We start from the raw sequence: 144,179 nt of genomic DNA, 5'->3' as shown, positions 1-144,179 counted from the left end.
TTGCAAAAACCACCGAAAAGCACCTGTTATCTCAAGATACACATAGGACTCATCAGGACTCCAAAAGTACATCTATTAAAATTTTGATTTATTTACATGCTGCCACAGAAAATATTTGCATATAGTCACCTGCTGCTGCCAACTGTACCCTTCCAGGTAAGGAGGGCCAAATACAAACGTGAAAATCATTACATGCCCTTGGTTGAATTTTGAAATTCTCCAGTCTGCTCCATATGCAGCTTTCCAAAGTTTCAAAGGAAACATATATTCCTGTATTCAATACCAGTGTTACCACAAAAGCTTAAAAAAACATTTTCTCTAATTTTTATGCACATAGTCTTTGTTAATTTTGAGTAGTGCCTTTTCTATTTCGATGGATGGAATAACATAGCTCTTTGGAAATCAGTGTTTTAAACATATATGCTTATTCCAAATATTCATCTGCTGTCTATACAACCTCATTCAGTACAAATCAAAAGGAAAATCTTTGCTTTGCCATGGCACTATGCTTCACAAAAGTTCTTCTCTTGTGATATCACAAAACAGCTGAATTCTCAATGATGAACTATTCAATTGAATTTTTGATAGGCATAGTAGTAATACTGTGTGTTCCTTCTGACAGATGAACTTTTAATAACTTCATAGGGGGTTGATAAATTGTGTGCAAATAAAATTAAGTCATCACTGGAATTAACACACATTTCTCTTGTTTGAAGGTTCTATAGAACTAATATAAAAATCCATTTATTGATTGTTTTGTTCTTCTGCTCATGAGTCAATTATGTACACATAAATTATTTGGAATGAAAATGAAATTATTTTTGAAAAAGGACTCTTTTCTCTAGTGTAATAGCTATATTCTAAATTGGACTTTGGATACACATCTATAATCTCAGCACTTGGGAGTCTGAAGGAGGAGGATAGGAAGTTTCATGCTAGCCTAGGCTACCTAGTAAGTTCTATGCCATCCCAGGCATCACAAGGCCCTGTCTCAAAAAGAAAATTAAACTAAAACAGGTTTCTATTTCTTTTATTCACAGAGTAACCTCTATATACACCTCTGAACATCCATTTGTTAAGCTGTTGTCCTCAGGTATAGGCTTCTTAACTACCAAGTTCAAAATATGCCTGTAGGCACTGTTTATGCATTTGTTCCCTTGGATTTCCTTATTCTCAGTTAATATATTAATTTGACTCCTTCAGCAGATGCTAAATGTCTCCATTCTTTTTATTCAAATGACAAATGATATGTTCATATGTAACTTTCTTTAGAAATGGAACATGGGTAATTTGTTAATGATCATGCATTTAGGTTTTTAGCTTGTTGGGTACTGGCAAACTACTATCAGCAGGCAAAATCTAATATATGTTTTGGTAAATAAAGTTTTATTGGAGCACACATATTTACTTTATGAATATTGTCTATGGCTACAGCAGAAACAATATGGCCCACAAAGCTTAAAATATTTCCATGTGGCCCAGTAATTTTTAAAATATTATTAAAGACAATGTTCACTGAACCTTGCTCCGCATGTGACACCAAAAGGCTTTAGAAGCCTTAGTTTTCAGCATATAATTTGCAAACCACCTTTATCACAGTACTATTGATACTTTGGGCTGGGTACTTTGGATAACAGAGGAAATCACCCATGAAAAGAACAATGCATGTTAGCATCTGTATTCCTTATTCACCATGTACCAGCTTTATCCTCTCTTGCAATGACTGAAAGCAGCTATGGATGTTGCCAAATACCTTTTCTGGGCAAAATCACCAGTAGATGAGGATCACTTACCTAGTTTATAATTCCCCACCATTTTATATATTGCAACTTTTTAAGATTTTGTTTTCTTTTGAATAGTGTATGTTTATGTGTACCTGAGCGTGGGTTAGGGGTTGCCTATGAAGGACAGAAGAGAGCCTTAGATCTATTGAAGCTGGAGTTACTGTTTGTTAGTTGTGAGCCAGTTGACAGGGGTGCAGGAGATCAAATTTCAGACCTTTCAAAAAATAAAAGGCATTTTTAATCACGGAGCTATCTCTTTCTATCCACAATTCTATGCATCTTAAGGCTGAGACTTAATGTTTTCTGACTTCAGTAGTTACGGGGGATAAAATTCTTTGAGGAAAAGCATGGAACCCCAATAGCTTGTTTTTATCTTGTGACAACAAATTAAGAGTTTTAGGTTGGGACCTGGAGAGATGGCTCAGCGGTTAGGAGCACTGACTGCTCTCTACCAGAGATCCTGAGTTCAATTCCCAGCAACCACATGGTGGCTCACAACCATCTGTAATGGAATCTGATGCCCTCTTCTGGAGACAGAGACATATAAATAAAATAAACAAAGAAATCTTAAAAAAAAAAGTTTTATTTGAATGTTCAAATGTCTTAGCTAGGGGTTGTATTGCTATGATGAAACATCATAACCAAAGAAACTTGGGGAAGAGAATTTAATGGGCTTACACTTCAGTATCACTATTCATCATTGAAGGGAGTCAGAATAGAAACTCTAACAGGACGGGAACCTGGAGGCAAGAGCTCATGCAGAGGGTCTAGAAGAATGCTGCTTACTGGGTTGCTTCCTGTGGCTTTCTCAGGCTGGTTTCTTATAGAACCCAGGACCACCATCCCAGGGATGGCACCACTCCCAGTGGGATGGGCCCTCTCCCATCAATCACTAATTAAGAAAATGCCTTAGAGGCTTGCTTACAGACCAATCTTATGGAAGCATTTTCTCAACTGAAGTGTCCTTTTCTCAGATGACTTTAACTTGTGTCAACTTGACATAAAACTGTCCATCACACAAGTTCTCCTAAAAGAAATTAAATTATACTCCAATTTTTCAATTATTTAAACGTCTTTTGGTGGTATGATTTGGATATGAAGTGTCTCCTCCAAAAGTTCGTATGTCAAAGGCTTGGTTATTGGCCAAGTACTTGGGAAGTAACTGAATCATGCAGGCTCTGATTAAATCAGTGGGCTAATCTACTGACATATTAATAATGTGATAGCATTACTGGGAAGTGATGGACACTCTTAGAGGTGGGTAATATTGAGAGGAAGTAGAACACTGGAGTGTGTCCTTGGAAGATTTATTTTTCCCAGCTCTTTTCTGACTCTTCTTCCCAGCAGCCAGGAAATGAGCATGTCTGTTTCACCACACTCTGGTCATGTATTCTATCTCCCATAGACTTGGAATCAATGGAGCTGACCATGGATAACACTTCTGGAAATATGAGCCAAAATAGATCCTTCTTCCTTCAAGTGATTATCTCAGGCATTTTTTTTTTTACAGCAACAAAAATCTAACTAACCCACATATTATTATATTACAATAGTCAGTATATTCTTTTAAACCCTACCCCCAAAAAACACACTATTTCTATAGAGCATAGATAATAATTGAATTGCCATCCCATTAATTGATGCTTGTCTTGGACTGCCTCTGTTCCGCTTGAATTTTAGAACCATTAACAGGAGTTAGAAGAGATAATATGAGATTCTCCTCTATTTTACTTTAGATCTGTTGTTTGCAACCACCTCTACGTTCAATTTTTTTATTAGATTGATTGTTAAGGAGAAGAGTAATTCATAGATAGTTCTCATGATTTACTCAGTGGGCTGGAAAATTTGGCTTGAAACTAAACTTCCAGGAGGATAGCTCAAAATTATTCCTTAAAACAGACTTGAGAAATTATTTCCAGTAATTACTAAAGGAAGCTCACACTGCCAATATCCTGAATGGCAGGAACTCAGCTTAATAGGAAGCTGCTGCTATTATCATGAGTCTTACAGAGGAGGGCATCTCATTTACAGGATCTAGGCGGTTTCGCACAGTAACTCTGAGAACTGCTACTGTTGATTTTTTACTTTAAATTTGGTATGTTGAATTTGGATGTGGGGGCTTTCTGATCCTGATTATGGATTGGTGTTTAGACATCTGCCTTAAGTATTTTATTGACTGAAAACAATGTCTTACTCGTAAATATGACACTGGGGGCAAAATGCAGAAGAGACTCTTACTCTTTGCTTTCTTATTGGTGTTACTTCAATAAGACTTCTCTGTCTCCATCTATCTATCTATCTATCTATCTATCTATCTATCTATCTATCTATCTATCTATATCCTTTATTTCTTGCTGATCCAGAATCTCTAGCTCAAAAGGTCCTAAAATTCATTCTCTGCCTTAAGCTGGCTTCAGAATTTCAGTGATTCTCCTGTCTCAGACTTCCAAGTGCTGGAATTGCAGTCCTGAGTCCCACATCCCATTGCCATTCCTCTTTCTCCTAGTCAGTAAAATTGCTCTCAGTCTGCAACATAAATTTAATGCTTTCAGTAGCATTATCATTACCACAAATTAATTGGCTTTGTTCATGGAAAGTTCCAAATTGAGACAGATTGGAATGGATGAGAAGGTGTGCCTTGGTAGAGTTGTTTTTAAAGTTTGAAGGTGTAAGGATAGTTGCAGTTTGCCAATAAGTTTTACTAATCTGGCTTGGCAGTTAACAACAGGACTTACTGTTCTTCCAGAGGACCGGAGTTTGGTACCCAGCACCCATGGCAGGCAGCTTATACCTTTCTTCAGAGCATTCAGTTCCTTCCTCTAGCATCTGGGAATACTCACGTGCATGTGCATACATCACATAAATAAAAATAGAATCAATATATTATTACAGTGTTGATCATTAGTTTTAGAACTCTTCTAAATTTACATCTTGACCATATACTTAATTCACGGGCAAAAATAAAGAAATAATTTCAATAAAATAAGCAAAATCTGAAAAAAAACCATACATTTAATGGATGTCTACCACTGATTTTAATTTCAGTTGCAATGAAATTGTTTTGCCTTATCAAAGAATTGGAAATCAAAACACAAGAATATATCTTATAAAATCATGAACCATTTTGGATGAGCATTTATTTCCAAAAGAAAATCGTACATCTCAACTTCAATTTTACAGATGGAATGTAAGTCATTTTAACAGTTTGTCTCTAACCAGGTGGGTTCATCACTGTGAAAAGAAGCAGGTGATTCAGTTCAGCAAGTGTTCATGGTACATCTACGAAGTGAATGCCTGTGCTAGGTGTGGCAAGGAACATGGAGAAAATAACTGTACATCTGTGCTTTACTAAATGAAATAACCAATAACCAAGGTGAGCGGTGCAGGAAGATTACCTGCTGATTATCTCAAGTCCATGTTCTGCCAGCAGAGGGAAAAATTATGTTAGAAAATATGAAAAAGAAATTTGCATTGTCTCAGTTTCTAGCTGTGTCACCATGGCGGCTGAAGAAAAAAATAGTGAATTCGAAACAAATTCCACCTGTCAAAATGAGGCACGGCAATACTTGCAAAGAGGGAAGGAAAGGCATTTTTCTTTCAATCCTTAGGCATTTTGAAGATATTTAGTTTGTGTCAAGTCAGTGATCAGGTGCACATAGACCTCTGGGGTTTAGGTGCCTGATGTTTGCTACTCTTATAGAGAAAGCTAAAAGGCTCGGTCATGGCTATATAATCTTTTCTGATAGCTAAGTGGAATAGCACTGCATTGGATGTGAATGGCCTTTCTGTTTATGAGGCAGTGGGCCAAAGGCATTTGAAGTTTTGCAAGAGCCAATGAAAGGGAAGTGTTGGTATTCTTCCCATGACTATTCAGTTTTTGTTTATCTCTTTTAATCCAGAGCCTTTCCATATGTCTGACTGGAAGTCGAGTCTACTGCTGTTACAAGTCATACGGTTAGGTAGACAATAAGTACATACTCTCTCCAACCTTCAGGGTTCTAATGAGTCACGACTATTAGCCCGTTTTGATATTTTTAAGTGGTATTAGTTACTTCTCTCAATGCTGTGATGAAATAGCAGCAGGAAGCTACTTAAAGGAGAACTACTGACTTTGGTTTACAGTTTGAGGGGACACTGTCCACCATGGACGAGAAAGCATAGAGGCTCTTGGTCAGACTGCATCCCTAGTCAAGAAGCAGAGACAGAAAAGAGAGTGGGGTCAGACTATACAACCTCAACTTCTGCTTTCATTTACCCACTTCCTCCAGCAAAGGTGCACATCCTAAAGGTTCCTACAACCTTCCCAAACAGTTTCTCCAGCTAAGGAATTGAAACCCATGAGCTCATGGGGAAGAAAAATAATGAAGAGGCTCCAACATCTATTAGAGCGGAGTGTGGTCCAAATTCCTGGCAGTCATTTCCATTATCTTTATTGTTTACATGGAGTATCCCTCTTAATAAGGCTCACTCACAATCTACTGGACATGATTTCTGTTTGTTTTTCTCCCCAGGTTGTTTCCTATTTCCAGAAATTCACAAAGTATGATACATGGCTTAGTCTGTCAAGGTGTGAAGATTTTGAAACATTTTTATAGGTATCAAAATCACCATCCCCCTATGTTTTAACACTCCTTTACTCTTTGGTCTATTCAAATGGGTTCTACCGGAATTTTCTATGCCTGACCACATCATAAACATTTCTGTACTTAGCAATTCTAGTCAATATCTTTTCACATTTATTTCTGGTTTAGTTATCTTTCTAATTACCTTGACAAACAACTTCCAGAAGCATCATTTAAAAAGACAAATGTAGGCTGATATGTTTACAAGATTATAGTCCACTAAGGCAGGAAAGGCCTGGCTGCAGAAGCAGTTCTGTCTGTGACATCCAGAGTGTGGCAATGGTCCTCCATATGGATGCAGGCCGGAAACCGAGAAAACAAACTGTAACCCGAAGCTAGTGAAAATCTTCAAAGGACCTATTTTCTACAGTTAAGCCCCCACTTCCTAATGGCTCCACAAGTTGCAAAGCAATGCCAAAAGCATTCAAAACCAGAGTATTCAAAGCCTTTACGGGACATTTCAGATGCATGGACTTAGCCATGTCAAAACCAGCATCTCTGCACTGTGGGAATGGCAAAGCATTACAAGCGCGAGACTCAGGGATAGGAATGACTTCCTTGGGTCCAAGTACAAATGGTGATAGCGTATGCCGAACATGTCAGAATATAGAGAGCACTCAAAATCATTTTAAAGCTGCATAATATTTGGTGGGGTGGTGTTGAGACAGTTTCTCTGTGTAGCCCTAGCTGTCTGGGACTTACTCCGCAGACCAGGCTGGCATTAATTTCAGAGTTTGCCTTCCAAAAGCTGGGATTAAAGATGTGAGGCATCATGCCTCATTCAACACTGTATAGCATTTCAATGTGTAGTGTGGGTTGATATTAAGGTGATACATGATTGGACAGTGGAGAGGTAGGTGATGAAAAGGCTAGGAATTAAAACAGGAGAAGAGGAGAGGAGGAGGAGATTCCAGGAGGAACAAAGATGGAGGGAGGTGTTTATGCCTCTCTCAGCACATTTCTAGCTTGATAAAGTTATTATTTTTTAAGGTTTTTTAAATGGGTCTTTTTATCTTATATAGAAGGGCAGTTTACATCTCTGTCCATTGATTGTAAGCTTATTGTGTAGAGGGTTTGTGGATTGAGAATTTAACATATAAACCTGCTTGATAAGCTACCAGGTTTGGAGTCCTGTTTGTACCAGGTGGTGGAGGAGCGGAACACTCCAGGGTGTTCATATCCACCCGGGACAGAAGCAACCGGGCTGGTGGAGGGAACGCCTGGGAAGGAAACTGCGTGGAGAGGGGCAGCTTGCAGATTGTGTGACAGAGTCCCTGCGCTCAGCTCCATACTGGAGCTGCGTGCACAGAGTGAGACTGTGGGGCCTATAAAAAGTTAAACCATCTTTTTAATATTTACCACAACAGTGTAGTTGTATTATAATTTCTTAAAGCCATATCCAGTTGATAGACATTGAGTATCTTCCAAACAGTAAAAACAGAACAGTTACAATGAACAAATTTGCATACTTTTTTTCTTACCAGTGTATATGTTTTGCATGTATGCATGTGTCAATTCACTATAATTTCTGGATTCAAACTACATTGGCATTTTTAGGAATATTAACTTTCAGTTTCCACTAAAAATGGATCTACATTTGTTTCTTTACACAGAGGGACATAATTTTCAAAGTACTCAAGACTTTTAAGATGAACAAACTAAAAACCAACCAGGAAGACAGCCAAAGTTTCTAATTCTTATTCACTCACATAGAACCAAGATTTCTCCGACTCCGAACACATCCCTCTTCATCCACCTGACTCCTCTGCCTGGGCAAGTTCAGACAAGCTCACCTATACACAAATAGTTTTGGGTTGAAAAAAATATGGTTCTTAAATGAGTACACTTTGAGACATGTTTTCTAGTTCTGTTTAAATAACACAATTCTTGTCAACTCCTTAAATTTTTGAAACATGTTAGAGTGGTGGTAAGTTTTGATGGTTAAATAGGCTGATTTTAAATATTACCATACACATCAATTAATATCTTACTCAAAGAATAGGTGTCTTTGTGTCTAGCCATCATTTAAGTTGTTGTTACTGTCAGAAACATTACTAGTTTCTGAATTACAAACAAACTAGAAATACCCACATATTCGTTTTTCTTTTTTATTCTAGCCTCAGCACTAATAAAATGCAAACTAATGGTAGAGTGAGAATCTTCTTTTATTTTCTGTCTAGCTCATCTACTCAGTAATTTTGTCCTTGATTGCCCATGATGGACCGAAGACCAAAGTGACTGAACCGACTTAAGTTAGAAATTCATCAATAGTAGAAGTGAAGTTAGTCTACCAGCAGGTATTTTAAAACCAACATTTTAAGAATAGGATGTCAAAATGAATCCAAGGGTTCATTTAATAATGAAGGGTTTTATAATCCCAGGATAATCACTTCAGCTATTTTATCCCAGTTTACTCAACTGTAAAATGAAAAGAATAAGATCAGTTTTATTTATTTGTTATTTTATTTTTTCTTTATTTTTTTCATTCAGTATTTTGATCACATTTTCTTTTCTTCATCGCCTCAGAAATCCTCTCCACCTCCTTCCCATCTCTCCTTCCCTCTCTCTCTTTCCCTCTCTCTTTCTCTCTCTCTCTCTGTAAGGCACTCTGGCATTTTGTATTCAATTTTATTCCTGTATTTTAAACAATGTGTTTATTAATTTTTAGTATTGCATACAGTGTATTTTGATCATATTGGTTCCTTGATTTTTGTTGTCTTAAATGTCAGAGATCCCTTAAACTCATATCATAATTTACTAACAGATTGATTCCTGTTAGTAATGAAAACATTAAATTTAAGTAATTTCTCTTTTTGATCTAAATTTTAGGAATTAGAGGGTAGTATATTGTTATAATGAAAATTAACTTTATTCATACCACTCATGGTACCAGAATTGTTGTAACTCTTTGCATCCAATGTTTAATGTAAAAATATTATAATAGTATTTCCATATCACACATAGAAAAACTAGTAAGTACCAGGGCTGGGTACCTAGGTGATTTGATAATGTGAAACTATTACTCTGGCACAGTTGTGTATCAAATTCATTGGATTAGAATTTTGATGTCAAATAAAAATCTTGTAAAAAGTTCTAATGTCAACAGTTGATAAATCAATGTTGCTTTCATTTATGATGATATATGCCAATTATTAGAAGCTATTTGCTCCCAGATGGAGATTGTTCTAACAAAAAATACTCTTAGATCCAAGGTTGTACATATACACATTGATTGAAATTGGAATTTACCATAGTGTTATATATCACAGTGTTCTTCTGTGCTTCTTCAATCATGCTGGCTCAGTCTTCATCTTCAATGCAATCCTTCACACATTTTAGTAATATGGAGGGGCTCTGGCTTCTGTTACATACGTAGCATCCATATGTTTTATTGTTTAAATTACACTTTCACTAGCTGGAAGAAAATGCAATCCTTTTTTTTTTTTTTTTACCAATTGAATTAATTTATTGGGGGTGGTAAACTCCTGTCAGGGCACATGTGTGGAAACCAAATGACAACACATGAGAGTTTGGCCTCTTCTTATAACCATGTGGGTCACGTGGGCATCAGGCTTAGCAGCAAGTGCCTTAACTCACTGAAGCACCTCATCCATTTATCATATTTAATTTTATGCGTCAGTTTTCTGGTTATGCTACAAGAAAAGATAGTAACAACAACAATTAAAATGAGTTAGTCAGTGATAGCGGGAAATATTACACTGAAGTTAGCCAATGTTAGTTCATGTTTGATTTGAAAAGAAAGGTCAATCAGTATGATAAATGTGACTAATAACGGCACGGTCTCTTGAGCAGCTGAAACTGACATTTTCTGGTTGAATTTTCTGTGACACAAGCCTTCATCAATTGTATATTTCTTGTCAAAGAAATACAATATTTCTTATAAATATTGTAACCTTTGTGCAAACATAACATGGTTTTAATAAAAGATCTTCAGTAATCCAAGATTCATATGCCTTCAGAGTGACTTGGTTAGAATTGGATATGTATAAAGCATATGCATCCAGAGAATGCTTATCTGGCAGTTGTCTGGTAAGAAGACAAGCAGGTTTGAAAGTGATCTGATAGAGAAAGGACTGTAAGAGCTGAAAGGGGTTGCAACCTCATGGGAAGAACAATATTATCATCTAACCAAACCCTCCACAGCTCCCATGGACTAAAACAGCAACCATTGAGCACCCATGGAGAGACCCATGGCTCTATTTGCATATGTAGCAGAGGACAGTATTGTCTGGCATCAATGGGAGAAGAGGCCTTTGGTCCAGTGAAGGCCAGTGAAGGCCAGTGAAGACACATTTTCCCAGTGTAGGGGAATGCCAAGGCACTGAGGTAGAGAGGGTGGTTGGGAAAGGGAGCACCTTTATGGAAGCAAGTGGAGGAGGAAGGGGAATGGGAGCGGGGTGGGGGTGGAATAACATTTGAAATGTAAATACAGAGAATATCCAATAAAATTAAAAGAAAGAAAGTGAGCTGATAGGGGAAAAAAAGGTTCAAGGTTCCACTTCAGCTGAATTATACTACTATGAATTATAGGATAACAGGACTGGCTGCAACCTAGCCTAAGATAGCCATTAGCATGGATAAAACCATCTTCACAGGCTTTTAAAAAAAGAAACAGTGATTCTGAAAATGGTGCTTAAAAGAGAGTTCCATATAAGGTTCGATGCCCCAGCATAGGGGAAGGTGAGGGCAGGGGGGCAGGAGTGGGTGGGTGGGTAAAAGAGCTCCCTCATAGAAGTGGGGGGGAGTGGGAGGGACAGGGGCTTGTGGAGGGAAAACTGGGAAAGGGGATAACGTTTGAAATGTAAATAAATAAAATAACCATTAAAAATAAAAAAGAGTTACAGAGGCTCCCCAACATCAAATATCAACACAGATGTTCTGAAGATAATTACTAAAAGCAGATTTTTCTTCTGTTTTGCTAAAAAGCAATTTAGTAAGTATAAAATTAGAAAAGGTTGAGAATCAAAGAAATTGAAGTGGTGACATATGAATCATGAAGCCATAATTATTAGTGTTCATTTTATCTCCAAATGCATTGGAATTATTCTATGGATATTTTGTTTTTTTTTTCAATTCATCATTCATTCATAAACATGCTTGGGAGGATTTTCTGTCTAAAACATCTATTATGCTGTCAAATTAATGGCTGTATAGAAATCCATTTTGTGGACATAACATGTATGAGTGAATTTCCAATCAAGCAAATAGAAATCACTCTATGGATTTGATGCAGGATAGGACTCGATGTTAGCAATTTTCTACAAAGTTATAAAGTCTCAGAAAATTAGAGAAGGGCTAGTTATTAGCTTGCCATGAACCATCCCAAACATTCTGGGGTGTAACAAACTTACTTATAATTAGTTAGTTTATCTAAGGCAATTGTGTGTTCAGCAGTGTCAGCTAAGCTGCTCTGGACAGTTCTGGTCTCACTGGAGCTTTCTCCTGCATCTGTAGTTGGGAATGTGTTGGTTTTACTGACCTTGGCTGGACTGCCGTACATATCTAAGGCATCAGCTGGACAAGTGGGCTGCCTAGACTCTGCACACGGTTAACTCATTCTCCATAAAGCTAGTCTGTGCTCACTCTCATAGGGCTTTAAGACAGTGAGCAGAAACCCTTGGGATTTCTGAAGGCTTTAACTTGGCACTTCTACAGTGTCACTTTCTTTGCCTTTAGTGATTCAAAATAAGGAACAAAGCCAGCTGAGATTCAAAGGGAGAAAAAAGATTTCACTTGTATGGAATTGGTTTTATCATCACCATAAAAACATGTCACAAAGCAGATGGTGGTATAATTTGGGAGGAAGAAGGGAACCCATAACAAAAGGGCAAGGGGGACTTAGGGTGGTAGTGGGGCAGGGGATTGACTGAGCAAAAAGTAATATGACATCTACTTGAAAGAGAATAATGAAATCCACTATATTGTTTGCCAACCTAAAAATGCTTTTAAATGACACACAGAACAATAATTTTCTAGTTTTGCAAACATTTGACCACTGTATATATTGCTAGACAGCAGAAAGCTATACCACTACTGTGCTGAGGCCCATAGGCTGTATCAAATGCAGCTCTGCAAACAGTGATGTAACTACTCCTTTAAGAGGCATGGCCAGCCCTAAGAGCTCAGGAATCCAAAGGCTTCACTGTTGTTAAAACTGCCACAGATGCTGTTGAGAATAAAGGGTTCCCTGTAGTCTTGCTGTTGCTTCTGATGGGAGGACCCCAGAGATAGGAGAAAAGGCTTCTCTTTCTTACTCATACTGTAGTCTGTCTACCAGTACTTCTCATTGGCAAACCTAACAGAGGAAGCTAGTTGGGAAGAAAGCCAGCAAAATGCACTTTGTAGGTTTCTTTCTCTCCGTAATACCAAAAGGAATAAATATCAAAAGTAATAGCTGAGTTCTCAGTGAGATTTGACTATGAAATGAGACCATTTTGAAATGGATTCTCTATTGCTAGATCTGTAGATGGTTTCTTTAGAGATACACTATAAATATAGACGGTAAACGCAGCAATGGGAGTTTCCAAATGCTATGAACAATGACACCTCAGTTCCAAGAAATGAGTTTTAGCATTGTCATGTTGTCCCTAAGCTTGGCAAGAAATGGGAAATGGAAACATAAGGACAGCCCTAAGGCTGTCTGTTCTGTGCCTTTGCCAATGGAGCTGTGTTCATCTTCAAGGCCAAAGTACTGGCATTCTACAAATTTGGGGTTCCTAATGCTCAGAGTTGACCTCAGAAACTCTATCCACACTTCCTTTGTACCGGATGCCATGCTCAAAATAGAAGGAAGATGTCCGTAACAATTTTTTTCAAGAAGGAAAATAATCTTATTACAAATGAAATACAACTTGAAAAAAAATTAAATGATTATTTTTCACAGGTGAAATTTCCTCCTAAGAACACCGACTTAATAAACACTAATAAATTTCACAACTGTAACCACTGAAGTATCCTTTATAGTTTTTCACTTTGACTTATATGTAACAATTATTTATTGTATATTTCATCTTAATGGACCTTTATACTTTGATACAGTTAACTGTATTTAATAATTTAGGCCTTGTGTTATACATACATTCTTTTTTAAAGTTTTATCTTATTTGTTTTATTAGATAGATACTCTCTGTATTTACATTTAAAATGCTATCCCCTTTCCCCACCCCACTCCCATTCCCCCCTCCCCCTTCACTTGTCTTCACAAATGTGCACTCACTCCACTCCCAATCACACTCTCCACCCCATTGCCTTGGCATTCTGCTACATTGGAAAAATGTGCCTCCTTGGACCAAAGGCCTCTTCTCACACTGATTGATGCCAGACACTGCTATCTTCAGCTACATATGCACCTGGAGCCAAAGGTCTCTCAATGTGTGCTCAATGGTTCGTGTTTTAGTCCACGTGAGCTCTGGAGGGTTTGGTTGGTTAATAATGTTGTTCTTCCCATGGAATTGCAACACCTTTCAGCTCATTCAGTCCTTTCTTCAGCACCTTCATTGGGGTCCTCGTGAGTCTGAAGGTTAGCTGCAAGCATGCTCAGCTGTATCTGTGTGACTCTGGTAGAGCCTCTGAGGAGGCATCTCTATCTGGTTCCTGCCTGTAAGTACTTCTTGGTATCAGCAACAGTGGTTGTATTTGGTGGCTGCACATGGGGTGGATCCCCAGGTGAGACAGCCTCTAAATGATCTTTTCTTTAATCCCAGTTCCTCTATTTGACCTTGACCTTGACCCATGAGTGTTTATTTCTCCCTTCAAAAAGGACTGGGGCATCCTCATTTTGGCCTTCCTTCTTCTTGAGCTTCATGATGTCTGTGAATTGTTTCTTGGGTATTGGGTATTCAGATCTTTTGTGGTCTAGTATCTGCTTATCCGTGAGTGTATGCCATGTGTGTTCTTTTGTGACTGGGTTACCTCACTCAGGATGATAGTCTCTAGTTCCATCTATTTGCCTAGGAATTTCATGAAGTCATTGTTTCATGGAGCTGAGTAGTACTCCATTGTGTAAATGTACCACAATTTCTGTATCCATTCATCTGTTGAAAGACATCTGGGTTCTTTCCAGCTTTTGGCTATTATAAATAAGGCTGCTATAAACATGGTATAGCATGTGTCCTTGTTATATGTTGGAGTATCTTTGGGGTATATGTGTTCTACATTCTATAGTATGTATGCGTTAAAATTTACTTCAGTGTTTTTCTTCCCTAGGGGAGGGTAAGCTCCCCAAGGATAGGAATCATGTTTTTTTGGCTCACAGCTGTAATATCTGGTATAGCTATTCTCAACCTGTGGATTAAGAGCCCTTTACAAGTCAAGTGACCCTTTCACAGAGGTCATGTATCAAATATCAGATTTGTAGCACATTATGCACATTACGATTCATAGCAACGGCAAAATTACAGGTATGGATTAGCAACATGAAATGTTATGATTGAGGGTTGTCCCAATATGAACTGTATTAAAGGGTCACAGCATACGGAAGGTTGAGAACCACTGATATAGTAGTTCATTTGTTGCAGATAATACATCATTTTGAAGAATGAATAAATGTAACTAAAATCATGACTGATGGATATTTTTAAAGAAAGTGTCTGCTTTTGTAGCCCTAGCTGGTTCAAAGTCACAATCCCTCTGTTTCAGCTTCCTGTGTACTGGGATTTGGGGCATGCATCGCAATATTTGGCTGGCTATATGGGCTGGTTTTATTTCCATTATTTGAATAATGAATTCCAATATACAGTGATGAACTTTTGTTGTTGCTGTTGTTGAGGCAGTTTTTCCCTGCATAGCCTTGACTCTCTTAGCACTCTACCTCTGTAGACCAGGCTGGTCTCAAACTCAGAGATTTGTCTGCCTACAGACCTGAGTCCCACATCCCATTGCCATTCCCCTTTCTCCTATTCAGTAAAATTGCTCTCAGTCTGCAACATAAATTTTATGCTTTCAGTAGCATTATTATTACTGCAAATTAATTGGCTTTGTTCATGGAAAATTCCAACTGAGACAGATTGCAATGAATGAGGTGTGCATTGGTAGGGTTGTTTGAAAGTTTGAAAATGATGTCCCTATCATCTCTTCCCTGTCCCCTTTCCCACCCAGATCCCTTCCTCCCCACTTCTGTATTTTTTTCTTCTCCCTTGGGCTGGGCTGGGGGAACAGAACTGAGGCCCTGAGGTACAGCAGAAAGAAGGGAAACAGGTAACCTCGGGAGGTAGGTGGTGGTTAGACCTTCCAGAGTATACCAGAGAACTGGGAGGTGAGAGACTCTTAGGACTCAAAGGGAGGGTCTTTAGATGAAATGCCCACCTCCAGTAGAAAGACAGGGCATCCAAGTGAGGAATGGTGTTGCCATTCCACAGTCAAGACTCTGACCCATAATTCTTCCTGTCTGAAAGAACTTCAGGGACAAAAATGAAGAAGAGCCTGAAGAAAAGAAGTTCCAGTGACAGGCCCAAAGTGGGATTCGGCTCATAGGGAGGTCCCCAGGCCTGACACTCTTACTGAGGCTATGGAGCAATCACAAAAAGGGACCTATTATAATTGCCATCCAAAAGATCCAACAAGCAACTGAAAGTGTCAGATACAGATATTTGCACCCAAACAAACAAAAGAAGCGGCTGACCCCTGTGGTTGGATTGAAAAGCTGGAGGAATCTGAGGAGGAGGGTGACCCTGTAAAAAGACCAGCAGTCTCAATTAAGCTGGACCCCCAAGATCACTCAGAAACTGGACCATCAGCCAGGCAGCATTCACCAGCTGATATGAGGTCCCCAACACCTATACAGCAAAGGACTGCCTGGTCTGGACTCAGTCAGAGAAGATGCACCTATCCCTCGAGAGACTGAAGGCTCCAGGGAGTAGGGAGGTCTGGTAGGTGGTGAGGGTGGGGTGATGACATCATCATGGAGACAAGGAGAGGAGGTATGGAATGCAGAACAGTCAGAGGGTGGACTGGGATAGGGATAAAATCTGGAATGTAGAAAAGATTAAATAAATTAAATAAAGTTGGAAGAAGAAGGGACAGTACAGTTTGCCAATACATTTACTAATATGGGGGCTGGAGATATAGCTTGGCAGTTAAGAGACTTACTGTTCTTCCAAAGGAGCAAGTTTGGTACCCAGAACCCAAGTGCAGGGATTAAAGGCATGCACCTCCACCATTTGGTTTAATATTCCTATAAATATATTTCATATATGTATTTACTTTTGTATCACAAGATCATAGAAGAAGAATTGAGAAATAAAAAATCAGAAACAAGAGCTGGAGAGATGGCTGCACAGTTAAAAGCACTTGTTGCTCTTCCAGAGAGCCTGGCTTTGATTCCCAGAATAAAAATGGCAGCTCTCAGCCATCTGTAACTCCAGTTCCATGTGATCCAATGATCTCGTCTCACCTCCAATGTCACCAGTCACATACATGTTGCATATGCATATATTTGAGCAAAAAACTCATATACATAAAATAAATTAAATAACTTTTAAAAACAATAAGATGCATAAGAAAAGAAAGAGAGAGAGGGCAGGAGGAAGGGAGGGAGGGAGGGAGGGAGGGAGGGAGGGAGAGAGAGAGAGAGAGAGAGAGAGAGAGAGAGAGAGAGAGAGAGAGAGAGAGAGAGAGAGAGAGGAAAACAGACAAAACAAAACAAAACCCTGAAATTCCTTCCAAAGTATTCAGGAAGTCCCTGGTGTTGTAGAAAGTTGACATTTCTATTTTACAACCCGATCCCCCTAGCTATCAGTGAGCACTCCCTTTATCAGTCTCAGGGTTAGAGTCCTGTTAGTGCTGTTGGCCTTTTACTTCCGTTGGCTTTGTTTGATTTTGAGAAAGCTGAGTCTCTTACATTCCTAGCCTGTGTTCTGAACCCCGAACAACAGCATCCTCTGAAGCACTTTAACCAAGTACCCTTGAGCCAAGTTTCCTAAGCTCAGCATCCTCTGCTCTTTGGTAGAACGCTTTCCTCAGTGCTTTGTGGAAGCAGACTCAGTGTTTTGAGCAGACATTTCTGAATTCCAGGGTAAAAGTCATTTGGGAAGGTCAGGTAGGGAGCCTGAAGACACACAAATACACTAATATAGTTAATATAATATTAGTTAATATGATACTTAACATAGGAGTATAGATAAATGAACATATACTGTCAATTTTTTGTGCATGTGTGTGGGAGGGGTTGTACTTAACATAATCTATAGTCATTTTGAAAAGGGGAGAGTCTCTTTTTAGAAAATTTCTCCATCAGATTGGCTTTTACATAAGTTGTTGGGGCATTTTCTTGCTTAATGATTGACGTGGAAGGACCCAACACACTATGGGCAGTCAGTGTTGGGGATGTCAGATTCCTGCTTTGAGTTCTAGCCTTGACTTCCCTCAGAAGTGATTTATAACCTATAAGATAGAATAAACTTTCTCCTCCCTAAGTTGATTTTGGCCAATATCTTATCACAGCAATAGAAAGCAAACTAAGACAGAAAATATGTTCAAAGTTCAAATAAGCAACTTTTTAAAACAGTTCAAAGATTGCTCCCTTAAAGTCCTGAAACTATAATATTCTATAGTCTTTAGATCAGAGGGCTCCTTTATAAAATATTGATTAAAAATATAAAATTTGGAAAACTAAAAAAGTAAGATGAATAAAGTATTTACAACCATAACTCTGAAAAATATATACATACTTTGTTTTAGAGACAAAGTTTTGCTACCTAGCTCAGGTTTGCCTCATACTTACTATGTAGTCTAGGCTAGCCTTAAATTTGTAGCAATCCTCCTGCCTCCACACCCTGAGTGCTGAGATTTTAGGCATGCATCAATCATCATACTTAGCTTATATATCTACTTTCTTCCAATATCCTTCTAAGTCTTCATACAGAGTTAAGATGAAATTGCGTATATTTTTTGTTGTTTCTCAATAGTATAGCAACAATATACCTTTAAGACTAAAAAAGTTCATTCATGTACATCTAAATAGCTATATGCTAGTTCATTATTATATATACAGTTCTAAGATATGCTATGGTTGCATGTGCTAAAATTTGACCTCCGAGTTTACTCAGACTAGAAGTCAATCATATTTTCTACCATCATCCAGGTACTCTCTGTTCTTTGGGATACCTACTTGATGTTAGAACAGTTTCTTTGCCAGGCCCATGGGTTTCTATTCTACCTAAAATAACTGAGGAACTTTCTAAACTAATGGTAAGTACCCATCCCTAAACCAGAACAATGAGAATCTGTCAGAGACAAGGCCACACTTAATAAATCTCCAGAGTTCCCAAAAAAATCTAATGCAAGCAGAATTGAGAAGATGCTCTAACCTGTCCTTCTTCCTTAGGTCCAGACCTTTTGGACTTTGAGGCAGGCTGTTATAATTCCCTCTCCTGGTTCGGCTGTCTTTCTGTTGCTAACTTCTCAACCTTCATACAACTTCCCAAGGTACTTCCCCAAACCATGTCAGATTAAGTCATGACACCAATGGGGGATGTTCCACTACTCCTACTGCCTGTGTTCGATACTAACGTTAGGTCTTAGCCAGAATGAGACCTGTTGCCATCACAGCAAAGCCACCTGTTTTTTGTTTTTTTTTGGCTCCGATTGGCTCCACTAACTGCATTGCTACATTTCTGGGTGAGCTTTTTGCTTTTGTTCAAGCTGCCTTTGTTCAGATTTTTTCTAGCCTGTAATGAGCTGCTTCTGCCCTCCTCAAAGACCACCATTATCCCATTTAGACTTCAAGGCCCATTTCACATACTGCTCCCTTATTCAACTAGTTGACAATCATCCATTGAGTCATGACTGCACCATTCATTTGTCCAGCAATTTTCTTGGCGTTCCTACTGTATCTATGTGGAGGATGCATCAGTGAACCAAACAGACACAAAGGCCATCCTCTATTAGAGTTTACATTGTAGTGAGTGGAGTGGAGTGATAAAACCAACAACAAAAAAAGTCCAAACATACACACATCCAGAACCAAAACACAAACCAAGTATGTAAACAAGAAAGTGTTGTGCCAAGAAATAGAAAAAACAATGACTGGGTGACTGTTTTCATACAGAATGGCCTGTCTCAGGAGGTGACATCTGTATTAAGATTTAAATGGCAGGAAGAAAGTTCTTTGTTCTCTCCCCCCCCCCCTGTGTGTGTGTGTGTGTGTGTGTGTGTGTGTGTGTGTGTGTGCATGTGTGCTTACTTAGTGGAAAAGGTGCCTGGTTTGTGGGGAGAAACCATACCACTTTGTTTATGCCAAAGAAGCTGAAGCCTAGGGCGAAGGGGAGCAGTAGCAAAGTTGGAGCTGCTCAGGTTTGTTTTCCAAGCCGAGCTCAAACTGGATTCCAGGTGCAGTGATGGAAAACCCTTTGGAGCTTTTAGAAGGCAAGAGAGTGATGGGCTAAGGATTGTTTGAAGATAATGGTGAAATGTTACATAGTCAAGAGATTAGAGAGATGATAGTAGGTGCAGGGAACAGACGAGGGCCTTGGAAGTAGTGCTGGTCTCCCTAAAATACTTGCCCAGTATTGAGATAACAAAATGAAAAGCTCCTCTCATTTTAAGATAAAAGGAGAGAAATCCTATTATTATGTTAAAAGGCCTGGAGAAACTGACCCCTCTCCAGCCTCCTGCTCTCCTCTTTGCCTCTGGATGGGTTTTCAGTTCCCCAAACACACCCTTTCTTCAGGTGGCAGAACCTTTGAACTTGCTGTGGTTATATATTATTTCTGTATGTGGTAAAGTAAACACAACATAAACTTTACCACTTTACCTATTTTAAAGTACAATTTAGGATAGCTCACATAAATGCAATAATTAAATCTGTGGCCTTCATGTCTGGTTTCTTTCACTTAGCATAATGTTCTCAAGGTTCATCCACATTTATTGCATATAAGGTTATTGATTTCTTTTTATGAGTAAATAACCTTCCTTTGCACAAATACACTACATTTGGTTTATCCATTCATGATCCAATGAAACACTTGTGCTATATGAGTAGTGCTATGGGGAACATCCATATGCAACTGTTTAAATGTCTGTTTCCAAGTCCTTTTGATATATACATAAAGGTGGGTCACATTGTCTGTGGTTGCCACCAGAAAGCATGACAAACTGGATGTCTTTTTTTAAAAAGGTTATGTTATTTTTAAATATGTCTATATGTGCGTGAGTATATGAATGTGAGTCTATGTGCCCATGGGGCCCAAAAGAAGGCTTTGGATATCATGGAGCTAGAGTTGTAAGCAGTTGTAAACTAACCAGTGCAGGTACTAGAAATTACAAACACCCTACTTCTGTCAAAACAGCAGGCACTCTCAACCACTGAGCCATCTCCCCAAACCACAAACTTTCTATTGCCTTAAAGCAATAGAACTATTTTCTCCTAACAGCTTTGAAGGCTACGATCATGAGATCAAAGTATCAGAAGAGCCTTTTCTTGCATCTACTCTGAGATGAATCCTTCCTAACCTCCTTAGAGCTTCTGTAGATAACCATTGATCCTTGATGCTCTTTTGTGCTATACAGATGCTGGCTTTTGTTGCCAGGAGATCTTATTCCTGCATGACTCAGTCTTCACATCAACTTACCTATTTACCTCTGCTTTAAAGGACCCAGTCATCACTGATTAGGGGCCCCAAATGGTTCAATATGACCCCCCATATTAATTTAATAACAACATTTGTAACAAGGTTTTTTGAAATGAAGTTGTCTTCTGAGGTACTGGAGTTAGGGCTTTAACATATCTTTTGGAAGCATGTAAGTCAACAGTGACCCCTTGCCAGGCACGTATGTGTAGTTGCATCCTGGGAATTTAAGCATGGAACTGCAATTGAGCCTTGAGGTTTCACATTTTCAACAGACTCTTCTAATGGGTGTCGGTACTACTAGTCCAGGCATAGGGTTGACACCAGATGGCAGGATCTGACATTGGGCCATAGTTCTCAAATAAGACAGCCAAAGCTTTATTAGGACATTGATCCAACATCACCTGGAATTGGAGGAAAACCACAGTGATCAAAAGGAGAGCCATGGCACTGCCTGTTGGAGAAGCTGGAGCAGCAACTTTGACCTATTTGCTGGGGGTGGGGTGGGTAAAATTTGGTAATTTAGTTCATTAGTTGTAGGCATGGTTTCTAGAGCTATTTCCCTTCTCGGGCATGGGCATCCTTGATTTGTACTTGGTGGGTTCAGGGTCAAGTGCTCACTCAGGAGGAACTGAGCCGGAGTTGTGTCACCATGCTACATAAACATTCTTGCTTTAGGACAGACTGAAGGAGTCTCGATGCTTATGCTGCTGAGAAATCACAAGGGCAGAGCAGGAACAGTACATCTGCCCTAGGAGTCAATACGCTGTTAACTCTGGATTAAAAAAACAAACAAACAAAACAAAACCTTCCTAGTTAGTCAACATGCCTATAAGCAGGCCTAAGCAGAGTCTGAAGCTAGGGTCGAGGCAGCAAAGGTGACAGACTGATATGAAGACAGATTTGCCACGCTTACTTCCCACTCCCACAGGATCTCAGTAGGCTCTTTGAAGGGGTCCCCCCACAAAGGCGGTCTTTAAGTATCTGTGAATTAACCTAGCCAACTGTTACAACACACATGTCAGATGTGCTATCTCCAACGAGCCAGTGGGAGCTTTTAGATTTTTAAAAAATGAAACTAGTGCTATGTACATTAACTAAGAACAAATGAAGCCAGAGGGCTTAATTGGATTTGTCTTCACTGTCAGTTCCTTCTTATCTTTGTTTTTTTATTTGTGTTGCTGTCTCAGACCGCACTCATTTTGGATTGGGGCATTCTTAATGGGCTCCTAGTCTGTAAACATCCTGGCCTTCTGGCCTTCGACAAAAACTAAGCTGTCGATAAAGAAGAAAAAAAGGCAGAAAAGAATCCTTGATAAGTTAAGGGTCTGGAGGCTATTTGCCTTTTGTTCCTTTGCAGTGGTCTATCTGGTCCATCAAGACCTCCTTTGGGCAAGATCTTTCTGGATGCAAGGAAATTCCTCAGTCTTGTAAAGCCACAGCGATGTTTTGTAAACCCCAACTCACAGATCACAATTCCTTAGCAAAGCTGGTTACAAAATATTTTAATTTACGTATTACTTATGTTACTTAAGATATGCGTATATTTTTCTCTGCATGTAAATAGTTTATTTGGAGATAGAATGATCCAAGTTTTTAAGAAATTAGTCCAAATGTGAGAAACAGCAAGAGCAGAAAAAAAGAAATGAAGATGTAGCTCAGTGGTCAATTTAGAGGATACATTTATTTCTAAAGGTAAAGTTCTTACTGAATTAGAAAGAGAACTGGTGCTGTTTATTTGTATTGTATTGTTTTGTTTTTTTGCACAGGTATGTAAAACCAATTGTAAAAAATTCATGAATGTGACAGAAGGATGTGCATTAGAGCAGATCCGATGATCTTTGAAATTCGGCCTCACCAAAGAGTGTCCTATTGTTCTGTCTAGACACGGTGACACAGCATAGTAAATAAAGACTGACAGAATCAAAATGTTTCATAAATATATAACTGAAATGTTCATCATTCCTAACCATTGATATTTTCTCAGTTACCTTAGGTAAAACAATGTGTCCATCTTAGAAGACTAAAATCTACTGACAAGAAAAAACAAGAGTCCAAAATAAAGTTGTAATCTGAAATGATGAGTTAGTTCAAAATGATAGGTTTTTTAAAACCATATACTCTAGTCTATGTTAACTCATCAAATTATCCATGAGACAATGTTAAGATTTTTGACTTCATGGACTCATTGAGACATGGCCCCGATATGTTTCAGCCCTGAGCCTGGCGTCTTTCAAGGCATTTCTCTGCTCCTCCAGAAAGTTGTATGCCACCTCTCAGAGTTGAACCATCAGGGATCAACAGTCAATATGTTTTAGTATCAGAACCTGAAGACCTTCGAGGACTCTGAGCCTTCAGTCCACAGCAAAGAATCCAGACTAGCTATGCCTGTGCCAGGCATCCTCGGTTTCTTTTTAGCACCAATCGTTAAGAATCGCCGTAGACCTCCCTTTCTTTCATGTACAGTGTTTCTTACGATTGGCCAGTCTCTTCAGCAGGCCTTCTTCTTTCCCATAGTTGTTTCTCATTTGTACAGTGACCTTACTGACAAGCAATCGCATCTAGCTCATAGCAGGTAATAATTATACTAGTCACAGATGATCTGGAAAGGCTTTGCCAAGCTTCAGTGGCTCTATTATTTTACTATTTCCCAGAATGCATTCCTAAACAATATCCACGTGGAGTGAGCCTGTGACGCTGTTGCTTCTTACTGCACTTTCTTTACAGATCAAATCTCTGCAGAATCTATACTATGTGTTTGTCTTTGAACTAGCCACAGGAAATCTAGGCATAGTGTATATTATTTTCTATTCTGACATAGTTCACACTCCATAAAGGTCATTCTTGAAAACTATGCTATCAATTGGTTTTTATTATTCTCACAAAACCATGCAACCATCAGTACCATGTTATTCTACACCAGTTTCCTCACTTCCAAAACCAAAGCAGTCACTCAAACCATCAACTGTCCTCCTTATTCCTGCCTGTCCCCACCAACCTCTCACCCATTTTCCACCTCTCTATGGGCTGGTTGATTTTAGATATGGATAATTGAGTATGTGATTTTTTTTTCTGTATCTGGTTTCTTTCACTATGCATACTTGGAAAGTTTATCACTTGGAACCATATATCCATGGCACTTCATTCTTTTTTACAGATGAAGTCTTTTAGTGGATGACAAGGGGACTATCCGTTTGTCAGATGTATGAATTGCTGTTCTACACATTCATGCACAAGTTTTAATATGGGCTTGTGTCTTCATTTCTCTCCTGTAGATACCTAGGAGTAGAATTCTTACGGTGACGTTACATTCAACTTTTGGAGCAAATAATCAGGTTGTTTTCCATTTTGCTTTCTTACTGCAGTGAGGCTTCACAGGAGTGAGATTGTCAGTGTTCTCTAAATGAGGTAAATGATTCTCTGGTAGTTTAAAGAATTTTTAGTATTGTCGTTATCTGCTAAACATCTAATATGTAGGAAGAATGTTGCAACATCTCGTTTTTGTCATTTCCAAAGGTGAGGAAATTTAAAACTACGAAGTTTAAAGGGAGCCTATAAAGAACTGTAAAGTAGCAAGGATTTTTTTGGGGGGGGGTCTCTGAGCTCCAGGGTTCCTTACTATCCTTCCAGGTGTCTCTCTGTGTGTCACAGTCTGTTCCTGGCACAGACAAGGTGTGCTTGCTGCCAAGGACATGACTCCTGAGTGTCCAGTCCCAAGAGCATGCTACACAATCCTTATGTAGGCAGGTGCAGGCCCTGTTTCCAACAAAGCTGACATCTTAAAGCTAGGGTGGTCTGATAAAGGCTACCCTGACCTCCGCCCGGGCCTCTAGACTCTCGGGGTCCCTCTGACCTCAGCTGCAGGGGTGTCTGTGGCTGCGCCAGACTGCAGGCTTGGGCGGCATTCTCAGCATGCATGCAATCATCTTCTAGCCGGCCTGCTCCTTCTCCCCAGGCCCCGCAGGGCGCGCGCGTGAACGCAAGCGCGCCGCCTAGTCTGCGCGCGCACGAGAAGCTCGGGCAGCACGCGCTCCCCCTCCTGCCCCGCCTCCCGCGGCCCCGCCTCCTCCCCCTCCCGCGCCCGCCCGCCGCCCGCCGCCACTGCCGCCGCCGGAGCTCTGTAGTATGGCATCGAGGAGAATGGAGACCAAACCTGTGATAACCTGTCTCAAAACCCTCCTCATCATCTACTCCTTCGTCTTCTGGGTGAGTGCCCACTCCTGGCTGCTGGCCGGGCCACGGTCTATTCGACCGTGTGGTGATGCTCTTAGAAAGGTGGAAGGAAAACCCAAACCCCAAACCCGATCTTAGCCTGTGGACAAGGAGACAGCCGCAGGCTGCTGGGTCGGGGCTGTGAGATGGTAGGGTGCAAGTCTGGGCTGCTCCAACCCTACAGTTGGCCCGACGAAGGCTGAAGTGGGTTGTGTGGTGGCGGTGGTTGCAGATTTTACACTCTTCCAAAAATAATTTTTTTTTAATGCATTGATTTCTTAAACTTGCAGGACAGGGTCAGCCCCTGGGGAAAGTTGAGTTGAGGATTTGTCTGTTTTCTCTTTTTGATTTCTCTCCCACCTTACCAGCCAGTTTTGGGTGCCTGTTGGAGCTAATGGAGCTAACCTGTGGCGGGCTGGGAGAGGGCGCAGGACGACGGGGTTAGATCTAAGATCCCGGACTTAGTCCCAACCCTGCAGGGATGTGGGAGAGAGTCGCCAGGAATCTTCTGCCTGACTAGGCAAGGGCGATCAGTCTCCTAGGCGCACTAATGCGGGACAGGCGCCGCCACCGGGTGGAGGCGCAAAGGAAAGGGTCTTACATAAGCCAGGGGTATCTTTGGGCTTCCACCGCGACTGGGTCTTATGGCCCCTTTCAGGTTTTTTTCCACCCTTTACTGTTTCCATCCGGTTATTATGTTTTTCTGTGTGAATCCAACCTGCAATGCCCAAGAGGAGGACCCCTACCACCTGGTGGCTGCGGTAGCGCCCCTGTTCCCCACCTAACTGGTACTGCTACTAGTCCTTGAGCTCAATGCAGAAAGGTGACGTCAGCCCTTCAGCCCAGGCCCGCGAAGGGCTGCGTGGTGCACCTCGCTGAGGGATGTGCCCTTCTGTGCGCAGGAGGAGGGAAAAGAGGAGGAGGGGGCTCTGGGCTTATGCCTTACCTCATCCTATTTGGAAATTCATGGAATCAGTGCAGGATTGACACTGCAGTGATTTTATTTGCAGAGGTGGGTGGTACCTAAAGACCATTCCCAGTTCTTTTTCTCTTCACGTAGATGCCCACCCCAGTTCCCTCTTTCCACCTCAAGCCACAGCCACCCTGCAAAGGAATGAATACCTGCCACGACCACCCTGGCCCTCCGCAACACCATAATCTGGGTCATTCCAGCTTCCAACGCAGTCATTTTGAAATCGGAGTCTCTGTTAGAAATAGATAGATAGATAGATAGATAGATAGATAGATAGATAGATAGGAGGAAAAGAAAGAAAAAAAGAAAGAACCAGGATTGCCTTTGGTTGTTTTCCTCTTCTTCTCCTCTTCCTTCTTCTTCTTCTTCTTCTTCTTCTTCTTCTTCTTCTTCTTCTTCTTCTTCTTCTTCTTCTTCTTCTTCTTCTTCTTCTTCTTCTTCTTCTTCTTCTTCTTCTTCTCCTCCTCCTCCTCCTCCTCCTCCTCCTCCTCCTCCTCCTCCTCCTCCTCCTCCTCCTCCCCTCCTCCTCCCCTCCTCCTCCTCCTCCTCCCCTCCTCCTCCTCCTCCTCCTCCTCCCCTCCTCCTCCTCCCTTCCTCCTCCTCCTCCTCCTCCTCCTCCTTTTTCTCCCTCCCTACCCCAATATTAACCCTGTTTTTGCTTCAAAAGTGGAGCACAGTAATGAATGAGGTAACTATATTCAGATTGATGGTAAACTGGATAGTTTTCAGTAGCCAAGACAGGAGCTGAGATTTATTACGGAATTTTCAAAAGGTCCCTAATGCTTTCAGGCTTTTCCCTGCCAGTGCCATTGGCGATTCTTCAGGTCTGGAAAACCATGGAGTGAGGCGACAGAACAGACCAGGAGCTCTGCAGCGAGATAGGTTAGCAAGCCTGAGACAGTCCATCACCTAAGCCAAACATAGAAGCTGAGTCTTTCTGGAATGGAAATGACACAGGTTGGATCGTGTCAGTAACTGTGGGCTAGCTATACATTCAAGGATCTTATTGCCTGAAAAAAAAAAGCAGCAAATATTTGGCGGTGACGGACCAACTTCGAAGAAGCCATTGCCTGGCGCTGGTTTAGCTCTTTATATATCTCCTTAAGTCTGTTTCTGTCTTGCCCTTTGTTATACACTCCCTGTCTGTTAACTGGAGTAAGTCTATGGGTGATTATCTTAGGCTCCTGAAAAAGAAGGTTTATGGTGCATGATGAAGGAGTGCTGTTTTAGGGCATTTCTGAAGCCTGATAAAGGAGGAGGTATTCCAGGCTTCGTTTTTTTTTTTTTTTTTTTTTTTTTTTTTTTTTTTTTTTTTTTTTCAGATGGATTATTTAACTCTTTTTGTCTCACCCTCCTCCCAGTCCAATGACTCAGTGCCTCCTAAAACATCTGAAATGCTCACTGTGTTGTATGCCCCTGAAAGTTCCTTAGGCTGGCGTTTTAATGTATTTTTTGTACTTTCAAGATTTTCATATTCTTAAATATTTACCCAGAGTATTTTCAGGAGTTAAAATGGGATTCAGTGATCATTTCAGACTTCACAATCAAAGGAATGAGATCTTTCCAGAAAATAGGACATGGGGAGGTGTTGTTTTTGTTAATGCACCTTAAATGATATTTTGAACAAAGCAGCTTTACTGATATATAATATATATGACATAGGTCACCCATTTAAAGTATGGTATACGCATACATGCTTAACATAGACGTAGTTTGTATTTTTGTGTATTTATTATCGTTTTAGTGTATTCACAGACTCAGCCATTACCACAGACCATTTTCAATTGTTTCACCTTCTCTGAAAAGAAACCCTGTCCTGTTCCTTTACCTCCCATTTTTTCATCTCACCTGCTTTTCTCCTGCTGTCAGTCCCAGGCAACCATGAATCTACTTTCAATTGCTATAGATTTTACTATCGTGAACATTTCATATACTTGAGGTCATGTGTTTGCCCCTTTGACTGGTTGGTTTCAGCTAGCATGAGACATTCATGATTCATCTGTGTAGTTAAGTCTGTGTAAGTGCTTCAGTTTTACGGTCAAATAGGATACCATTTTGTGAATACACTATATTTTATTTATCTTTTTGTCCACTGGTGGATATTTGAATTGATTTGGGCACTTGACTGTTATGGATGATGACATTATAATGATTTGTGTGCCATTTGTGTGTATTTACCTCTATTTTCATTGTTTTGGCTGTATATCTGAGGAGCTTATGGAATCATATAAGTCAATGGTTAATTGTCTGAAGAATGGCCATACTAATCTTCCAGAGCAAGGGTTCTATTTTATATTCAACAGCGAGGGTTCCGTTTTCTCCATATGCTTGCCAGCATTTGTTACTAGCTGACTGTTTAACGAAGCCATCCTGGTACTTGTGCATCTATATATCTTACTGTGATTCTGCTTTGAATTTCCTTAGTGGATGCTAAGGTTTCATTTTTTTAAATGCTTAATGGTTGTTGGCCACCTTTTGAAAAGATACATATTCATATTCTTTGACCATTTTATTTGGGTTATTTATATTTTGATTATTACATTATTAATTTCTTCTATATTCCAGGTACAATCTCCCATTAATATGAAGATTTTGCAAACATCTTTTCCATTTTGGGGGTTTTCTTCCCCTTAGCTGTCTTTTGACCTTTGGAAAAAATATAATATAATATAATATAATATAATATAATATAATATATACATATGTGTGTGGATGAATATACACATATATGTACATATGTATACATATTTTACATATGTATATGAAGTAGAAATAAATTAGGTTTTCATTTGTTGTATTATTCATGCTTTTGTTATCACATGGAAGAATCCTTTGCCAAAGATCACAAGTATAACCTGTTAAAAACTGCTTATAAGGGTTATTTCTCAATTGGATAAATAAAATTGATATACGACTATTTCTTGAATATCTAGTACTATGTCTGGCACATGGTAAAGTACTCAAATTGTTTTTTACATTTCTGGACTTATGCCATGTAATAGAAAAAGAGGATGACCTCGCACTGTTTTGTGGGTAATGTGGAGAGATGATTAGTCAGAGTAATTTCCATTGTGTTCTCTGTAAGTTGTTTTAACTTGACTTCTTTTACTTCAGTTTAGGCTAAGGGGTAGAAGGTGCTTCATCTTAAAATGATATTAGGTTAGTAACATCAAGAAGTACTGGCCTGTAGCAAATCAGATTACTGTTATGAAAAACGGATGGCTTTTATCTGTATTCTTTTGTTTACAATCATTCTCCTTGCCGCTGTGTTTTGATAAAGCTCTGATTCTCAACAGGAAACAATTCTTCCATATTTGCCCATGCCTAAATACTTTTTTGGTTACATTTAGAGTGGGTTCTACTGGCAGTTAATGGGTAGAGATCACAAGTGTTGCTAAGCAGCCACCTGATGACTCCTTACAGCGGGTGAGCTCTGCCCAGTATTTGGCTCAAAAGATTAATAGTACTGGTAACCTTTATCTTATTATAGCTGAGTAGTAATAAATGCTATGAAAAAAAGTATAGCATGATATGAAATTTACTGTTTCCCCACACCACAGAATGTTCAACACAGCCACTTTTAAGAAGAATAACCCATTCTCTATGGTGTGTCATAATTGTTTATTTGAAGATTAAAGGTAAGTGGGTCTTCACAGATTGTGTTTCTAATGGATGGGACGGTTTTCCTTTCAGTGATATCTCCTGAATGCTAAGTGAACATATTCTAACTTTGCTTGATTTGTAATGTTTTATTTTCAGGTTTTAGAGGAGGGAAATACCAAGGAGCAAGTTATTCTCTGCTTTAAAGACTAGACATAGTATTGCCTGGTAGTTTTCCTGGGAAATATTTACATTATGAAGAAGTGAGTTTAAAATAAAATATATCAACTACCTCTATCTTAGTTATTAAACCCATCACAGCTGGGGAGAGCTTTCAAAAGTGCACTATTTTGAGTCTGTTTACTCTGGATTAAATGTGTTCTTTCTATTTACAAGTCGATAGATGACTAGGGGACTTAGGGACTTGCTTGCATAATAAAGACGGTTAAATACTTATACTTTTGTGATCTCTTTTGTCAGATATTTCTGTTAACTGTAATTTAATTTAAGTTTGGATAAAATATTGATTTTGCCCTATATAAAACTAAGGCTCTTATTTTCATGAGAAATCTAATTCAAGGGCAAACAAGAAAACCTAAATATGTTACTTACCAGAGAATTGCTTTGATTTATAAACTTCTATATAATTTAAATACTCATCTGAATTCTAAGGTAAGATTTAAATGGACTAAACCACATCTGAACAGTATTGTGAAGAGAAATATCCTTTGCTTCATTTTAATGTCTATCGGGTTTATCTGATTGTTTAAGAATGTAATTAGCTTACTAATAGCATTATTGAATCTTTCCACGGTAAAAAATCAGTGATTTCTCTTTTCCTTCATAAACCATCATTAATCATTTGGGAGTAGTTTTAAAACAATATTTTTTCTTTCTCTTTATGGAGCAACTTTCAGTGATTAAATTGAATAAAAGGGGGGAAAATCTTAAAGAGAAGACCCTAGTGTTTACAGAGTGCTTGAGATGGGTACTTACTCTTGGCAAAATTGTTTCAGTTCAGGTCAGTTAATATTGGTTGAATGTCTGTCATATACTAGGTATGAAATAAATATTCTAAAAGATGTCGTCTGTTCATCGCATATGCTTGTCATTTTAGTTGCATTCATTAGTAATACACTCACTTCCAAATTGTTCATTTTTAGGTCTTATCTGTTGTCACACTACGGAAGATGGAAATTTAGTTCCTCTGTCCCCTTCCTTTTCTTTCGTAGACCCATTTTTCAGGGATGTCGTTTTATCAGTGGATGACATATAATTTGGTTAAAGCAGTGGGCTGTGAGTAAGTGACTAGTAAATCTCTTCGTAGTGGAGCCATGTAGAATGGATATTATGAATCCTTACACAGCTTTTTGATTTCTCTGTAGTTAGCAATCACCTCACTTTTTTTTTCCTTTGCATCTAGTATATTTATTCAAATTCATTTCCATATTCTTTTCAATAATTCTACATCTTTGCTTAGTATATCAAGCACTTCATGGGAACTTTCTCTGGCCAAATGTTGTAGACATTGTGTTGGCTTTCAACTTGAATTAATATTCTCTGGGCATCCACTATGTTAAACCTACAAGTTCCTAGACATTGGCTTGCTCTATTTCTTGATTCTTTTTTTCCTCCTTCATTGTGGTAGAGCAAATTTTTATGTAGTTTTCATTCTGGGAAAGAAAACATGGGAAGTCATATGTTGAAGTCTTTCCAAATTCAAAACTCTTATTTGATGCTTACATTTAGCTTGACAGTTTGGCTGCAGATATAATTGTTGTTTAGAAAGCATTTACCCTCAAAACTTTTACTGTCTACTTTCTACCAAAGAGTTTTTGTTATTAATGAAGGTAATTGAAAAGTTGGGTATTATTATGGTTCTTCTTCAATCCTGCTTTTCCCCCCTTTAAAAGTTTTTATTTTATTTCTTGCATATTCACAATGCTCTGGAATTTCTCCCTGAAGATATTAGGAATTTTAATTTTTAAAAAGTGTTTATTTTTCCATTGTGTTTTAGGGTGTGCTATAATCACAGATTTATGGGTTGCTTTCTGCTAATTATTTTATATATGTTTAAGGGGTTATCTTAAAATACTGGGAAGTTGTTCCCATTCTTGTTGCTTGTAAGTTGTGTGACTTTGTTGGGCTAGGTGAATCTTAGAATCAAGATCAATACTTCTTTTCACTTAGATTTTTGTTGGTCTAATCAGATGACTTACAGATGAATCTTTTCGTTACTTTTTGAAGAAGAAGGTAGAAATATGACAGACAACACATGCAGTATACAAATGTCCACTGTGCTTCTGTTTCTAGGTCAAAGACTTTCTGTTTTACTCTCTAAGGACTGAATCTCTGAACCCATGGTATAATGAGAGGAAAACTAGAGACAGGAAGTTGGAGCTTTCCCAATTGCTCCTTTAAAAGTTTTATTAGCTCTTTCTTCTTTCAGCCTCCCTCATTCCCTAACTTCAGTTCCCAGGGTCATCTGGAGGTGCTTTGGTATAAGTTCCTCTATTCTGGGATTGTTCAAAGTGACTAAGATATTGTTTGTTAGCTCTCGGGATATCAATATGGTTGTCTCTTCCCATCTCTTTGTTACTGTGGGGTTTGAAAAAGATCCTTTTAGTGTCACATCAGAGGACTTTTTGGAGTTAGCCAAGATAAATGAATGTGTTCAATCCATCATCTTTAGCTGGAAGTTCTTTCTGTCTATATCTCTGCTTTGCATGCTATTAATTAAATAAGCAATTGATTCTGAGTGATGGAATAAAAAAATGGAAATAGTTGGACTAGCATAATAAGTACTGGTATAAACACACACACATACACACATGCACACATATACACATAGAGTTAGACTGTCTTAGGTATGCCATGCAAGTACTCTATCCTATTAGTATATCTAAAAAAAAAGTTTGGATGAAAAGGAAAATATGCTAATTTGGAATAGGCTTACTAAGGCATAGACTCTAAAATATCATCTGGTTATCAGGAAATGTAAAAATAGGGATGAAGCCCTGAAGGTTACTGGAATTTTTTTCTTTCCTTCTAATTTCTTTCCTGATAGGAAAAGACTCACCATGGTGCTTTCTGACTTAATTCAGACTGTACTAGACTAACTTAATATGGTTGCATAAGAGTTTAGCATATGATGTTTGTATGGTAGGAGGCTTGATGTTAAACTATTCTTTTTATGCTATTGCAGTGATGGGCATGCATATGATAATCTAGAATATTCTCTTTTTCAATCAACTTTATTTCCCACATGCACTACAAAGTTAGGGCATGCATACTCTCTTCTACAACATCTGGAGAATATTAAGCCATTTCCATTTAGAGGTTGCTGAATTTTTGTTGAAATCAAATGAAATTCACTTTACTTTAATCTCAGCAAGAATTCTTGATTTGACCTTACTGTGCGCTACATTGTGATGAGACATTTGGCTCTTCAGCATCATATCCTGTTTGAAGTAAGCATCTCAGAAGGTGCTGAGAACCGGAAGTCATTTGTGACTGTTTCTTTGCTTAAGCACATTAAACCCCTGAGATTGATGACTAATGCCATGCCAAACCAACACTTTAAAATATCTTCTTAAGTTTTTTTTACTTTGGCCAATTACAGCAGCTGATAGAAGCTATCATCACTTCATAGTAGCAAGCAGGTCACTGAATTGACGCAGAAACTTCTGTTGGCTCATTATCCCTCTTGCTGGGACAGAATGATTTTCATACTTGGCAGAGCATTTTATTCCTGTTTATATAGCGCCTAAATATTCATCAAGGAAAGGATGAAAGGGAGGGGAAGTAGAAGAGGGTTTTTGTTTCTCTTTTTTTTTGTTTTTGTTTTCTATTTTGGTTTCTGATCAATAGAATACGTAAGCATTTTAAACAATCAAATAATAAAATTAAGGATCCTACTTCTCCCAATAAAGTATTCTCTTTAGGGCTTTTTTGAAGGTGAGTATTTCTCATTATAATCTACTTTAGAAGTTTCTTAGTATCCAAGTTAAGAGATGATTGGTTGGGTCTGGAACAGATACTAATTGAGCAACATAAATCAGTGATTCTTAACCCATTTTTCTGTCAACAAGAACTGCCTTCAGTTTTCCTAATAAATGCCTTTACTATATTCTAAGATGACATGATTCAGTTGTTCCAGTATAATATTTCTGAAATAAGTGATTTCAGAAATTCAGCTGTGCAAATAGGATCAGATTATAAACCCCAAACCATAAAGACACATAGTAGCTAACACAGCAGGCCATTTCATCTTGAGTCTCTTGGATTTGGAGGTAACTAGGAAGTGTCCAGAATGGGCTTGCTACCTGACTCTTCTTTGTCTGGAGCAAGATCTATAGTGCTTCCCCCAAAACTAAATCAGCTTTGTCACCCTGAAGAGACTACACTTACCCGTGCTAAATAAAACAATGCTTATCTACTCAACAAGGGTCTTCTTACTGGCATTTATTTAGTTGTTGAAAGTAGAGGTGCCTCACAGTAGGTAAATGGAAGTAAAAGGACAACTTGCACAAGTGGCTTCTTCTATTATGTAGGTACTTGGATTCAGATTCAGTTGTTCAGGCTTGGCAGCAAATGCCTGTACCTGCTGAGCCACTTTGCCAGCCTATCAAAGGTATTCTTCAAGCACACATTACCAGTCATAATTTTGAAACCTAAGCTAAAATTTGAATCTTAATTGATATGAAGAGGGGCCTGGGTTCTGTACATTAGGATGAAAACTTCACAAAGTGGCTCTGATGCCTGCTTGGGCTATAGCTATTAATTATATAGAATAACTTTGATTGTGAAGTTTTCGTATGTGGTTATAATGTACACATTTTTGTTTGTTATACCCACAGAACTGGGATTTTGGTAAACATTCCCAGATGAATCCTTAGAGATAGAGCTCTTCCTGTTCCAGGGGAAGAATCTATTTCTGTTCAAAGTAGTTTTGAGAAGTTGGGAAGAATTCTCTTATGCTTCTGTCACAAGTTGTGACATAGACGGGGGAGATGGTTCAATGACAGGGGACAGGGACTGCTGTGAAGGTATGAGAGGATGGCCTAAATTCAACCCCCAAGCTCTGTGTTAACACCTGGGTAATCCTGACATGCATTTGTAATCCTGTTGCTAGGGAAGTGTTCACAAGAAGATACCTGAAGCACACTGGGCAGCTACCTTAGCTGAGTTAGTAAGCTCTGGAGCAGAGGCAAAACAAAACACCATGTCTCAACAAAATAGGGTAGAGAACCACTAAGGTACACACCTGCTGTAAGTTTTGGAATTTCACATCCATGCATATACATTGACGTGTATGCTTATGTATGTACACATGCAAATACACAGACACACAGATACACACAAACGCGCGCGCACACACACACACACACACACACACACACACACACACACGGCCATCATCTAATATGTAAAGCAAAAAGATGAACTCACTACTTACCAAAGGGGGGAAAAAAACTGTGCTAGTCAATCGTAGTTTATAACTGAAACATATCTTTTGAGCTGGCTTCAAATTTGTGTCTCTAAAGTGCCGGGATTAGAGAAACAAGTCACCGTACTAGGAAACCACTATTATTTATGATTTGGTTTATCTTTCAAATGCAGAAATACAAAACATTAAGATGGAAAAAGGTAAGATGATCTTTTATGACTATAGTTGTTATATACCCCAAATTCCAGAGTCTAGTAACAAAAAAAAAAAAAAAAAAAAAAAACTAAGAGAATGTGATATGCAGGCTAGATATAAGGTAAGCATAAAATATTAACTGCCTTTCATTAGTTCATCATGCAAGCCTTAGAAGAAAAATGTAGTTCCTTTGCAGCACCAACAAAAATCATGACTATTGCAGAAAATAATGTTAATAAGAAATGTCAGGAAGACTCTGATATAATGGAATGGCACGGAAATGTCACTGAAAGTAAGCTCTGAACAAAGTGAAGGAAACCTGTGTCTTCTTGAGTTGGGAGATGTAATATCATAAAATTACCAGTTTTCTAAAAAAAAAAAAATGTTTGATGTATATTTTCACAAAGAATCGTGGTAGAATTCTGAGAAAGAAGGGTCGTACTTGATTAAATTATATTGTTATTGTAGTAATCAGATAACTGAGAAATTAGTAGGAAATTGGGAAATAGGTACCTTATGTGTTAATAGAATATATAGCTAGGGGCGACAATGAGAACCCTATACAATTCCCAGTTCCTGGCATTCATGCCTTTGTGCCACCCTTTCTCTTTCAATGCTAGGAGGATGTGTGACTTGCTTGTAATAGAATATTATAAAGGTGATCAAATGTGCTATACAATCACATTACCTAGGATTTTTACTTGCCGAGAGACCATGTCTCTTTCTGGCTTCAAAAAAGTAAGCCTACTTGTTGAGAGCTGCTTTAGGGAGAGGGGCACATAGTGAGGAATTGTGAGTAATACTCCACCTTGACAGCCAATGAGAAAGTGAAGCCTCCAGTTCGGCAGTATGTAAGTAACTGAATGCTTCCCACAATTGAGAATCTTGGAGACAGATGCCTTCTGTGGCTTGAGAATCCTGTGAGCCCTACCTGACACTTTAATGAGAGTTTTGTGAAACCAAAGGCAGAAGATATTGCTATCCTGTGCCTAGATTAATGACCCCACACAAATCTAGGGAACAGTAAATGTATTTTGTTCCCGGTATCTATATTTTGACATTTTGAGTATTATTATGAAATAGTACACAGCGTAACTAGAAAGATACTAGTCAGTATGGTATAGTGCTGGTTTATAAAAAAGTAAATAAATAAGAGGGCACTGAGGAGTCCAGAAATAAGGACATACCTATATCACCTACTAAGTGAAACAATGTTCTGTCTAGTGGGAGAATGCTAGTTTTAAATGCTGTTGGTATTACTAGATATAGAAAAGTAATTGGAGCTTTTGCTTAAATGATATAAACATTTTCAGTCACCTTAATTGTTCAAATATAAAATGAAGCAAAATTACATTTATATATAAAATATAAAACGCATAATTTTATATAGATGTGAGATGTAAAGCCGGGCATGATGGCACACACGTTTAATTCAGCACACTTAGGAGGCAGAACAAGGCAGATCTCTGATTTCGAGGCCAGCCTAGTCTATCAAGCACATTTGAGGATCTCCACAGAGAAATCCGTCTTGGAAAACCCAAAAGGAAAGAAAGATAGCTTTCTTCCATTTTCTAAATTAGACACTGAGAAGCAAATAAAACATTGTTATATTTAGTTATTTTTAAAAAAGTATTTAACACAATTGTAATAAAGCCAACTAAACTGTGGTGAGGTCAAAAACATGTGCCAAATGTTAACATACTGCTTTCTTCATTTAGACATCTATACAAAAGCTCTTATTTCTAATGGATATCTTATTTTCAATATAGATCAATGACACTGGTTTATGACCAGCGCTAAGTACATTCGAGGCATATACTCCAGAGAAACAGTTGGCACAGCTTTACTGTACAGGGCCAGAGAGTAAATATTTTTAGTTTCACGGACCACGCATCTAATTAGCACCAGCAGTGTTAAATGAAGCCGGTGCAGCATAGATAATAACATAGATAAACGAGTAAGGCGCTATCCCAACCAAGTTGTATTTACCAAGCCAGATGGACAGCCAGATTTCATGCATCAACTGAAATTGATTGACCCCTTATTATAGGATGCAGATATAAAGGAGGTCTAGCCCTTACCTTTGATTATAGTGTAAAATTTACTATGGGCCAGTGAGAGTGGGAACGAAGCAAGCCTCACATTTTCTACATTGGCAAAGGCTACTTGGATCCCGATCAACAAAGTAACCACTACAGTATTTCAGATGTGACTATTCCAAAGTAAAATGTGCTGTAAGTGTTAAATTCATACCAGATTTTGAAATTCTAGTATGAAATGCAAAGCATCTCATTTTGTTTTGGTTGCATGTTGAATTGGTAATATTTCATATATATATATGTATATATATGTTTAAGAAAACCATATTAGTAAGACTGAATTATATATAATTTTAACTTGAGTGTTGTTCAAATATTTAAAGCTATAAATGTGAGCTGGGTATGGTGGTTCGTATCTATAGTTCCTGCATTCAGTCAGATTGCTATGAGTACAAGGCTAGCCTAGGCTGCAGAGGGAGTTTCAGGCCAACATGAGCTACAATGTAAAGACCCTGTCTTAAGAGAATATGGCTTGACATTGTCTTTTAGATAGCACTGAACTAGAGGTGGTATAGGTGGGACCAGAATGAGTTCAGTCTTACTAAAAGGAAGGTGTGTGTTTGATCTAGGTAAGCTTGGCATAGGTTTTATTATGGGTTGGCTGGGACTGGCTGGCTGGCACAAGGGATACTTCTTCATGGTTTTGAACATAGATGAGAGCTATACACTACAGGTCTAGTGTGAAAGTAGTGAGTTGTCATACAAAGGCAAGAGGAAGTGAAAGCAGATTACCTAGCTAGGAACTGAAGTCTAATATAGGGTGACTTGAGAATGAACAATAGAGAACAGAAGATGGGCTTCTTTAGGATATAGGGCAAGGATGACGTCCTGTGCATAAGGAACCCAGCTGATGTTGATACCCCCGTGACAGTGCAGACTCTAAGGAGCTGGTTTGACATTGATAGGATCTGTTATAGTTTGCATATGTTGAGTTCCAGATAACAGTACCTTTGAAGGATAGGTTGAATCTCAGAAGTTTGCTGTATTTTCTGGCGGATGATGGTGAAGTTCTTTGGTATGGCGATCTCTGTACTGCACGGCACCCACCTCCCACACTCAGTGGTCATGGTTGGCTGACCTGGGGAGAAAGATCTGACTTGTGAATATTTGTGTGTTGGCTGGTCAGTGAAATGTGTGGCTAGGTGAGCAGAAGAGAATGGCTCTTTCTATGCTTTCTCGATGTTCACTAGAAGAGTAGAGCAAACACCATTGGTGCTCGGCAGAAGAGAGAAACCCGGGGGAAGGACACAGCAGATGCATGCATGCTGGAGACCTGGAACGAATACTGTGAACTCGTGTAAGTTCCGGGACAGCCAGGCAGATAGCAGCCCAAACGTTTCCCTTCCAGCCTGGAAGTGGCTCTTCACATTTCTGAGGAGGCCTGTCCAACTGGGGAGCGACTCCTAGCCTCCCCAGCTCCTGTTCTCCTCGATTTCTTGTCTGACCAGGAAAGGCGATGAGGTAGGTGTTTGAAGTGGTTAGAAAGACAGGGGTGGAATTACTAGAGCATTACAAGAGCAACGTGTGGTTGTCAGACAAGGTTGGGGAAAGCCCATAAGGTCATTTAAGAGGCATGAGACAGTAGAGGTATCCTTTTCAACTGTGTGGTACGCCCAGAATTCTAAGCACAGTTAATGCTATGTTGCTTGCTGAGAGTAGGTGTGGCAAAGCATTGCACCACCGGTGCTGAAGGAAGCCTGCGTTTCCAGTAAGTCCTGTCTAAGGGATAAAAGTCCTCCTGCATGGTAGTAGCAAATTATTTGAGCAAGTTACTTATTAAGCTCCTAAATAGCAGCTGCTCTTTTTGAGAAGTGAGCTTTGCAGCTCTTTCGGTTTGTATTCTTCAAAGATGTTTCAAGGGCAAACAAGTAACTGCTTTGCATAGTGTAGTTTTCAAAAAAAAAAAAAAAGGTGCCTAGAATTCAGTGGGATTGCCCCCCCATGGGTTTATACATGGTTTCAGATAGGGTGCCTCGATGTCTGCTTGCACTCAGTGGTGGTCGGGTAGTGGAGGGACCCACCTTAAAGTCGAAATGACCACAGGAAATGAAATTCACTTCTCCATATTATCAGGAACACAGAACAAATTATGAGATGTTAAAAGTGAGCTCTGAATAGAACATCTCAAACATCTTTTAGATGAATATAGAAAAGAGGGGTTCATGAATGAATACTCTGTTTAAGAAGGTATTCAAATGAGTAGTCTAAGCAAACAGCATGTGATATGATTTGGTTTTGATCTTCATTAGATACTTTATGGGTTCCTTTTTGGTGAATTTTCCAAGGCTTTAACTATTGTTGCATATAGAAGGTGTTGATTTTATAATGAACAAAGCAAGAAATACTTTAAAAAGATGCTCTACATGTTACGTAATACATGATTTTATTTCTCAAATATGGAGTCCTTTAAAAATATATATCATCTTATTTATCATGGAGCAGTTTATCAGCCCAATCTTCTTTTATGATTGGGTTAAGTAAATGAACATCAAAACCAAATTTAACTTGATTCTTTAAGTCTTAAGTCTTCAAAATAAAGGAAAATGTCTGTTCTTTTTGGGCATTAACTTTCTGTGCTATATTATAGATAAAATACTGACAAAATAATATAATTGTTTGTTTATCAACCAGCCATATCAGATCTTATCATTATGCTATTTGGCCATAAGCAATTAGTTCTTAAAAATATAATAATTTCACACTTGGTGCCCTATTTTATCCTCTCTGTCTTAAGTATAGTTCATCAGTTGAGTTTATTTTTATGTATTTAATCATCCATGTATATATATATATATATATATATATATATATATATATATATATATATACATAATTACTATACAGCATTATTTTTAAACCTTTAAACTCCACATGAGTAAATCATTCTAAGCATATTGTAGTGAATCTTAGCATTTTGGTTTAACATATTCTGCTGCTTTTCCCTATTAATAGATGAGGGATGTTCAAGTTGTGCTCCATGAGCAAAATCTACAGACACCTCTTTTTGGAAGCAAGCTTCCTGTATTGTCAATGGCTTTCATGCCATGACAGCTGTCACAGATGACTATTGTGAAGAGGGGTGAAGAACACTTTAGCCTATCCTATTTCAATAATGTGATCTTTGGCTGAGACTAAGAGCTCAGCCAAGTTAACACAAGGCAGGTTAACAGGAAAATATATACATATTGTGTTGACTTTACATTATGTTGGAACTGTCACAAGAGAGCAATGATCTGAAGACATAACCAAAGCAGGAAGCTTTTAGACTTTAAAAAATATACCAGTAAATACTGGAATTGGTGATGGGACAAGGGAATTTTGACAGGGGACAGTGAATTCCAGTGATGTCATTAGGAGACATAGAGAGAGTGTAAAACTAGTGGAAGACAAGGGTTATTTCACTAGGTTTATTTATGAGTCTATTGTGGCATTGTTTCCAAGTGATTGTGGATTATTCATTATTCTGGTTTGGTAATACCTGCCCGCCTTCAAACGAATCTTCATGGTTTGCTACCTGTACAAAGAGGCCAGGCAGACAGTTCTTCTGAACCTGTAGCTTCTCAGCTGTTTCTGGATTGAAGTGATCAACAACAATTGAGAACCTTTGGGATGGGATGGTCTGAATTTCTTTACTGTGTGCCATTGAAAACCTAGACTCTTTACCATCTCTCTCTTTACAGAAAAGTGCGAACCCCTACTTCATACTTTGTATGATGTTATCGTCCATTCATTTTTTCTTTATTGGCGCCTTTTATGTTTATTTATAAAAAGTAAATTTTTGATGAAAGTTTAGATACACACACACACACACACACACACACACACACACACACAAGTATATCGTATATCTCCTTACTGTGTATGTGTGTTTGCGGGTCTCCAATATAGCAGATTGAACTTTAATCAATTCAACTTCTATACATTTTGATCCTATTTTCTCACAGTTAGAAATAGTAAATTCCAGATAGACTACCCTGTTAACTTCTAGTGTTTTATTTGGAAGTTTGGAAGGAGATGGTATTTTCTTCTTGATTAGATAATTTTTGTCTCCAAGTCGACTATTATGACTTGAAGGGAGAAAGGGGCTATGTGGTCCATATGGATTAAACATGAGAATCATGACTGCTGGCAGTATCAGGAAATGTCTACTATATTCGATTCATTGGATTAGATCAAGGTGACATTACTGCTACTGTATGACTATTGGGCATTTAGTAAAGCCAAGAATAAGGTTGAACACTTCACATATGTTATACTGTTTGCTGCTTATACCAACTTGCTGAGGTAGCAATTACTGCTCCTTATTTGAGATGAATCCACTGAGGTCCAGAGTGTGGCCCCCAGTCGTGTCTGAAATAGGGTTTTGGTGTAGACTAGACCTCTTCGTGCCCCTCTCTGGCCCAGTGTCCTGTTTCCAGAACCACATTTCTCCAGGATAAGGCTTTGGAGATTATTAGAGGTTACTCTTTGAATCTTTTCTTAGTCACCAGTTTCCTTGCCTGCATCCTTGGGTCCAATGAACTGGAAAAAGTTTCCTGTACAAGAAAGAAATCTTCCAATTTCCAGAATGATCCAAGTTTACAGTTGTAGTAGCTCAAATTATTTTGGATTATAGTTTTGTAAATATTCCCATGGATTTCTGTCCTTATTATGCCAAGCTTCAGGTTTGCTAGTAAGAATAATACTTTGTAGACTGGGGATACAGGGTAAGCAACCCTAATAGAAGGGATACAGGCTAAGGAACCTAAATAGGAGATACACTCTTCTTGTCATCAATTGAGTGACAGCTAGTGTTTTTCTTTCAAAAATCTGAGTCTATAATGAACCTTCCTTTTTTCCTTTTTAGTTCATGACTGATGTAGGTTAGATAAGACATCAGAAGGCCTGAGAATTTCTACCAATGAGATAGATACCCTCTCATTGTAACTTAAGATAAAATTATCTTATGCCTTAAAGGTTCTAAATTGTTGCCCCAAAGCAAATGAATATTATTTATCTCACTACTATAAAATATAGTAAACACATGAAGTTGATTCCTATGGCAACAAGCCCCAGACCACTTTCAACAGCCGGAAGCCAAAGAAGTAAAAACTGCTGGAGATGCAACCTTCCCCCACCCTGTCTTTGCCCCCAAAGAATGCTACAGGCGGTGGGAACTGTCAGGCATTTTTGCTTTGGAGCTGACACTAGCTAAGCGGTTATCTAATCCACACATGGACACACAGATAAGGCTTATTTGCACAGCTGCCAACTCAGGCCTTGCTAGTCAATGTGATCTTGTTTCCCCTCTCTGTATCTGCTTTTAGGGAGAAAACAAATCTGAGCATTCCGGATTTCTGTGGCTAGTGACAGGAGTTCTTGCCTGTATAAAGTTAATTAGCTGTGCCGTCGCTGATGAGAAGAGTTTAAGGCACCGGAGAACCCTGGAGAGAGCCTAGTTCAAAAACAGAGATCCCAATGCTACCAAATTCCAGTTTCAAAAAAAATGACATTTGTACATAGACATCTCTATTTTTTGCTTGTAAGGGTGATTTTATAATCATCAACACACACACACACACACACACACACACACACGCATACATTAAACACTAGATTGTGCTTGGATTCTCTGACTTCCCTCTACATCAAGCTTTTTTAATTGTAAAAATTGACTAATAAGGATTTTGGAATATTTTGTTTTTTAAAAACTCTATTTGTAGGGACAGCTGAATGGTATATTCAGTAAATGGTCTGATCCTCGGGATCCATAAGGTAAGGGACAGAGAGAGAGAGACAGAGAGAGAGACAGAGAGAGAGACAGAGAGAGACAGAGACAGAGACATACAGAGAGTTTGAGAGACAGATAGACAGAGACAGAGAGACAGACAGACAGAGACAGAGAAAGCAGTCACTCTCAAAAGTTTTCCTCTGACTTTTCTACTTCTACTTAGCACGCCCCCACCCCACACGAAATAAATAAGTGTAGATATTTAAAAGCACTTAAAACTATTGGTAGACTGGTGTCATGCACGGGTCATCCAATTAAACCGGGATTGAGCAGAGTATGCAGAGTTGTATTGCTTCTTAACATGCAAAGTAGTTCCCTGTGCTTATTTCCAGCAGCCAAAACATGGAGTTGGTCTTTAATTCCCCATCTCATTCCTAGCTTTGTCAAATGTCTCTCTTATCTGTCATATCCCGTTGCTCTCAGCTTGGGTCCGGACCCTTTAGGGGATCACTTGGCAGACCCTCTGCCCATCAGTTATTTTCGTTACCATTTAGACAGTACCAGTGAAAACAGGTTTATGGTGGGGGGTCACTACAACAGGAGGAGCTGTTGCAGCCTCAGGAAGGCTGAGAGCTGCCGCCTTTGGCTTTGCTGTCTTCTCATACATGTAGCATAAATCACCAAGTCCTGCTGAGTGATTGTGGGCTTTTGTTTGTTTGTTTGTTTGTTTTGTATTTTTTAAAGAATCTAGAGATTTTAACTGACAAGAATGATCGTGCCTAGTCTTTAAGTCTGCCCAAGGCAGACAGACTGAAAACTTTCTGACTGCATCTTGTCCCTTCTCGCCATTGTGCTGCCACTTTAATTTTTTTCTGAGTCATTTTCATTTATATTGTCCAAAGAGCATGGCAACAGTAAAATCAGTGCCACCATCGTTTCTCCTGCTCTTGCGCCATCTTGGCCATTCGTATTCCCTACCCAAACCCCTTCATTTCACTCCCGTTAGGAGGTTTGATTCAAAACAAGTGATTTGTGTTCTTAAGCCAAATTGAAAAAGAAAACAGTCATTATAAAACCTATAAAATCAAGTTCAACTAGTTCTGCCTGCTAGTATAACATTGGTTCCTTATAAGGCTTCCCTATCTTATTTTTAGCTTCCATCCGGGTCACTGTCCCCAGTTCTCTGGTGACTAAATCTTACTAGTCTTCAAGATTGATTTTATTCAGTGGTCATGGTTCCTAGGAGGCCATCTGTAGCCTTTCCCTGTCACCGTGGATCCAGTCTCTTTTTTTGAACTTTGCCCAGCTATCATACCCCACTTATTTTATAGTCAATGTTTATTTGCTTACCTGCCAACTGTCCTCACTCACTCTCGCCTTTTATGCAGGAGAGAATATTTTATGCTCAGAATAATCTTGAGGGCCTGTTAAATGCTAAGTGCTGGGAGCCAGCTGGCCCAAATGAACAAGACGACCTGTTGAGAAGAGGAGATACAATAAACTAAACAAGAAAGAATAGCAATCCAAGCAGTGATAAGTGCTCAGAAGTAATAGTTCAAGAAGTGACCATTTAGGGCCCTATGTAATAGAGATGTCACAAAAGGTCTCTAAGAAGGTGGCTTTTAAGTTGAAACCTGAGGGATAAGAAGGCTCAGAGATGTAGATTTAAATGTTTCAGAAGCCAGTGTGATTTCTGCTGTTTGCTATCCATTGTTAAGCTGATTACTCCAGTTATCTGAGCTGAAGCAAGTAAATTAGAAGTCAATTTATTGTTTGATTGCTCTTACTTGATTCCCATTGACAGCTGGGCCAGATTTGCCCTCCTAAAAATGAATTCTTGTAACAGGAAAAACAAAGCAGAGCACATGAACCTAATTTCCGGGGAATTGGTATCCTTCCTTGTAATGACAAGGAAATCATTTTGACATGAAATAGAGTCGTCACTCAACGATTGTTTACAGCTAATGCCTTTCAGTCATAGATCTAGTCCACATGAAGGACACATGTGGACACATTCTGTACACAGTGTTAAGACTCTCAAATCCTCCTTGCCTGTTTGCCATCTGAAATTGGCTATTAGGCATCAGTTCAGGCTTTAATTATCCTAAACCCATTGTCAATTGAATCTCTTTTCGTATATTGATTTTTTAATACTACCAGCTCTAGAGTTAATCTGTTATGTGACACCAATCAACTTGTTTTGAAATTATGAACTTGGGCACCCCTGCAGGAAAAGCACCTCCTGGTCTTGACCACCAAAGCACTTCCAATTCTCTTGTGGCCTTCATTTTCATGCCTTTCTAGTAGTGTAGTTAAAAGGCATCCTGAACGCGTATAATTCTGTTGTTCCTTGTTAGTGATACTCAGGCATATATTTGGTGTGGTTAAATGGTTGGGTATCTTGTTTTGCGCCTTAGCTGAAGTCTTTTGTTTTGTGGAACAAATATAAAATATTTATGCCTACTTTAATTAAAAATCAAGTAATAATGTAGTTAATTTATTGCCACTTCCAGAAGCCATCTAAGTCACTGTGATACAGCCTTTCCTTCCCCTACTCGGTGCTCTAGAAACTTCTGTAGAGATGTTTTACTTTCTTCTTGACTTTCTCTGGAGTTGGCCCTTCTGTGTAATCAGAAGGCATGGAAGACTATTAATTTTTTACAATGTGCAAAAAAAAAAAAAAAGACAAAACAAAAAACAAAACAAAACAGCAACAACAACAACAACAACAAAAAAAAAAAAAAACACCAAAGGGAAGGAATAACAGAGAAGGACTCGAGAAAGAAAAGAATGCAAAAATCCTTCAAATTTGAAAATAATATAGATTGGTGAGGATTGTGGTTCTTCACATGCTCTGGTTAAACTGCTCAGCATTCTTCCAGCCTAGCAGATGTCTGATAGTATTGTAGTGTTTTGTTGTGTGGCTTCATGTTTCATAATGAGGAAGTCTATTTTCATATTTATGCTATTCATTCTTATATCAATTTGGGTCTGTATTTTGTTTTTTCCCTAAGAGACATCTTATTTTGTGATAATCACTACAAGTTGGAAGATTTTCCAATACGAAGTTATATTTTTAAGAAAGGATCTTTGAACTGGTCATGGAGGCACACAACTGTGATCAGGGCTCAAACCAAAGGAGCAGGGGCTAAAGGCTGCTCAGTCCATGGTGAGACCCTGCTCTCAAACAAACAAACATACAAACAAACAACAAAACCACCACAACAACAATTAACAACCACTAAACCCAAAGGGGCCTGTGATTTTGTTATTCTGGTGGTATTTGTATACAGTGTGTACTGAAGTGCAGTCATGGTTTGTGTAAGCTGCAGTGTCTGTATGGATAAAGAGAACTTTCAGTAGGCCATCATCTGACTCTGCTTATTTTGCTGAGCCCCATCGCCTGGAGTATTGGCCTGTACATTTCTTTTTGAAAGTCCTAAAAGTACCAAGTGTGATGCCTTCTAGTATGCTGAGATCTGCACAGTGGTACAGACACCTATCACTGGATTACCAAAGTTGCTCAGATTATCCTCAGTCCCTATTCTGTGTGTCATAAAGCTGTTGCCTTGTGTCCCTTTACAGAATTGGGAGTTGTAGAGTCTTTGATAAACAGCAATGCTTTGAGTACTTTTGGTCTTGTCTTGAGGAGAGGGTATTTCCTTGAATATTTTGGCAAATGGGAAGTCATGTAGCAGTTTGTTTCTTTAAAGCCGGTATGTCATATGCTAAAAAAATTTTTTTAAAAAGATCAGATTAGCTATTTATACAGTCTATATCACAAGAGGCCTTATTTACTAGGCATTTTTGTAAATATTAAGAGTATTGTGGATTTTTCTTAATTAGACTGAATGTTAAAATTAGAGGTTAGAAATTGTAAAAAGCCAATTTCTCGAAAGTAATTTATTAAAAGTCTAATATGTGTTAACAATCCCTCATGAGTGTAGGGATAGGATCAATTTCTTGAATTCCCCTGTGTTCTGCTGGAGCAAATGACCATCTATGAAGCTGTTTGGGAGAGGTAGTCAATGACAGTGATTGATGGCTGAAAAATTTATCACATGAGCTTTGTGACAGCTCTTGGAAAAGTGTACTTGAGGTGTCTCCAGCCTTGGGTATTCCCATTAGCTAGAAAAGATTACATTGATTGCCTGTATTTGAAGGTGTTCCAAATGACTGTTAAGCCAGCATCAGTCTTCCATTATTGCCCTTTCTCTGAAATTGTGACCTTTTAAAACTTGTTCTTTAGCAGACTTTACGTAATGTGCCTTGTAACGGGTGCCTAGTCTGTGGACCTTGGAGAGGCGTTAGTTGTTCCCATTTCACTCTTGTAGTCATTTGGCAGTGTCCAGAAAGAGTTTTGGTCACAGTTAATGGGGGAAAGTATGAATTTCATGAAGTGAGTACAGACTAGGAATGCTATGAATATATGAATAGCATCACACAGTAGCCATAACTATTATGTTAAGAATTAAGTAGCCATAAATATTGGCAATGCTAATGCTAGAACTGAAAAGTTCCAACTTCAAGAAATTTCTCTCTTCCATTCTGTTTCTTTCAAGATGCTATTTCCATGGATTTTGTGAGTTAATTATCAGTTAATATTCATGTTCTATGCAATCTTAATTAATATTTTCTAGTCAGCTTTTCGTTGGAGATTGTGTGTGTGTGTGTGTGTGTGTGTGTGTGTGTGTGTGTGCATGCACATGCCCACAAGCCCATACTGTGGTGAGTGATTTTTGATGTCAACACTCATCCACATACATAGAGCTATATCTGTGTATGAATATAAACATTTGGGGGATACTAACATAACCATGTAACTTTGCATACAGGCTGTAACTTAAGCCCCATGGTAGTCCCGTTGCCTAGCACACGTGATGCCATGGAGTCAATTCCCAGTTCTGAAAAACAACAACAAAATTAGTATGTTTACAGTTTAGTGCTGTAATTTCAAATATGTCTTAGTCAAATGACTAAATTGCATTTAGACGAGAAGGGTACTTGTAATCCAAGTACTGACTGGTAGCCTGTGATTAATTAGTAATATCTATGTGATAATGGATGAAGACACTCATGACCGGGTGTGGCATTTCCACTGTCTCTTAATATTAAAGTGGTGCTGCTTTATGTTACTTAAAGGGTCACATGTGGACATCTGGGTGATTAACAGACATGTGTTTCATATTATAAGGTAGAAACTCTACATTAGCCTTTTGCAGAAGTTGTCAAGTTTTATGGCGGCAAGTTTCTGGGTTCCCATTGTATTTTCTAGAGCCATTTTTTTTTCATGGAAGGATAAATTAGAATTATGTATAAGGTACAAAATCAGAGCATATAATTTTCTTCTACAGAACATTGACTTTAGGGGAGAGGGAATTTGGCTTTGGTAGGTAGTCATAGCAGCTAGTTGTCTATGGAGAAGCACATGGAAATTCAGACTTCCATAGCTAAACTACTTTCTTACAGTGAGAGTTTTGCCTTGGCCACTAGTTATCATAATAAAGTTTAGGGGTGACGTTTTATACGAATCTTGAAATGAGAAGTGACTCTTTCTGCTTGGAGTGAGCAGTGTAATGTAGCTCCAGACGAAAACAGAAAATTTAGAAGGAGGTGCTGCCAGGTAGTTTCAACTCATGGTCTTCCATTTTCACTACAATGAGAAGGCACCAGTCCTCACTGGATGGCAGGAAGCGAAGTGCATAGCAGAGCTGAAACTGTTAGAGTTATTTAACTACCTGCTAATACTGTTGCCTTCGGCTTGCAACGATCATGGTAAGATTTCTGGTTTGATATGGGGGCTTATTGTCGGCCAACTATCAACAGTACTAAAATGATACACTGGGGAAGAATGTGCCCACAAGTTGAAAATGTTGTGCTTGCTGTTTTTCCCCTCTGTTGAACTTACCCAGCAATCAAAGACTGCTGGAGAAAGAAATCATACTTCAATAATCCTGCCAAATCCACTATGTAATCTTGGGATTATTTGTGTGGCTCCACATGGTAGCTTTCGTATTTCAGGACATTCCTGAATTAAATAGCCTTCTAACTTGACAAAAATCATGGCTTGGCTTGTGGTAGCACACAGTTTCAAACGGTAAGAAAAGACAGTTGGGGGAGGAGATGGAGAGATAGCTCAGTGGTTAGGAGCACTTGTTACTCTTTCAAAGGACCTGGTTCATGTCCTAGCAACACCATGGCCCTTACAGGCATTTATTTGTATTTACTTTAAGGGGATCCAATGCCGTCCTCTCATGCCGATGGTGCATACACATAAAAGCAAGAAAACACTTGAACATAAAATGAAATGAGCAAACTTATTTTTTAAGAAAGGATTGGGGGGACTTAGATTTGCCTTAGTCTCCCTTTTCCTGGGTCTCTAAGCACCAGATGTCATCTTTTTCTAGACAGTTGAGTTCTGAGAATGATCCCAATTATTCTGCAGAGAAGAGAAAGTGGCTACAAAATCCACTCCCTAACCAAGAAATTATTTGTAGTTAGTAGCTGCTGAGAGAGGGGAAGTCAATTTTCTTCAGTGGGCTGACACTGGTTATATCAGCCCCACGCCAGGGTAGGCCTCATGTTAGTAATTGCCCAATATAAAATGGACTTCATATTTTTGTATATAATTTCTTTTGTTATTGCTTGGTAGACTTTTACCCTTTTGGGATTTTTGTTTGGTTGGTCAGTTGGTTTTCTTATTGAATTTAGTTTGGTAGAGGTAGAGAGAAAAAATGTGAAGTTGGGTAGGTACAGATTTGGTGGGAGTTTGTTAATATATTGTCTATTATGTTGTTCTCACTGTTAATAGTCTTTGATTCTTTTTCAGACTGCATATAAATTAAAGCTAACTATCCAATGCTTTCTTGTACATTAATAATTTTTCATTTTTTTAGTCTTTATCATGTAGATGCTGTTTAAACTGAGTTGGATGGACAAGGGCATAAAGATACTGCAACAGTATTATAGATCACTTGGAAATTAATATTCATTAACTTCCATATAAAGCCCCATTTAAGGCATACTAGGCATACTAAGACATCATGGCTAGGAAATCTGCTCTGTTTTAGATTCTACATTATTCAAAGTTTTTGTAATTTTTTTCTACTCTATTCCTGAAAAAATACTGATCACAATGTTTTTCTTTTAGATTTCATGAGATTAAACTCCCTAAACCATGAATAAAATATAGACAACCAGGTTATGGGCTTGTGTAATCTTGGAAGGTACACAGGTCAGTACTTGGATGGGAGAATTTATATATCCATGTCTCTGAGAGTTGTTGTTGAGTAAGTTGCCTATGTTCTGTCTTTGTGTCATAAACTGAGTTGTTAAGAATTTCCTTTTATACTGTTTTCTGGATGGGATTTGCAGCATTGGTATCTATTTTTCCTTAAATGATTAGTATATCTCTCTAGTAAAGCTATTTAGACTTTCCTTTGTAAAAAGAATATTAACTGTAAATTTAACCTCTTTAATAGAGAAATTCATGTCATCTACATTTTGGTCACTATGGTGCAGTCATTTATGTCTTTCAAGGAATTAATTGATTTTATCTATAATAGATTATTCGATTTATCAGCATAAATTATTGAGTAACACAACATTAGGATTTTAACAACTGTAGAATCTATAGTAAGTTGCTTTTCTTAATCCTCATATCGATAAATTGTGAGAGGGTGATTGATTTGTTGATCTTGCCAATAAACAACATTTTTTGTTGGACTGAAATTTTTTCTCTATTGATTGTTGAGGTTTGGCCTTTTGCTATGTATTGTAATGTTAAATACTACCCCAAGGCCTGGTTGCCCCCAGGCAGGAAAGAATCTAGATGTAGACCACGTGATGCTATGTGACCTTGCCCCCCCCATGTTATCCCTGATTGGTGAATAAAGATGCCTACAGTCTATAGCTGGGCAGAATTGAGAAAGGCAAGGTTTGGGGTTCTCAGACTTGGGATTTGAGGAGAACCTGTAGGAAGCAGAGAGAGAGAAAGTTGGGGAGAGCAGGAGATGTCATAAGGTAAGAATCTTAAAACATGTTATGAAGCTGGCTAGTTGGAGTTAATAGCACCCCACATGGAACATAGCAAATTCTAACTTGGGGTTATTGATAGGGAAGTAGACATAATAGCATAGAGGGTACATATCTGCCCAGCCCTAGTACTGATTAAGGCTTATTATAAATATGAAAGCTATGTGTCTTTTGTCTGGGAACTGAATGATCAAAAGCAGGATTGAGAATAAATACTTTCTACCATTGATTTTTTTTTTAATTTCATTGGTTTCACCTCTGATTTTATTTCCACTGTTTGCTTGTTTGGGGAATCAGTGTTCTTGTATGTGAAGGTAAAAGTTCGTGCCATTGCTTTAAGGATTTTTTTCCTCATATCACCTAGTGCTATGAAATTAACCCTAAGCACTCTTTTGGCTACAGTCTCATTATTTTTAAATAAATAGTTTTTTAAATTTCCTTGCAGTTGTATTGGTTTAGTTTCTTGTATTTTGAATCTCTGTTATGATGTGTATAAATGTTTAGATTGTGGCCTGCTATCAAATGATACCGTGTAACTTGACTTATAGTCTAAGATCCTTGTAACTATATGTAATATAGCTATTTCATGTCTAACCTTTTTCTGTTTGTACAGTTGGTTTTTATACATAGTTCACACACTATACATGATCTTTGACTTCTTAGTCTCTAGGACTGTAAGGAGTGAATTTCTATTATTTATAACTCTCACATCCACAGACATTCTGTTAGAGCAGCACAAAATACAAGATATGAACTTTTGGTGCTATCTTTGATTCTAATTCAGTATTATGTAGTTCATTTCAGCCTTCTTTCTCTGGTGATGAGACACCTTGCTCTCTATAAGTAATAGACTTATGTACATTTCTGTACTCAATCTTAGCTACACAAACTGGTTTCAGAACTCATCCAGACTCTTCTGTAAACACCTATAATGGTTTAAACATGTCTTTCAAGTCCTTATTTTTATCAGAAAGGATTTCAGACATAAATTCTGATCATGCTTAGCCACCCCTCACCCCCTGCCGATCCTCCCCACCTCCCCTCCCCATCCTACGCCACAAGCTTCTCTCTCCTTTTTTTAAAAAAAAAAGAAAACAAAAGTAGATGCACTAAAAGACCCCCCACAAAAATGGAAACTAAAACATACAAATAAAAGATAAACAAAATTTTCCCAAAGCAAAATGTAAAAAATGAAACAAATTACAATTGAGATTTTGTTAGCTATCTCTTTCCAGACATGGGGCCTAGCCTTAAGTGTGGTTAATATATCCAGTGTGGGAGGTGCGTAATTCTCCCATCATGAATAAATACCAATTGGAAATAGCTTCTTGCTTAGGGATGAGAGATTGTCCACTAAGCCCTGTTACTTCTGAGACCCATGTATCTTGAGCCTGTTCAGGCCCCGTGCATGCTGCTTTAATCTCCATGAGTTCATATGTGCATCGGTCCTGTTGTGTCTAGAAGGCACCGTTTCCTTGGTATCCTCTTACAACAACCATTTCTGCCTCCTTTTACATATAGACCCTTGAGCCCAAAGGGGAGGAATTTGTGTATACATTTTTTTAAATTATTAATTCAGTGACCAGATACTGTTTATACGGTTAGAAAAAAAAGTTCTATTCTTTTCTGCCCAGTTTGGTTTCTCAGAATCAGAACTATGAAAAAATATGTATGGCAAGAAGTACCATTCTCCTGTCTCCAGTCTTCCTTCCCATCCCCTCTTAACTCATCCCTTCCTTTCTTTTGTCTTAACAACAAACCAGTTCCTTTGGTTTCTGGCTTATCCTTAATATATTTCTTATATTCCTTTCTTACATGACCTGCAGCATTGTATAGATTACTTTATATTTTTTGAAATCTTTGACAGATAGAGCATATGTATTCAGAATAGACAATTCCTTCCTGTCTGTGTTATAATTCCCAGAAATTAAGGCATCGCTCACCTGTAGTTACTGTTTTGTGCATGTTTGTTTATGTATGGTGAAAACAAGTCAACTGGTTACTTTGCTATTTTCATTTAATAATTTATCCTGTAAATTATTTCATATTGCTTCTAGAGATAGATCTTCATATTTTTTAATTGTACATCTTTCCATCATGTGGCTGTATTATAATAGCTAATCTCCATTTTATGGGAAGTTTTGGTAGTTTACCATATTTAATAATTTCAAATGAATCTTCAATGAATGATCTTGTAGAGCTATATTTTCATATTGGGGGTATTTTCGTATTGTAGATACCTTCTAAAACATGATTTCTTTCAGTGTGTGTGTGTGTGTGTGTGTGTGTGTGTGAGAGAGAGAGAGAGAGAGAGAGAGAGAGAGAGAGAGAGAGAGAGAGAGAGACAAAGAGAGAGAGAGAGACAGAGAGAGACAGAGAGAGACAGAGAGAGACAGAGACAGGAATGGGGGAAAGGGTAGAGGTGAAATTGTCTGCATAGTCCTGGACCTGGAATTTCATGTGATTGTGAGTCACACTGTGGGGACTAGGAACCCAACTCAGGACCTCTGGAAGAGCAATAGAGCTCTTAACCACTGAGTCATCTCTCCAGCTTCTTCTGTGAAGTCTTAGCAATCTTCTCGGAGAAATAGCTCTTTATGTCCCTTGGATTCCTTTAAGTTTTTTTTATTTTTATTTTTTTTGTATCAGAAAATAGAAGGTACCTCCCATTAATTTTTCATAAAGCAAAACAAAATTTGTATAAAGCTATAAATAGTATTCTTGTAATATTTCTTCATATATACAACAATGATTCTCCAAGTATTAGAATTTAAGATTCTTTTCCTCTCCTTTTAATCATCACTTCTGATATAATTCTCGTAGATTCTGGAATGTTCACAGTTATGGCTTGAGCTGAGTTTTGCTTGCAATGATCAACATTTTTGCTTCTTATCTTGTCAAAGTTAAACAAAATATAACACCAGAAATGCTTACATTACTGAGATGCAGTTGAATCCAGACTGTTTATTTTCCTTAACTGCAAGTGGAACCATGTGTGCAGAAAGAAATTTGATGTAAGGGGAAAGGACAGCTGTGGAGAGTTCTTTAGAAGGGTGGAAAAATCAAACTGGCTTAAATGGTGGATAAGGCTATGTTTGATCTCAAATTACACTGCAGTTTTTCAATTATTAAACACAAACTATCAAGTTGGCTCAGTGATGGGAAGGGATGAGCGTTAAATGCCCCAAAGGTCTTTCTCAATCTTAGCCTTTCGTAGATGGCGACCCATTTGAAGTACCCATAAACACACAAGGTTTTTTTGTTTGCTTTGTGCTTGTTTCTTGTAGCTCTGTGATATTCTTCTGAATTGTATCTTGTAGATCAAATTTCCACTGGGGGCTTTGCTTCAAACTGCCTTTCTCCCAGCCTCTTTGGTGCCAGACTTCCTTGCAGTATGACAGTTTGCCTGATCCACACTTTCCTGCCGTTACTTCCACAAAGTCATCTTTGATTTATTGTAGCTCAGAGTAAGAGCAGCAAAAAGCAAATGTTTTCATCTGCAGATAATGGCTTCCTAATAACCCCAACCCTTATCTGCATGATAAGACTCACAAGGGGTGTTTTTTGCCTGCTCATACCAGTTGCATGCAAACTAAGCATTTCGAGCCTTGGAAAGGTTTGCATCATGGCTCTCTAAATGCTGTCAATAGTCTGTTAGAAGGGGACCCGGATGGGAGGTCCTATTTGGAAAGTAACAGTGAGATCCCAGTATACATGATTTTCTTTATAGCATTTATAGATTTGGACAGATGAATGGATGTCCTTGTCTTTTATAGAATATTTTACTTGTATATCTGTTGATGCACTAAAAACTTATTTTCAAGGTATGTGCTCTGTAGCCATGAAGCAGAAGAGACTTTGTTTTTTGTTTCCTGCAAGGAGTTATCATCAGTAAGACATATGTCCTTGCTGGCACTAAGACATTTCTTGAGGGAGCTTGTCATCTACACCCTTATTACTCTGAATATATGCATCATCAGCATTTTGTGGAAGCTGGGTAGAGAGGCTGGATTGCCTCAGATTTCACTTGAGGCCTTCTGAGTCAGAAATTAAACTAGTTACAACATCCCCATGGAGAATGGGCTTAGCACAGTTTGAGAAAAACTACTAGTGAAGATGGAGCTCCTGCTTAAGAACAAGGGAATCTACATATCCATATTCTCATTCCCTCCCTCTTTTTCTCCCTCTCCCTCCCCCTTTCCCTCTTTCTGACTAAATTAGCATGTTTCACAATTTTCTAGAGCTTTGATTTTTTTTCTCATTTAAAGACCAATTGTAAGCTAGATTTTTTTAGGCTCATGGGAAAAAGAGCGAAGGAATACGAGGTATAGAGATCCATTGAGAGTGAGCTCACACAAGGAGAGCATAGACCTAAAGAACTGATATTGTTATTACTTTGCTCTGTACATCTATTAAAGTACACTTGAGTGCCTCAAGACAGGCAGTGATTTCTTGAAATGGAATCAATCCTCGCTGTTCACAGATTTGAGAATTTGCCTACTTGCTAGTATTAGTTTGTGGCCCCAAATCAATGTTTGCTGTGCACTTCTAGTCACTCACACACATGCATGGGGAAAACACAAAATGAATTGCTAATAAGCACATATTTGGGTTAGGCCAAAGAAGGCTGTTCCCTTGCCTTATTGTTTTCCCTCTCCTTATGTAACACCTATCCTTGTCACACTCTGTGTAGTACCACGGTCTCCATGTTTTTGTTTCTGGCTTTTGCTATTTAGAGTAGACTCCAAGCATAGCATTAAAGCAATGTTTATTGTTTCTAAGCCATAAAGTGTGGTAATATACCTTACAGAGACTATATGTGTGTTGCACAAGCTTCCTTCAGGGATAAACAATAATAGTAGTGACTGCGAGGTAATGCCAAGGAACTAACAATATAAACAACATATTAAATAAGGTATTTTTAAACGGAAGCATACATGCAGGAAGGGTCATGTATTTCTCTCTTAATGTGGTAACCAAAGGCTTGCATGACCCTAAATCTAACATTTCCCAGGGAAACAATGTTTTCTTAGACACTTGAATATCTGGAGTGACTTTGTAGAACCTAAGTGCCGCAAACAATGACAGGGAGCATTATAGAAACAGCTGGACTAGAATTTCAATCAGTCCTCTTTTTCTCTTCGGTGCTTGGCATTGAGGTGTGCTTGTTAGAAAGTTTGGATTGTATTCTAAGCATAGTTACAAACAAACTTGGCACTCGTCAAAAGCATATTTCAGTATTTGTGAATGTTCGTGTGATAAAACAGTACTTCAGAGAGGGTCTTACTGTCCTGTGGAAATGGCATTCTTCTGGGCATGGTATTTGAGGCAATCATATCACTGTTACTCCAGAGCAGCAAGTTTCTATATTAACCTCCCCTCCCTTTTTTAAATTGGGGATTTGTGTTTAAAAGGGTCTATATCAGCTTTGGTGCCTAAATATCACAGGCTCCTAATACCCTCCTTTTCTGTAACATAATCCATACGGCTGCTATAGTTCAGGTTCACATCAATATCCCAAAAGCTCTTACTGGGGCCCACTCTGCAGTGACACTCATTTTTTTTTTTTTTTTGGTACATATTATTCTAGCCTTCTTCTGTGGGAACTCTGAGTACCTCTGTATAATGACATTACCTTGGAACGAAGTTCTGGATGATCTGAGATTTGACCCCAGGCTTGCTGTTATGCTTGAAGACCTCTTGATGGCGTCATGCATCTCCCAACTGTGTGATTGTTGTGCTTCCTTTCTTTTTCATGTATCTGGAGGTGGCCTCACAGGCTAAGACTGTAACTTGTCTATTGTACAGCAGTAGACTTACTACTTCCATCCTCCATTAGTCTGTGAGATCACTGAGGGACAAACAGGAATGGTTTTGCTCCACTTGGTTTCACGGATACCCTTTACCTTGTGTAAGGAGTCTCTAACCATGACTTTGCAGGAGCTGCCTAGTAAATCAAAATTTAGGGATACATATAAGTTGAGGAATAGTGAGCTTTCTGTAACAGCAGCCTGAGTCTGCTCCGATCTTAGGATGAAGCTAGGATAAAGAGATGTTACATAAAGTTACATAGAGGAAGATGAGGTGTTTGTTGTCTGTGTTCTAGTCTCTACTGAACACTGGGTTAGTGTGCATGTTACCATAATAAATGCAACTAAACAAGGTAAATGGGATCTATTCACTTCTCAGCACTAGAACGCCATATTTTAAACTCTTCCATCTCAGGGACTGGTACAGGAGCCTCCAACATTGCATTATTGATCCCATGTAGAAGAGTTTTATGTGTTTGGTTTGTGGAGTGTGGAAAAAACAAAAAAAATGACCGAATATAAAATGTAACCCTAGCCGTAAATTCAAAGACAACAGACATTATGAAAATAAGAAAATAATGGGGACACTGAACAACAATATGGCTTTTTTTTTTTTTTTAGTCAGTCGGGGACTCAGGGTATGGAGATGAATTGTAATCAACCGTAATGGCGTTCCATTTTGTGCTGCTTGGATTAGCTTGTCCTACATTCTCTTGGCAGCAGGGAGGAAGCAAAGGGCGCTCATCAAAGAAAAGCGACTGCGGGGCTTGCAAGAAGAATGTTCATCCTATTCCTTCTACGTTCTTTAGCACAGAAAGAAGTCCCTGCCTCCTAATTTGATGCGAACTCTCCTTTCCATTTTCCCAGCAGTGCTGGTTCCTTTGATTTATTTTCAATTTCGTGTCAATCATCCGTTCTCGTTCCTTCTTGAATCTTTGAATTTGCATCTCAGCATCAGTTGGTAGAAGACAATGTGCATTTCTTTTCCTAGTTGCCATGCAGCAAGGTCTGCCTTCACAAGGCGCTGCTTTTAAGGCACTTCAGATCTCTGCCGATGCCGTGAACTGACACCCTTTGGTCTGGAAGTAAACTTTCTCCTTACGAATCAAGCACATTAGTTAACCTCTTGACAGAGCTAGAGAGCCAGAAGGAGGAACTGGGTATTCTTTGGAGTCCAATAAAAAAACAAAAACTATCCTGAGGATCTTCTTGTCTCTATGGTGAATGTGCAGCCATTTTCCCCCCAGAACAGCTTTCCCATGTATTTTTAGTAGCAGCAGGAGAGGACAGCTATTTGGGTGAGCTGTCTACCCAGCTGCGAAAACCTAAACATACAGAGGGTCTTAAGTTTCCCTTGATCTTGTTTTCCCTCAGTCCCCTTCTCTCTCTCTCTCTCTCTCTCTCTCTCTCTCTCTCTCTCTCTCTCTCACACACACACACACACACACACACACACAAAACGGAAGGCACATTTGGAAGCATCGCCCTCCAGGCTGCTGGCTGCACTCCTCTGCTCCTTTGTTCTGTTGCTTCTCTCAGTGAAAGAAGTCCATAAGCTCTGCCAGCTGTTTGTCACTTTCAGAAATATTATGCTGTTTCTGTCACGTCTGTCTGGCCAAGCTAAGAGGAGGATCTTATGGCGTGACCAGCTAGCTATAAATAGTCCTAGCCAGGCATAATTTCACTTGGCTTTATGTTTTCCAAAGTCCTTTCCACTTGCTTAGCTGGAGAGCTAGTACTGTAAACTTGTAATAGTTTCTAACTAAAAGTGGTGGGATTTTTTATTCTTCTGAAAAGCAAGAAAACCACTTGTAATGCTTTCTAATTGCAACTGGGCATGATGTCAGCACCTCTCCAGATCACATGCCCAAAGCAAGGGTTGGAGTAAACTTGGTTTTTGTTTATTGTTTGTTTTCTAGTGTGTGTGTGTGTGTGTGTGTGTGTGTGTAATTTTAAGATGGTAGTAATGACATTTTGTTCTTGGCATATTCCTGATGTAGGTTAACTTACCCGATTGTGATCAACTTAACACCATCATCAACAGATTCTGAATAAAACTGTACTATCTGAATTTCCATTCACTGCTCACAGAAAGAAGTATGGATCCTGAGTAGATCTTTGGATTGCCCTTCCCAATTCTCTTTTGCAGAAGGTGGTTTCTAAGCGAACACTCTAGGGACAGGGTCAGGAATAGTGAGTGGAGAATGGAGAACATGCTGCTCTGAAGATGTGGGAATTGGAAGTGACTGTAGTTGTTGATTAGGAAAGCAGAGAGATTTCCCTTCCTGGAAGTATACACTGTACAGGACATGTCATGCAAACAAACTCATGCCACTTTGGGCTTTTTAAAATACCAGGATTTATCCTGAATATACACTGGTAGCAATAATGTCCCCTGTCATCAAATTAGGTGTAGTTATAGGAGAAACCACAGATTAAAAACACTGCAAATCTATCTTAAAGGGTTTTTCCCCCGAGTTTGTTTATAAACTTACAACATTCCATGAAATAATACACATCCATTTGGAGGCTGGGATATAGCATAGTCAGTAGAGAACATGAATCTCTGGATTTGATTTCCAATACTGCATAAATCGGACATGATGGCATAAACCCCAACCCCAGCACTTGAGAGAAGAAGGTAGGACAAAAGAATCAGAAGTTAGTTCAAAGTCATCCTTTGTTACATAGTGAACTTGAGACCAGCCTGGGATATATCATAATACATACATGTGTATAATGAACATAAAATTAGTAATTATGGAACTATGCGGAGACCATCTGCCACTTAACAAATCTCCATATACAAAAATATATATCCTACATAATTTTTCTATAGCCCAGTGGGAAGTGTTGATTTTCAACTTGACCAGATGTACAGCTTCCCACAAGACATGCCTCTGGATTAATCCTTGGCCAGGCTTATTACAAGATTTCTTAAATATCGTATATGATGTATATCAAGATGTGTGTGTTTTGATGTGCATGCTTGGCTATATAATCCTTTATTAAATTTCACTGTGTGTGTACTATCAATAATAAGAGAACAATTAGATGTTGCTATGTCTAAATTGATCCCCAAATTTAGCAGGTGAAACTAATCATGATTTATTTGTTCAGAACACTGGAACTTAGTATAGACTAGGTAGGAATAGACCATCTCTGCTTCACACAGTACTCATCTGGCTCATTCTTGTGGTTCTTCTTCAGGTGGTATGTATCTCCATACTATAGCAGAAGATCTCTCGGTACTAATGTACAAGCATTTTAATGATTTATTTTTATTTAAGGTGAAATGGTGTTGTTTTGCCTGGATGCATACTACGTGAAGGTGTTGGATTCCCTAGAACTGACATAAAGTTGTGAGCTGCCATGTAGGTTCTGGGAATTGAACCTGGGTCCTCTGAAAGAACAGCATTGATCTTAATGGCTGAGCCATCTCTCCAGCCTCTAAAAGCATTCTTCATGCATCTTGTTAAATAGCATTTTCCTGTATTCTACTGCTCAAAGCAAGTGAGTGTCTTTTAAGCCCAGCACCATTGTAGGAAGTCAGACTAGACAAGGGGTTGATTGTAAGGATATATTAGTTATTGGAGTGTTAATTTAATCATCAACCTGGGTAGAATTTCAGGTTTCCAAATGATTTCAATAGAGAAAGGCACACTCTGGTTGCTGGGATGAGTAAGGTATGACAACTGAGGACTAAGAGATACCAAGGTTCTTATTAATATGATTAATGTACTTTCTGAGAGAGTTAGGGTTATAGAACAGTTCAGCAGGGGCATTTTCCAAAAAATAGTCATAAGTGTATAACTTAGCCATGTCTTCATGCTTTGGACGAAAAGGCACAAATGGTAGTGAAGTAATTTAAAGACAGACACACATACAAAGGAAATGTTAGAAAGCAGCTCCATGACATGCATAAACAAGAGAAACAAAAACTGGAAAATTATCGATGGCAGAAAAGTGAGCAGTATTCTTAAAAAAAAAAAAAAAAAATGATGCCACCAAGAAGGCCAAGAATATGAACAGACATTTCATTGAAGCATGTTTGCAACAAGCCAAAGAGCACATGATAAATATTTAATGTTATATTATTAGTCATTAGGAAAAAGCAAATCAAAACCACAAGATACTACTCACACTCACTCGACTGCCTATGTAATAAACAAAATGTTTCTAGCTATGAAAAAAAAAGTTGGAATTCTTATGCATCGCTGATGGGAACTTACAGTGGTTTGGAACACAGCCTGGCATTTCCTTAAATGACTGACCCAGATTTACTTTATAAGCCAGCAGCTCTACTGTTATGTATAGACCCAAGAGAATTCAATAACTTTGTGTGAGACAGCTCATTGTTTAAGATGCTGTGCTGCTTTTCCAGAGGCCTGCAATTCAGTTTCTAGCACCCATGTTGGGTGGCATACAGCCAGGTATAAATATAGAAGATACTAAACTCTCTTAGAGCTTCTGTGGGCACCGACACACACATACGTGAACATGCACACAGAGAAACCCATACATATAAATACATATCTTTTAAAAGACTTTGAGGAGCTAGGATTTATTTGGCTTATGTGTTCCGACCAGAGTCTATCATGGAGGGAAGTCAGGGAAGGAGCATTAGAAGCCTGTTTTTTTTCTAATAAAAGACAGAAAGAAAGTGGATCTGGAGGGAAGAGGAGGAGCCATTGATGTGAACCTAAGGAAGTAGAGGAGCCAGAGCTACAGTCTTTTGGAATAGCATAGTCGGGAGCTGGTAGGGTGATTATAAACCTCTTGGTCCTGAACCCTGAATCTTAAGTTTATAGTATCAGTTCTGAGCATCCTAGAGGTTAGGCATTTAACAGATGGCACCTTCTCTCACATCTCTCCTCTTATCAGAGCTAGTGCTGGGACCCCATACGTAGCATATTCCCCTCCCCCTGTGTTAGCTGTGCCTAATCTGGAGCCTCAACATTATTCCTAAGAAACTGCCGATTTTAATGAGTTGATTTCATTACCTACCACTTTATTTCAAATCTAGTCTCACTATTACATATCAGATCATCTATTACATGGTATAAAGAATGCATTCAGGCCTCAATTACATGTCTCCTTTTAAAGAACCCCCTTTAATGAGATGGAACTACTCAAATTCAGGGGAGACAGTCTATGAAAATAAGACAAAGAGCTCTACACTTAGGTCCCATTCCAGCACTTGGTGCCCTGCCTTTCTGGGAGTTCATGTAGAGATGTGCGGTGTAGCTCATTAGATGTGATTTGCATGCAGCTGGCATCCAAGAACATCCATGTGTGTTGAATTTCATTAATCCAGTGAGTTATCAAAGGAGCTTGAGTTAAGCACTTCTTTATGCTCCAGAGACTATATTGGGCTTCTTGGTGTTGGTCAGCAGAGTTTCTCCAAAAACAGTGAAGTAAAAAATAAAAAAGACAGCTAGGAATGCAAGATGACTCCGGGACCTATGGGAATGAAATTAGTGTTTGTGGAATAAGGAAAAGGATTGTAATGTTATTTAGCTGCCCCACTTATAATAACGGCTTATAAAACCTTTTGTGTGATAAAAAGTTATACCCTCGTTCAGCTTCAGTTGCTTATCCTACAATAATTTTCTCAGGCGCAGAGCCCAACCTCCTGAAGAGCTCGTATGCTTTGCACATGCATAGAGCCAGCACTTGGTAATGTGGTGAGGCCAGAAAGTAGACATTTTAAACAAATGGCCAAGCAATGCTGTGGGCTGATCCTCCTGCTGCTGCCAAACCAGCAACTCATCTAGGAAAGTTAGAAAATGATCTTCAACTCCACTATCCTTTAATTGCCTGTTTGGGTGTCTGAGACACATGCACGGGACCAAAGGGGACCACTGATCCCTCAGTGTGCTCAGAGGATTCAGTCTCTCTGATCTTGTAGAGGCCAAAGCACGATCAGGGTTACTATGTGCAGAAAGGCTGCTCTAATTAGATTCTAAATCTCTGATCTAATTTTGGCCCTGAGGGGGAAAAATAGGTGGGTCCTAGGAGAAGCTGGTTTTGAACTGGAGTTAAGATTCAAGTGACTTTTGAATATCTTCCAGGGCTCTATCATTTTTATTTGTTTGTTTGTTTGTTTGTTTTAGGCATCACTTGCAGTCTAGCACTGAAGCCATTAGGACATGTAAGAAAATGAGGAGAGAAATAAAGTAAATGCGAAGGTTACAGGGAGGGTTGAAAAGTGTTTACAGGGACATTGGTGTATGCTCTTTTTTAAAGAATTTCATGTGTATGAGTACAATGCTGTTGTCTTCAAACACACCAGAAGAGAGCATCAGATCTCATTACAGATGGTTGTGAGCCACCATGTGGCTGCTGGGAATTGAACTCAGGACTTCTGGAAGAGCAGTCAGTGCTCCTTAACCACTGAGCCATCTCTCCAGCCCCAGAGTATGCTTTTAAAATTTAGGAAACTTCTTTTAGGCAGCTTGAATGTTTATTGGCTTTATGGAGAGGATGCTGTGAAAAAAACATAAAGGAGGTAAGAAAACAGATAGCTCTGACCTCATCTTACACGATCTAGACAAACTGACATACCGCCCCGGAACACTGCTGCAGAATCAGTGCATGGTAGGCACTGGCCTTTCTGCAGATGGGGTTTGTTCCATAAAGCTCAGCGCTGGTGCTTTGGATTTCTGGCCCTTTTTTAGTTAATGAACACTTAAAAGGCAACTTTCTGAGGTGCTACGGCTTGAGCTTATAACAGATAATTCTTGAAAAATGTGGAGGGAAGGATTAGGGTGGGAAAGGGGGCTCTCCCCTCCCTCCTCTTTGTTACATGCTATATTATTCTATGGATGTGTTAGAATTAATTTAACATCTTGTTTTATTTAAATTTTTGCTGTAAATCCATTTTTCTTCAGGGTTTACAAAATGGAGCCCTGCTACCTGAATCATGTAGGCGCTCTCTCCTGAAAATAAAATGATGTGTTTGCATTTCTTTTACTCTATCGGGGTGCCTGGAGAGGGGTGCATGATGTATACATTGTTCTGTAGGGAATCCGTGCTCTATGACAGCCTGGCTCCCATTCTCTTTTTTGCCATTTTGCCATGTTGAAATGACAGGAATGTCTCTTTATTTTCCAAAGAAAGCTTCCTAGAAGCCGAGTCTTGGGTTAGAGATAATACATGCTTTAAGTTGCATTTGATGCCCAATGGCTCATCGCCCTGTAGAAATGTGTTACCTCCCCTAAGTCCTTAGCCGTGTTTGACTAGAAGCCTGTGCCCTATAAAATGAGCTACTGTTATTTAAAGAAGGGATGCAGAGCGTTTGGGGGTTAGGTTTTTTTTTTTTTTTTTTTTTTTTTGAATGGAAGTGTTAAGAAGCAGAATGTATCTGAAGTGTTTCTTGGGAATATTATTGGAGCTGCCTGCCGTCATACAACCCCCTTGTAGCATTTGCTGGGATAAGGAACAGCTTCTATTCTTAGTGAAAGACAGTGTGAGAGACACCAAACGTTTACCCTCGGCTTTCCTCTGTGTATAGAGCTTCATCTACGAAAATAGTTTTCCTTAAATACTATTTTATATTTATCTGTAGTTCTGTCGCTGAAAAGCTTATGCAGCCAACGATCTGCTCACAGAGGCAGCTCAAGACTGCCTTCAGTTTTGATCTCTACTTTGACATCATTTAGAGTCTCTGGGTTTCTGTGCAGCATGTTTGCCTGCAGTGTTTTGTTTTGTTTGACAATTACAGTAAGAATATTCATGGACCTCTGTTTCTTACAAGGGTACAGAGAAGCCTTTGGTAGAAAATGTTCCTTTATTTTATGAGTGAGGCTGTGGAAAAACACCTTTGAAAATAAAGCTCAGAATTCTCAAGCTTATGTTCTTGCTAATCCTCTCGAATGCAATGTTCAAATTTTATGAATAAAGACAAGGGTACCTGAAATGTGGGGGAGAAGGGTGGATACAGCAAGAATGTTTCTATGTGATGGTGAATTCCTACCTTGGATCTCAAAAATGGTCCCTTTTCCAGAGCCAACATTCTTTTAAAAGAGGTTGGTCCAAAGGGTTGAGAGTTTTTTATTCCCTATGTGTGTGTATGATGTCTCCAAGACAGTTCCATTTCATTCAGTTTTGTTATTGATTCAATTGCTGGGATTTAAAAGATTATTTTTAATGTTTGTATATTAGTATCTGCCTGCATGTATATACAGTGTGCATGCCTGAAGGCCACTGAGGCAGGAAGATGGTATTAGATGCCTAGAACTGGAGTTACAGATGGTTCTGAGCCACAGTGTAGAATCTGGAAACTGAACCTGGGTCTTTTGCAAGAGCAAGAAATGCTCTCAGCTACTGAGCCTCCAGTTACTGTTTTTAAAAATAGTTTGCCTTTGGCAGAAAGTAATGGATGGCTAGTCATTATTCGTTTAACCAAAATGTCTGTGTCATATTGTGGATCTTAGTCGCTTTTGAGAATTTTATAAGTATTAACTAAATTAATGCCTGCTCATATTAGCCTATTTCTCTTATGAGGATGGTACATGGTCATTGATAAATAATTCAGAGTCACCCAGTCAATGAATGAGGTAGTCCAAATTGTCTAGAAGCCTGAACTGCCTGGCATTTATATAGCAGAAGCTATGATAGTTTCTCAATAGTAATTTATAATTTTTGAGTAACACATATATATTCATTTTTATTAAGTGTTCATTGCATAAAGTATTGGGTTTCATATTATTTCCATCCAGATACATCATGTACTTTGGCCATATTCATCCCATTATCCTCTCAGCTTCCTATCCCTTCCACTACTATTTTTCTTCCCTTCTCCAAGAAGTTTGCTTTAGATTGTCATATATATATATATATATATATATATATATATATATATATATATATATATCATATATATGAGTGTGTATTATATGATACCCTCTACATGAGAGAAAACATGCTATATTTGTCTTCTATGTCTGGCTTATTTTGCTCAATAGGATGATCTTAAATTCCAGCATCTGTTTTCATGCAAATGACATTTTGATAAGAGGAAAATGATCCCCCTTATTCCCCAAAAAGGGTCTTGTTTATAGCCTTGATTAGGTATTAGGCTAACCTTTGAACAACTCAAGAACCCTAAGCTGGCCTCCTATCTGGGGAAATCATTCAGGAGGGGAGATCCAGAACTAGGAGTTAGCAAAGCTCCCTGGGTGAATCTTGTGGCAGCTAAGAGGAAGAAACTCTGATCTCAGAGAAGAGGCATTTTCCGATGGCCTGTATGTCATCAGAAATCGACCACGAAAAATGATCACTGGTCCCTTCTTTTGATTCATTTTACTTCTGAGAAGTGAACCTCTTTCCAAAGGGCCAGTCTTCAAGTACAAGTGGTGGATGGTTGGGAAAACGAATTTCTTCTGAAGATTCTGTTCCTGATGACACTAGAAAAGTCACACTGCAGATTCATTTGTGTTAATTAATACATTAACCAGATGTTTCCATTTGTTATTTTAGTGACTGAGTGGTGTCACTTTTCTTGCAATCAGTGACTCGGTGGTTTGAATTTTCCACATCTGAACTTGGAGATGAATCTGTAAAGAGACTATCAATGGTGGTAGAGCGGCCAGGCCATGTTGCAACCAGATAGATGAACAACATGAGGCTTGGGCAGTTTTAGTCCTCTGTGAGGGCTCTACTGTTGTCCTTTCCTTTGTTTGACTGGCCAAATAGCACATAAAAGTTTAGGAAGAATTTTATTTTTTTTATAGCAACTTCAGAGAATAAAAATCAAAATGCCTCTGAAGACACGTGGCTCTCGGTCACAGTGTAAGCTTATGCTATATTACTTTTGGAGAAGTTCGTCAAGCATGATTCAGGATTTAAGCCCAACGTTTCTCCTCTGCTTCATCCGAATCATGCTGGCAAAGGGAATTTGTTGTTTAGGGAATTTATTCTGGAACTGCTATTTTGTTCCAACAAGACTGTCTCCTGGAGGAAAATGGAAAGCAAGACTGTCCCTTTTGAACAGCCACTAGTTTGTTGTCCCTAGAAGCCTGCCATCTTGCAGAAATCTTACTGTCAAAAGAACATGAAGGCATTTCTTTCTCATGATGGCCATACATGAAAGCTAATTACAGAGAACCCCGTTTCTCTTTGTTCCTGCCTGACGCGTCTTTCTGACTTCCATTTTGGTGACTGCCATCTCTGAATTGGTGGTGATAAAAATGTACTGTCACTGCTGTTCCTGGGGGAGAGCAGAAACCAACAGCACAGATCGCCATATCCTTTGCGGCATAGTCTGTGACTCGAATTATTTTCACATTGGTGAAATGTTCTGGGAATATAAAAAATCAACAAAGATGCAGTATAAAAATAATAACACATACCTATGCATCTAGCTTTTAAGGAGGGAGCGGCATTGTATCCCATAAAGACCCCAAAGGCTGTGGTTGTGTGCGACTCTGAGTGAACCCTTGGAAGATGGATTTTGTCACAATCAGTTATCTGATCACCACCACATAGGGTGCACTGTGTATTCTGTGTCAACAGAAATATGGCAGCAGGCAGAGGTTTTCTGCCCTTGAGCTCCCAAACATCCCTCCCCAGGTCTCAGGAATTAGTAAAGGAGAATTAATGAGGATCCTCACCACTGCACGCAGCACAGAAGAGCAGGGAGCACTTCAGCCCATAGTCCCCCCAAAACCAACCAGAAAGTTCTTCATCCAGTTGACTTGGTCCTTGTTCACACTCCAAAAGCAGAAGACATATAGTTTGTAATAATAGGCCTCTGGGTGTGTTGACTGACAATGCTTCAGTTTGCACTGGCTTCCCTACTTTAGATGCAGGTACCATTCAGGATAATTCTGTCCTTTTCTGCATAGCTCTCTTTAACTTCTATCCCGTGCTAGATCTTAGTGCTTTTCCTTTTAAAATTGTACTGCAATGCATTCTAATAACTTCATGAGAGTATATACATGGGAACTATATTTGTTTGACTCTTTACTCACTTCGGAATAGACACTCTTCTATCAACTCCTGAGAGACTGTGAATTCTAAAGTAGACATCTGGGGCCTGAGGTTCAGTGATAGAGTATGTCCTTGTCTTGGGTGAGCTCTGAGATCATCCCTCGCATCAAAAAAATAAAGTAGAAAGAAACTTTCTAATGAAAGTGTGCATATTTCTCTCTGTTGTTTTCTGTTTCTATTGTTCTTACTTATAGGGGAATGGAAAGGCCTTTAGATCCCCGATGGGCTACTTATGGCCTCATTTCTTTGACTTTTTGTGAGCATGGGAAGTGTCAAATATCCTACACTCAAGGGCTAGGCAGTGGGTCCGCCTGCATCTGCTCTTTGCAATTTTCTATGAACTACTGTATATACCTTCATTCTGGCACTTTGACTCCTGGGGGATTCGAAAAGTTTCTTGAATGAATCTTATCTTTCTACTTTCCTCTTTTCTTTCTGAAACGAACATCCAGAAGCTGGAAGTCTCCATAGCAAGAGTGGTATGTCATCCTTAAACCAACAGAGCCTCTTGGTTCTTCTGTAAGCTAGGATTACAAGCATGTAATAGCATCCTCAGCTTTTCTCATATTTTTAATATCTTGATCTTTACTGTGTCATTCTCATGGGGGGGGCTCTAAGTATTTCTGTTGTTTTTGATTTCTCAAGAGTTTTTGATTCAAAACCCATTTAGGTTTTTCAAATGTTTAAATGATTTCCACGAACACCATCTATTATCTCTTTGAGAATGCAAATGGTATATGTTTGTTTCTTTGTTTGTGTTCTAGCTGTGCAGTCTCTATTCCATGCAAGTTGTTCTTTTGAAAACTTCATTTGATCTGTCTTCTTTAGCAGAAGCTTTTCTCAGATAAGCCAGGGTTGCTTGGAAACCAAATAGCTGCTGAAGCTCTAACTAGGTGGGCGGGGCTTTGGAATTTTGATCTAAATTGGGCACTTGCTGAGAAACTCCAGGGTTAGTGTCCTTAGGTCATTCTTTTACCTTGGGTCACATGCCTTAGAGAAGCTGAGGGCACTTAGGTCTGATGTCCAGTTTGGTAACGTCTTGGGGGCAAGAGGACTAGAAAACTACATGCATCTGATCACTTCGTGCCTTTTGTTTAATTAGCATGCCCGTGGCCTGCCTCTGCCTCCCAGATATGGATGCTTTACTTAGGTGGCACTGAACTGTCCCTCCTCGGACTAAAACTGGAAATGTGCATAATGACTTTCCAGCCCATTCTGTCCATCCTGCTTTCAGAGTCCCATTGTCAGTTTTCCTCCCTGCTAGGTTGAGGTTATCTGTTTCTCACCGGGCCTGCTGAGAAGCTTATTGTTTACCCTTCCGCTTCTAAAGCACTGTTGCTGTTACCACCTGCTTTCACCTCCTGAGTTTATCTTGTAAAGAAAAGAAAAGAAAAGAAAAGAAAAGAAAAGAAAAGAAAAGAAAAGAAAAGACAAATGGTGTCTTTTGGTGATCTTGGTGTGGTTCAAGGGAATGAAATTCTAAGAAAATGTTCTGTCCACCTCGGTAGCTGGGTAGCTTGGTAGTTTTCCTTTTTGTATTATGTGAATCTTTCAGCTTCAATGATGCAAAATCAAAGGCTTCCGGGCCTTTATGAAATGTCTTTGCCTTTGGGACCGGTACTCTTCCACTCTTTGGGTTTGTAGGGAGACTGGTTGGATCAAATGTCATCCTTACTTTACAAAAGACAAAACTCAAAATGGAATTTTGCATGAAGTGCTGTCCCCCCAAGGTGGATCTAAACGTATCCACAATGGACTGGAGGAGGTGGCTTAGCAGTTAAGAGCACTTGGCTATTCTTCCAGAGAACCCAGGTTGGATTCTCACCACCCACTCTGCATCTGTGACTTCAGTACCAGAGGATCTGATACTCTATTCTGGCTTCTGCATGCCACAGGTACCTGTTTGGTGCACAGGCATACATGCAGGCAAAATACATATATACATAGAATAAAATAATGATGAAAGTTTTTAAAATGAATATAGAGCCAGGAATTATGGCAGGTACAAGCAGGCAGATCTCCTGAGTTCAAGGCCAGCCCAGTATAGAAAGTGATCTCCAGAACAATCCGGGCTACACAGAGAAACCTTGTATCAAAAAGCCAAAAGACAAAAGAAAGAAGAAAAAAAAAACGAATATAATTGAAGATGTGGCTCAAAACCCCATGAAAGCTATGGACAAGTCCAAGTCTTTCCTTTGCTAGGGCTGATTTGTAACCATGCCTATGAATCCTGGTAGGGTCAGCAGGAGTTAACTAGGGTTTGAAGGAGAAAACTATTCCAATATGCTTTGAGTTGACCAACCTTGCTTCCTCTTTCTGGAAGTAAACAGGGTTCCCAGAAAGCATGAGAAATGTGTGTTTTCCCCAGCTGCAGGAACTCTCCCTGCTAGCTTGGTGTGTGGCTGGAGGTCATTCATGGTCACTGTTCTGCCTTCTGTGCAGAGAACAAAACACACATGATCTACCCAGTGGAATATATGCCTGTCAAGTGAGACTGCACTGCCATAAAAGACTTATTTTCCTATATGAGTACAAGGGTAGGCAAGTCATTATTCATTCAATGTCATGAGCATCAGCGTCTCAATTTCCTATTGATGCTTTTGCTTTCTTTCTGCAGCAGTAGAAAGCCTTAGATCCATAAAATGAATTTAGCCATTACTGTGATCTTTAGAGTCTTTGCAGATGTAATTGCTTGCTATTAGTATTTTGTGCAGACCTTTGTCAAACCAACTAAATGATGTATCAAAAGTATTTCAGCACTGACAAGCTTTAAATGGGGGCTGGATAAGTTTGTTATGTTAGAGTATTAGAACTATTGACAAATACATTACCCTGGGTTTAAGTCTTAGCTTTCAACTGCAGTGAACTTTCTATTGTATGGCTGCTTAGTTAGTAACTATAAGATTCTGTCTGTATTGTTTCCCATACCTATAGGTAGCCTTTTGCTTAGAACAGTATAGTATAAAATGCCTACAAATATCTTAAAATGTAAAGAACTATCACCCTGCTGCTGCCTGTGCACCCTAGAAATGAGTCAGGCCTCCATTTCCAAATCATGTCTAAAAGCAAATTATTTTTGATACTAATAGGAAGAACTCTTTTGAATTAAAAGGATTAAACAAGTGTTGGACCAATTTAAGCTGTTCTAAGACACAATTTTGAGTCAATTTCTAACAACAACAACATTGTTAGGACAAATGTTAAGCTGCCTTACTCCGTTTAATTAGACCTTTACGTTGGAAAAAGGTGGTGGAGAAGACAGGTTTTTAGTATTTCACTTGGTAGCCATAAAATGTTTCACTTTGGATTTTAGTTTGTTGTTTTTATCGTGTGGCTCACCTCTTACTGTTCTTACCCAAAAGGATAAAATAGGTTTGTCAGACTAGAAAAATATGCAAGTTCAAAAGCAAAATTTGAATTCCAGAGAACTTGAGAAGACCAGTGCCTGCAAACCTGGGATTTTTGAGGATTACTTCAAATTTTATGAGAGAGTTCATGTTGGACTTTAGAGTTAGACTTCGGATTTAAGTCTGCCTCCATTTTATATTGTAACAAAGGTTCTTTGACCTCTCTAGGCTTATTCTACATCACAAAATGAGGGTAATTGTCAGTTCAAATGGTTAATATGAAGTTTAGAAAAAAATATTCCCTGATGGATATAGTGGAACAGCTACAGTGTAATTGGGGAGCTTTAACCATAGTTATGGCACTGATCACCTGTACTTTGTGCCTGTTAACCTGCAGGGTAAGAAATATGTATGCATATAAACTTATATATAAAAAGAGTTATACATATATATGTGTCTGTGTATATCACATATGTATCATATGTATATGTGTGTCATATATATGTGTGTTTATCTTATGTGTGTATCATATATATTTACCATATATATGTGTGTGTGTGTCATATATGTGTGTATCATATGTGTGCATGTGTGTATCATGTGTATATGTGTGTGTGTGTCATATATATGTGTGTGTATCATATGTGTGTATGCCTGCACATGCCATCATTCCCACTTCATAAAAGAGAAAGGTAACGCATGGAAAGCATAGGTTAAATGGGAGAACTAGTCTTTCTACTTAGATGGCTTGACTTCAGAACCTCTGGCTTTACTACTATCCAGGAAGTGGTTAATAAAGACACACTAGCTTATGTTCATCAGTAGGACAGTGTTCCTCTCCAGTTCATTTGTCTGCTAAAGGCAGTGATAGGCTCTCCATATATGTGTAATGGATAAGGAAATGAAGACATTTTCATAAACTTCCTGAGGTCACTCTGGGTTCCCCAAACCTGAGGTGCTATGTTCAACATCCCCACACCTCCACAGACATCCTCTTACTTCTGAGAGATGTCAAACCTTGTCTTGATATTTCTACGTAGCATCCCAACCTGTCCATTAACTACAATGCAGAACTTTGAAGGTTATTTCCTGAGAGCAGGGGTTTAGCTGAGTTCTTCTCAGCTAAAGTATCAGATAGTGAACTTTTTAGACCTTTCAAGACATAAGGTCTCTGGCACTATAGCTGCAAAACAGCTGCAGCCAGTGTTGTGGCTTTGTGCCAAGAAAACTTTATTTACAAAGAGCCTGGCTGGCTGCCATCTGCTGTCTTTTGCTAAACCTGCTTACAGTGCTAGCTTCCCCACTTTGTACTGCTGAAGAATCACCTTTTAAAAATAGAGTTTCCTGGACTTGTCCATGTTCCATGATAATATTCACAAGAAAGCACACTCATTACTTTCATACAGATAAAATTGAACTTGAGTTAAAATTTTCATTGTATTTGTGTATGGAACCTGGCCGATGCTACAAACAGTTCAAAGAGGGAAAAGTCAGAAGGCACATACTTATACTGAGTAAAAAAACTGAACTGCAGAGGAAGGCAGAACTAATATTTCCTCTTGCAGGGGGAAAATGGCAAGTGTTATATCTTTCAATGGCCTGGAACTTATAAAGATACAAAAATACCTCGCAGGCAAGGAGGGTTTAGAACTTGGAGACATGGAAAGGTTTGTGCAATTTTCCTTTAAAGTGAATGGTTTAGACAGCCTGAAGACTGTTTCTTTGCAAATTTTTAACACACCGAGGAAGCAACCTTTTGTGAAGCAGGTTAGCTCCATGCCACACTTGGAGTAGCAGTTTGTATATCTCCCTGGCTTGTAGGCTTGTCTCCATCCTTTGGGGCTTGCACAACTCTCCTCTGACTTAGTCTGACACTTGCATTGTGAATCTCATTCTTCCAACTGACTAAATGGATCACAAATGGTTTGCTTCCCCACCTTTCTCCCTCCCTTCCTCCCTTCCTCCCTTCCTCCCTTCCTCCTTACCTCTCCCTCCCTCTCTTTCTTCTTTCCTCTCTTCCTTCTTTGCTTTCTCCCTCCTTCCCTTTCTCTCTTCCTTCCTTTCTCTCTCCCTCTCTTCCTTCCTTCCTTCTTTTCTCCCTCTCATCCTTCTCTTCCTCCTTTTTGTAGGGTGTGGTCAAGACAGAGCAAGAATGGGTATTGGGAAAATCTCATCCTTTCATCTTTCTGTTTACACATATCAAAGATGGCAATCGAAGATATGGAAGGTGAAACTTGTACTGATTGTTAAAGTATTTTATATGGACTAAAGAAAAGATGTTCACACTGGAGAAAAACTGAACTTTGAAAGTTCTTGGTGCAGGTATAAGAAGAAGGAGCAGAAATGGGGAAAATAAGCTACCTCTGAGTAGAACTGTCATGTTGGACAGGCTGGAATAGGAGCAAACAGGAATTTGTAAACAGTTTCGATACTAGAAAAATCAGTAAATACGTCAGGGAAGCAAAATCCCTTTAACTTGGCCATCCAGTATACAGTTAGGTTCTTGCAGATCTTTGAAGCGGCTATTCTGCTATGACTTCTTCCTGGACAGAACAGCAAGCCTGGCTTGTTTGTGCATTTCTACAGAGGGGAAGTTCAGAAAGCCCCACCCCCGTACCTTTTACACCTTCACTTAGTGTGAAAATGCAATGGGATAAACAAGTGGATGAGTGGCAGAGTGGTTGAGTGTTATTGGAAGTTGGAGCAGGGCCTTGCTTTCTGGAAGCGAAACTGTCTTGAGCACGATGTTACTATAGTACTTGTGCTGGTTGCCATGAGCACTTGTGCTACTGTGCATATGTATCTCACCAATTCCATCCCAGGTGCTTCTTTTCTATGGCATGTAATCTTGGGACCTGCTCAATGTCCAGGGAATGTTAAGTCACTATTCATCTCGAGATCTTAGGCAGGGAGCTAGTATTACAATCCTAAAGGATAAGGCTACAATCCTAAAGGATAAGGTTAGCCACTGCTGGCTACTGTCTCATGCCTCTTGCTTAGTGAGGTGTAGAGAAGGCAGAAGTTGTTAGCAGCTGCTTGCACTCTTGGGATACCAGAGTGGACACTGGAATCCGACCTGACCTGATGAGATTTGGTATGCTGCCCTCTTGCTGGGTTCAGCCTGCTCTGAGCACTTGTTGTTTCCTAAAAGAGCACAGCAAATGTGCTATATTCTTTTCTCCCAGGCAATGTGTTCTTACCTTGTTTAGATGACAAAGTCTGTCCCTGGTAAAGGATGCTCATCAGTATTAATTAGCTTAGGCCCAGGTTTGCCCTTCAGTGGCTCACAAAGCACTGCAGGAGAGGACTTCTTGTCTTTGAAACAACCATTTGCTGCTAGGTTTTAGAATTATGGCCACAGAGCCCATAGGGGAGCTTAGAGTTGCACGCAGGTCAAGAGCCTGTTTTCAGGAGACTCATGCTGCCATTTTCTATTCATAATCTTTAGCTCCTAATTTAGACTGAGAATCTGAATGGCTCTGTGACTTCAATAGCTTTGACATCCTTGGTTACCTGTCCATGAGTTGCCTGCGCTGAGTGGAGTGAAACCAAATCCACCCCTTTCCCTGTTTCTAAGCTTTTACATTTTGTTTTTAATTGCCAGATGCTTGTGCGAATGTACGAGTGCACACACACACACACACACACACACACACACACACACACACACGTTTTGAAATATGCAATGTGTTTTGTTAACAATAGCCACTGTGGTGTGCAATAGAGCACTAGAACTCATTCCTCTTATCTAATGAAACTTCATTTTCATTAGCCAATATGTATCTCTTTATCCTGTCCTTTGTCAGCCTCTAGAAATCTCCATTTTACTCTATTAACAAAATGACTTCCAGGCTTATTCATGTTGCCATAAATAACAGAATTTTCTGGTCCATTTTCTATTTTCTATTCTATGTGTGTGTGTGTGTGTGTGTGTGTGTGTGTGTGTGTGTGTGTGTGTGTGTTTGTGTGTGTGTGTGTGTGTTTGTGTGTGTGTGTGTGTGTTTGCATGTGATAGTTGCTTTTTTAACCTACTTTTCGTTTAATGGACACTTAGCTTTTTCCTGTCTTAGCCATTATGAATAATTGCTGCAAAGAATGAGTGATTTCAGCTTTAAATTTTTATCTAAGTTACAAGTGAAAATTTAGGACTATTGGGACTTTGCTGTATTGCACAAATTATCTTTTATTATGTAGCTAGATATAATAATAAGCAAAAAAGTTTTAAAACCTTATATTAGGAATGGGACATGGTAGCTCACACCTATAAACCAACAATTGGAAGTCTGGAGCAGTAGAACTGAGTCTGAGGCAAGTCTGGGCACATAGTTATAGTCATTAGCCTGAGCTACAGTGTGTCACTGTCTAAATACAAGGTCAGTAAGAACAACAAAACTGTACATTGGGTGATGGAATTTTAAAAAATAGCCTAAAGCATTTAAAATATCCAAAGCAGTAATATGTGCTACTCAGATCTATTTCCCCACTCTCATTCACTCACTGTGTGTGTGTGTGTGTGTGTGTGTGTGTGTGTGTGTGTGTGTGAGAGAGAGAGAGAGAGAGAGAGACAGACAGACAGAGACAGAGAGACAGAGATAGATTGATCTCTCACAGGTCTATCCTAGTACAAGTATCCATGTCATAAGGAAAGCCATCATTAGGCTGAGGATAGACCTAAAAAGCTAGGGTTGACTGCATTTTGGCACCTTAGTTAGCAAGGAATAATGAATTTGGGAATATATGTGGCTAGCTTCTGTTCCTTGCCATTCAGAAATTGCTGACTCATAGGGGCTGGTACATGTGGGTTTTACTGTTTTTATTTTTCCTCCCCAACATGTAGCGCAGTTCTTGCTACTCACAGATGCTCCATAAATATGTGCTTGGAGCCTGCCAGAATTAGGGATACTTGTCCATCTGAGCAGATTAATTGCATCATATGGATCTTCTTTTATTTTTCCCACAATTGATATTTTTATCACTTTTATTGGATATTTTATGCATTTACATTTTAAATGTTATCCTATTTCCCCCCTCTCCCACTCTCCTCCACCTCCCCCTGTTTCTATGACGATGCTCCCTCTCCTACCCACTCACTCCCACTTCATCACCCTGGCATTCCCCTACACTAGAGAAATGAACCTTCACTGGACCAAAGGCCTCTCCTCCCATTGATGCCAGACAATGCCATCCTCTGCTACATATGCAGCTGGAGCCATGAGTCGCTCCATGTTTACTCTTTGGTTAGTGTTGTAGTTCATGGGAGCTCTGGAGGGTTTGGTTAGTTGATAATGTTGTTCTTCCCATGGGGTTGCAGATCCTTTCAGCTCCTTCAGTCCTTTATCTATCTCCTTTATTGGGGTCCCTGTGTTCAGTCAGATGGTTAGCTGCAAGCATCCTCATCTGTATGAGTATGGCTCTGCAGAGACTCTCAGGAGACATTCATATCAGGGTCCTGTCAGTAAGCACTTCTTGGCATCAGCAATAGTGACTGGGTTTGGTAGCTGCATATGGGGTGGATCCCCAGGTGAGGCGGTCTCTAGATGGCCTTTCCTTCAGTCCCTATGTTCTTGACAGGCATGCTATGAGCAAGAACAACAGCAAAGCATTTACTTGTTGACTTTTATTTCTTAAAAGAAAGAACTGCCCATGATACAGATGTTTTTTTTTTTTTTTTATCTACTGTTAAGGCAATATTCCTTTTTTGTGTCATTTCTTTTAAATACTCTATTGACATAGTAGTTTAATAAACCGTAGATAGGAGCTGGAGACATGGCTCAGTGGTTTAGGGTTCTTATTACTTTTGTAGAGGACTCAAGTTTCCCAACACTCACGTGCTACCTCACAACAGTTTGCAAGTCTCCAGTTCCCAGGAATCCAGTGTCCTCTCCTGACCTCAGTGGGCACCAGGCACACACATTGTAGCTATACATATGAGCAAGCACAACAATCACATGCATAAAATAAATAAATTAATATGTGAAGTTTTAATATAATCCTTAAAGAAGTCCTAGATCAAGTCTAGAGAGATAAATTAAATAAATAAATACATGAATAAATAAATTTTTAAGACATCCAGGAAGTTATACTGCTTATTGTGTCATAAGTTGTATTGTTTTTTTTTTTGTTCTACCTTTCAGAGTGTTTTCCTAGGAAATGATCCCCTGGCCTTTGAATGTTGTCTTCTTCGGAAGTCTGTAAGACACGTGATAGGCCACAGCTATTTATGGTTCTTTTTAATGAACTATCTTAAAATAACAAATAACAAAAATGTTGCTAGAGAAGTGATTTTAAAAAAAAATTGATAAGTCTACAGCTACAAGGAAAAGAGGGGAGGACCAGAGGAATTCTCATCTGAACATTAAATTAGTGTTGGAGTTTAACCCCAAGGACTAGTGAGAATATGTGGTGTTGAGCGGAAGGCAGATTCCCTTTATTATCCATCTCGTTGTGATTTTTAAATGTTCCATGGCACTTATTTATGATCTTTTGGAAAAAAATAAAAGCAAAACTTGATCAAAGACAAAGTAGTCTCTGAGTCACTTTGCCTGTCAGAAGCGTAACCGGCAGACCGATGGCAGCTGTGCTGAGCCACCTCACTCGGCTGTACTGTGTGATTAATGTCAGTGAGGCTGACTCCAGAAACAGATATAGTCACTGAAGAGATAAGTAACTTCTTCATTTACAACCCACCGTATGTGTCTTCTGATAGTCTGCCAGCTAAATTGACTTATTAAGCCAAGAAGAACGGCTTCAGTGTGATACAATCATTAATTCCAGAGCCCTGAAATGAATCAGAAATTATTCAGCTTTCCAGATCTTGGCCAAGCAAATGATTGGCATGGAACTTAGTTCCTTATGACAGCTTGAAACTGTTGATGTATAGTTACAGAACATAACATTCTTTGGTTTGTCTTGGCTTGAAAAAGCTCGGAACTGAATTTTGTGACTTCAAGTAAGTTCCATGCCTTTGATAAAGATCCTCGCTGACTGACATGTGCCATCTTGATCATCATTGGGCTTTGTGTGGAGTGGATTGAGTATCAAGTTAGCTATCCTGCCTTAACAGAGAATAAAGTAGGACCATAAAAGATAAAGGAAACTGTCCATCGTTCATTACAGTGCTATCCTAGCCTGCTCAGTTGAGACTTATTTCCCCCTTTCCATATATGGGCCATATCATTAATGAGATCTGAGAAACAGGATGAAAATATTTCTTGTAGCCCACCGTGATGGCACACGTGGAATTACAGTACCCAGGAGACCGAGGCAGGGAGACCACAAGCTTGAAGCTGGTCTGGGGGATCATGTTGAAATTCTATCTCTCAGACAAAACAGAAGGACAGATTTCAGTTGTATGTCTATTTCTGTATTTGAGATTTTCTTCCTTATAGAGACTGAAAAGCTGTTTTTTTTTTTTTTCATCATTTGTATAACAACTCATATGGTACGGGAGACAGCATCGAAGGTTTGAGGTCAGACAAACCTAATGCTAGTCCAACTTTTCAGCAGTCTGTAGAGTTGGAAGTGATGTGTGGGCACCATCAGGTTTATTTACTCATTCATAGGCTCTCTGAGCAGCCGGCTCTTTCGTTTGGGACATGGGGTTTATTGTAATAATGACTCGTGTGCTGATGCTAATGTTATTCCCTGCTAAGATGAGAGGCCCCATTTCTCCTAAGAAGCCAGAAGAAGATGCCGAATGTGTTACTCTCCATTCCGGAGCTTTCTCTTTCTGATCTTCCAGAGTACTCTGCTCAATTAGTTTTCTTCTTACATCATGTGTTGTTTTATTCCCCGGCCTCCTTTACCAGCTCTTCCCCTTTGCCCTAATTTCTCACATTGGGGCAGGCCCCAGGCCTCGGCTTCTTGATGACCTCATCCACTTTTATGATTTTAAATATCCTTTCCATCTTCAAAGCTGACTCTATCTTTCTCTCTTGATATCGAGGCTTTTGGCCTCTTTCTCTGCTTTGATATTTGAAGCTCACCGGGTTGCTAAGCTCAAATAATCTTTTCCCCTCAAAACTAAAGAAAACCCAGTTCTCTTTACAGCTGTGGCCTTGCTTAGACCCCCCCCCCCACTCTCTTCTCTCTGAAATTGTATGCTGTGTCCTTCCTATTACCCCACAGTCACTCTCTATCAAGGAGAGATGTAGTAGAACCGAAACACAATAGAAACGGACCCAGTGCCGTTCAGCCGAATTACATGGGTTCTTCTAGAAAAGACCTCTGTGATAATTTGGAGGGCTTTGTGTTTCCAGAGACACCCCCCTCCGGGATTCTCCTTTATAAAGATAAGATATCCCAGGGTGATTCCAAGCAAGAGAGAGAGAGAGAGAGAAACTGTGATGTATAGCTATAATTTTCTTTTCAGCATTTCTCTTTCTACCTGGTAAGCTATAACGTCCAGCCCACAAAATTCTATTATTAAGACACTGAATCATAGAGTTTAATCAAGCCAGCCTATTGGAAAGAAATGCTGCCAGATTGGCTCTAAGGCCTTTGAGTCATGAGCGAAATACTGCACTTACTCTTAGGTCATTAAGTTATCCTATTAACATTTGAGAGGTGTCTCTGCTTTTGGGGGACAATCAATCTTGACTTCTCTTTGTAGGGTCTTTTTAGTGCTCAGTAATCTTATATGTCACAGAAAATGGGATTCAGTTATTGGTGTTTCCAAAGCACAGAAGTATTACCTAGAAGAAATTTCTAAAGAATCAAGAAGAAACAAATGATTCAGATAGAATCACCTAGTCTGACCCAGTACCATTTGATTTTTATTTGATTTTTCTGCATGTTGCTCACTTGAGTTGAAAGGCAGACTTTACTGTAAGATTGTGATAATCTCAGACAGAGGCACCTTTTCACCACCTACAGGCTCACAACTAAAGAGTCTGGTTTTATTGTCTTTGGACACACCCGGGAACCAGGAGCTCCTCAGGTGATGCTAATGTGGAATCAGTGGTAATTGAATCTCTATAAGAATCTCTACAATAGTGTCCTCATAAGTATGGGACTGAAAAAAGAGTCATAAATGAGGTGGTAGGTAGTGCCCAGTGTCAATGATCTAGTCTAATGAAGATGGGATTCATGGGACTTTGTCACTACAAAGATGTTCTTGCTCAATGCTATTTCTCCATTGCTTTGTATGATGCCAGTAAGTAGCAGGTGATGAATAACTGATTGACTATACAACTAATAAATATAATGGCACTGAAGAAATGAGACCTGGACCAAACAAGGTAGGCAATGGTCAAAAAGTGTGATTTGACATTGACTCTATTTGACTCTATCCATTTATTTCTAGGTGCTGACAAGTATTATGGACATAGGCTGGAATGATAGAGGAGAGTGCACAGCAATTAACAAACCGTCAGTACTTGCTAAGCCATCAAGGGACTGGTAGTGGAAACTAATCGAAAAGGGTTGTGTAAAGACAGATGGTCTGAGCATCAGTGGAGAAGGCTGCCTGTTAGGGAATAGAATAGCCATGGTCTGGAAGTCGCACTGGTATCCAAAAGCGAAGCTGTGTTTGATGGCAATGGGTGTGCTAAAGGTTAGAGATTACGCAGTAGTCTCTGAGGAGAACCGCATTCTATACAGGGCCAAGAAGTGAGTGGCACTTTCAGAAGACAGGAGGTACTCTTCAACAAAAGAACTTATTTACTAGAAACAGCTCTGAGAGGGGGTTTCAGTATGTACCAGGATTCCTTGCTAGATTAATTTGCACACCAAGAAACCGTCTAACCTCAGGGGCACACAATGCTTGTTACATATTTATTGTTTCGAATTTTGGAGTTAAATGGTAGTCATTTAAGTGGCTGTGGTGATGTTTTGGCTGGACTTGATCTCGTGCCTGGTAGTTAACTACCTGTCAGCAGACCTCTACTATCTTGGACTGGAGTTACTTGAATATACTGTGTGAATCTCACCTACCTCCTGGAACCTGCCAACTTGTCTGGACATGGCCTTATCAGAATGAAGATGAGGGCAAGGTTAATAACAAGTTCAACTGCTCAATTCCTTTCAAGTCTCTGCTTGGGTTACATTTGCTAATACCCTGTTGTCCAAAATTGTAAGCTAAGCCACGAGTAAATGATATTGTTGCATGGCAAAGGGTGGGAATGTTAGGCAGGATAGAGAATTGAGTCCATTTTTTTTGTCTGCCACACAATGGGAAAGGGGATAAGGAAACAAACTGAAAACTGTAACTGGAAAAGATCCCACCTATGGATGAGCAACCACTTGTAAATGAAGCAGCCATGCTATTTGATTGGGTTTCCATAGTCATCTTGATTGATAGGGGTGGACTACCTGAGCCCTCTTAGCACAACATTGGATCCACTCACCCTCCTTGCCTTTGTTTCTACATAGTAAAGAGGGATTTTGACATTTTTCCAAATTGTTGGGTTACAGTGAGGTAATAATTTTGCAAATCATGAACTTAATGCCAGGAGTAGACCGTACCTCTTCATTACTTCCCACACAGATGAACTGACAGTTGGATAATGTCCAGGTAAATAAGTTCAGCCAAGATAAGCCAAGCCACTTTAAAGAATGTTATGGACAAGCTACTACCTAATTTCTCTCTGGGGTATTAAGCACCTACTGATATCAAGCCGCAAGTCTCTTGAAAACAAATTCTTATTTTTAGGTCATCAAATTGAGCATTGACTCTGTGTTAGTCTACTCTGTTTTACTATAACGAAAATACTCGAGGCTGAGTTGTTCGGCTTTTTTTTTTTCCAGAATAATGGTTTATTTGATTAATAGTTTTGGAAGGTAAAAAAAACCCAAGCTTCTTGCCTTTTGGTGAGGCATTTATGGCTCTGACCTAGAATAGCCAGTGGCACCATAGCAAGAGCATGTGTAGTTAGCATGGTGTATGTGGGGAAGAATTCATATGACAAGAAGCAAGACACTGGAGAGGGACCAGGTTAACTCTTTCATAAGAACTCACTCTTAAGAAACTATCCTGGCTACGTAAAGGCTACATTAATACCACCTGAAAGTGATAATCCTAGAACAGAATCACCTTCATGTAAGGCTCCACCTCTTAAAGATCTGTTTTTTATCACATTGGTTTGCGATTACATGAACTTTTTAGGGACATACTCAACCTTCTGTTCTTAACAGAGTTTACAGAGTAACTTTGGTTCTAAACCTGTAGTATCACCTATCTCCTCTAGGGGGCACTGCTCTCTACACAGCCCAACTCAGTTTTCTTCAGAATACCTGCTCTGGACTTGAACATGGATAACAAATATACCTAACAGCCAGAAGGTTGTGTTAGGCTAGCTTCCCAATTTCCCATGGCTCAAGGACATCTCCCTTGCTGTTTAGACATGTCTTTCAGATGTGAGGCTTTTAATACAGCGACTTTTCCTGAGAGCTGTCCATTAACACGGATCTACTGGCATTAATGTTAAATGCTCTTTGCATGGCCCGTCCCACTGTTCACCATGGGGCATGAGGGCTGCTATGTTGGTGACTGGACACCGAGCCAGATGTTCAGGTGACTATCAGAGTCATCACAGTTCTGTCTCTGAACAAGAACATGCTTGTGACTATGAAGTGCTGTACCAAATATGGTATTTTTACCTTGGGTGCACTTATGGTGGCCGTTCTGGTGGTTTAGTGTTATCTTCTATCCTCTGTTGCTCAACAGGGAAAGAGACCTTCCCTGTGTATTTTGTGCCTTGGTGCATGACATCTACTCATAAAGGCTTGCCAATGAATGCCATACAGTTTGCTTAACTGGCTTAGTAAAAATTTCACATGCACACATGCGCTCTTGCCTTACGCTTCTGTGACTCATGCCAGGTCATTCTTTGAGTTGGATGTTAAAGCTACGTGTTTTTTATTCAGCTGGTGACCAGCTGCTCTTATATTTTTAATGCCTCTGATTGCTTGGCCATTCGTTGGTGGGTTTGGAAAACTGAATTACTTCATTCATATTTATCAAGTCATTGACTTGCTTTTCTTTCATGATTACTAAACATTTGGTTTTGGGGGGGCTTTTTTGAGGTTTGATGACATCGCCTTTAAGTGGAAATCCCATGAATTAGATAAACGTGTTTAGATTTGCTTTCTAAAACTGACATATGGCATGTGTATAAAAACTGGTATCTATAAAGCAAAATTTCTGCCATTTTTTCTAGAAATAAATATGCAACTTAGCATTGGCCTCAAGTCGATAATGTGGATTCTTACTGAGAAGCTTTATATTTTGACTACAAGCCAACCCATTTACAGCTACACTTGAATATAAACATATCATAGAAATCTGGCAAACAATCTCAGAAATTCAAAGTATAACCAGCCTATTTGCTACTTGGATGTTTAAGGAAATGTATCGGTCATTGAGCATTGAGGTCTATGTGGGATTTATGAGAATCAGGTACTATAACTGTAGTGGTCCATGAGATGGCACAATGGTCTCAGCCCTTCGGAGACACTGGAAAGGGTTAGTTCTTGTCTTCTCTGTAGCTCAGCCATCATGCTGTGCTAAGATTGGTGGCTTTAGTGTAGCCTGGTTTGGGCCCATGGCTTTTTCTTCACAAATCATATAATGCATCCTGTTTCATCCAGTTCTTTATTTTTACATTATGTACCTAGTTGTTCTCATACAACAATGAGGAATTATATGGAGAAATACCAAGAGTACCCTCTTTACCCATGAGGAAAATTGAGAAACTCTGGCATCAGGATAGTCTGATGGAGGCGGCTTTGTATTTGGGGTCTTAAATAGTGTTTGAGCTTTTCTAAGTAGCAGATGGATGTATAGTCAAGAATCATAGGATAGATTTCAGATGTATCTCTTTTGAGGCTCTTGTTATCTTTTAAAAGAAAGTCTGCAGAAGTCTTATTCAATAGGAATGGTATATATGCCTCCTGTGGAATGTTCAAGTACATCTATTCAAAATTAAAAACAAGGAGGATTAGGTGTTTTTAGCCTTAATTTCTCACACTTGCTGAAATCCAATGTATATATTTCCACTTAACCTACACCTCAGGTTGTAGCAGCCACATTTGACATGCTCAGTAGCTACTGTGGCGAATGGTAGTGTTCTGAGCGGTACCATGCTGTGAGACTGAGATGGTCTGCGTGTAGCAGGGATGGAGGAAGTTTAGCTTCAAGGCCAGCCTGAGCCACAGAGTGAGATACTGTCTCCAACATATATATATATATATATATATATATATATATATATATATATATATATATATATATATGATACAGTGGGATAGCCTTTACCACAGTTCTTGTGGAGTATTGTGGTATTGTTTTCTCATATTTTTTGTTGTTGTGAACAGCAGCATCTTGATTAAATTGGGGTCAAATTGTACCCAAAGCCCTTAGACTACGTCCATGAATGTTTCCCTGTTCTACTTTCAGCACTATGTAGCTATTTTAATAGCATTGGAGCAAGAGAGAGAGGGAGAACGGGAGAGAACGAGAACTAGTGTCATCTCAGTTAAAAAGTTTTCTTCTTAATTAACATTTTATTAGCAGGAAAAATAACGGGTTGGTTATGGTACAGTCCTACATGTGTGTTCTTCTTGTTTGCTCTTAGCACTCCCCCCAACCCTCCCATTGCTCTATCTTGCTCTTCGAAGTCCTAATGGTCCCCTTTGCCTTCATGACATTTTTAAAATCCAAATTCCACATGAGGAAATACAGAAGATATTTGTTTCTTGATGTAAAAAAGCTAGGCTGAGAATTCAAGGCTAGCTGTAATGCGGCACAACACTCCCGTAGCTGCATCCGGGCAATAGGCCTAAGTACATTAGAGACTGTTCAATTCAATTTAATGCCACTTTGACTTGAGGTCCTCTAGCAATCTGAGGAGGGCTACCACCAAACAGGTAAATAGGAGCACACAGGACTTCCAGATATTTGTGACTTCTTGTGATGCCTATTCTTCTCCAGACTTGTTTTATTCCAGGCCTGTTCAATTTAGTATCTACTGCTCTCTAATAGTAGAATGCCTTCAGAGCCTTGCCTGTCAACTTTGGGAACTAGTTACTTCTTATTTCAACAGCACTGGTTCCTTTGCATCAGCTCTGGGTGGGGCAGTTGGATATTTGTGACTAGAATAGTTGGCTTCTAACATACTATCTTTTACTGTGGAGGGTTTAGGACTTTTGTGGTGATGCTCGAAAAGGAGGAATTTCAGTAGAATTTTCAGTAGAGTGTTTCTAGGGGGAAAGGGAACCAATAATAATGCTAATGCTAATTTATGATTTTAGTTTATGTTAAGATATATTCTAGTACATTTACACAATGGAGTACTACTCAGCTATTAGAAACAATGACTTTATGAAATTCCTAGGAAAATGGATGGAACTAGAGAATATCATCCTGAGTGAGGTAACCCAGTCACAAAAGAACACACATGGTATGCACTCACTGATAATTGGACAATAGCCACAGAAAGCTCTGAATACCCAAGAAAAAATTCACAGACCTTAGGAAGCTCAAAAAGAAGGAAGGCCAAAATGTGGAAGCCTCAGTTCTTAAAAGGGAGAACAAAACACTCATGGGAGGAGATACAGGATCAAGTGGAAGAGCAGGGATTGAAGAGGGGATGGGAGCGGAGTGGAGAAAGGGGATAATATTCCAAATGTAAATACAGAGAGTATCTAATTTTAAAAAAAGGTATATTCTAAAACATTCCAGCTCATTTTAGAAAATGGTTGTATGCTTCATGTAAGCTAAAAAGTGCTGTCATATACTGCTAACTTTATGACTTGTGCTTTTGATTTATTACCAATTATGTAACTGTTGAAAGTAGGCAGTGCCTCTTTGTGTAATTATCTATTAATGCTTTTTGAAAATCAACAAGCCCTATACTTAAAGTATAGGGACTATGGAGGCTTCTCCTAACAATAAAAAAATCTGAAGGCTTTTCATTTTGAAATTTCAATTTAACCCTCCCATGGTATGACTGAATTTATTTCCATCTAGATTCAAAATTGGGCTTATTTGGTCTAGGGGCAACTACTTTTGAAAATTATAGCATTTCCAAAAATACAGGCATACAAATGAAGACCAAATATGTATATTGTGTTACTTTGGTGTCTTCTGCTATCACTGTGTTTTGTTTACTGTATGCCTTTAGGTGATTGGCAGAGCAGGCATGCTCTTTCCATCCTCTTTCTATTATCCCTTCCAGCTTGAGCAGTGTCTCTTTTTGTTTGTTTGTTTGTCTGCCTGTATGTCTGTTTATGGTTTTGTGTCTTTTTGGTTTGTTTGAGATTAAGTATCTCATGTAGCCCAGGCTTTCCTCACACTCCCTAGGTTCCCTAGTGCTGAGTGGGACCACAAGTGTGCACCACCTGAAAGGCTTTCCAGATGATCTCCTTTTATATCTGCAATGCTTAGAGAAGACTCCTGTGACAGGGCCACAGAATGCCCCAGCACTGTCCCATCCGTGATGACAAGCGAGTCGAGCTGAAGTGCCCAGGGAGAGCGGAACCAGAGCACCAAGAGGAGGAATGATCTCAAACCCTTGCCTTCCTGCCTGCCCTGCCCACTCAGACATTTCTTTGGGGGAAAAGAGGAAGAACAGATGCTTTTCTTCGTATATTAGATAGTCAATGATCAATTAACTACGGGTATAATTTTTAAAAGATGAAGTGGTCTTAAATAAATTGCACTAAACTTTTTAATCAATCAAACTTGAAGTACACATCTTTCCACTTTACTCCTTTGTTTACTTGTCAGACATCTAGACTGTGGTTTTATTTCTTCACTGTTTTTATTAGCACAAATTCACTTGTAGAAAAAAGTGGGCTTACATGTAGCATACATGATATGTAAGTATCATGTTCTTTGATAAGATCTATCTCCCTGTAGCCTCTCTTGACCCCCAATGCCTTTTCTCCTTCCTAGATAGTCCCCCATACATTTTTGTAACACACACACATACACACACACTTTAAAATCTAGATAATACATATGAATGCAGCAATGAGACTCTTCTTTCAGAGTCTGGCTAATAGCCCTTAACATGGTTATTGGCAGTCTACTTAAATCACAATGACATAATTTCAGTTTTCTTTGTGGCCAAGCAAAATTTCATGTGTATATATTGTGGCATTTTTATCTATTTATTTGTTGACTTCATTTGAATGTTTAAACATTGGCTATGAGTCAGATTTTTATTTTGACATCCTAATGGGAATGCTTTCAGTACATCGTAGGATATTAAGTTCATAGAACTCCTTAAAGTAGCTGGGACTGGTGTGGGTGTGGCTTTGAATCACTCCATTCCTTAGGGAATTTCACTTGGCCCCCTTTTTCCATAGTGAATATTTCAAGAAGCATAATTTTATACTTTTATTTCTATATTTTTATTGTTATCCCAAAATTTAATGTTTAGAATAAAGACATTGTTACAGTTTCAAGACTTCTTATCTCTTGCTCCCCTAACTAATGTGAGAGATATGAATGTTATTTGATTGCCTTTTGACTTTCTGAGTTCATATCCTTAGTGGAAGGGCACATGTATTTCTCTAACCCTCTAAGGTTTTCATTGTGTGACAGTATTTTAAGAAAGCATTTTTATCATATGTAAAATTTCCAAGGGTCTTCTATACTCTTTTACAAACTTAACATATCATTTGTAATTATTTTTGTGTTAATAGTTCTTATGGTCTGCCCCATAGTAAAGTATGGAGAAGATGCGCTACGTAGAGGACATTTTCTAGGGGATTGGTTCTAAATTTAGAACTTCATTAATTATGTAAACTATTCCCCTTCTAATTGTGCTAATGCTATTGAAGGTTCAAGAGCACTACATGCTAAAGCTGCCCCAGACTTTTATGCAGCATTTTGCATATGTAGCAATGATGGTAAAATGTATCTGCACTGAGCTATAGGATTCTTGGTCAGTGCATCTTCTCTTCACTTTCCCTAAAATTCATCTTGTCTATTTAACAGCTTCAACAATCTATGTTTAGTTGACTTTTGCAAAAAAAAATTACTTCTAAGCAATAACTGTGTTGAGGTTGGAGCCAGGGGGAAAGAGAATTGTGTTAATAAGAAGAAACAGATTTAATTACAGCAACTCCATCTGTTGAAACATCCCACCTTCAGGAGTTTGCTTTTACCTGCCTGGTGGCAGCCAAAGAGGAGGATCTGAAGAGTTTAGCCTTGTGACATTTAATTTATTTGGGGAGAAAGATGAAGAAGTTCATTTCAGTTGAAGATTGAATGCCGTCATGTATCGGCTGGTGCCATTACAATATCAGGGACATATCTCTACTAAGTGCAATAAAGATCTACAAAGTAACTGTTGTCAGGGAGGGGACCCTATAAGGCTTAAATATTCAAGGTTGTATATGTTGTTGTAGTATTCAAGAATGTGATCAAAACTAAGGACTGGAAAAGAGCAAGAAAGGAGATCTGTAAGACTGCAAACTTAAGGATGACCTGTAGCCATAACTACCTTGTCTGTTCTTTAACTGTGGACATCTCTTTTGCAAGTTTCTAGCATCGAACCACCAGAGATTGGGACCACACCATCCTTAGTCATCTTAAGGCAGAATGTCACAGATTTTATTTCCTGAAACCATTTCTTAAATATGCCTTGAAGTGACAGTTTTTCAGTTTTGGTCTTGCAGAGCAGAACAAAGCACAGTGTGTCTACTAGAGCATTTAAAGAAGTTGAAGCTAAGTTATGTTAAAGTATTTGTTGGGGGGGTATTTAAATCAGTTTTTTAAGAACTTACTATTCAACCACCATGTAGTAGTCATTGTGCCCAAATTTGGACAAGGTCTTAGAAAGTTATGTAGTGCCTGGATTTGGCCTTAAAGGGTTTGGAAAGAGTTCTAAGCACTAGTAAAGATGAGAAAGGACCACAAAACCAACACTCTTACGCAGGTTGTATTATGTAGATTTTTTGATAGTATATCTAATTCTCTCAGCAAAATACTTGTTACTTCAATACCTCATGATGACTATTACAGTCACAGTGTTGACTGATACAGTGATAGGTACTTCTTCGGGAAAGTCTAACATGGTGACTGAATCATTAACATTTTCTTCAGTGCAGTCTTTCACAAAGCAGCACTTTCTTTGACTTTCACTTGTTACAGAATTGAAATTCTTGATGCTTTGTCTATATCACAAAGATCTTATTGGGTTATGAAATTTATGATTTCTGAAATTGTATTTGCCGGTTAAAATTTTAAGGGTCTCCTAAGTCTGGATGAAATAGATCATAATGGGAATATTTGAATAGTTATATATAATATTAATTTTTTAAAAAGATGTATGTGTTTTTATTTTATGTACATGGGTTTTTTCCAGCACATGTACTTGTTTCCATATGCAGGCAGGAGAGAGCATTGGATCTGGAACTGGAGGTACAGATGATGGGTAGCAGCCACAAGGGTCCTGGAAACTAAGCCCAAGTACCTGCAGCAAAAACAAGTACTTCTAACTGTTGAGCCATGTCTCAAATCCCTGCTTATCACCTCTGTTCCTCAGTATATATGGATCTACTAATGTGGTTTTCTTATTGTATTCTTTTTTAGTGAACATTTTATTACAATTAACATATTAATTGTGCCAATTAATGGATTTCACTGTGACATTCCCATGCATGTACATTTTGTACTTTGATCATGCCCATTTTTTTTCCTTCTTGTGAGGAACTTCACTTTGACCCAGTTCACTAAAACATCCAGTGGCTTTCCTTAAAAACCTTCTTTTCCAGCCTCTCATGAACGTGAGCATAGGGATTCAGAGGTACCAAAACAAGTTTGCACTTCAACCTCAACAAACTGATACTGCTAAGCTGCTGCTTAAGTGTAGAGACTGGTAAGTCATGGTCAAGTGGGGACCAGGAAACGAGCTCTCTGCAAAGCATGAAGTAGGGACATTTATCTAGAGCAAAAGCAACAGGGAAGCAGGATGAGCCACTCCAGGAAGAAGCCAAAAGTCTGCTCTGAATTCATGCTGGACTTCAGGCAGTGACCTTGAGGGCTTCTGCTTCAGATTGTCTTTCCTGCCCTTGTTCTTTCACAGCTGTGTACTGGAGAGGGCACATCTGTGACTTATGACTTCCTTTAAGAAAAATAGATTACATCTTCAACTGGATTTCTGAAGCTTAGACATGAGAAGGACCAGCCAATCCATTCTGCAACCGGTTTTCAATACATTCTAAACTAACACACACCATGATCATGTTCGCATTGCCGACATTCACTTGGGAGCAAGGGATTCTAGAAGATGCCAGAGAACCTCCAAGGAAAGAAAGTGTTATGGAATGGTTCTTTTGTGAAGTGCTAGTAAGACTTTGGGGAACAGAGGTGGTGCCATATCGGGACCTTCTGTAATAGTTTCTTTTCCTAAGGAAGATGAAGAGGACATGGGGTGCCATTTTTAAGAAATAGACACATTTCCCTATCTCTATTGATGAGTACTGATGTTATTTTGTTTCCAGAAATAAATACACTATTTATTTGTTCATAAAAATAAAGTTTGCTTTATACTTATCAAAAAGAATAAGAACACCATCGCTCAAATGTTTACTATATGTCTCAAAGTACCTGAACATTCGCAGTGAAGTGTGAGCATCTTTTAGTTGTCAGTAGAGCGTTGTGAGTCACGGGAATTGCAGTAATGCTGTCATCATTTAATAGATGAGGACACTGAGACAGAGAATGGGGCCACTTGCCCTAGTTTCCACAACAGCCATCTGTACAGTGAGACTGTACTGCAGCTCTGTCTGTAGCAACTGTGAAAGCAGCCACGTCATCGTGAACTCTGCATTAGAAATTTCAGAGATGCAATTCAGGCCTCCTTTTACGAAGCCCACACTGTAAAGTTTGTTGCAACCATCTCATTTCTAGCAAAAGATCTTGTTATTCGTATTTAGATAGTACTTTTTAAAATTCCTTAATAGCAGCATCAATAAATTTATTTATGCTCACTAATTAGGGCTGACTGTCATTCTGTTCTTTTTTTTTTTTTTCTTTTTCTTCCTTTCTGGAAACTTAAGTGGGTCACAGACTCAGGGTCAGTGAATTGGTAAGCATTTGCCTTCCCACCCCCATAGCTTCTCCAATAAAGCTATAGTCCTGTTGAAAAAAAAATTCAGGGCAGCTAGCCAAAATACTACAAATCCTGTAGCTTTGAGAAATAGCAGCTTTATAATCCAGGGTCATTGTTTTCTCTTGACTTTCTGGAAGGTGTTTTCTTACCCTGCCACACTGGAAGTTCCTGTGTCTGGCTAGGATTTCAGCTTACTGCTGCATTTTGGTATCTTGAAAACTGGCCTTTGGGTGTTCTAATGGGCCAATCTTCTTCCTGTAAATTCCCAGAAGTCTTGCTTCAGTTTCATGTGACCTGTGTACTCTTTTGAATAAAGTGACTCAAAAGTCACTTTCATCTTATGACCACTGACAGATTTTGCTTCTTTTAAGACTCCTTCCAATTTGCATCTGGTTTATGTGCTTAAGGCTGGTCTATTCTAAGTGATGTATGATTTGATGTCCTGGGTCTGAGACTTAAAAATGCCCTGCCAGCTGTTGCTACAGTTCAATAGCAGATTCCCAGGAGGGAGCTGGGTCCACAGGGCTTTTCTTCCTTCCTATATTACTTAGTGATTGCTGAGGATGCTGAAGTTTCCTGCTGTCTCTTAAAACACAACATCTTTCCTCGTGGGACAGGAAGCCCCTGCTGATAGGAAATCTTTCTGTGTGCATATGCACACAGCAGTTTGCCAGCATGGGTGGCCGCCAACAGTTTTCTCCTAGTTGCAAAGTCTTTATTTTCCCTGGACATCAGTGTTATGCAACCCAGGTGGCCAGCAACACAGTAAGCTCTTCTTGATAGCAATTCATTTTGTGTATGTGGTGAAGTGCCTAAAATATACTTGGGTTTCCCATGTGTGACACTTGAGTGATGAAAAGTGATAATTTTGCTTATTCTGGAGCAAAGAATATGTCAGTTTCGCAATATGCTACCAGTCTGTCCTGAGGAAATGGATTGCCCCAGACCCAAGAGCATTGTCTAGCTCTTAAAACAGACTTGGAGCCACTAGAGAAGCCCTAGTACCTATACTGTATCTATTGAATGCTGCTGGTGAGATTTTGCTACCTTCTTTCTCATTAACTTTCCAGTTCATGTAAATGTCACAACCTTTGGTCTTTCTTACATTGTTTTCTTTTTTTTTTTTTCATTTTAAATAGCCTCTTTTTAAGTAGCCCAGGCTCTCCTTATGTGCCGCTGACTAGTTTGGATATTGGAATCTACCTTCTGCAGCCTCCCAGGTGCTTTAATATTTGGTGTGTGACTATACCTGACTCTTTGTTTTCTCGTTTTTAGAGAGATTTATTTATTTTTATATAAGTACACTGTAGCTGTCTTCAGACACACCAGAAGAGGGCATCAGACCCCATTACAGATTCTGGTTGTGAGCCACCATGTGGTTGCTGGGAATTGAACTCAGGACCTCTGGAAGAGCAGTCAGAGATCTTAACCGCTGAGCCACCTCTCCAGCCACTCTTTGCTTTCTTTTAATTGAACGTATATTGATTTGCTTCTTTGCCTCTGGAATTACAGGTAGGACCCCTTTGGTACAAACCCAAGTGCTAACATAAGAAGGTTTATCAGACAGAGGGATACTGAGATTATTCTAGTGATCCACAAACACCCATTAAAAATTGAAATACATAAAATAGAAAATGTATGCATGTTCATAGTGAAGCTGAGTGTGGGTTTAAGAAGCCATTAAGTACATGTATATAAGAGACTCAGTATAAACCTTATTTCTTTTCTTTTGTTGTTTTTTTTTCCAAGACAGCCTCACACACTCTAGTTTAGGCTAGCTTGGCATTGCCTAGTATGCCAGGCTGGTCCAAAACACACATTGATCTCACTGCCTTAGCTTCTTGAATGCTTGGATCACAGACTCATGCCCCATACCCAGATAAACCTTCATTCTTATGTGGTTCACAGTCTAGTCTGAAAGACCAAACTGTCTCCTCTGCCCAACAGTTTGATTTTTACACTTGGTCCAGATCTTGATAATCAAAGTGTCAATTATGTGGAACCTTCCTTAATTATCTGAACTAGGCCATTGCTAAATTATTAAGAACAGATGAGATTATGGCCACTTTGCATGTTATAAGGCAATAAGTATACATATTGATTTAAGGGATTCCTGAGTTAAGACAAATTGGTTTTATATTAATTCCTGGCTACTGAGAAAAGTCAGTGAACACCTTGTTAGTATATTTGTCATTTTCAGCTTCTCTCTAGAATACAAATATTTAAAGCAGGGACTTCAGGAAAGAAGCAGGGTCCCTTTTATTTTCATTGTTTAGTAGAAAGGAGGAGCTCCCTAACTGCAGCTGTCAATTAAAGTCATCTCCTGTGGACTAATGGCATGAGTTAGAGAATTATTGTAGCTAGCTGGGTTTTTTTCTGAGTGAGTGTGAGTGTGTATGTGTGTGTGTGTGTGTGTGTGTGTGTGTGTGTGTGTGGTGTGCCTGTGCATAATCATGTGGAAATGCACTTGCCTGTGTGGGTACATGTGGAGGCCAGAGTCTCATGCTGAAATATCTTCTTTAATCCCTTCTACCTTCTGTTGTTTAGACAGGATTTTACACTGAATGAGGAGCTCATGGCTTGGGCTATAATGCCTGGTCATTGAGCCCACAGAATCTGCCTGTGTCCATCCTTCAGAACTAATGTTATACGTGCACACTCTCATGCCCAACGTTTACATGGATGCTCATAATTCAGGTACTCATAGGTTCTTTTTAGTGGGCACATTAAACAAGAAATGTTTTGCCTAAGGTTGTATTTGAAGGATTCTTGAGAGATGGACTTTGTATCTCCCGGCACTTAGTGTTTCTCTAAGGAAATCTGTAAATTTTTCACCATGGAGACCACTGCAAAACCTTCCAATGGGAGAGCTCAGATCTGTCTATAGTGTGACTGATGCTCTGAGAGCAGTACCACAATTATTTTTTCCCACTGCCATTCTTAAGAAAGGCCGTAGACTCTCACAAGTGAAAGTTTGTCCTTGCTGATGTCTGTCTGTAGTTGAGGAACAAACTCAAATGGGACAAGTAATGCCAGCTCCCTTGCCAGTTAACCTGAAGAACCCAAACTCTCTCTTATCTTTACCTTCAAAGTGATGTTCCAGAGGTGACCAAGGAAGTGAGTGAGTCCAAAAGCAGCCTTACACACACACACACACACACACACACACACACACACCAAAAAAGTCAAGTGACTGACTTCTGAACAGCTCCTTACAGAAATAGGGCCCTGGTCAAGATGTTTTTCGATACTATGCTGGAGAAAGAAAAACCCATCCTTTCCTATGCCCTCCCTGCTTCATTTCTCTTGGTTTTCCCTCTTATGTCACCTTCTGGTCCTAATAAAGAACAAGTTTTGAATTTGGGTAAACTTTAGTGTGCCCACCAATGTTGTCCCCTGCAGATCAAATAGCTTCTTCATTTTACAGATTGAAGGTTGAGTCAGCAATGTTAGCCAAGATCACAGCAAGGAAGTGGCCAAGGTCAGTTAAAAAAAAAAAGCAGTAGAGAGCAGCCAAGATAGAAGAAATTCCTTATTCTGTGACCTTTTCATCTATGCTAGGAAGCTCTCATCTTCACATTTTGAACTTTCTCCATTGTCCAGCCTCATGCTACTATGGCTTGCTTAGTTTCCATTACAAACTGTGAGATAGTAGCCCCTTTCAAGTAGAAACAGTTCTTTTTTTTTTTTCGTTGAAAAAAATGTGTACAGTATAGTCTTATTCCTGTTTCCCTTCTCCAAAATCCTCACCAAATCCTCACTCACTCAACTCCAAGCTACTCCCCCCTCTCTCCCTCTTCCTCTCTCTTTTTCTCTGACACACACTGTAAAATTGCAAATTTGGAAAACATTATACACAAATAAAAGATCATTTACATTAGCTCCTTTTCATGTTCTGTTTATGTGGTGTTGGGGGGGGTGAGTAGAAGTGTGTTGCAAGAGCAAATCTTCATTCAGGTTCTCTGTAACTCTCTCTGTAGTGATCTCCCAGGCTAAAGGGTACACATGTTGACTTTGCATGCACTCATGTAAGTCAGCTTATGTAAGACAGCTTTGGCTAGGATGTCTCAAGACTAAGAAGCTTAGCATTCATGGTGACTATGATTAATTAGGAAAGTAAAAAAAAAAAAAGAAATATCTGTTATGGCAGGCTAAAAGTTATCTCATCTACCAATGGGTATTCATAAAATAGTTGGTTCCTCAGTGTGCTTGGTAATGTGATAGGGATTGATTAGAGGTTAGTTCTACCTTCACTGTTTAATGTCTAGATCAACAAAGACAAGAGGCACATGATGGGCTGGGGAGGCATCTGCAGCTATTTGGATATTGTGATATCAGATTTAAGTGTAGGGCATTTAAATCCTGGGAGAAAATATGACCCTGGTTAGACTTTAAAGAATTAGTAGAATAGTTATTATTTTAGTTTAGAGTAACTATATGAGCAAATATATAGGCAAATGATTATAAAAGAATTTATCAGTCATGAAAGATATGCCTTTCTGTTGTCTTTGGTTGATAAGACTCCAAAAATATTTACTACTATAACATGAAATTTAAATTTGGCTTGTAACAAACTAGAACATCCTCTGTTCTGCTAAGGAAAGCAAAATTGCTGCATAGGAAGCTAGATATGAGAGGAAGAGGATTCTTTACTAGGAGACAAAGCCATAATTAAGATATTTAAAGGAATCTGGGAATTTATACCCATTTTCCTATGGTGGTAAGGAATGAGAAATGATGAAAACAAAGGACAAGAAGAGTGATGGTGGTGGTGGTGATGATGGTGGTGGTGGTGGTGGTGTGCGTGTGTGTATTGCTAGACCTGGGACACAGTACTTTGTATATGTTGTGCAATTGTTCTCTACAACTGATTGACATGCTCACCCTAAGGATAGTACGTTTGCTGTAAAAAAACCAGCTGGGATTCTCTGGCTCTGAAGTGTTTAAGTGTTACTCTTAAGATGGGGCATTTAGTTCCAATGTATGTGAAAATTTAGCAGAAACCACCTTCCAACCCCCAATCCACACGTTTTCCAGACTCCATTGACTTCTGTAAACTATGCTGCGGGGAGAGGGCTTAATTTGATAGAGTAATCTGTGAGCTAAAGTTATTTCCAGCTGTCTGGGAAAGATTCTGGTGACAATAATTGATGCTGCTGACCTCGTGCTTAAGAAATAGCCAGCACTGTTGTTCTGGCAGTTTCTGATATTAAATCTTTATCTCAACCTTGTCTGAGCACCCAATGGTAATTGGGAATAGGAGAAGACACACTACTATGAAAATAAATCTTTAAGCAACAAACTCTATTTTGTTTTTTCAACTATTTGAGAGAGCATTTTTGATTTCTATCTTCTATGTTTCCTTAATAAAATTTGAATTTCAGATTATTTTTACATATTATAAATATTATCACTACAAACAGTCTTGAAAAATCTGTCCAGGCAACTCAGAGACTTTCTAATGTAAGGCACCTAGAAACTTAAAAGCGACATTTTGATGGAATCTATATGGATTCATAAAAGGCTTGGGTTCTAATTTTGTCAGTGTCTCTAACTCACTGTGTGATCTTGGGCAAGTACTTTGCTTTTCTGGACCCCAGTCTTCTCATAGGTGAAACTGTAAGGATTCAACTAGATGTTGATGGTGGCTAACATCAGTCCAAAGCTTCTGATTCATGAACTATTTTGAAGGTTTGAGATACATTCACTTAATATCCACACTGTCAGGTAGGTGCTTGATCCTAAGGCTAGTTCGCTTGCAAATGAAGACCCTGACCAAATCCATTGCCTTTCTAAGAGCATGTTTGTAAGACAACTCTCACTGATCTCACAAACAAATGATAGCGAGCTTTTACTGGGACTGGACTGGGAATGGCCATGCAGAAATGGGATCTCTGTATTCCCTAGCTGCAAAACAGGATGCTTTATTCTCCATGAAACCTTAAACAGACATCTGGATCCATAATTCTCTAGATACCTAACTGCATAGAGACGTTGCTAAAGACGTAATAAAATATGAAGGAATGCTAGATAGGACTGATTCTTAGTGGTAGGCATAGCTGTGGAAATATTCAGAAATGCTCAAGTAATGTCAATAGTGTACTAGTAAAGCCACAGGTCCATTTAAAATTTCCCATTTACCAAACGTGAGTGCCTGCTGAGTAGTTGAGCAAGTTACATCAAGCCAAACCACTCAGTCATCATAGGAAATAGTAACTCTGAGCTAGCGTGCACATGTAGCATTTGAACTAATAGGACCATGAAGGTTTTGCTAGGTTAGTTTTGGTGTCTGCCTCTTGCCAGTCCCTGCTAATGAGTTACTGACCTGGAAAATCCCTGACTTCTGTTGATCGAACAGACTTCAACTTCAGTTTTTCATTAGTAACAGTCGGTGTGGTTTCTAACAAAGCCTGTAAAACTAAAGAAACATCGAGGAACGGTACCTAGCAATGAACGCAGAGGCAATGACACAGAGCTTCTACCGTACTACCTTTTGTCTTCCATATTTGCCCATGAGAGGAAAAACTGCATAATTGTGTGGCTGGTGGGATGTGGCAATACCTTTGCTTAGTGCACTGAGGAAGTATGGCTCAAACATATAGTATGTTTAGCTCCAGGGTCTTAGAATGATGTTGCGTCGTTTTGTGCCTTCCTGGGTGTCAGTGTCGTCAAGTGGAAAGATGTGGAAAGATGGATAGCTGTAAAAACTGGAGATGATCTAAAGCACACAGGAAAGGTAGGTTTCATCAGGAAAAGTGTACTCCTTGTTTTGGAAAAACCTCTAAAGTTCTAAATGATCTTCAAGGTGGATTGGAGCCATGATGTGTTTGCCAAAAGGAGAAATTCGGAAGTGAGAAACTCTGGATTCTAGGTTCAAGGGTATACTGTACAGTGTAGATGTTCTAAATATATGCATCTCCATGGAGTGAACTGATCCCAAATTTCAAATTTCACACTATGTCGATCGGATCTCGAGGTGTGGTTCCACTCTCAGCCTTGAAGAGCAAGAGCGAGAGCTGGTGTTGCTTTGCTGCCTTTCCATGTCTTCTCCAGTCCCAGTTCTGCACTGAGCACAGTGCTCACATTCCCTAGTGAACTCAGGAAGAAACGGGCTCCCAAGCCTCCTTAACTCATCCCGAAAGCCATCTGTGCTGCTGAGAGAACAGAGCCCTGCAGGGGGAGCCTACATCACAGCTGAGAGAGCTCCACCCATCCTGAAAATATGCTTGTTGTGATAGTCAGGAAAGGCATCCATTTAAAAGAAAAAATGAAAGAGCACATTCTTTCTAATGTGCTCAGATACATTTCCGAAAGTGGCTTTTGCTGATTGTGCTGCCGAAGTTAAGCTATGTAAATGATTCCTGTACTTGGATTAAAGGGGAAAATCCTGCACCATTAACATAAACCACCCCGACTTTTCGTGAAATTTTTTTTTGTCTGTGATATTAAACGGTCTTCTTGACACTCTTACTAGAAAATAGCAAATACGAAGTACAAAACAAGCATTTATTATACATTATATGGAAGGCACCATGTTGTGTGCCCCTGGAAATATGAAAAGATTCAGTGCCTAACTTCAACTGATCATATGCTATTAAGAGGACCAGATTGACATTCATGAAGCTGTAACAAGTTTAAACTACAGTCCACACTGTGACATACTTATGATAATTTAATAATATTTATTTTAACCCTTTAATTATCCTCTTTTAATACTATAGTTTGATTACTGGATAGCCTGTTGTACTAAATGTTAGACCCAATGGAAATTATACCCAGTGGAATGCAGTAGTTTGTAGACTCGATCCATAAATATTTAGGCAATGATGATGTTAATAAGCTCATTGCTCCAGGGAGCTAACCACTTAGAGAGAAGCAGATCAGTGAAAAATCAGATATACAAATTCAGTAAGTTAAAGTAAACAGAATGAATTGATACATATTCCCAGCATGGTGTATGTAGTCCAGAGGACTTGGCCTAGGCGTCAGAGTATTACCTTTTTATTCTTGGCCCTTTAGAGAGAGGGGGACTTGGGGTTCCATTTCATTTCCTCTGGGCTCACTTCTCTGTCTTACAACCAGGCATGCTAATTATGTGGGTGGGCTTCAGGGAGGCTTGTTGTGAGAAGTGGGATTTTGTGAGAAAGAGGCTGTATAAACTACAGATGCTACAAGATATCTTTAGTGCCTGTAAAGAATCCAAGCACCATTCTTTTTCTCCTGCTGTCAGTGACCGTGTGTTACTATTTCTGCAGTCACATTTTGGGGCTTGTATAGTGAGGCCCCTCGTGACAACTCCGCTCGCACACATACAGACATTTTACTTCATTGTCATGTCACCAACAATATCAGAATAACAGCTTTTGGCAGAGCATTTGTATAAGTAATCTAAGGATGTTTCGAGGGATCCAGGGCAAGGTGTAGGGATTATGGGGGGAAATGACACCTTATACATAAGAAACTTGAACATAGGGCACTTGGTTTCTATGAGCTTTCTGGAACCGAGTGATGGCTGTGTCTGCTTGGCAGTAGGCCCTTCTGACTTCCCAAATGAAAACAGTGACAGATTGTGCATAATGTGGCATCTTTCTATATGCTATGTTCTTTTAAAAATATTTATTTATCTGTGTGTTTATATGTGTGTGGTTATTTTGTTAGCATGCAGTTCTATGAACCATTTTGAGTGCCAGAGGCCAATAGGGGCCAGAAAAAGGTGTCAGATACCCTAGAACCAGAATTACAGGTAGTTGTGAGTCACCTAATATCAGTGTTAGGAACAGAAATCCAGATCCTCTACAAGAGTAGCAAGTGTTTTTTTTTTTTTTTTTTTTTTTTTTTAATCTTAAGCCATGTCTTCAGCTTCTATCCTATATTCTTACCTCTCCTATTAGCCAAGTTTTTGTTCTCATGTGCTCCAGTAGTGGCAGTAACTGTGGGGTGAACTTGCAAGTCTGAAATGGGTAGTATCGAGCTAGATGTGAGAGAGTGGTCGTGAGTTAGAAGGTGTCCTTCGAATCCCACCAATGCTGATGGATCATTAAGAGAGGCATTCGTTAAATGGTACATAGATTATGGTACCTTTGGGAACCGACCAGTTATTTTAATGTGTCTTGATTTGTGATCATTTTACATAGAGCCTCATATAAATAGTGAAGGTCCCCAGCCATGTTTTGGAAGGGGCTAAGTAAAAAATGGTTTGGTCTTTTGGGAGTTACTTGGGCTGTATCTTTCCTCACTCACTCTGGTTAACAAGCCAGGCTTCCTATCCCTGCCGGCTGGTCCTAGCTATCTGATTAGGGGTTCCCTAGAGTCTTCAGAACAAAGGCTTCTGCAGGTAATTCGTCTGATACTGGAATTTTCTATAGTACTACATAGACATCAGATTATTTCAAGTCAAACTGAACACTTATACTGCTTCATAGTCCTTGTCTTCTACTCCAGGAACAAAATTTCATAGTATCAGGCCTTCATAAGTTGCCTTGATCACAGCATTTTCCGGACCATTGTTTTCCTGTCACTTAAAGATATGGTAGTGTCTTACGAAAAAAATTCTGCCCCAATCATTGCTTGTGGCACCAAAGAAGTCACCTGATTTGAGACGGGTCCCTCTGATTTCAATTCAGGGTCCCCCTGGATTTCAGATTACTGTCCAAGGTCGTTCTGTCAAATATTTGGATTTGCAGGTGATCAAATTAGAAGCTTTTGGTGCTGTGTGTAGAAGGATTATCTTTACAGATAGGGAAGAAGGTGTCAAAAGTATAAAATCAGGGAGTCAGCAAAAGGTGCTTGTTATGGGGGCCTTGAGACCTGAGTTAAAATCCCCAGAAACCATATAAAGATGAAAGAAGAACTCCACACAGTTGTCCTCTGACATACATCCATGCCCATTATATAAACACACAGACATACAAATGAATGAATGAGTGATTAAAAAATAAATAAATCAATCATGCGGGTCTAGACCCCTACAGTAGGAGATGATTCCTCTGGTTTGTCTCTGCTTTTACATCTCCACTAGATAGGTGCTTGTGGCCCCCAGGAATCCTTCCCTTCAGCCAAGGAAGCTTATACGACTTTTATTTCTTATAGCTTAATGCACGAATAAGCAAAGACATACTATATTTGGGGAATGACTCAGTAAAATAATAAGCATGGAGCTCTGAGGCCTTCTCTCCCCTGTACCCATGAAGCAGTACAGCCCTGTGCCATAGTTACTCCAACACTGGAGGGCTCCTGGTTCTGTTTCTGAAGATATAGTAAGATCCAGCGGCTTTCTTGTATTCGGGGAAACATGCACTTGGTCATTACACTGTGTACAATACAATTATACATGTCTTTCTGCAGAGCAGTCAGAGGGGCAGTCTCTTCAGCTAACACCACCAGAAGAGAAAGAGTCCTACTTTTGACAGAATTCTAAAGTAAATTACTCATAGTGTCTCATTTGGAAGAGGATATTTACATCAGTGGCCTCTAGGTTAGGAACCTCATCACTACATCATGTATTTCGGAATTACCAATTTGCCTGAGACCACTGTAGACTTTAATACATAGGCCACACTTGACTTTCTTCTCTCTCTAGCAACCACCCCCTCCAGACCACACTCACACACAAGTTCTCAGGCCATATGACCCATTAATATTCCACCCCTTGGCCTTTTAGCAACCTAGGAAACAGAGCAGAAATTTACTTCCCTTAGTAAAAGCTACTTGGAATAAAAGCCCACTTGCTAATGGTGTTTCAATATCAAAAGAAGGCAACTAAGAATGGAAACAATATATTTATAAAGCTTTAGAACCATCCATGGGAGAGATAGAAAACCATAAGCATGTTCAGAGGGACTATTATCTTTGATTGGCAGAAAAATGTCTGTGTAGAACAAAGTTAACTAGTGTTCAAAGGAAGAAGTAGTATGCACCCAGCAAGCTTGGCAACTATATTATCGATCAGTAAAAGCTACAGCCGGGTTTGCTTCATACCCATCTATAGAACTATATAGCTATTTTAAAGAAATGGATCTCTAATTTAAAAGACCACTATTCAAAGGAGACCTCTAATTAGTGCCAGTATATATATATCAGGTTTAAAAAAATTAGAATCCCTTTATATATGTTTAAATTATGCAAGCTACCTCTATAGCTTTTGAAAACTTACCTTTAATCAACTTGTCTGATTCTTAAGGTCACACATGATTTCCGACTATAGCTGAGAAATGCAAAAGAGTCTATTTGCCTAGGGAAAATGGAGGTTTTAAGATAACCGGGCAAATGTTCCTTCAAGTGCAGAACAGGACTCATTTTAGTTGCAACCTCATTACACTGAGCAGGTATTTCTATTGCTCTTCATGTGACAGAATTATGTGGCTATATCATTTCCTGTAGGATTTTGAAGGCAATGAAGCTCTGGGCCTGAGAAAATGATCTCAGGGGTTCTTACATTGCTACAGTTCCTGCTCATTCATGTTTGAAAATCCAGGGAGGGAGATAATTGGGGGGATCTTAAAGCTTCCTGGATGATATGAATGTATGACAAGAGTTTCTGAGAATCTGTGCATTTCGGCGTGAACATCTTGCCTCTGTGGGCTCTGTGAGGACGCCAGAAAGCTGTTTGCCTTGTGTTATAATACATCTTAAGGCAACCTACACCATTCTGAGCAATGTTTTAGTATTTTAAAACTTCATATTGAGTTAGAAAGTTTGTTCCACTAATAGCTTTCCCTAATACTGGCTTTAAATATTGACTGTTGAATGCTGGCATAGAAACACAGCCATTATATACAATAGTGTTCCCCAAAGAAGAGCAGTTGCAGTTAAACAAGTAATATCTACATGTTATTCTAGAACACAACCTGCTCATCTATTGGGGCATTCCCAACAGGGGAGAATGGCCAAGGGAAGGAGAAGGGACCAGGCAAGTTCTCACAGAGTCAATCTGTAGAGGCTGTCTCCCAACTCTGTCTTTCTTTCCCAGTACTGACAAAATCTACCTAAGAAAACTCTATGGGAAATGGTTCAGAGTCGCTACCTTCCTCGTAACCCACTCTCAGGAAAGCCTTCTTTTCATGGCTCTTATTTAACTATGGGAGAGTGGGTGTCTGGGTAACATTGAGTGAAGGAGAACTCAGCCCTCTAGCCTGCCTGGTTTTCTTTAGCTGGCTACAGAAAGCACAGTATCATAATGGCTTGAAGAACTGCCTCCAGTTGGACAATGAATTTGGCTCTAGCGTGTGCCATTTATTAACTCCATGAGTTTGAGCAAGTTGTTGACCCTGATGCCTCGGGTTCACACCTGTAAGATAAGAGATGGAGAATGAAAGTGATAAAGCATAACAGAAACACAATCTGCTCAATAAATGTCATCTGTCACATACATACTCCGTGAACTGTATTCTCGATTGTGTGCCATGAGTTGGAAAACATGTCAGTTCCACTCTAGAACTTAGGGTGAGGAGATTTAATGTTACCCAGCCCATTACTTTGTATCAAAGCTTCCTTGAAAATAGAGTACTTCTGCAAAGGAATTGCTTTCTTTTTATCATTTCAGCTATGATTCCCTCTTTTTTGTTCCTTAGGGCTCGAAGCAGAGTACTTTTCTTTTTTTTCCTAAAATACGCTTGATGAAAAACAGTACTCATGACACTGTGGTTTTGTATATATGTCAAACTGGTCTGGATCTTCAGATTGTATATACTATATACATAGGTTTGTGCCTGTTCTTTGTAATGTTAAACATCTGTAGTTTATCCCCACATATACAACAGGATACATATTCCTTGACTAGGTTATTAAGAAACTGGAATATATATAGCTTGAAGTGGAATATATTTCTATTTTTTTGGAGATGTGTGTGTACCTGAAAGTATTGGGTAGTGTTTCAACGTAAGTAGGTGGAGTCCGTGCCTGCTAATTTTCATTTTTAGTAGTGGCAGTCAAATTCTCAAGTTTCTTTCCTGATACATCAGTGCCAAGATGGGCTACAGTGGCTTGTGAGTTCTTCTTGTGGAACTAGCATAAAAGGATGAGGAGAAAGAAAGTCCCAGAGACAGGCTGAAGACTACATTAAGGATTGGAGCTCAGAAGTTGTTACGGTTCTGTTTTCCCTCTTTGTTGTTGTAAATAACCTAGGGCTAATTTCTTTGGCTTATCCATCAGATTGGGCCAGTTAAAACACTGGAGCCCAGCACTGAGCCCTGAAGAACAGAGAAATCTCACTAATACAAGGACCGTCCACTCTCTGGACTCCTGCCAATTAATTGCAGCTACTATTTTGAAAACAAACAAACAAACAAACAAACAAACTATTAGAACTCCCAATTGCTTTTTCGTAGTGGAAAGGAACCATTCCCATGCTATCTTATTTAGTCCTCCCTGTGGTCCCCAGACATTTTACAAAGCATTCTGCTGGGCTGGAAGCAAACAAACAGGCTTACTATCTTTCACTCTTGTTTTGTTTTTTTTGTGTTAATATAGCTGCATGGGTAATGTGGGAGAAAGTCAGGCCTCAAATTGACCTCCTTAATACGGTGCTAATGGAAATAGGATTTATGGCTTCAGAACCTGCCTATCATCCTGCACTTACCAAGTACAGCAGACATCTCTGTCTTAGGCTGGGGGAATAAGCCAACAAAGAAGATCAAATCCTGCCCTTTGTGAAGTTTAGATTCATTTTTGGGTATAGACAAAGCGAGTAAATCAAATAGTGTTCCAGATAAGTCCAGCAGTTTAAAACATTTTTTTAAAAGATTTATCTATGTACATGTGCGATGTATTTGCATGCACACCTGCATGAAGTAAAGAGCATCAGATCCCATTACAGATGACCGTGAGCCACCATGTGGTTGCTGGGAATTGACCTCAGGACCTCTAGAAGAGCAGTCGGTGCTCTTAACCATTGAGCCATCTCTCTAGTTCCAAGTCCAGCAGTTTAAAAATGAAACAGGAGCCTTAGCGGGGGAAGGTTTTAGTTTTAATTATGGCTGTTAAGGAAGAGCTCATTGAGCAAAAACTTGAAAAAATCAGAAATCTCAAAAGTCTTTTAAAACAAGTAGCACAAAAATAACCAGTGAAGGCTCCGGGTCAAACAGCCCCTTCCTAGTTAGATAAGAACGTTGGCTCTTTTTCTAGGGGATGAGACTCCATGGGAGTATCTTGAGCAGAGAAGTGGGATTGGGTTCATTGGAGTCTCCCTTGCTGCCTTGCTGAGCATGGGGTGTGGGAAAAAGGGTATTCTCAGAGGGTAGGGGCTACCCCTGAGGAGACTGGGAGATCGAGCGCTCCATCACCTTTTGTTTTTCTGAAACAATTTATTTGCACTTTATTATTGTTGTTTCCTGGTGCTTCGTTTTTGTCTTGTTTTGTTTCATTTGCCAAGAGCGTATCACCTCTGTTATTTTTATATGTCTGTTATTTTTATAATACTTTATCAGCACGAAGTGTGTGAACTTAGCCTGTACGATCCACACATCACTTCACTGGGCTACATCCTGAGAAATGTGTTGCTGGGTGTTTTACACAGTGTGACTATCAGAGCAGGTCTATGTAAACTTTGGAAGGCCACATGTCCCAGCAATATAATCTTGTGGGATCACGATGACATAAGTGGGCAGGACTTTACATCGTTTGTGGTGGGATTATCACACATGTGTGCAATGAGGGAAACTTATTTCAGTCACCACAGGGGTTTTATCTTCCGTATATACCTCAGGAGAAAGTTAAGGGAAAACTCCATCTCACCGTTTTGGGGTGGATGGTGTTGTTTTCATAAGAATCTTGCTTGGAATCCTGCACATGTATTTTTTTTCTTCATCTAGTATGAATGTCTTTGACTAGTTGAGCCTTTTCTGAAGGTATTCATCCCCAGCCCTAGTTTTGCTTTAAAGGAGATATGAAGTTCCCATCCCACATAACTCCCCCTCCACCACACTCCAATATAAAGTCACAGAGTGTGGGAACATAGTGAGTACTGTTTGTGACTTAGAGTTGATAATCCTGTCAAAAGACTATGCAAAACACAATCTCCCTTTTGGAAATAAGAAAGCCCACAGCAACGTGTTGAACGACATAATCATGACATGCACTCTGTCACAGATTATTGATTAGATTCATATTCATATGGAATAATTGTTGAGATGAGTTTATTCAGGCTTATTCCCATCTGATAGCTCCTAAGGATGCAGCCCATGAAGGGAGCGTTGCTAAGACACACTGTATTTTTCAAGCCCTCATTATGGGTCCCAGAGGGACATGGTAATATAAGCACCAGTGACTGATTTTTCAAGTTGCAAATTTGGACTCAGAATCAAAGCAGTGGTTTTGCTGAATGGATATTAGGACAGAATGAATGGCATATTGTCTTGGAAAATCAGACACAGGAAGTGGCTGAGACATTGGGTGCTACAAAGGAGCAATCGGCTTTATTCTCCTTCACATGGCTCCTTAAATCCCTGGTGTGTACACAGTAATACAGAATGGGATAAACATGTGGTTACAGAAATCTTCAATACACATTAAGATCATTGTAGCTCTTGGTCATGCACTTGTTTGATGTGATTTTTTAAAAAGTCTCTTTTTCTTGCTGTGTGGGATTTGAGCCACCAACTTCTCACAGGGCCAGTCCTCTGAGCCAGGGATGTGCTTTCTCCCACAGTGGTGGTTGGCTCCCTTCCAATGACAGTAAGCCTTTTAGCACTGCTAGTAGTCATGTGACCTCTTTGTGAGTTAAACTACACCAACAGCGTTCTCAAAAACAAGTGTGATCAACCTAGGACCTTCGTGAGAGAGTCGTAGCATAGATGGAACTCCCCCCAACATTAAGCTTCTCCCAACTCTTCACTGCTACAGCTGGTCCTGGTTTCTAAGTACATAAAATCTCCTCATAAGTGGCTTTGCTGTCTCCAATTACTAGTTCACCTGTGTGATTTCTATTTCTGTATCTAGGTCATAAGGAAGCCAGAGATGTGAGCTCATTCTGAATAGTCTTATGCCCTGGTATGCTCGTTTCCTACTTTCAAGGGTTTCTGGACAGTTGAAGAAGAGTGATACACTCTCTGTGAGTGTAAGTCAAAAAGCCTAAAGCCTCTTTTTAATTTTCACAAGTACCCAACAGTGCTTCTTGATAAAACTAAAAACCATGCCCTACAGCTCATAATGAGCTACCCTTGACATTCTGTTCTGGTGTTTTCAGTTCACTGCTCCAAGTTAAATACAAAGTTGGGTTAGCGAAGGTCTTTAGCAAATGAAGTTAGCAACCCAGAGAAGAGTTGGCTTGGTCTTGACGTTTGTTTCCCCCTATATTTTCTCACATCATATATTTTTATTACAATTTCTCCACCCTTCACTCCTCCCATTTTCCCCCATCTTCCTCCCCATCCAGATCTACCCTCTTTCTATCTCTCATTAAAAGCAATGAGGCTTCTAAGGGATTAGAATAATAAAATAAAATAAAACAAAAATTAACATATGGAATAAGACAAAACAAACAGAAGGAAAGGGGCCCAAAGAAGGTGCAGATGTTCTTACCTCCTGATCTTACTGGAGTGAGAACCAAGGCCAAGAAAGCTTTGTTGATCTGCCAAAGCCCACACAACTAACAAAACCTACAAGCCCTGTCTCTTAACCCACAAGCCTGGAACTTTAGCATACACGTCCTTTTTAAATACATCGAGTCCCTTTTCCTTGCCTATATCCTCCAGTGGGTTTCCAAGCCCACTAGAAACCCCTTATACATTCAAATTCTTAGTCCACTTTACTGTACTGGGTACCCAGACAAATAACTAGTAATAAAAAAGCAAAATTGTAAATATAATGGGCAGATACTATTACCTCTCAGAATTTAAAGAGAAAATCATGACATAACTGAAGCTTCTGGTTTCTTGGTCACTCTGACCCTTTCCAGAACTATGTCCCAAATGCTGCAGAAAACATGCCCCTCTTGATTCTCTTCATCAAAAACGTTGACCTAAGAATTAAGGACAGGAATACTTCCCTACTTTTTCTCTTAAATCTAACAGTTTTTCTGAGTTCCAGAGGCATAGTAGTAGAAGGCTAGTCTACCATACCTCTGCCTGGAGTCATCAAAAACAAATTAACCTGTGAACTCTGGAATGGTTGAGCCATGGATTCCCCATAAAATATGAACTGGCTACGATTCCCTCCTACTGTCTCTTTGATGTTTCTTTTTAATCAGTGCTCAGATACAGTGCCTTCTGGTTAATACAGCTTCTAATAAAGGACAGGTCTCTTAGCTGTACCTTATTCTTCTATGACTTAATTTTCCATTGTTGCCCTTTAGAATGTCATTTAGTTGCGAATATGCTAACTATACACTCATATCATCATTAAAATGATTGTGCATGTTCCTTTAGAAGGTGGAGCTCCCAAGCTAGGTGTTAGGGAGTTTGGAATGACGATATGGGGGCTTTGCCCTTTTCTATGAAATCTGGCATAGCAGGTGTGCGGCTATAGCAGGTTGGTGAGATCTGTGGGCTGTGCACTGGACTCCTGAGGAACATCAGCATGGTGCAAGATTGGCAAAGAGCCTCCCAAGTATTACCTGTAATGGCCTGATAGGAAAAAGAGAATCACTTACTGTCTACTGCCTGCTCCCTAAATATCCAGTTTATGATTAGAATGAAGCCTGGCGAGTCTCTTCCATGAGCCTTTGGGAACACTGTGGCATATGGCCAAACCTCTCCCTGACTCTCTTTCATTGAAATTTTAAAACAACATATGCTAGTTTTTAAAAGCTTTTCTCGGTCTGATCTAATGTTTTGGGTTTTTTTTTTCTCCTGTACTAAATATTGAACTTAGAATTTCATTCATGCTGGACTGTGTGGCTGAGCTAGCTTCCCCCAGAACCAATACACCTCTGCTAGGGCTGCTATTATCGTTTTACTTGGCCTTCTTTCAGAGACTACATTAGTCGCAGCTGGTGGTATTCCGTTCCTCATAAATTTAAGCTGTGCCCAAACTGTACTGGAAAGTTCAAACCTAGCTCTGACTTGTCCACCTTAGTCTCAATCCCATCCCCCCCCCGTGTGTGTGTGTGTGTGTGTGTGTGTGTGTGTGTGTGTGTGTGTGTGGTGCCAACATGTTAGCTGTCATGTATCATACCTAGCTAGGCCTTGCCCTTTCCTTTGAACATTTTAGAGTTCAATCACTCTGGGAGTCTTTGTACCTAATTTAAGGGTGGAAGATTGGCGATGAGCATGTTATTTTACCAACACAGTCTGTTTTTACCCCTGGTATCGTGAGACTCAATTCTAGTGGGTAAAGATATTGTTAGATTTCTATCTGGCAGAGTACAGCAGAAGAAACTGTTAAGGGAAGGTGCTTTTTTAAAGTTGTCCACCGGGTGTCAGCAGAGGATGTGAAACTCTTGGCAACAGCTGCATTATTGGTTTTAATTCACTGAAACCATTCTTTGCCATTGGCAGGAAGCCTCTGCAGGGCCCCTGTCCTCAGAATTAGCATCAAAAGCTTTCTCAGTCTGCATCACTTCTTCACTCTTTTCCCATGTAACACTTAGTCTGGTATGCACAGTGATAGTTCTACAAAATGAGCTATTGCGGCAATGCAAGGGAGTTACCGTTAGAAATCTCATATGTGCTTTACCAAACTTCAGAGGGTAATTAGACAGCATACGATGTTAAGGATACCTTGTCCCTATACCTTAGTTTTCAAAAGGAAATTTTGTGTGTGTGTGTGTGTGTGTGTGTGTGTGTGTGTGTGTGCTGTTTTTCTCTAGTTTCTCATCTTGCTCTTCATTTGGATAGACTGAACAGAAATCTAAGATCTTTAATATGGAACATTGATCTGTGGAATAGGGCAAAACTGAGGAAGCAGTGAAGCCTCAGTTCTAAAAGTGGTAGCAATTTGAAAACAGTTACTTCTGAATATGCCATCAAGCTGTAACTGAATCAAAGGATAGAGCAACTGTGGGATGATGGGGACACAAACTAATGTATGGCTTCGCCAGCCACAATTGCCGAGGCCGGGGATCTGCAAGGAATGGAGAGTAAGGTCTAACACACAACACTGAGCCCAGTACCATAGGTAAGGGCCTGATAAATGCACAGGGCTAGAGTTTAGACATGTTATAGAGATTTCGATTGGAAAGATTGATGATATTTGACAAATAGCATTATAAACAATGCCAAGAGATATTCAGACTCTTCTGGTGCTTTATAATGAATAAGGTATTGTAGGCAGCACATCAATGGAGATTCAGAACTGTCTAGAATATTTTCTTTATAGAGATTTTGACAATAACAGACAAGAAGAATGTCCTTGTTCTTTAAAATGTTGTATAGGATGGCCATAAAACCTATTCTACCCTCACACGCCATTCATGAAAGGAGCTAGCATTCTTTCTGAGGTCATGCCTAGCTCAGTATTAGTCAGACACACATTGGATGAGTGCCTCTCAGAAGTGTCTTATGATGCTTTTAAACAGCTTTTTATAATGTCCTTTATTGACTTAGTTTTTAATTACTATGAGAACTATAAATAGGATATGTAAGGGGAAGATATAATTTGAAGACTATCCAAGTGTATTTACTGTGTGGTAGTTTTGGCTAATGTTCTCTAACATTTCTTGATATTGGGGTTGAAGCCTTCAGCAAATACACCTTACTGGTGGAAGCTTGAATCTTAAAGTGTGGCCATATTGCTCTGTGTCTGTGGTGGTTAATTGAAAAATGGCTCCCACGGGCTCGTATATTTGAATGCTATATTTGTCCTCCCTCTGTGGGTGAACAAATTTGGGAAAGATTACGAGATGTGGCCTTGTTGGAAGATATGTGTCATTGCGGGTGGTCTTTGAGGTTTCAGAATATCATGCCATTCCCAGTGAGTGCTCCCTCTTTGACTATATTTGTGGATCAGGATGTAGGTTTGCGGCTCCTGCTACAGCAGTGTGTCTCCCTACCTGCTGCCGTGATGGACATGTGCTCCCTCTGGAACTATAATCCCCCAATAACTCTTCTTTTTTTATAAGTTGCCTTGGTCGTGATCTCTCTTCAGAGCCAAATAGAAGGAACTGAGACAGTTCTCACCTCTTTTGGCAATGGTTTCATGTTTCCTTCTCTCTCTTTTGCAGATCACTGGGGTGATCCTGTTGGCTGTTGGAGTCTGGGGAAAGCTGACTTTGGGAACCTATATCTCCCTTATTGCTGAGAACTCCACAAATGCCCCCTATGTGCTCATTGGAACCGGCACCACCATTGTGGTTTTTGGACTCTTTGGATGCTTTGCTACATGCCGTGGTAGTCCATGGATGCTGAAACTGGTGAGTACAGCTCAGCATAATGTACTTTCTCGATTATTTTTATAAAACAATAAATTTGCCCGGCAGTTAAGTAGCCGTTTTTGAAGTCACAAAAAAATTAATATTCATTGATTTTAATTTAACACTAGACTCTTAACTAATCCCCCCTTTAAACCTCCCAGTGGGAAAAACCACCCCAAACACAGCCTGGCACAGTAAACATAGTCCCAGCTTCCTGAGGTAAATTGGCAAAGCACTGGCCATTTATTCCAATGAACGATTAATGTCTTTTTGGCAAGATGCCCTCTGCCAGTCTCAAACCAGCTTAGAAATCCCTTGTGGAATGTGGTGCGCAGCTTTGATGGGCAGGGAACTGTCACGACCAAGAGCAGCCTTCTGTGTGTCCAAGATCACATTGGAGCAGGCCTCTTTGATTTGATTCAAGATTTCTCCTTGAATCTTGGTATGCAGGAATGTGTGTGCCTGCTTTTCTCTCCACTTGCACTGTCTGGCCCTGTGCTGTGAGAGTTGAATTAAGCCAGAAGCTCTCGCTCAGAGGGCTGATTCCATGACAATTAGCTTCCAGGGCCACGGGAGAGGTTTGTCTCTAATAGTGCAGACAGAGCAATAATACATCCTTAAAGGTAAGAGCAGGCTGCTGAAAGACCCTTACTGCAGTTTTAACTCTCATTAGAATCTTATGGTAGTCTTTTGGTTTTAACCTTAATAACTGGAAAACATCATTGACAATAACAATTTGTCCTACAGGGAGGCCCAAAAATGTCTGACCAGAGTTAAATGTCCATTTTCCCGCTTGCCTTCTTCTGGTAGTTATCTTTCCACATAACTTTCTGGTGAATGACTGGGTTGCTATGAGACTCTCCACAGTGTAGTGTGTGCTTCTGATCATATTTTCTATGAGCTATACAGAGAACTTACGTAAATTGCATATAATGATCTCATTGATTAATATTTTATTGGTTGTATATAAAATATGTAATCTCATCAATATTTAGAAAAATAGATATTTAACCCAGTGCTTCCTACTTTTAGCATATGTGTCAGCAAAAGGAATTGTTTAAGATCCCATACAAATGTATATACTTATAAGTCATGTGTATATATTATAGCTAAGTTATGCAGCATTGTGTAGTTCATCCACAGCATCATTTAGGGTCCTTGCAAACATTCAGAATGGCTATATTTTATTTTTTGACAAGAAGAAGACTTGTTGGTAAAAAATTAATTTCTCTTCCTTTTGTCTGTTTTTCCAAGTCAGAAAAATAGCAAAAACCTTCAATTCATCATTGCCATGTAATATCCTTGAACTCAGATATTTGCATTATGTGTAGAGAGAGAAAGAGTAACGGAGACACAAAGAGTGTGTATATATGTTTCAAACTGAGCAGTGCAGGTAGAATGAGATGAAAAAAACACTTGGGATTATTGTTAGTAGTCTCATGTACTTGCTTTTATGGAGGTTATAAATTCCATTAATTGCCTGGCATCCCCACATGAACTTGTTGAGGGTACCATGTTCAGAGATAGCCAGCAAAGTGAAGAAGCGCATCATGTTAGACACACTGGCCTTGAACCACAGATGAGAGGGCGCACTTCCAAATAAAATGGCTCTCTAGTCATTTACTGTGAGATGTGGCTAAAAGAAATGGAGAATGCTTATGGTGACTAGTGGGATTTCAATGCATGCTATCAAACCTCTAAAAGAATTAAGTACTGACAAAAAATATTCATATAGTGCTATGCCAAAATGCCTTTTAAAATCTGTACATGTATTCCTGCTTTTTAAAAAAATAAAGTTGTAAGAGAGAAAAAAATAAAGGAGTAACCAGGAAAAAAAAAAAAAAGAAAAGAAATGGAGAAGTTTTCCCAAATGCAAAGCAGCAGCACAGCTTGGAATCCTAGCCACTCTCATGCTAGTGTGTATAAGTGTGCCTGGGCCCTGAAAATAAGCTTCCTAAAGCAGAACCGCTACTGACGGGTAGAAATTGAAAGTAGGAAGACCTGTGGCCAGAGACAAATACGTTTTTCCAATAACTGGGACCATTACAAGAACAGAACAATCAGGGCTGAGATGGCAGCTCAGTGATGTAGTACTGAAGGTTTTGGCTTCTATGGGCAGCATTAAAAAGAGGATTAAAAAAAAAGATTAAGTTTGCAGGTCCTAGATCACCATTAAGAAGTTGGTTGAAAATCCTCCTAGAGGGCTGGAGAGATGGCTCTGTGGTTAAGAGCACTGGGTGCTCTTCCAGAGGATTCAAGTTTAATTCCCAGCAAACACGTGGTGGCTCACAACCATCTGTAATGGGATCCGATGCCCTCTTCTTCTGTGTCTGATGGCAGCTACAGTATATCCATATACCTAAACTGAATAAATATTTAAACATAAAAGCCTTCTAGATAGGGCAGAATAATATCCTGTTGGATTCCAGAGCAAATATTTTTCTAGCTTAAACATTTTCACATTGAAAGTAGTTAACACTTCGGAGTACATGACCCTTTCATGTTTCTCCTGATTGGTCTGAACTGATGGACACAGTATCAACTGAAGTCTCCTTAGAATCTGTACCCCAAAATGTTTGTACATATTAAAATGACAGTTTTTCTATGATGATGCTCATATGTGAAATTCTAACAAGAGCACTTACATTTCTGAATCTGTACTAGTGATAATAAGGACTTGTCGAATTGCCCCTAGCAGAAAGATGCTCACTCTAAAGAAGCCCTCTTAGCTATGTGTCTATCTGTCTCTCTTCCTGTCTTTTGTTCCCCTCTCTATCCATGTGTCTGTATCTGTGTGGGGTGTATACATACACGAGCACAGGTGCCCACAGAGGCCAGAGGCATTGGACGTCCTTGGAGCTGGAACAGTAGGCATTTGTGAGTCGCCTGACATAGGTGCTGTGAACTGAACTTCGGTCCTCTACAAGGGCAGTGTGTGCCCATAACTCCTGAGCTATTTTCCCAGCCCTGAAAAGCCCTCTTCTTAATCCTGCCTTGTGACTTTATCCTCCTTCACTTCATTTCTAGTACGCCATGTTCCTGTCCCTGGTGTTCCTGGCTGAGCTTGTTGCTGGCATTTCTGGATTTGTGTTTCGTCATGAGGTGAGTCTACTCAGGGTGGAAAGACTCAGAGTCTGTCTGAATGGGAGTTTGGGGAATCTACGGCATGTGTAAAGGGTGCAAGCAAGGAACGTCCCCAAACTTTTCCACACTTCAGTGTTGATCCTCACTTTTTTCAGTAGCTCTGTCATAAAAGGATTCTCCTTTCTGTTTGAAAGCAGTGACTTCTAATATGGATTAAATACTCCATTGAAAGTAGCTGTTCCCCCAAGCATTGCATGTAGTTAAAAGATTTCTGACACTAAAGGCAAGCTGAGATAATTGTCTTGCCTGTAAACCCATTCTTATGCCACATAAAAAGCAGGAAAGCTGTAACAGATGGGTGTTTGGTGGTGGAAGACAGAACATCATAGACATTGAATGCACTGAGGAGTGTGGCTGTGGCTCTCGAGAGCCTGGCAGCATGTCCCAGGCTCTGTTTTTACCCTGCTGAGTTATCGTCCCTGAGAGCTTGGCTTACGGATGTTCCATTCCTTTCTCCATTGTCCTGATTTTGCCCTTGACTGTAGGTAGCATTCCAAATGCCAAAGCTAACTTCCAGAACCTGTTGCTCATGGATGCAGCCTCTAGTTAGACTGCCAATTCTTACAAGGAGCTGGAGAGGAATCGGATGAAGTAGTGGCCTCAACGGGCCTGCTTGGAGGGCCTCGGTGTATGTGTGACAACCAGAAGTCCTCTCCTCCCTTTTCATTATATTCACTAGGGATTGCAGTCTCACCCTGATTACAAAATGAAAGTTGACTTTGGCCGAGTGGTGAAACTTTGTTATCACATTGATACCATTTACTTGGACTTATGTCGTAAAGAAGCCTGGATTGCCTTCAGGGCAGCCATAGTCTTGTTTCTTAAGCCTATGTCCTCAGGATGGCACAAGGCCTATTCTCTATCCAAGGCCCCTCCCTGAGAGGGTGAAGTGAGGTGACAGAGGTGGCTATGGTCGCCACTGTGGCTTGTAGCTTAGTGCCTCACAGGTAGTGTCTCTTTATCACTTAAAACTGTCCAGTGGGCATTGCTTCCAGATTTTACTAAGGAATATCCCCGCTTGGGAGAGTTGCCATATTTAGCTTGGAGCTTGCCATCAGATAATGATGGCCACTTTCTGCTCTCCTAATTCAGAGGCATTGCATCAATTAGTTCCTAGATTTACCATGAGCCACATGGCCTAGTACCTAACACTTCACTTACCCCCGATTTCAAAGGGATGGAACTTGAAAGTGATCCCAAGGGCAAATATGTTCACTGACAAGGAGAAAGGGTTTTATTAACTTTTTACTAACAAGGAAGCCCTTGTCCTAGAGCCTCTTTTATTTTGGCCTCAGTAATTACAGTTAGGTGAAAGATGGCTTTTGTCCCATTCCTCTATGGTAGAATAGAGGTCAGTTTGGGGCCAGTACCTTAATCTTCACATCACACTGGTGTCTGATCTATTACCATTCTGTCTTCATAAGTCAAAGGGTGTTAGAGAAAGGAAGCTTGCCGTGAATAATTAAAAAAAAAATACCTAGAAAATTAATGTCTGATGATTGGCCAGTCGGTCACCTTTGTAACAACCCTTTTAGAACCTACCTAGCCACTTCAGTGAGCCATCTGGCAGGCCTGGTTCCCTCTAACTTGGTGGTTGAAACCAACTTTGTCTTAAAATGCTTCAGCTAGTTAAACCTTTGGTGAATCTTCTGAGCTCCTTTGTCTAAGATAACAGGGCTTTCCCTCCCTAGTGACCACTAAGTGAGAAAATTTCAGAAGAGGTGGTGCTGGGGTGGAAACTGGTAGGAATCTGAGTCACATTAGGCCACAGTGGACTGGATGTACATTCCCCCTTTATCTTCGGTAGATCAAGGACACCTTCCTGAGGACTTACATGGACGCCATGCAGAACTACAACGGCAATGATGAGAGGAGCCGGGCAGTGGACCATGTGCAACGCAGCGTAAGTTTCAGGGAAGGAGACAGGTATAGATCCTACATGTGCAGGTCTGGACTTAACCCTATAGGTAGGTAGGTTAGAGTAGTGGCATATACTGTTAATTCTCACTCTTGAACACTTAGTCCAGTTCTGTTTTCAAGACTTGGTTCCAAGCATTTGCTCGGGCTTCATTTATTTTTAGGAAGTTAGCATCAAGAAGACACATGTTCCAATGTGTCTTGTATTGGTAAGAGTGCTGAACCTGCCAACAATACCTCTTGTCCTTAAAAGCTGAACCACTGGAAAGGACGGAGGTAGTGGGTAGTGCGTGTTCGTCTATCTAGGTAACACTGATTCCTGAAGGCTGGCTCTCTAGAATTGCTGACTCGAGGCTAGATAGAGAAGTCAGGTGAGTAGCATCTATCCGGGTCAGTATGCTAAAGGTAGAAATGGACCAAAAGGAAACTGAGAATCTGTCAGGTATAGTCTGCAAAGGGGACAATGAGGTAATTATTTTTAAACTTCATAAAATTAAAAAAACTAAAACCATAAGATTTTCAATTTTATTTTAATGATATTTCAGAATTTTTGAAAAGTCAAAAACCGTATTCTCAGGTTTTACCAACCGGAACATTTTTGGTTCATTTGCTTTCATATTCTTTATGTGAGATGTCAGAAAACTTTTTATAAAGGGGAGAAATAGAAAATATTTTAGACTATGAGGAGAGTCTTATACTCTGTCAAAACCAACTGTGCCGCCATAGCACAAAAGGAGCCATGGGCAATATGAAACTTATGGCATGACCAGTTCTCCAAACACCTTTATAAAACCAGGCAGGTGGTAGGCTGTAGTTTTACCAATACCAGCTTTCTATCCCACATAGAGATCATTTTCTCTGTGCTATTTCTTTACTTATTATTGTCAGTCCAGTGGAGAACTTTTAGAAACTATTAATTTCCTATCAGTATTCTGGGTATAATTAACATATGCATTGAAATGTTTAATAGCACTCTTACATGACTGTAATGTTTAGCACGGTCAGAGACACATTACTCTACTTGTGGAGGTAGTAAGAAAGACAGTGTAATGTGGCCTCAGTTTCCTTCTCAGAGTTCAAATGGTTATAGAGCTTAAATTAATTATTCCACTCCAAAGGTATATATGCTATATTAGGAGCCTGATGCTTTCTCTCTCTCTCTCTCATATATATATATATATATATATATATATATATATATATATATATATATATATATATATATATATATGTATGTATATATATATATACGTGTATATATATATATATATATATATATATCAACCTCTCTATGTCTCTCTCTCTCTCTCCCTCTCCCCCTCTCCCCCTCTCTCCCCTCCCCCTCCCTCCCTTCCTCTCGTCTGCTTTCACTCTCTCTCTTGTTCGTTCTCTTTCTCTCTGTATCCCTGATTATCCTCCTTCCTCTGCCTTCCAAGTGCTGGGATTAAAGAGGTGTCCTACCACTGCCCAGCTTAGTGTTTTGCTCGTAGAAGCTTCAGGGAAAGAAGTAAGGCAGTCACAGCATTTGCTCAACCACTCTTGAATTCTTTTATTTTCTTGTTAACAGCTGAGCTGCTGTGGCGTGCAGAACTACACCAACTGGAGCAACAGCCCCTACTTCCTGGATCATGGCATCCCCCCGAGTTGCTGCATGAATGAAACTGATTGTAATCCTCTGGATCTGCACAATCTGACTGTGGCCGCCACCAAAGTTAACCAGAAGGTAACTCTTCTTCCCAGCCCTAAATGGGACAGGCAGGTGGTGTGTGTTAGGGAGGGTTTTGTTACTTTGGCGAGATTAAGACAAATAGATTATAAAAGGTAGTCTCAGAGGGAGTTGAGCTTCCTCTGTAGTGTTTGCTCGCCTAGGAGAAGCTCCTGAGGCTGCTAACTTCTGAAAGAGGAAGCTCTGCCTCCAATTGGTCTCTTGTGGCTCTCATACAGGAAGCCTCCAGCAGACACAGCTATGTAGGTTTAGCAAATGGTTCCTGTTAACCTAGATGCCTGTGTCAGACAGAGAATGTTTTCTTTTCTTTCTTCCTTTCTTTTCTCTTCCTGGGCGCCTTTCTTCTACTTGATATACCATCGAAACAAGAAATGATTCCCAGCTGGGTGCCAGGCTTTGGCAGGAAGAAGGGAGCGGAGTTGACAGGCAGCATCTGCTTCTGCTAGGAGGGTGGCCTTTATTTTAGGGAGTTCACGGGTGTAGGAAAAGAAATGAACAACTCCAATTCAACTCACTGTCAACATCCAGATTCCCAAAGAGGAGAGAAGGAAAAAAATGGTGGTGGAAGAAGATAGAGACATCAGTTTATAGGGAGAAAGGAAGAAAGAACTTCCAGTAGTCAGAGAGAAGGGAAATCAATTCTGCATTACACTTTACAGAGAATACAATGAAGACATGTTACAGCTGTGTGCTGCAGATGTGCTGGGATGCTATCAACATTTTTAAACATTTAAAGAAATGCCCTATATAAACTATAATTTAAGAAACAAAGGAGCAAAATATACTATTGAGATTGTCTTTAGCTCTGCAGACATGGGGCAAATTTACTTCTCTTACTAAGAAAGGAAATTTTATTCTATTCTGTTCTTCTAATATCTTCCCAGTTCTGTGTCATACAGGCCATGTACTGAATAATTCATAAAGAGATGATAGCCGTTCTCTCAAGATTAGAGTATTATGAGGTCGTTTCTGTATTTTACCCATTTTATATTGGGATCTGTAGCAGTGAGTGCTTTGGTTCATATGGCTGGTAAAAGCAGCACCCATCCAATTTTGGTTTAAAAACATCTTTTTTTTTCACATAAGCCTTTTTTTGGGGAAATTTAAGGACCCAGAAATCTGAATTCAGAGACGAGAGACAGTTTAAATTCTGAATGAGGCATTTGTTGATTATAGGATCTTGTTGAAGTTACTTAACCTTTCTCAGAGTTTGTTTTTCTCATATGTAAAATGTAGATGATAATAGTTTTGGGTCTTTAGAATTAATATGGGAGGGCTAAGAGATGGTTCAAGTATTAAGAACACTGACCACTCTTCCTAAAGGTTCAATTTGCAGCACCCACATGGTGGCTCACAGTCATCTGTATTGGGATCAGATTCCCTCTGCTGGGTATGTGTGAAGTGGGATTGCACATATACATAAAAATAAATTCAAAAATTAATGAATGAAATCAATTATCTAAAGCATAATGTCAGGCACATACCACAGACACTCTAAGTATTAACTGTGATGCAAATATGACCTCAGCAACGTTCCGAGAAATGATGCAGCATATCCGTATTGGGAATAGCTTCTGTCAGCATCTGAAAAAATGGGGACCAGAGAGGTAGCTCAGGATTTAAGAGAGCTGGTTTCTCTGGCACAGGACAGGAATTCGGTTCCCAACACTGAGGCTGGCAGGCTCATAACTGCCTATAACTCCAACTCCGGGGAATCTTCTGGAGTCCACAGGCACAGGCATACGTAAATATCCACAGACAGGCACACACACATACACTTTGACGTGCTGTGATCGTTTGGTGCTTTGAACCCTACCCTGTGATAATACAGAAAGAAGAAGTTTGCCTTTTACTCGGTAACCTGGGGAACCTCCATTATACAGATTTTGGGTGGAGAGCAGGCGTTCCACGGGGAATTGATTGTTTGGTTTGAGGTACAGGATTTCTTTCTTTTGCTGGTGAGATGATGAAGTGCCTGCAGGTACATTTAGCTGATTGCACTGGTTGAGCCCCTACCATAGGAATTTCTTGCCCGGTTTCTAAGAACAGAAGAAGAAGGTCTGGCTCTGCTTGGCAGTTACAGAGATACCTTTGGAACCTTTCTGGAACTTGCCTTCTCCTCCAAATAATTAAAGGCTGCCACTTGCAGACTCTTTCCCACTGGTGACTGTTAATTTAGACACACCAAGAGAGTGAGGAAATTAACCGCTCTGTTTCTTAGTGTTTCCTAGGAGACCTAGCAGGTCTCATGCTTGACAACCAAGCTTTCATATTAGGAAATTGAGAGAGATGGTTGTGGGTAGATAAGATTGTGCTTTAGTGCATGACTTAAAGGTGACTGCAAACATGACCCGTAGTTGTAGTACCAAAGCAATTCTTGTATCTACAGAGCTATGAGGAAACTTGGAGAGTAAGCTTTAGGGCTGACTGATGAAAAATAGAGGAAATAAATTCAAGGATGGAAAACATTTCTTAAACCATTCTCATCTCTTTTCGGTTCACTCCATTACCAATAGAATGTACTAGTTTCATTTGTAGTAAATCTAGAGAACTTTTTCTTTTTTACAGAAGAATACTTACTTCTCAAGCTTTAATAGACATATGAAATACATGGCGAGCTTACTAAAGTGCATTTAAATTCACAAAAATGTATTAGTAAGGAATGTCCCAAGCACACTGCAGATGCTGGTTCCACAAGTCTCGGGTAGAACCTGCTGTTTGGCCTTTCTCAGAAGCTCCGTGCAACTTGTTCAAGAACTACACACTGTAACAGAGAGCCACAGCTGAACTCATGCCAGCCAGTTACTTGTGTTTGGGATTCCTCCTCCTGGTTGACATGAGTATACCAATAATAAAGTCACTCTTAAAATGTGCAGAAATGGTGCTGAGTTGTGGCTCAGTGATAGCTTCCCTAGTATGTGTGAAAACCTGTGTTCGAGAACTCTCATGGGAGAAACACAAAAAAAATTCCTCCCCCTAAAACATTAGCACTCATACTTGTGGAAACATATACCTGGTTTGGGTGCAGAATTAAGTTTACAGAATAAGAAAATGGCTCCTGTTGCTTCTCTCTGTTGGGATTATCGGGCTGGTGTTTTTAAATGTTGGGTCAATGTAAAGCTGAGGATTTGAAGCTCATTCTCCCATATGGCCATCACTATGGCAAAGGGCTGTGATGATAACCAGCTTAGAGAAACACCATTTGGGAAAGTGTTTGAATAGCTGCTTGTAATCCTGCCTATTGAAGCCTTCCTAACCCACGTGTTCCCTGCAATCTTTTTGCAAGGTACTGTGATATATCATATTCCTGATAAAAGTAAGATTAGCAAGTTTCTACTGGAAAGAACCAAATTGTACAAGTCACTCATGAGCCAGCATGCGCTTACCTTCATATTGACATCAGATAGGAAGGAGTATGGTTTGTCAATTGCACTGAAGACATGTTATAGCATTGCTACAAGTTGTACACTCTCTCTGTAAAGATACTGTAAAGATGAAGATGATTTAGAGCCAAGAGTATTAGTAGAATTTTCACACACTGAGTTTTCTTAAACAAAATTGGAACTTAAAAATGAAAGACAGTGGGAGTAATTGTTTGGATCTTACTATGACTTAGAGTGACTGTCCTGATAAACAAGAACTACTTTGATTCTGTTCATTAAATGTCTTCATTTTTGCATTATTTGTATATTCAAGTCGAAGTCCTTTACTGGAAAAGGCCATGTATTCTTTACTGAATAACACAACTCAGAAATAGCTTGATTTGGTTAGTTCCATGTAAATTTAAACATATGCACATACCTATACACATGCACACATGCACACACTAACACTTCTAGTCCTGCTGTTTGATCTAAAAGTAAGGAATTTACTAGTAATAGTCAGCTTTTGCCCTTCTTTGTATTGTGGGGGATACAAAAGAAGTAAGTGTTTCCTTCCTGGACTAGGTTGATAAAATAAAATCTACCTAAACATTTTAATGTTAGCATTAATTAATATATTAATTATAATATTAGGGAAATGTGTTAATAATAATATTAGAAAAACTGTCCTGTGTGGGTTTATTGTACTATCCTCTATACTTTTTTGTATGTTTGAATTTTTGGTTTGATGGTTGGTTGCTTGGTTTGTTTGACTTACCAATATTTTCTTTTTAGGGCTGTTATGATCTGGTGACCAATTTTATGGAGACTAACATGGGGATCATTGCTGGAGTGGCGTTTGGAATCGCATTCTCCCAGGTACTCAAATGATTTTGCCTAATCTAGCCTCACCCAGCCTCCCACTATGGTTTGCCTCCCTAGCCTCTAGTTTCCAGCCTATCTTGCTGTGCTCTGGGGAAGGTTGATAGATGAGGCCAGAGATCCTTGCTCATTAGGCCTTGGGCCATCTGTTTGTTGTATTTTCTTTTTCAAATTAAATGAAGTTTATCTGTTAAAGGAATATCGGTTACAGTTCAACTAATGACTACCTCCAGTAAAACAACTCGCTTCTTTACAGGTCAAATGGAGGGTAATAGAAGAAGGTGCTGGCTCTATTGGGACTTAAACAACTCTAAACATCACCTGACTGGTCTAGATTTGTGGGAGGCTCCTTCCTGGATGATCTCTCTCTCTCTCTCTCTCTCTCTCTCTCTCTCTCTCTCTCTCTCTCTCTCTCCTTTCTTAGTTTCTCTGTATTATGTATAACATTAATGGTCTTCATCTTGTGAACATAACTTTAATCTTTGGATTTAAATATTCTGTTTTCAAGAGGAACCTTAGTTCTTTGTGTATTAAACTGTCCATCTCTTTATCTCCATTCACCTTTTACAAACCATTGGGAGATATAATTATACCATTTAAGTAAGCTAAATGCATTAAAGGATAGAACACATTTAAACTATATAAAATTTAGCCTGCCTATAGCCAGTAAGGTTCTGTTTTACAGGGTTCTGATCTGTGGAGCAAATGCTATATCCTTGTTATACTTACTAGTCTGAGAGTACAAAAATGATGTGTATACTTAGCAGCTAAATAAAAAATGTTCGATTTAACTCAGATATTTTTTTCAGACTAACAGATCATTTTTCATAGAAAGCCCAGCTAATATGTCAGTAATGGCTCCAAAGTTCCATTTCTATAGAGGAATGTCTGTCTCCCTCCCCATCTGTTGTTCTGCTCACCAGATATAATGCAAACGTAGGTTTGCTTTATTCTAGCTTGTTTCTGGGGTGTTTTTGTTGAAATGCAAACTTCAAAGAAGACATAAATTATAACTCTGTAGTTTAGTAGGTTGTTACTTATGTGGCCCTTCCTTAGATTCAGGGAATAGATCCTTAACTTGATAGTGTGTGTCTCTGTCAAGCAGGGTTTAGTATTAGAGACAGTGAAATGTTTTTCTTTTTTGTAGTCATCAAAACTTGTGTATCATGTCATCTCCCAAAAGCATGTGAAGTTTGTCACTGTGTCTCTTGTGTTGCAGTTACAAATCTCTCCTTAAACAGACTTCATTGCTTTCTGCATCATGGAGAGAATTAACCACCCCTACCCCATGCCAACACAGACAAGCCCTAATCGAGGCATAGACAGTACAATTAACTTGGTCTCCAGAGACATTTGAAAGGGAGTTAGTGCCCTGAACTTTCTCCCAATTGCTACAACACTTCGGTAATAATACTTAGCAACATCTCTGTAATTGCCTAGGGACAATTTTGTGGATCCCACACCTTGTGACTCATACAAATGTATAAGATACACACAACAGTCTTGAGCATATAGTTCCCTCAATACAACTGTTAAAAACAGAAATGTGGCAGTATGGTTGGCACACTTGGATATGTATACACACACACACACACACACACACACACACACACACACACACACACACACACCTATGAAGTCTTCCTTCATGGCTTCCCTAGATCAATGAAGTGACACACTGCTGATATAATACATGAGGAGGATACCTCAGCAAGCCTGAGATCTGATAAATGTGAAAGAATAGCTTGAGATTGTGTTTGCTTGTTTGTTTAGCTTCTTTGGTTTTGTTTTTGTGGGGGGGGGTGAATTTTTTCCTTTTTGTCTTGTTTTGCTTTACAAAATTCATCCAGGTATTGTAGAGCTGAACCTCTCAGATGCTGGATGATATGTATGAAGCTGGTGTGCCTTGGCTCTCCTATAATGTAGCAGGCTCTACTGAGTGAAAGCCATCCTCCCTGCTTTTCTCTCTTCTCCTCTCTCTCTCGGTGTCCCTTTCTCCCTTTCACTTTACCTCATTTTCTTGCCCTCTCCCCACACACTGTTGTGAGACACTGGCATTCTGCCCCACCTGTTGTGTCAGACAGTAAAGGTGGTGTAAATGTGCAAGGCCTACTATGCTGAGTCCAGTGTCCTTTACTGACTCGTAAGCACCATGTCCCTTAGGTAACTTGGCTTAGAGCCCTTGTTTGGATGGCAGAGTTTGATCTGGCACTGTGTCGTACTTCTCTTGCCTTTGTCCTCTCAAGGAAAAAAAAACATTTGGCTGAGCTTGATGAGACTATCTAATCTTCCCACTACGAAGCTGAGTGTGTGTTGATAGGCTGTTTCTGTCCTTTTCTTCTAGAAGAGACAGTCTCACTGCTTATCACAGACTGTCCTAGAACTCCCTTTTTAATCCAGGTTAAACTCAATTTGAAGCATTCCTCCTACCTGAGCCACCATACCTGTTTCACCCTATGATTTTGATAGTTACCATCTTCAAGAGGGAGCTCTGGCAGGAAGAGAGGAGGGAATGAGACAGGTGATGTGTGGGAAAGAGCAAGGGAAAGTTGCTAGATGTGCATTCTTAATTCTCTATTTCTATCTCTCCTTCTTCTCTCTTCTCCCTCTTCTTTTTTCTTTATTAGGAAAGAGATGAAGTCTCTTAGACAAAGTCTCAAAGACAAAGGCTACTTACCAAATAAATAAATAAATATGGAACCCATTCCTACAAATTCATCTCTTGACCTCCTACCTCCTTCCCTGACCTTCTTTAGGGCCCAGAATCTGATTGGATTATTTATTCTATGCCACTAATTCTCTAGTAGAGCCTTAAAGTGGTCTTTTTCCTTTTTCTGTATACAGGGCAGAACAAGTTAGGGCTATTCTCAGATACAAAAGTGGGTGCAGCCTAAATCTTTGGAAAGATTACCTGTATAGTTTGGGGAAGATAGTTGAACCAATTAAATACATTTTCTTATCTGGAAAACTGAAATTAAAACATTAGAAAGAATTATAGTAAAAACAATCATTTTATTATAATGAAGTTTGTTATATACACTCAGTGTGTTTTTATTTATTTATTGAATATAATTTTCACACTGTGAAATATATTCTAGAATTTGCCTATCTTGGAAAATAATAGTCTCTCAGAATGGAGCATGCTCTAAGCTTAAAAGTTCTTACACTCCTGGAGGAATTTAAGTTCTCGGCTGGCAACATAATCTGAATGTTACCGCCATACCTTTGGCCACTCTGTAGTAAGTATATGACAATGTGTATTTAGTGGCATGGAGTGACAGAGGCCGCAGCATCAATAGGTTCTAATAAAGTAATGAGTGCTTTATACCTGATGGGTTACTGTTTGCATGTTTCACAGCATAATTTCAATTTTTTAAAGATAAGAGGTGGGGAGTGAAGCCTGCAAGGTGAATTAAGACACAGGGGCATACAGTGCAGGTGTTCTTGAGCAACAGAGTATATATGAATGGCCAGCCACACACCTCTCCCCTGTCAGATAAGATTGATGAGGTAGACTCCAAAATGAATCTTCTTTGTGGCTTATGGAAATACCACTTGCTGAACCGTCCCTCAGTGGTTGGTTCACAGGTAGGTGGTGGGACCTGAAAACACTCATTTCTGATAAAATCACAGGTGATGTCAGTACTATTGTCTGGCACCAAACTATCTTTAGCGATCCCTCCTATCTAGAAGACTGCAAAGCATAGCCATTTTCTTATATTTTTGGTTGTGAGCCTAGCCAGCTTTTAACAGCTGAACCATCTCTCCAGCCCATAGCCAGTCTCTTAAAGGCACCATTAGCTAAAGGAAAATGGTCTCTAGACAAACTAGGAGCCAAACTGGGAGGAGTTCTTGTGTGGCCCCTGAAAAACCTGGAAGTGGTTCTTGAATGTATGTGGGCCATTTAGGCCAGTGATAGCTACATGATTGAGAGAATTTAAAGCTCTGTTTTCCCATTCTTCTTTCCCCACCTACCTCTTCCAAGTGATGACTTTATTGTCTTACTGGCAAGTGGACTCAGGCAAGAATAATGTCTCTATTCTTGTCTCAAAGAAAGAACCACTATCGTGTCAGCCAAGGATAACCAGAGGATCATGCTACATATATTTAGCCTTCCAAGTAATTCAAAGTATATTTGCCTTTTGGTTAATATTACACAAAATTTCATGTCTTTTAATTATTTCTTGCTTTGATCTCACAGCATGAACATATTTTAATACATGCTGGTATCAGAAGTTGTTCTGAAATGGCCAGAGTGAAGGACCTTGTAACTAGTTTCAGAACTTCCTGTTGATCCCATACTAATTCTTAGACTAGCTCAAACGTTGATCCCAAAATCCAAATCTGACTTGTTCTTCGGTGCAGACCTTTATCCTTTCCAAATAAGAAAAACTCAGTTTCCTAAAACTCATGTCTGGATATACATGTGTGTCAGTACAACTCTTGGCGTTGATAGACCCAGTTGTTATGTATCAAAACTTAATCTCAAGTACTTCTAGAGTTGAAAGCAGGGGATGGATGGCTTTGTGACTTGAGATTCTTCTTTTCCACTTATTCTCCTTGTTATCAGTTGATTGGCATGCTGCTGGCCTGCTGTCTGTCCCGGTTCATCACTGCCAATCAATACGAGATGGTGTAAAGAGAAGGTGAGTGTGAGTGGGGAGGGCTTGCATCTGGGAATTTTCCCCTTTAGTGCCCATACTCCCCTTGAAGTCGGCAGGAAGAGTGCTGGAGCATTGAACTGCCTGGTGCTGTTGTCCTCCTGTAGAATCTATATGCTGGGGAGGAGGTGGAGTGGATTCCATTGGGAAAACATGCACCTTTTTTTTTTTTTGGGCAGGCTGTTTGCAATGCTGAATCCCTCACATGTCTTCTTTTTCTCTTTTCTTTTAGTCTTTCAAGAACTTTGGAATAAGAGTCCTGTTGTCTTTTTTTTTCAAAAGGAACTGCTACAATCTCTGAAAGACTTCCAAAGAACGTTAGAGCACAGTACATACTATCCCTGCCCTGCCCCCACCACCCGCTCCCCACACCCCTTCCCCATGTACAACTGACACTCCTACCCAGTCGAAGCACTACCTTTCAGCGCACATCATGCGTAGTGTCCATCTTGTGAAGCCCTGTTGTGCCACACAGTGTAGCCGGCCCCCGCCCTGCAGCTAGTCATAGTGAACCCCACCTTAAGGCCCTGTAAAGTGCCAGCTCCCTCTCATGTACTTGGTCCAACTTTAGGTGACTGGTCATCACATCCTCACTGGCCCCTGTGGCCCTGCATGTAGTAGGGGAGGCTTCAGTCAGCCCCTCACTGTGGTCCAAGAATGCCACACACCTTTCCATAGATATGCTGATGGTAATTTTCCTTTGGCTTAATCTGATTTGGTTTGGTTTTCCCTTTCCTGGGATTCTTTCCTACCTTCTTTGGGCTGTCTTGCACATGAGAGGAGACACAGTGGGAGGTATTCATGAAGAGAACCTAGCATGTGGCATGCATGGCAGAAAGTAGTATTAACCAGTAGCTGGTCTCCTTGCTCATTGTTCCAAGAAGTGGGTGTGGTGAGATCCTGTTACAAGGTTGTGTTATTACTTCCCTAGAAGGCAAAGATCCTACTTTTGATTTGCCCCAACTAATGACTATTATGTTACCTTTTCTTTCCCTATGTTATTTTCTTTCTTGCATTGACATTTTAGACTTTGAGGACCTCATCAGATCAATTTCAAAGTGAGTGTGGAAGGGAAACGAAAGTCAACCTATTTTTAAAAGATCTTTAAAATAATGCCTCTGTCTAGCATGCCAACAAGAATGCATTGATATTGTGAACATTTGTGATACATGTATTAATAAATAGAGTAATTACAAATGGCGGTGTTGTAGTTCTCTTCTTTGATTGTGATGGCAATCTTCAAACATATGTTGGCATTCTATCTTGCTTGCCAGGGGTTGGGGGACAGCCCCCTCTTATATATGGAGCAGCTGTCTGCATGTATTCCTACCTAACCAAAATGCTGGACAATGGGGGTTTTCTTTATCATGGATATTTCAGAAACTTGAATCACTTGTCATGAACAAGATAGCCTGTTAGCTGCAGAGTTAGAGCCTTCATAGTACTCTGTGCCTCTGAAATTCATGAAAGAAATTCAAAGGTATCCGCAGAGTTTTTAAGTCTCGATTTAATCTTAAAATGAGATGCGTATCTTATTTCTTTCATCATTTCTATGAACATATAGTTTTCTCTCTTTCCTTTTTTCTCTGGTTCAGATTGAGTATAAATGATCTAAAGAACAACCCAATGGCCCAGTGTCCTAGTCTGTATGAAAGCATGAGATGCTTACATTTAATGGAAATGTCATTTTTAACAATAGCTATAGAAGGATGGATTATCTACAGTCATTGTCTTATCAGCAATTCCTACTGGCAGGCGCCACCACAACCAGCACCAATCATTCATTGCTTTTTGATGAGCTGTCAGAAAGAGAAAGACCAGTAAAAGCATAAATTGATCCGTTCCCAAAGCAGCAATCTGAAAGGGCCCTTTCTTTGTAGAACAGCCTGGAATTGGGGCAGCAGTGACTTTCCAAGGACGGGTGTTAATGAGTCTGAACTCTACATGCAGTAAACTATACAAGACATTCCCAATGCATTTGAATGTTCCCTCTCCAGAAGGTCAGTGTTTGAGACAAGCAGGGAGAGTTACTTTGGGGCACGTGTCACTCAAAACTCTTTCAATATTTAATTTTTAAGTTTAAGGCTACTTTTATGTCCTCACTACTTTTAATATGAAACATTTGGACTGAGGTTGGTCTTACTTCAAAACTGTATAAAGTGTTTGCATTTCAATTTTGCATAACTTTTATACCATGTACATTCCTCCTTTAAGTAAAACTTAAAAGACACAACTTTAAATACCTTCCTTAAATCTGTAGAAATAAAACATTTTACAAATTGCTGAATGTACAACTCAAACTTCTGCATAGTAGCAGCCGGTAGGCAGAATATTCTCAGCACTCCTGATGTTTCCTCTTCCCTGTTAGCAACCATCCCCCACATCCTCCCCTAGGAGCAGCCACTCTTCTGTAGTCCTATTATCAAAGATTTGTCTTGTCTGTTCTTAAACTTCCTACCAATAGATCTGTGTACATGGACTGTTTCATGTGCAGTGCTTCATCCTCATTGTCACATAGGATTCCACTCTATGACTATGGTACAGTCTGTCTGCTTCATTATTGCTGGGAGACTGTCTTTGTCCTCAACAAATCATTAAAAGATGTCAGTGAAATTACATGAGAAAAAAAAATCTGGGAGACCAGAAAGCAGACTGTGACACATTGAAAATAATGCAAAGACTAGGTCCTGGTGACAAGACAACCTGAAGATAATGGCACTCTCTATAGAGGCAGGCCTTTACAAGCTGGATACAAATCTGTTGAATTATTCAACATGGACTGATAAATAAAGCCTAGAACAGGTCATTGTTTTGGACTTAGCCCTCCTTTGTTCTAGGCATCAAAAGGTCAAGTCAAACCAGAATGAATTTTCTAATCAAGTGAGCACTGAGAGAGAGAGAGAGAGAGAGAGAGAGAGAGAGAGAGAGAGAGAGAGAGAGAGAGAAAGAGAGAGAGAGAGAGAAAGAGAGAGGGGGGGGAGGGAGAAGTGTGTGTGTGTGTGTGTGTGTGTGTGTGTGTGTGTGTGTGCGCGCGCGCGCGCTCGCGCTCGTGTGCGTGCGCTCGTACTTATAGAGGAAAGTAAGAACATTAGAACCCAGAGATGGGTTTATTGTTGGTTATAAGCTGATTAATCGGGGTCCTAAGAACCAAACTCCTTTAAGAGGCATATGTGCACTTAGCACTAAGATAAAATGCTCCAACCTTTCATAATAAAATTGCCTGAAGAGGCCAGGAGAATTCATTGGATCTTCTGGAACTGCAATTAAGGTTACCTGTTAGCTGGGTGCTGGGAACCAAACTTTAGTCTTTTGTAGGAGGAGCAAGAACCCTTAATGTCATTTATCACAGACACACTTCTGAGCCCCAAAGGATAGAGACTCAAGAAGCAATGACGAAGATGAGACTGATACTCATGTAGGGGAATTTCAACTATAAAGCCACTAATAGGATTAATTTGGGGCAGTTGTAGAAAAAATGTCAGGCAACGAAACCACACCTGTGAGAGGTGATTGGAATCAAAACCCTCCACCATATTGGCATCTTTTTGGAGGAAGCTGGGGATTCTGATTAGCTTAAAATTTCAAATATGCATGTTAAGAAATTAATATTAGCCACTGAAATATAAATACATTTATACTATAAATGCAGTGCATAGGTTTGCACAAAGAAGTAGGATGACACCACAACTCAAAAGAGGAAGAAAAAAAAAGATAAACAATGTTAGAACAAAAGTATCAAGATAGAAATAAAGTCAAATGTGTCAGTAACAATAGCCCATAAACTAGACTCAGTTGTCAGTTAAGGCTACCTCAGACTGATCTAAAAATGTGGTCATATGCCATGTGAGAAGAACATCTGAACTACACAGAAAAGAAACCTAAAACTAGAGGAATAAAGAACAATTCTTTTGGCAAAGACTAGCTAAAAGAAAGTGAACAGGACAACTGTAAATTCAAATAAAGTGAACGTGAAAGAGAAACTATTGTCAGTGGTAAAAGGAAGCCATCTCACCAAAGAAGGCATTGAACTTGCACATCCTTAACAGTGTAGCTTAAAAATAAAGCAAACTGTGACAAAATCTACAATCTTAGTGGGAACTTTTAATATACGTTCACAAAAATGCATTAAAAAGATGAACTCTTGATAAGAATGTGGACTACATTAAGATTTATAAAATTTACTATTTGGTTATAGTTACAGGCCTCTCCTAACCTTGCACCCAACAATAAGGGAGTATATGTACTGTTTGGTACATGAAAAACAAGCATTATACACTTTAGGGTGCACATCAGACCTCAACAAAAAATAGAATTATATCTTTCTGCCAGAGCCAAATCTTTGTGTATCAAGGGGAAAAAATTAATTTCATCAGAATAAGCACACAACAAATAAAAGGCAAAGTTTTGTCTACAATCAGTCACCATCATGGAATAATGTTCTTGCTGAGAAGAAAGACTTTCTGCTCTTTTGGACTATCTGCATTACTGCTTAAGCTCTCTTGAGAATTATAGTCAAGAACTCACTGTTCTTGGATAAGAAGTTCCAAGTAACAGCAGATTTTCCACACATGAAATCCAAGAGAGGATTTGTATCTAGAATATAGAAAGAATTGCTATAAGTTAATGGAGCACATTAAGGATGAAAATCTTCTTCCTCCTTAAACAGGGGTTCATGAGGGATCAAACCTTGTTCTTTATCTCTATCTATCCCTCCTGGGCAATTTTATCCATCCAGATTGTTTTAATCACCATGTGGATGGCAGTGTCTTTCATTTTCAGTTATCCAATTCAGTCTTGCAAACTGCAGATGTGTATAGCATAGCTGCTATAAAACACAACAAGTGAGCCTAGAAGTCCAGAGAGCTAATACTGATGTGACTAACGGGATCTAATCCAGGAGAGGTCCACATCAGTGGAATTTGAACTAAAAGAAATTAGAAGTTATGTAGATTTCCTTTGTGGAATAATTCTGCACACAAATGCTGTGCAATGGGGATAAGACAAAGCAGGCCGTTATCTATATGGAATTTGTGTTTTAAGAGAATGACAAGGGGCTGGAGAGATAGCTATGCAATTAAGAGCACTAGCTGCTCTTTCAGAGGTTATGAATTCAATTTCTAGCACCCAAATGGCAGCTCATAACTGTAACTTCAATTCTAGGAGATCCACAGACATACATACAGGTAAAACACCAATGCATACATAATAAAAAATGAAGTTTTCTAAAGAGAAACTATAGAATAATATATGCTTCAATGAGGCTAATGATGGGCATCAACAGCAAATGTGAAGAAGTGGCAGTTGAACTTTCATTCATGAACCTGGACAAGCAAACTCTATTATCTCATCTGAGTTCATCGAAATGTTGAGCTGGAATCAGATAGTATGTGCCTAGGGTTTGGGCCGAGACATTTCGTCTACAAATGAATATGATCATTAAAACTAGCTATTTACAAGAATATAAACTCCCCCAAATTTGGACCCCAAATGGGCTTCCATAATGACAGCAAATCAAGGATTAAATGTCTTGTTACATAGAAGAATTGACTTTAGACAGAAAGGGACAATTGTTCATGGAAGAATATTAACAAAGGAGGTGTATGTTGTGGTCCTGCTTGATTAGCTTTGTGGAGTATCTCTGGCCTTTCACCACTGGAACAACCACACATATGCTCTTTGTACACCCAAGGCTTTGTTATAAGGGAGGATTTAAAGAAAGGACGCCAACAACCTTAAGAAAAGGTGTTCCTTTTTGTTCAGAACATTGGGCTAGATTATGATGCTAACGAGAGAGTTCAGAACTACACAAATGTGATCTTTGATCAGCAGTGTGTGCACTACCTGAAAATCTAGTTAGACTGGTAGAATCTTGATCCACACTCAACCTCGGCATCTCTATTTTTTTGGAAGGACTTTAGGGGATTCCTATTTACACAAAGTTGAGAAGGTGCTTATTTGGGATTAGGGCCACTGTTTTCCAAACTTAGCCCTACTTCTGAATGACCTGAGAGTTTAGGAATAGACTAGGCATTTTTAAGCTCTCCGGAGAATTCTGATGTGCAGCCAAGTTTGAGAACACTTATTTAGACCACAGATTGAGCCCTAATGTGATTGGTGTCTAAAAATACGGGCTGTGTGGCTACACAAAGAACCAGATTTATAGTATAAGTCTATCAGCTACAACCCTCTACAAATGAAGGAAAATAGCAGCCCCACACCCAACCCCATCCTTTCACATGAAAGCTGGTACGTAATGGAGAATGGCTATTCTGGTAACTGGGTGGGACAAGTGTCAAGGGCATTGAGAATTCCTTTCCAGCAGATGGAATCATTTATCAGATGGATTAGACAGCAGCGATATCTCATTTATATGCAGTGATTTTCCCCCCTCTTCACTAGGGATTAACTCCACAGAAACACTCAGAAAAACTAGCCTGCCTGCTACTCACCCTATTCAGTTTAAATTTATTTTATGTAATTGTATGCAATAATTTATCTGTGAAATTCCTCCAGGGAAAGAAGACACATGGATAGCTCAAGCTGCTGAAGATAGTAAATAGAAAGGTCTTATGCATTCATTAAGTCATAAAGCAAACAGCAGAGGATTGGTGGACAAGAGAAAGTAGTTACCGAACATTCATAAAAGGATACCTTTGGGTCTGAGCACCCTTCTTCCATGCCTGCCTGTCTCCCAGAAATATAATTTGAACAATTAAATCTATATGAGTACTTTCAGGATTTTTAAATGAATATCAAATCATGGAAACACACAAGCCATACACTACTTTAAGAATTCTAATATATTAAATTCCCTGTGGTCCTAAAGCTACATTAACTGAGACATTGTTAGAGGGAAGCATATGTGAAGTTTTATCTTGATGCTCACAAGACAGGCTGCAGTGAGCTTTTCATTATGATTCAAGGATGCATGCTTGAATCTCAAGTGAAAACTGGTACTCAGAGTGGATGTTCTTTATGTTACAGATAGGAGAGTACTAAGACCTCTGAGTGCTGTGGTCTTCCAAACTGATGTCCGTGGTAGCTGAAAATGTGCTTGCACTATAACACTGAGATTTGCAATTCAGATATGTGTTTCATTGTATGCATGTTCACCATGGGAATACCCACTGCAAGTCTACAACTGTACATGGGGTCCATGAGGAAATGTAGCATAGCTGATCCACTGGAAGCAGGTTAATACAAGGTTTATCCCCACCCACTGCCTCCACAACCTTAGCTTTTGCTCCCACAAACTGTGGCTCTTGTTTAAAGGTAAGTGGCAGGACTTTTCATATATAAAAGACTGCAAGTCTGAACCCCCACTCTTCTCTCTCAAGTAACACCTATAGTATGAGATATTTTCAATAAAGATTTTTTAAATGAGGCTGAAGAGATGGCTCCGTGGTTAAGAAATGTTCTTTCAGAGGTTCCCAACACCCAAAGTGAGGCTGTCTCACAACATCTGTAACTCTAGCTCCAGGGGGATCCCATTTCCAATTTTCTTAGCTAGCTTCCATGGATGAACACACACACACACACACACACACACACACACACACACACACAAATACACATACTGCAATTAAAATATTCTTTTAAAAATAAAAATGAAGCAAGATTTTTTCTTTTATTCGATATATTTTATTTATATTTTGAATGTTATCCCCTTTCCCAGTTTCCCCTCCATAACCCCCTTACTCCATCCCCCCTCCTCGTGCTTCTATGAGGATGCCCCCACACACCACTCCCTCCCACCTCCCCACCCTGACATTACCCTACTCTAGGGCACTTAGCCTTGGCAGGACCAAGGGCTTCTCTTCCCATTGATGCCCAACGAGGCCGTCCTCTGCTACATATGCAGCTGAAGCCATGGGTCTATCAAGAAAAACAAAAATTTATTTTAAAAAAATGTTTCCCCAGTAACCTTTATTTTATTTAATCCCTCCTAGACAATGCATATAGCACAGAGTTTTTCTATAAAATAGTGAACTGAATGGAATATTTCTCCCTTTTCACCTTTCTGATTTTAGTGCCTTTATATCCTTACTGTGGCACGAAGTACATGCTTCTACAAAATCCAGATGGTGGTGTGGTGAAGGCAAGATGGTTACACCATTGTTTTTGTATCACTGAAAACAAAATTATAAATGTTAGTTATAAAATTTGCATAAGTGTTGATTCTTCAGTTTTCACATACTCTCTTCATGATCCTGAACAGAAGGACTGGGAAGAAGAAGCAATGGTGTGATGGCTCTGTTGTATAAAGCACTTTCCACGAAAGCATGACGACCACAATTTAGATCGCCAGCATCCATACATAAAGATGGGTAGGCATGGAGGCCTCCTTGTAATCCCAGTACTCCAGGAGTAGAGGCAGAATTTCTGGGACAAGCTGGGTATCTAGACTAGCCAAGTCAGTGAGCTTCAGACTCAGCAAGAGCCTGGCTCAGTAAACGAGTGAGAAAGATCGATACCTGACAGCAATCTCTGATATGCACATGCACATGAATGTGTGCCCACACTCTCGTGAACACACACACATACATGCAAAAAAAAAAAAAAAAGGAAGACTTGGTAAGCAGGGGTGAATAAAGATGCATCATGGTAAGGGATCTGACCACTGAGGTACATAGATACAAAGTTAGGTTGTTTGTAGCCTTGTTTATATTTTAACATTAAAAATAAGTTGCAAGATAAAATTAAACACTTGAGTGTACCGCATGTCACAGGCTAGGTTGTAATCAGTATGGGTAGAAAGAATGAAGCCAAACTTGGCATGTTACCAAAGATATTAGGAGAAATTCCACCAGAAATAAAAGGTGGGGATTTATGAAACCAAAACAATCAACAAGAAAGGATTTTGAAAAATTCCCACCACATAGCATATCATATACCATGTTGCAAGTCATCGGTACCATTTCCTCAGGAGCCTTAGGTGGATTAATGTCCACCTAGCAACCTTGAGGATGTAACTGTGCAAGTGACCTATTTTGTAGTTTATTCCAGCGGCCAGGATGTTTCTCTGAGCCAAGAATCTACCACAGCCTGATTTCTATCCCACTGTGAAATATGGTAATAAAGGCTGAGCTGTTAGCCCATGGCATTGTTTCCACACTACCATCAAGTCTACCAACGTCCTTAAGAAAAGTAGTCTTTCACCAGGAAGGCCCAAATGTGGCCCCAAAGGCCATTCTCCTAGGCACATTTACAGCCTATCTTTTGCATTTAAGCCAGCACACTACTACTAGTAGAAAGTATCCAGAAAGTACAGTGGTAGAAAGAAAAGAGTAATGACATAGGAATGGATGTGGGACACAGTCTGAAGATGAATCAGCTGCTGGAAACTCAGCCCTGAGGGTTTTTCATCCTCAAACTGGAACACGATCAGAACCAGAAGGCCCAGGTTCCCCAGGTTCCACTCCTTACCATGACAAGGGGTCAAAGTGATCTCCCTGCAGAGAACAGGTAATCATGCAGATGACAGTTTGCATCTGGTCCAGTTTGCTGTTGCTCTATTTCTGGTTCAACTGAAGAAAATCAACCATTTCCTTTTTACATTATAGCAACAAATCACTTTTGTTCACTGGCATATTTTGAAGATCTCCTGGTGTCATCTATTCCATTCATGTGAAAAAAGAAATTGGAACTGGATTAATTTTAAAACCTCCAAGGCTGTTTTGGGCCCATAAAGAATTAGGGTAGTTGTGGGGGATGGATGCTACACAGGCCCCAATGTGCCCTTGGAGGTTGCAAAATATTCAGTTTATGTTTTTCACTCAAATCTTGCAGCAACAATATTCATAGCAGCTTTATTGATAATAGCTTCACACTAGAATCAACTCAAGTATCCATTAATAGAAAAATAAATAGCAAAATTATGGTCTATGAATTAAATTCTACACAACATTAATAGAAAACAAACCTTCACACAAAAATATAGATGAATATCTCAGGCAAAATATAAAGTGAAAGAATATACTAACAAGGGCACTGTTAATAAGAAATTCAAGAGCAAATAAAACTAAGCAATACTCAGAAGTTACGAGAGTTGTTTCAAAGAGGCAGAAAAATAAATTAATACTACCATATGATCCAGCAATACCACTTCTGGGTATATATCCAGAGGAAATGAAAGATGTATCTTAAACAGACATCCACACTTTCATGTTCCCTGCAGCACTATCCATAAAACTAAGATATGAATACAACATATGTGTCCATCAATCGATGTGAGGGTCTGAAAATGTTTGTTTGTTGGAATATTAAGTCTTTGCAAGGAAAGAAATCCTGGTGTTCATGATAACGTAGATGAACCTGGAATGCATGCTAAGTGAAATAAGCCAGACAGCACGTGACAGCTCCTGATTGCATGATTTCACTTTACAGCTAGAGTTTAAAGAAAGAAAACACAGTGGAAATAGAGCCTTTTGGTGGGAGGCAGGGACAAGAGATATTTCTTAGTTAAAAGAACAAGCTTTTCAGTTTCAGTAAGTTTTGGATGTTTAATGTGCAGCATGGTCGTTGAATTGATAACATATACTTTGAACACACTAAGAGACTTGACCTTTGACTTCTCTCCACATACACAAAAGGAGCTGAGGGGCTGGATAGGATAATTAGCTTAATTGTGGTAATCATTTCACAGCATATGCATATATCAAAATAGCATACTGTATACCTCAAATATACATTTTTTAGTGACAACTACAGCATCATTAAGGATGATTTTAAGAATCCTCTCTTGAGAACCTCTTCTTTCCACGTTAACCCCCCAGAAATGTGCCTGACTAAAATTTCCCTAATGTCTAGGGGTTTTCTTTTAGGCCACTTTGCCTTATTCTTCTGCTCCTGTGCCAGAATCCTGTGTGTAAAATACTCACAGGCAAAAGGTAGAGTAAGAGTTCTGAATTAAATGGCAGTCAGCAAGTAACAATGTGGAAATATCCCCAGTGTAGTCCTCCCTGCCACACTAACATATTCGTGAGTAGGGAAGAGAGCTGTGGTGCACGTATCCAGAAAGGCCAGCAGATGAGCTGAGAGAGACACAAGTCTCAATTTAGGGCTAAGAACTTTCTGAGAGTTTTGCATGTTCTTTTAAACGGTTTACCCTTCTATGCCCTCAGCTACAAAATGCGAGTGGAAATAGATGTTTCTGATCACCCTGAACTAACGACAACTCACGTTCTTGGAAGAGTCGCTGGTCTTAAGACAATCAGGAAGCAAGTGAGACTCCCTGACCAGAGAGTGAACACAACACTATAGTCTAAGCCTCCACATAGACAGGTTCTTTTTTTCCAAAAACTACATCTATTGGCTATTCTCTGCATTTACACTTTAGATGTTATCACTTTCCGCCAATCACATCCCCCTCCCCCTCCCATTGCCTCCATGAAGGTGCTCCCTCTACCAACCTTCCTCTCCCACCTCAGCACCTTGGTGTTCCCCTACACTGAGGTTCTTTTAATCAACATTTATACTTTTTTTTCTGAGATTGCACATCCACAGACACAGAATTATGGGCAAGATTTTCAGTAAATCACCTTTCTAGACTGAAATATACTTTTTGAGTATTATTTTTTTATGAATCCCTGATAGGGGAAGCACATAGTTTGAAAGCATTCATTAAAATACTGTGTTACTTTTAAAAGCACAAAACTCAGAAATAACAGCAGCACAAATAAGATAGGACAATGTGATATTGAAAGAATATCACCAATGCAAGGAAGAATTGGCAGAAAAAGAGAAAAAAAAGATGATTTCTGCTTTAAAAGGTCTATAGAAAAAAATTGTCAGTTCCAACAAAATGATTTACCCTCATGCCTGAAACAGCAGCAGATCATGCTAACTACTTGGAGCAACACAGATAAAGACTTTGAAACCATGTGCTGAAAAACAGAAATATGCAAGGAAACTCAATCACTTATAACCCTGCCTAGGGTTTTATTTGCTGTGAAGAGACACCATGACTAGGACAACCCATATAACAAACAAACACCATTTCATCAGGGCTGACTTACAGTTTCAGAGGTTTAGTCCATTATCATCATGGCTAGAGGTATGGCAGTAAGGAGGCAGACATGGTGCTGGAAAAGGATCTGAGAGTTCGACATCTTCATCTGAAGCCAGTCAGGAGAAGACTGATTCACTGGGTATAGCTTGAGCTTAGGAGAACTCAAAGCCTGTCCCCACAGTGACATAGTTCCTCTAGCAAGGTCATACCTCTTCCACTAAGGCCAGGACTCCTCATAGTGCCATTCCCTATAGTCAAGTATTCAAATATATGAGCCTATGTGGGCCAATCCTATTAAAACCACCACAACACCGTTTTATTGATTTAAATTGGTACACTTTACATCTGGACAGCAATTTCCCTTCCTTCCTCCCCTGCCAGTCTTTCCTTCTCATCCTGCCTCCATCCATTCCTCAGTTTCTCTTCAGAAAAGAGGAAGCATCTCATGGATATGAACCAGCCCTGACATATCAAATAGAAGTAAGACAAGATGCATCCTTTCCTATTGATTCTAGGAAATTGTGAAAGACCATTTTGAGTAAGGTAACCCGGACCCAGTAAGAAAGACAATCATGTCATGCATTAATTTATGAGAGGGTACTAACTGTAAAGTAAAAGATAACCATGTTACAATCTACAGACCCAAAGAAGCTAAGTCACAGGGGAGGGGGGATGAAAGAAGAATGTATAAACTTCATTGAAAAGGGGATATAGAATAGATATGGGTGGATGGAGGGAGGAGAGTGGATGAAGGTGAGGGTGGAGATAGGAATGAACAGGAGGGATCAGGTTTGGGGGAGATAGAAAGAGTTCTGGCAGACAACTAGAAAACCTACAGAATCAATTAACCTGGACCTACAGGGGCTCACATAGACTGAACCACCGGCCAGGGAGCATGTATAAGTTATTTTTTAAAGGAATAGAAATTTCAGACACAGGACTCAAAGGAGATGAGCCCTGTGATTTCCCCCAGCTTACTTTCTTGAAAGAGTTTTGTTGCCATAATATAGGAAGAAGGAAATCTCTGAGGTCAAGTCCTTAGATTGAACAGACAGTTGATTACAGAAGAGTAACTAGGGTTTTCAAGACAGAGGAATGTATGCTGGAGAGCTACACACAGAGAACTTTGGAAGGATACAGAGAGACACAGAGGGACATAAATCGTACATAAAGTAGAGATCAGGGTACGCATGTGGGATAGTACCAGAAATTGTGGAAAGAACTACCCAAAAGGACCAATGGGAATATTACTTGGGGCTCAAGTACACATATGGTCCTTCTTTCCACTAGCCAGGCTGGTACAGTATTCAAGGCACTTTTGTCACTGGTATTGAACAATTACCTCTAGAATAATCATAGCTCTGGTCAACCTAAAAGATCCCAAAGACTTAGACATGTGACATTGTTTTGAGGTTGTTAAAGTACACTTCAGAGGAAATCTCAAAGAGTATCTGTTGGAAAACAAACTTGTCTAGTACTGAAAAAAGGTAAAATTCAAAATGCCTGACACAGAATAAAAAGATGGTCAGGTAGGCAAAGACTTGTAAAAATAATCCAATAGTGAAAAGAAAAAAAGCAATCAATCAAATTGACCCAGGAGTTAAAACAGATGGTTGACTTAGCCTACAGTGATAATGTAACAATTACAATGCTATTTGTCCAGATTTAATGAAAATTCTAAACCCAGAATGGGAAAAAAGTGTAATCACAAGACACAAGAGAAGTACACTACACAATATCTTAAAGAACTTACTGAAAACTTCTGAAAATGAGGGAAAAGTAAAAGTCAGAATAGAACAAATAGAACAAACAGATTATGTAAAAGAAACAGGAAGAAAGATGTCCTTAAACTTCTCAAGTGGGGAAAGTATTCAGCAGGAAGAGTGTGGAAGAACATTTTTATTGTACTGAAAGAAGACAACAATCTTGTTACTAGTTAAGGATGCACACTTTTTGGGTATATGTCCAGAAGTGGAATAGCTGAGTCCTCAGGTAGTACTATGTCCAATTTTCTGAGGAACCGCCAGACTGATTTCCAGAGTGGTTGTATCAGTTTACAACCCCACCAGCAGTGGAGAAGTGTTCCTCTTTCTCCACATCCTCTCCAGCATCTGATGTCACCTGAGTTTTTGATCTTAGCCATTCTGACTGATGTGAGCTCGAATATCAGGGTTGTTTTGATTTGCATTTCCTTCATGACTAGGGATGTTGAAGATTTCTTTGGGCGATTCTTATTCGATATTTTGTCCTTGTGACAGTGTCCTTGGCCTTACAGAAGCTTTGAAATTTCATGAGGTCCCATTTGTCAGTTCTTGATCTTAGAGCATAAGTCATTGGTGTTCTGTTCAGGAAAATTTTTCCTGTGCCTATGTGTTCTAAGGTTTTCCCTACTTTCTCTTCTAGTAGTTTTAGTGTACCTAAGTTTATGTGGAGATCTTTGATCCACTTGGACATGAGCTTTGTACAAGGAGACAAGAATGGGTCGACTTGTACTCTTCTGCAAGCTGACTGCCTGTTGAATCAACATCATTTGGTGAAGAGGCTGTCCTTATTCCATTGAATGTTTTTAGCTCCTTTGTCAAAGATCAAGTGACCATAGGTGTGTGGGTTCATTTCTGGGTCTTCGATTCTATTCCAGTGATCTTTCTGCCTGTCTCTGTACCAGTACCATGCAGTTTTTATCACAATTGATCTGTAATACAGCTTAAGGTCCGGGATGGTGATTACCTCAGAAATTTTTTTTTTTTATTGTTGGGAATAGTTTGTGCGATCCTGGGTTTTTATTATTCCAAATGATTTTGAAAATTGCACTTTCTAACTCTATGAAGGATTGAGTTGGAATTTTGGTGTGGCTTGCATTGAACCTATAGATTGCTTTATGCAAGATGGCCATTTTTACTATGTTGATCCTTCCAATCCGTGAGCATGGGAGATCTTTCCACCTTCTGTGGTCATCTTCAATTTCCTTCTTCAGAGACTTGAAGTTCTTGTCATACAGATCTTTCACTTGCTTGGTTAGGGTAACACCAAAGTATTTTATATTCTCTGTGACTATTGTGAAGGGTGTTGATTCTCTAATTTCTTTCTCAGCCTGTTTATTCTTGGAGTAGAGGAAGGCTACTGATTTGTTCTAGTTAATTTTATATTCAGCCACTTTGCTGAAGTTGTTTATCAGCTGTAGAATCTGCAAGCATCTTTCTCTGTATCAGTATGGCTCTAGCAGAGCATCTGAGGAGGCATTCATAACAGATTCCTGTTAGTAAGCACCACTTTGCATCAGCAATAATGCTTTGGGTTATGATGGCTGCATATGGGATGGATCCCCAGGTGAGACAGTCTTTGGATGACCTGTTTGCCAATCCCTGCTCCTCTATTTGTCCCATTATTTCCTCCAATGAATGTTTTGTTCTTCCTTCTAAGAAAGACTGAGGGATCCACCTTCTGACTTTCCTTCTCTTTGAGATTCGTAATTTCCATGAATTGTTATTGGGTATACCGAGCTTTTTGGCCTAATATCGCTTATCAGCGAGTACATGCTGTGTGTGTGCTTTAGTGGCTGGGTTACCTCACTCAGGATGATAGCTTGAATTTCCATCTATTTCCTTATGAATTTCATGAAGTCATTGTTTCTAATAGCTGAGTAATACTCCATTGTATATATGTGCCACAATTTCTTTATTCATTCCTTTGTTGAAGGACATCTGGGTACTTTCCAGTTTCTGGCTATTATAAATAAGGCTGCTATGAATATGGTGGAACATGTGTCCTTGTTAGATGTTGGAGTTTCTTTTGGATATACAGCAAACCATTAGCCAACATCAAACAAAATATTGAGAAACTTGAAGCAATCTGACTAAAATCAGGGACTAGACAAGGCTGCCCTCTCTCTCCCTACCTATTCAATATGGTACTGGTGGTACTAGCCAGAAGAATCAGACAGCATGAAAAAAGGTTAAAGGGATACAAATTGGAAAGGAAGAAGTAATAATATCACTATTTGCAGATGACATGACAGTGTAATTGAGTGACCCCAAAATTTTCACCAGAGAACATTTACAGCTAATAAACAAGTTCAGCAAATTGGCTGGATATAAAATTAACTCAAACAAATCAGTAGCCTTCCTCCACTCAAAGGACAAACATGCTAGAGAGAAATTAGGGGAAAGATACCCTTCACAATGTCACAAATAATATGAAATACCTTGGTATGAGCCTAATTAAGCAAGTGAAGGATCTGTATGACAAGAACTTCAAATCTCTGAAGAAGGAAATTGCAGAAGATCTCAGAAGATGGAAATATCTCCCATGCACATGGCTTGGAAGAATCAACATTGTAAAAATGGCTATCTTACCAAAAGCAATCTACAAATTCAATGCAATTCCCTTCAAAATTCCAACTCAGTTCTTCATAGAGTTGGAAAAATCAATTTGCAAATTCATCCATAATAAAAAAAAACCTACAATATCGAGATCTATTCTCAACAACAAGAAAACTTCTGTGGGAATCACCATCCCTGACCTCAAGCTATATTACAAAACAATTTTATTTAAAACCTCATGGTACTGGTACAGAGATAGGCAGGTAGATCAATGGAACAGAATAGAAAATTCAGAAACGAACTCACACATGTATAGTCACTTGACCTTTGACAAAGGAGTCAGAAACATTCAATGGAAAAAAAGACAGCCACCTCAAAAAATGGTGTTGTCTC

The 144,179-nt window shown here is 39.4% G+C and overlaps 1 protein-coding gene across 1 annotated transcript; it reads left to right on the top strand.

Annotated features, from left to right (window-relative positions):
* The first annotated feature begins 25,087 nt into the window (after positions 1-25,087).
* TSPAN7 (tetraspanin 7) lies at positions 25,088-128,648 on the top strand. Its single transcript, XM_080910659.1, has 8 exons — positions 25,088-25,197; positions 111,577-111,765; positions 114,793-114,867; positions 116,717-116,812; positions 118,394-118,549; positions 122,710-122,793; positions 127,367-127,442; positions 127,690-128,648. The coding sequence occupies exons 1-7, from the start codon at positions 25,117-25,119 to the stop codon at positions 127,433-127,435; spliced, it is 750 nt and encodes a 249-aa protein (XP_080766785.1). The 5' UTR covers positions 25,088-25,116; the 3' UTR covers positions 127,436-127,442; positions 127,690-128,648.
* The last annotated feature ends 15,531 nt before the right edge of the window (positions 128,649-144,179 follow it).

Source organism: Micromys minutus (genome assembly GCF_963924665.1).
Source record: "Micromys minutus genome assembly, chromosome: X".
NCBI lineage: Eukaryota > Metazoa > Chordata > Mammalia > Rodentia > Muridae > Micromys > Micromys minutus.
Note: the sequence above shows the minus strand (reverse complement) of the source record. Positions and strands in the feature narration are given on the sequence as shown.

What these genes read in the sequence shown, in the direction of transcription:
- TSPAN7 (XM_080910659.1), top strand. Translation starts at nt 25,117, where the DNA reads ATGGCATCGAGGAGAATGGAGACCAAACCTGTGATAACCTGTCTCAAA. An exon ending in GATTTGTGTTTCGTCATGAG is followed by an intron (nt 114,868 to 116,716) that starts GTGAGTCTACTC and finishes TATCTTCGGTAG; the next exon opens with ATCAAGGACACCTTCCTGAG. An exon ending in TGGACCATGTGCAACGCAGC is followed by an intron (nt 116,813 to 118,393) that starts GTAAGTTTCAGG and finishes TCTTGTTAACAG; the next exon opens with CTGAGCTGCTGTGGCGTGCA.